The 144179-nt window shown below is 42.6% G+C and overlaps 1 protein-coding gene and 1 long non-coding RNA gene across 8 annotated transcripts; both read right to left on the bottom strand.

Annotated features, from left to right (window-relative positions):
- Window positions 1–58640: 58640 nt before the first annotated feature.
- ythdf3 (YTH N(6)-methyladenosine RNA binding protein 3) lies at window positions 58641–96934 on the bottom strand. 6 transcript variants are annotated; one of them, XM_034169571.1, is made up of 6 exons: window positions 96724–96933; window positions 96421–96634; window positions 96064–96124; window positions 93840–93919; window positions 82375–84024; window positions 58641–59624 (listed from the first exon to the last, which is right to left on the bottom strand). In XM_034169571.1, exons 2-6 carry the CDS (start codon window positions 96442–96444, stop codon window positions 59601–59603), a joined length of 1839 nt encoding a protein of 612 aa, XP_034025462.1. In that variant the 5' UTR covers window positions 96445–96634; window positions 96724–96933; the 3' UTR covers window positions 58641–59600. The 6 variants fall into 6 exon arrangements, with proteins under 6 accessions (XP_034025462.1, XP_034025456.1, XP_034025468.1 ...); XM_034169565.1 differs by having other exon boundaries at window positions 96421–96933; XM_034169577.1 differs by having other exon boundaries at window positions 96064–96088; window positions 96421–96931.
- A 19073-nt stretch (window positions 96935–116007) lies between these two features.
- Window positions 116008–119105, bottom strand: LOC117519328. 2 transcript variants are annotated; one of them, XR_004563246.1, is made up of 3 exons: window positions 118579–119105; window positions 118224–118248; window positions 116008–116088 (listed from the first exon to the last, which is right to left on the bottom strand). It is a non-coding gene; the product is annotated as an uncharacterized LOC117519328 (long non-coding RNA). The 2 variants fall into 2 exon arrangements; XR_004563247.1 differs by having other exon boundaries at window positions 116074–116088; window positions 118224–118284.
- Window positions 119106–144179: the final 25074 nt, after the last annotated feature.

The following is a 144179-nucleotide window of genomic DNA, read 5'->3' as shown; positions in this document are numbered from 1 at the left end:
TACCCCCGTCACACATAGCCGGAATCACGCAGAGTGGCGTCGGATTTATGATTTGGTGCACGTCCGAAAAGTATCAGATTTTAGTTCCAAAATGTTCTGACAGCTATCTGCAGAAGTCCACACAGTTGGTCAAAATCGGCTGGCGGCCCGAGTGTGATGCACATATTCAAAACTCTCCAGGCATGGAGGAGATGGGACACCTATCCAATGGCGCTCCATGTGTTATCTAAGGACCATCTGACTTACATATTCTAATGGCAGCAAAACGGGATCCGAAATTATTTGAGTGCATACGAAGGAACCTCGAGATAAATCTGGCACCGCAAAGCCTGTCGGTATGACCTGCACATGCCACGCATAATAATGAACTTTGAGCGAAGCCGTCAGTGGCAGGCATGAGCATGTGCGCCCTGCGCGCATGCTTAGTGGCCCATGCAGCGTTATGCATATACACACACAAATGAGTGATAATTGTAACGCCACACGTTTGCACACATGCACGGTGTGCATTCGCACGCATCAATCAATCAATCAATCAATTTTATTTATATAGCGCCAAATCACAACAAACAGTTGCCCCAAGGCGCTTTATATTGTAAGGCAAGGCCATACAATAATTACGTAAAAACCCCAATGGTCAAAACGACCCCCTGTGAGCAAGCACTTGGCGACAGTGGGAAGGAAAAACTCCCTTTTAACAGGAAGAAACCTCCAGCAGAACCAGGCTCAGGGAGGGGCAGTCTTCTGCTGGGACTGGTTGGGGCTGAGGGAGAGAACCAGGAAAAAGACATGCTGTGGAGGGGAGCAGAGATCAATCACTAATGATTAAATGCAGAGTGGTGCATACAGAGCAAAAAGAGAAAGAAACACTCAGTGCATTATGGGAACCCCCCAGCAGTCTAAGTCTATAGCAGCATAACTAAGGGATGGTTCAGGGTCACCTGATCCAGCCCTAACTACAAGCTTTAGCAAAAAGGAATGTTTTAAGCCTAATCTTAAAAGTAGAAAGGGTGTCTGTCTCCCTGATCCGAATTGGGAGCTGGTTCCACAGAACAGGAGCCTGAAAGCTGAAGGCTCTGCCTCCCATTCTACTCTTACAAACCCTAGGAACTACAAGTAAGCCTGCAGTCTGAGAGCGAAGCGCTCTATTGGGGTGATATGGTACTATGAGGTCCCTAAGATAAGATGGGACCTGATTATTCAAAACCTTATAAGTAAGAAGAAGAATTTTAAATTCTATTCTAGAATTAACAGGAAGCCAATGAAGAGAGGCCAATATGGGTGAGATATGCTCTCTCCTTCTAGTCCCCGTCAGTACTCTAGCTGCAGCATTTTGAATTAACTGAAGGCTTTTCAGGGAACTTTTAGGACAACCTGATAATAATGAATTACAATAGTCCAGCCTAGAGGAAATAAATGCATGAATTAGTTTTTCAGCATCACTCTGAGACAAGACCTTTCTAATTTTAGAGATATTGCGTAAATGCAAAAAAGCAGTCTTACATATTTGTTTAATATGCGCTTTGAATGACATATCCTGATCAAAAATGACTCCTCACGCATGTGCGCGTGAGGAACACAGTGCTCCGTTCTGTGTTTGCCATCCAGACACTGGGCAGTCTGCAACGCCTTTTATGGCCATCTGACAGCAGTCTGTGTCGTCTACATACGCTCTGGATGCAATCTGACAGGTGTGGACGAGGCAGTCTGTCTGCACTCCGACACTGCAGACCACACCTCTTTTCCTCACCCCTGCATCGGATTATGGCAATATTTTCGTGTCGGGTTTGTTGTGTTTATGGCAAATTCTTGCTATGTGTGATGCGGCATAAGAAGTTAAAGAGTCAAATAGACAAAACTGTGTTCATTATGTCCTGCAAATATTCAGCAAAACCTTCACATGAAATGTCTCCAGATTTTATGTGTAGTTCTTCCCAACAAGATCTCAGGCAGCCTAGATTTATTAACTGTGTCTGTTATGGTCTTTTTCTTTCCGTTTTATGATTTATTTATTTATTTTGCCATTTTCAGTCACAAATAAAGATCAAATGCAATTCTTCAATTCCATGATGTCTATATATATATATATATATATATATAGTATATAAAGTGAGTGTTGTATGGGCCGCCCAAAGAGGAGGTACTGCTGGCCCAACACCAGAGGGCGCCCTGCCTGACCTCGGGCTTCAGGCACCAGAGGCTGCAGTCGCCACACAGGAGCACCAGGGGGCCGGAGCTGACAGCTGTCAGAAATCATTCCATCATCAACTCATCCATAAAAGCCTGGGAGAGACATCACACCTCTGCCGAGTTATCAGCTTACCCGACAGGTAACCTACTCAGCCGTTTTGTGCCGTACGCACACGTTTTTGCAGCAGAGCTTTTTGCAGTCGTAAACCTTTTTGTACACTTGCAGCTTGTAGCCGAGTTTGTGGAAGTTGTAGGAGTTGGCGTCTCCACTCCTCACCTCTGACTTGATAAGTGTTACATAAGGCACTGCACATACTCTGAGTTCGTGTGTTTGGAGGTGGAGGTTTTTCCCTCAGGAAGGAACTGTACTTTTTTGCTGACTGTTTGCTGGGTGTACCCACACCCACCGTAACCTGTTTGTTTTCCCTGCCAGCAGTACCGGATCTGACAGCTGGAGGCAGCGGCCACCTGGGGACTCGGGACTTGGCGGCTCCAGTATTCTGCAGGTCTCCGTTGGCGGTGGAACCTTGTGGGTCCCGGCTCTTCTCTGGATAGGCGTCTCCTACCCTCGGGCCTACCCACACGTCACCTTTTGTGGAACTTTGATTGACAGACTAAAGCAGTATTCTTGACCTGTAGTGCACATTTGCAGAATTAAATTGTATTTATTGGCATCTCCATTGTCCGTTCATTTACGCCCCCTGGTGTGGGTCCGTGTCTTAAACTTTCCCCAACAGGAAAACTCGGCCAATGTCATGGATTCCGAGGGGCACATACCATCCATTGAGCAATCAATGGAGACGCAAGGTGCACAGGTTCCAGCAGGAGACATGATGGGTGAGTTGCAGCAAATACTGACCACCCTCACTGCTCGGCTGGATTTGGTGACCGAGCAGAATATATTGCTCAATTGTAGGATGGAGGCTCTCACCACTCAGGTGGAAGCGCGCAGACAGGGTGCGGCTGCAGCTTCTCCTCCTGCGGACCTGTTGCTGAACAGAGACCCTCCAGTGGTCGTTCAATGAACACCCCCCCCCCCCCGCCATCCCCTGAAGCATACATTAGCCCCCCGGAACCGTACGGAGGTTGTGTCGAGACGTGCGTGGACTTCTTGATGCAGTGCTCGCTCGTCTTTGCACAATGTCCCATTATGTACGCGTCGGACTCCAGCCGGGTGGCTTATGTCCTTAATTTGCTTCGAGGTGAGGCACACGCCTGGGCTATGACGCTTTGGGAACAGAATTCGCGGCTCCTAACGACATACACTGGGTTTGTGAGGGAGTTCAGACAGGTGTTCGATCACCCTAATCGAGGCGAATCTGCTTCTAACTTGCTGCTGTCAATTCAACAGGGGCGACGGAGCGCCGCTGAGTATGCAGTCGACTTCCACAAATGGACTGTCGCCGGTCCTTAAGGAGCACCTGGTGGCTAAGGACGAACCGCGGGAATTAGACGGGCTTATCGACCTCATTATACGGTTAGAAAACCGATTAGAGGAACGTCGACGGGAGCGAGATGAAGGGTGTGGCCGGGTATGAGCCGTCCCTCTCCCTTCCGGGTCCGAAACAGCGCCGCCTTCCCCACGCTCCAAAGCCAGAGCGCTCCGCGTGACGACAGCTCCCCCTGCTGATGAAGCTATGGACACGAGCAGGGCGAAAATGAAATCAGCCAACAGACAAAGGAGGCTGGCCCGTGGAGAGTGTTTTATCTGCGGCTCGAGTGAGCATTTGCAGAAGAATTGCCCCAAGTGGTTAAATGCCAGCGCTCGCCCTTAGAGACTGGGCTAAGGGTGGGCCATAACACACACGCGGGAAATGCACGAAAATCCGCACGTGTCCCAGTTATGATCCTCTGTGGGGATTTAACCCTTCATGCCCCAGCACTCATCGACACGGGGTCAGAGGGGAATCTGCTTGATAGCAGATGGGCTAAGGAAGTAGGGCTCCCTCTAGTGGCCCTTCCTTCACCTTTGAAGGTACGGGCACTAGATGGCACCCTTCTACCATTAATAACATACCAGACACAGCCCTTAACACTGGTTGTGTCTGGAAACCACAGGGAGGAGATTGTGTTTTTTGTAACACCTTCTACATCCAGAATTATTTTGGGTTATCCATGGATGAGTAAGCACAATCCCCGGATCGACTGGCCGACTGGGGTTGTGGCTCAATGGAGCGAAACCTGCCACCGGGAGTGTCTACGATCCTCGGTCCCACCCGGTGCGACTGCTAAAGAGGAGGTCCGTGTTCCCCCCAATCTTACGGTGGTGCCGGCTGAGTACCATGATCTTGCTGACATTTTTAGCAAAGATCTGGCACTCACCCTTCCCCCGCACTGACCGTATGATTGTGCCATTGATTTGATTCCGGGCGCTGAGTATCCGTCCAGTAGACTGTACAATCTCTCACACCCTGAGCGCGAATCAATGGAGACCTACATCCGGGACTCTTTAGCTGCTGCGTTAATCCGGAACTCTTCCTCCCCATTAGGTGCTGGTTTCTTTTTTGTGGGCAAGAAGGATGGCGGACTCCGTCCATGCATTGATTATAGAGGGCTGAACGAGATTACGGTTCGCAACCGATACCCGTTGCCTCTATTGGATTCAGTGTTCGCGCCCCTGCATGGAGCCAAAATATTCACGAAGCTGGATCTTAGGAATGCTTATCACCTGGTTCGGATCCGGAAGGGAGACAAATGGAAGACGGCATTTAACACCCCGTTAGGTCACTTTGAGTACCTGGTCATGCCGTTCGGCCTCACTAATGCCCCCGCGAAGTTCCAAGCATTGGTAAATGACGTCTTGACGACTTCCTGCATCGGTTCGTCTTCGTATACCTGGACAATATCCTCATCTTCTCCCCGGATCCTGAGACCCATGTTAAGCATGTACGTCAGGTCCTGCAGCGGTTGTTGGAGAACCGGCTGTTTGTGAAGGGCGAGAAGTGCGAGTTCCACCGTACTTCTTTGTCCTTCCTGGGGTTCATCATCTCCTCCAACTCTGTCGCACCCGATCCGGCCAAGGTAGCGGCAGTGAGAGATTGGCCCCAACCGGCAAGCCGTATGAAGCTGCAACAGTTCCTCGGCTTTGCAAATTTCTACAGGAGGTTCATCAAGGGCTACAGTCAGGTGGCAACTGAGGAAAATAAGTATTTGAACACCCTGCGATTTTGCAAGTTCTCCCACTTAGAAATCATGGAGGGGTCTGAAATTTTCATCTTAGGTGCATGTCCACTGTGAGAGACATAATCTAAAAAAAAAAAAATCCGGAAAGCACAATGTATGATTTTTTTAATATTTTATTTGTATGTCACTGCTGCAAATAAGTATTTGACCCCCTACCAACCAGCAAGAATCCTGGCTCACACAGACCTGTTAATTTTTCTTTAAGAAGCCCTCTTATTCTGCTTTCTTTACCTGTATGAATTGCACCTGTTTGAACTTGTTACCTGTATAAAAGACAGCTGTTCACACACTCAGTCAATCACACTCCAACCTGTCCACCATAGCCAAGACCAAAGAGCTGTCTAAGGACACCAGGGACAAAACTGTAGACCTGCACAAGGCTGGGATGGACTGCAGGACAACAGGCAAGCAGCTTGGTAGAAGACAACATGTTATGGATTTGGACGCTGGTGAGAACCGATCCAGCGTCTGACTGAACCCAGCGTTAAATAACCAAAAGCAGTTCCAGAAAACAAGTTTATTTTCTTTCCCCCTGTGCTGTACACAAAATACTAAATAAAAGAATCTGGTAAGGTGAAGAGGCGGCGCGCTCTCTCAGCGTCACAACGGATTGGAGCCCGAACATTCTGGACTCAGGAATCCCGCCGACACCCCCCAGGTGGCTTTTCCCAGGACTGTACTCTGCGAAGGAGGAACAGAGGTGAGGTTATTCAACACTGTTACCAAGAAATGCTATTTAGAGGCACACTTATCAGCAACACGTTCAGGTCTGACTTCGAACTTAATTTAAAAGGGCAGCTGCTCACAGCCAGTGGAGGATCATCAATCCGCGTGCCACAGCCGTGAGGAGCAAACCAGACAATTTTCACCAATATTTGAATATAGCTGCGCAAAAACGCCAAATTACAATCACAAATGATCTCTTAAGAATAATCACCTCTGACGTGTGCTGACAGCGTTTGCCTCTCAACCTCGTCCTCCTTCACAGGCGCGATGTCAGAACCTGGAGCGGCCCTCAGCGTCCCACAAACGGTCGTCACAAGGTCGTATTCTCCGGCAATTCAGCCCTGATCACTGCTGGCTTAAATGCAGTTCTTCATTTCTTCATTGGCACCAGCTGAGAGTCCTTAGGTCCGCACGTGAGTGCCACAGGTGCAGCAGATAGCCGTGACAGAGGTGAGAGACTCTTCTGCAGCACACTCTCCCCAGAGATCAGCCCCAAACCACCTGGGAAGGAAAACAAACACAAAAACAGCAAACAATGTCCAGCCAAACCCCCCCAACACACAACAACTGTTATGATTATTTATTAGAAAGTGGAAGAAACACAAGATGACTGTCAATCTCCCTCGGTCTGGGATTCCATGCAAGATCTCACTTTGTGGGGTAAGGATGATTCTGAGAAAGCTCAGAACTACACAGGAGGACTTGGTCAATGACCTGAAGAGAGCTGGGACCACAGTCACAAAGATTACATTAGTAACACATGATGCTGTCATGGTTTAAAATCCTGCAGGGCAGCAAGGTCCCCCTACTCAAGCAGCACATGTCCAGGCCCGTTTGAAGTTCACCAGTGACCATCTGGATGATCCAGAGGAGGCATGGGAGAAGGTCATGTGGTCAGATGAGACCAGAATAGAGCTTTTTGGAATCAACTCCACTTACCATGTTTAGATGATGAGAACAACTTGCATCCCCACCGCTGAGGCCGTCTCAGTTGTGAGGCAGAGACTGCTGGAGGATGTGTCTCTACTTGAAAGGACCAAACTCACACCAGACCACATCTGCCAACTCTTGGAGATCTGTCTTAACACCATGTATTTCCTGTTTAGGGGGAATTACTACAGGAAGATTCATGGTTGTGCGATGGGGTCTCCTTTATCCCCCATTGTGGCCAATCTGTACATGGAGCGAGTGGAGAAGACAGCCTTGACATCTTTCACGGGCATCTCTCCCAGTCACTGGTTCAGATATGTTGATGACACATGGGTTAAAATCAAGCAACAGGAAGTGGAGGACTTTACAGAACACATCAACTCGGTGGATTCCAATATCAAGTTCACACATGAGGATGCCAGAAACAACCATTTAGCCTTCTTGGATTGTGATGTTACAATTGGAGAGAACAGGCAGCTCCAGACAGGGGTTTACAGAAAACCAACTCACACTCACCAATATCTGCTCTTTGGCTCAAACCACCCCCTTGAACACAAGCTCGGGGTGATCAGGACGCTTCAACACAGATCCTTACAGGTGCCCACAACTGCAGAGGGAAGGGCTAAAGAACAACAACCTGTCCGGAAAGCCCTCACAGTATGTGGGTACCCACGATGGTCCCTGGACAAAGTGCAGAAGTCCCAGAGAACAAAGAGACCAGATAGACAGGAGACGGAGACAAAAAGAAGAGGAGTGTCTCTCCCTTATTTAGCAGGAGTAGGGGAAAAACTACAGAGGATCTTCAGACAGCACAAAATCACAGTTTACTTTAAACCGGTTAACACCTTGAGACAGAAATTAGTTCACCCTAAGGACAGGATCCCTAGTTACAAACAGAGCAATGTAGTGTATTCTATCAGATGTCAGGAAAACTGTAACGAACACTACATAGGTGAGACTAAGCAACCTTTACACAAAAGGCTATACCAGCACCGCAGAGAGGGCACCAGTGGACCTCAGTATGCAGTTCATCTCCACCTTAAAGACACTAACCACACGTTAGTCTATAGCAGTCTGCCTCTCGGAAGGAGGGGTCTGGTTAGGTTTAAAACTCCAGCTTTTATGACTTCCTGATTATTCTTCTCTACAAGAGTCAAGACAGAAGTCAGACCACCAGAGCAAGAATTTTAGCTGAGGAAGCTTCTGCGATTTGAAGCGAAACATCCTCGCGTCAAGCAACCCAGTCCAGTCGAAGATTCAAGCTTCTCTACGATGGAAACCTCAAGAAAACCATCACAACCATGAAGCATGGGGGTAGAAACATCATACTCTGGAGCTGCTCTTCTGCAAAGGGGACAGGACGACTGCAACGTATTGAAGGGAGGATGGATGGGGTCATGTATTGCGAGATCTTGGCAAACAACCTCCTTCCCTCAGTAAGAGCACTGAAGATGGTTCGTGGCTGGGTCTTCCAGCATGACAATGACCCCAAACACACAGCCAGGGCAACTAAGGAGGGGCTCCGTAAGAAGCATTTCAAGGTCCTGGAGTGGCCTGGCCAGTCTCCAGACCTGAACTCAACAGAAAATCTTTGGCAGGAGCTGAAACTCCAAACCTGAAAGATCTAGAGAAGATCTGTATGGAGGAGTGGACCAAAATCCCTGCTGCAGTGTGTGCAAACCTGGTGAAAAACTACAAGAAAGATCTGACCTCTGTAATTGCAAACAAAGGCTACTGTACCAAATATTAACATTGATTTTTACAGGTGTTCAAATACTTATTTGCAGCAGTAACATACAAATAAATTATTTTAAAAATCATACATTGTGATTTCCAGATTTTTTTTTTTTTTTTAGATTATGCCTCTCACAGTGGACATACGAGGTCTGTTAGAAAAGTATCCAACCTTTTTATTTTTTGCAAAAACCATATGGATTTGAATCACGTGTGATTGCATCAACCAAGCTTGAACCTTCGTGCGCATGCATGAGTTTTTTCACGCCTGTCGGTTGCGTCATTCGCCTGTGGGCAGGCTTTGAGTGAGCACTGGTCCCCCCCCCTTGTCAGATTTTCATTGTGAGGAAAATGTCTGAACGGCTGGAGCAGCGAAGCATAAAATTTTTCCAGAAACTGTGAGTGACAGCCAGGTGGACACCATTCGGAAAATTCAGATGGCTTTCGGTGAAGATCTTATGGGCCTCACACAGATTAAGGAGCATTACAACCGGATTAAAGATGGCCCACAGCGGCTGAGGGCGCGCCGCGCTTTGAGCGGCCATCGACAGGCTGAAACAACCAGATCATTTCCAAAGTGAAGGTTGTGTTGATCCGGGACATCGTCTGACTACCAGAGAAATGGCAAGAGAGGTGGACATAGCACGTTTTTGGCACATTACACTGTTACAGGAGATTTTGTAATGAAAGACGTGCGGTGTAATTCGCACGTCAGGACGGAGCCGCTAATGGCGCAGAACAAAAAGCACCTCCGTGTTGGAAGTCTCACAGGACATGCCCAGCTCTTCCACCGTTCGGAAGATTCAGACGGCTTTGGGTGGTTTTTCAGTCGAGTGAGTATCCGAGAAATTGTTGAAGATCTGGGCATGTCCTGTGAGACCAACACAGAGGTGCTTTCGTTCCGCGTGATTAGTGGCTCCGTGGCGAATTCCTCTGCTCCTGTTTTCATGACAAAATTTCCTTTAACAGTGGAATATGCCGGAAAAGTGCTGATGTCCACCTTTTCTGCCATTTCTCTGGTAGTCAGACGATGTCCCAGATCAACACAGCATTCAGTTTGGAAATGATCTGGTCGTTTCAGCCTGTCAATCGCCGCTCGGAGCGCGGCACGCCCTCCACCATTGTGCGCCGTCTTTAAACCCGCTGTACCACTCCTTAATCTGTGTGATGCCCATAAAATCGTCCCTGAAAGCCATCTGAATTTTCCGAATGGTTTCCACCTGGCTGTCTCTCACAGTTTCTGGAAAAATTTGATGCAGCGCTGTTCCAGCCGTTCATTTTCCTCAGAATGAAAATCAGACGAGGGGGGAGGACCAGTGTTCACTCAAAGCCTGCTCACAGGCAAATGACGCAACCGACAGGCGTGAAAAAACTCACGCATGCACACGAAGGTTCAAGCTTGGCTGATGCAATCACACGTGATTCAAATCCATATGGTTTTTGCAAAAAATAAAAAGGTCGGATACTTTTCTAACAAACCTCGTATACCAAAGAAGAAAATTTCAGACCCCTCCATGATTTCTAAGTAGGAGAACTTGTAAAATCGCAGGGTGTTCAAATACTTATTTTCCTCTCTCTCTCTCTCTCTATATATATATATATATATCTATATATAGATATATAGATATATATAGATATGTATCTATATATATATATATATATACACACAACCTGGTCTCACGGCAAGTCGCGATTCAGCAGCACGAAATATACATTAATCTATTGGCTCATGATAGTGTGACAAAAAGCACCTCATTTTCGTCACGGCAGCACAAATTCATTGTCATTCATTCCATGATGGCTGCACAAAATTAAAAGTGAAGCGGGGTGGTTATGGTTAGGGTTGGGGGTAGGAGTAGGGTTAGTAATAGTGAGTTTAAAAAAAAGTCACGAAAATTTGACTCATTTTGTCATGGGAGCACGAAAAAAAAATGTGAGACTTGAGATATATATATATATATATATATATATATATATAACATACAACCCCAATTCCAATGAAGCTGGGACGTTGTGTAAAATGTAAATTAAAACAGAATACAGTGATTTGCAAATCCTCTTCAACCTATATTCAATTGAATACACCACAAAGACAAGATATTTAATGTTCAAACTGATAAACTTTAATGTTTTTGTGTAAATATTTACTCATTTTGAAATGGATGCCTGCAACATGTTTCAAAAAAGCTGGGACAGTGGTATGTTTACTACTGTGTTACGGTGAGGAAAATAAGTATTTGAACACCCTGCAGTTTTGCAAGTTCTCCCACTTAGAAATCATGGAGGGGTCTGAAATTTTCATCTTAGGTGCATTTCCACTGTGAGAGACATAATCTAAAAAAAATTCTGGAAATCACAATGTATGATTTTTTTAATCATTTATTTGTATGTTACTGCTGCAAATAAGTATTTGAACACCTGTGAAATCAATGTTAATATTTGGTACAGTAGCCTTTGTTTGCAATTACAGAGGTCAAAGGTTTCCTGTAGTTTTTCACCAGGTTTTCACACACTGCAACAGGGATTTTGGTCCACTCATCCATACAGATCTTCTCCAAATCTTTCTGGTTTGGAGTTTCAGCTCCCTCCAAAGATTTTCTATTGAATCAAGTCTGGAGACTGGCCAGGCCACTCCAGGACCTTGAAATGCTTCTTACGGAGCCCCTCCTTAGTTGCCCTGGCTATGTGTTTGGGGTCATTGTCATGCTGGAAGACCCAGCCACGAACCATCTTCAGTGCTCTTACTGAGGGAAGGAGGTTGTTTGCCAAAATCTCACAATACATGACCCCATACATCCTCCCTTCAATACGGTGCAGTCGGCCTGTCCCCTTTGCAGAAGAGCACCCCCAGAGTATGATGTTTCCACCCCCATGCTTCACGGTTGGGATGGTTTTCTACACAGGAAATACATGGTGTTAAGACAGATCTCCAAGAGTTGGCAGATGTGGCCTGGTGTGAGTTTGGTCCTTTCAAGTAGAGACACATCCTCCAGCAGTCTCTGCCTCACAGCTGAGACGGCCTCAGCGGTGGGGATGCAGGTTGTTCTCATCCTCTAAACATGGTAAGTGGAGCTGATTCCAAAAAGCTCTTTTCTGGTCTCATCTGACCACATGACCTTCTCCCATGCCTCCTCTGGATCATCCAGATGGTCACTGGTGAACTTCAAATGGGCCTGGACATGTGCTGTCTTGAGCAGGGGGACCTTGCTGCCCTGCAGGATTTTAAACCATGACAGCATCATGTGTTACTAATGTAATCTTTGTGACTGTGGTCCCAGCTCTCTTCAGGTCATTGACCAAGTCCTCCTGTGTAGTTCTGAGCTTTCTCAGAATCATCCTTACCCCACAAAGTGAGATCTTGCATGGAATCCCAGACAGAGGGAGATTGACAGTCATCTTGTGTTTCTTCCACTTTCTAATAAATAATCATAACAGTTGTTGTCTTCTACCAAGCTGCTTGCCTGTTGTCCTGTAGTCCATCCCAGCCTTGTGCAGGTCTACAGTTTTGTCCCTGGTGTCCTTAGACAGCTCTTTGGTCTTGGCTGTGGTGGACAGGTTGGAGTTTGATTGACTGAGTGTGTGAACAGGTGTCTTTTATACAGGTAACAAGTTCAAACAGGTGCAGTTAATACAGGTAAAGAGTGCAGAATAAGAGGGCTTCTTAAAGAAAAATTAACAGGTCTGTGTGAGCCAGAATTCTTGCTGGTTGGTAGGTGTTCAAATACTTATTTGCAGCAGTAACATACAAATAAATTATAAAAAAAAAATCATACATTGTGATTTCCGGATTTTTTTTTTTTAAATTATGTCTCTCACAGTGGACATGCACCTAAGATGAAAATTTCTGACCCCTCCATGATTTCTAAGTGGGAGAACTTGCAAAATCACAGGGTGTTCAAATATTTGTTTTTTCTCACTGTACATCACCTTTCCTTCTAACAACACTCAATAAGCATTTGGGAACTGAGGACACTAATTGTTGAAGCTTTGTAGGTGGAATTTTTCCCATTCTTGTTTGATGCACGGCTTCAGTTGTTCAACATTCCGGGGTCTCCATTGTCCTATTTTGCGCTTCATAATGTGCCACACATTTTCAATGGATGACAGGTCTAGACTGCAGGGAGGCCACTCCAGTACCCGCACTCTTTTACTAGAAAGCCAAAATGTTGTAACACGTGCAGAATGTGGCTTGGCATTGTCTTGCTGAAATAAGCAGGGACGTCCCTGAAAAAGACCTTGCTTGGATGGCAGCATGTGTTGCTCCAAAACCTGGATGTACCTTTCAGCATTGATGGTGCCATCACAGATGTGTAAGTTGCCCATGCCATGGGCACTAACACACCCCCATACCATCACAGATGCTGGCTTTTGAACTTTGCGCTGGTAACAATCTGGATGGTCTTTTTCCTCTTTTGTCCGGAGGACAGACGTCCATGATTTCCAAAAAGAATTTGAAATGTAGACTCATCAGACCACAGCACACTTCCACTTTGTGTCTGTCCATTTCAAATGAGCTTGGGCTCAGAGAAGGCGGCGGCATTTCTGGATGTTGTTGATGTATGGCTTTCACTTTGCATGGTAGAGTTTTAACTTGCACTAGTAGATGTAGCGACGAACTGTATTAACTGACAATGGTTTTCTGAAGAGTTCCTGAGCCCACGCGGTAAGATTCTTTACACAATGATGTCGGTTTTTAATGCAGTGCTGCCTGAGGGATCGAAGGTCACAGGCATTCAATGTTGGTTTTTGGCCTTGCCACTTACACGTAGAAAGTTCTCCAGATTCTCTGAAGCTTCTGATTATATTATGGACTGTAGATGATGGAATCCCTAAATTCCTTGCAATTGAACATTGAGAAACATTGTTCTTAATCTGTTGGACTATTTTTTCATGCATTTGTTCACAAAGTGGTGATCCTTACCCCATCTTTGCTTGTGAATGGCTGAGCCTTTTGGGGATATTCGTTTATACCCAGTCATGACACTCACAATTAATGTTCTCAGTTCCCAAATGCTTATTGAGTGTTGTTAGAAGGAAAGGTGATGTAACACAGTGGTAAACATACCACTGTCCCAGCTTTTGTGAAACGTGTTGCAGGCATCCATTTCAAAATGAGCAAATATTTGCACAAAAACAATAAAGTTTATCAGTTTGAACATTAAATATCTTGTCTTTGTGGTGTATTCAACTGAATATAGGTTAAAGAGGATTTGCACATCATTGTATTCTGTTTTTACACAATGTCCCAACTTCATTGGAATTTGGGTTGTGTGTGTGTGTGTGTGTGTGTATATATATATATATATATATATATATATATATATATATATATATATATATATATATATATATATATATATATATATATATATATATATATACACACACACACATATACACTGTTTCTCCCTCGAATGGTAAAGGCTGGGAGAATGCATCACAGCACCCACCACACCACTAAAGACCCGCTACGTCCTGGATTTCAACCTTTAAAGAAAATAAATTGGCTGATTTGTGGTCCTGATTGACATGTTAATTGTACCAGAAGACTCAGCTGCTTAAAGAAAAGCAGCTGATGACACAGCTTGTTATAAAGTACAATGTTGTTTTGGCCTTGGTCCCTGTTGTAGCAGTGGGATGAGCCAAGTGTCTCTCAAATCCCGCTGATGTGAGAGGTGGGAACGTAGCCCATCTGCAGCAGCACACAGGGACCAAATGGTGGCTGTGGGGTGGTGGAGGGACCTTCGGGCAGCAACTGCAAACAGAAAGAAGTAAATAATACAATGAACTTTTAATGGTGAAGCCTGCATTGTATTGGTTTGCAGCGACAATTTGAGGAAGCTGCTTCGGATTAGGGTGCTCCGCTCGATTCAGTTAGCTGATTCAGTAAGATGCTGATTCATAAGTCTTTTGCCAGAACTAACGCTACACTTCAGTTCCAAAAGTGAGGAAAGCAGGCCCAATTGCCCACAACAGGAGTCTAAAGTTGTATGTATTATACACAGTATTATACACAATTATGCACCAGGTTACTGATGATTACAAGCAACACTGAATGCAGCCTCAAGACACTGGAGCAGATGAGCATGCTCACAACTATACTGGTTGCAGTCTATGCACTAATGTCTGTGGTTATAACAGCACCTTATACTAGAAAACTAAAATGTATCTGTTAACATTTAAAAAATAAAAAAAAAAACTGTTCTGCTGAAAACTGCAACATGCCTTTCATGGAATTATGTACGTATATTATATTTCAGAGGAGATTTTAAAAGGTCATTGAACAGTGAGTCTATGAACACACCATTCTGCACACAGACTGACCACTGCGTTGAGCTCTGCTGTCTGCTTCAGCCAATGAAATTACTCTGCTCCTAAATAGAAAACAATCTGCATTTTAATTTTAGCCTTTAATTCTAACCTGGCATTAAAGTGACTGCACAGCCAAATCCACATTCAAGCAGAAATTATTCAAAGATGTTGTAATGAAATAAAAACCAAATTTGTCTGTAAAATTAAAGTAAAAGATGCATATTAAAGTCCTATCTGCACAGATTACATCCAGTTATTCACTTTTGTGGATCACAGTGTGTTCACATTTTTTTTTAACATGTTCAGTTGGACACTACATTCTACAAGTCCGCCATTATTCCTTATTACACGTCGTTTTCATGCATTGATTGGATATCTAATTGTTGTTGTATCCAAAAATGTACACAATCAAGTGTCAGAAATCAGTCAGAGACTGACGTACAGGTTGTTTTATTCCAATCAAATTTTTCTTGATGAAATTCTGTCCAAAACAATGAAGCCCTCTTTTAAGATCTCTACATATTGAGAATTGAGTTTGTGCATTTTGCACTCATATGCATTTTGCACATGTAACTGGCCTCATGTCTCTTCCTCTGAGGCAGCAGAGCATTAGGATACATCTAGGTCATGAAATATTTACTGTATTGTATGTGTTCTCAAGGTTTAAGATTATTTTTTCCTTTAGAAGGAAGTTCATATGACCTCAAACATAAGCTGTTCCTCTTCTTTGCATGAAGCAGTGTAAATCAATGATGAATGCACCATGAATGGGAGATATATGTTACCGAGGGCTCCTTGACACAGGAAGAAATGCAACCGCAGAGAACGGCAACAGGAGACGGATCAATACTGCGAAAAAGATTTGGGCTTCACACTGTAAATTAAACCTTTTGTGTGCCAGCCCTGTCAGTCGCACCCTACAGCCAATGCAAACTATAATGCATCTTTTGTACTCCGTGTCTTCAGTGAAATAATCTTCCTGTGAAATAAACTGTATGTTTATTCTCCACCAACACGCCCAGCTGGAGCCTGTGAATGCAGACGGCATGTGTGACTGTAAGTTTGCAGTGCTACAGTTGGAGACCCTCTGATTTACTCATTATGGAGATTTAATCTGAGAGAACGCTGCTGCAATGATCATAAGTAATACAGAACATCATCTCATTCAATTTTAGTTTAACTCATATTCCGGTCCATCCGCTCTCTATTACGTTTCATTTGTTTTGCCCGCTTCTAAATACCCACAGAAATTAAATAAACACGTTTGCTTATCCGTACATATTTAGTTTTCCATGTTCACGCATAGCGGCAGCGAATGGAGCCCATTCATGTGATGGTTCGTCTTCTACTGGCTCCCCGCTGAGTGAAGCTCTTTCACTGCTCTGAAAAGTGAACACTGCTTCAGGCCTTTTATGGCGTGATGGAAAATAGAGCAGTTTGGTTAGATTTACAAATTCCAGCTCGCCTTCAGATAATGCACTGGGGCTCCAACGTTGTAATATCAAATCACCGGTTTTACTAATGTGCAGCGACATTTTTTACAGCAGCAATTCTAACCCATTTTCCAACATCACTCGATTTGGAAATCTGTAAGACAGCATCAAATCAAAATTTCACAGTGCTTATTGCTGTTGTAGGGACCATTGTGTCTAAGCAATAAATAATCATTAGAAAAATAAGAAAAATTTGAGTATCTGTGTCGTCTTCACTGCAACAAATTCCAGAACACTGAATCAGTATTTTCTCTGCTTCAGTGTGGATGTTAGAAAATGGAACCTGCTGCCTCTAAGCTTTATGTTATAGCAACAAGGCCCCCTACTGGCAATAAGTGGTTCTGCACCATGTGGAACCATGCCATGGAAACACAAACAGCACGTGGAGGACGGTTTAGTGTGTTATGCTGTTTTACCCTCAGGCATGATGCTGACCTGCAGTCCACACAGCAGCAAACATATTTTTTATTTATTTCATACTTAAGCCACTGCCACAGAGTGCAAACTCCAAAACATTCCTGGAATTTACAATCCTGTCATCCAACATAGTTGCTAATGTTCCAAAATAGAATGTCAGATTTATAGTGCCCTCATTATGACAGTAATAGCAGCAATAAGACAAAAAGGGATTCTGATTAACCTTTGGCTCTGCAAAAACCTGCTTTTGCAACATACTCTGCTGCAACGGTGTAGCATTTATTCCCTGCAATTAGGAGAGTGAGCGTAAGAACTCAGCCACATGGGGAATTGTAGACATTTTGTGTGTGTAAGAGACCAAGTGGAAGGGAAGTAAAGGTGGTGGGTTCAAGTTGTATCATGGTGTGGATAGGAAGAGAAATGGTGTTGGGGTCATTTTAAAGGAAGAGTATGTTAAGAGTGTGTTGGAGTAGGGTGGTCCTCTACAGTATGCCAAAAATAACAATGTGACTTTCTTAAGGTGCTTCCTAACAAAATTGTTCATCTTGATGAGAAAATGTTTTGTGCTTAGTTTTATTTCGATACAACTATTCTAACCGCTGCCTCACATGGGGTGAAAACTGCAGTGCTTGAGCATATTAGCGCAAACCAGCAATAGTAATGTACCTGTTCACAAATGAAATACAAATTGAAACAACAATCCTTTCTCCTTTAACTGACCATACAGCTAAGATAAAAAAAAAAAGTATTACAACTTGCAGCAGGTATTGGCGCTACTGTTCATCCTTCATTAGGATCTGATTGTAATCCTGGATCAGTGCAACTCCTCCAGGATCTGCTGTGATGACTGGAATGAGGGGTCATCCTCCCACTCTGAGGGGTCTTTGATAAGGAAGTCCATGTTGATGTTGAATACCTCAAAAATGCGACCTGAGGCAGATGTAACAAAATCTGCCATTAATGAACTAATAATTTATCCAGTCCATAACTCAAAATGCACACATCACAAAAAACAGGGGCCGGGTGGCAGTGGTTAATATTTTTCAAATCTCATGAAATTTCACACAGTTTACTTTTTCCCCTAAAGGAACCAAAAAATGAAGAAGCACCTTCAAAAATTTGAAGTTTGTTTTTCCGGACCACCCCAGTGTTGGAGGTTAAGCAAGTGTCTGACAGGGTGATGAGTATGAAGTTGGAAATTGGGTGATTCTGAATATCATCAGTGCATATACCCCACAGGTAAGTTGCGAGATGAAGGAGAAAGAATTCTGGAGTGAGTTAGATGAGGTGGTAGAGAGTGTGCCCAAGCATGAAAGAGTGGTGATCGGAGTAGACTTCAATGGGCATGTTGGTGAAGGGAACAGAGGTGATGAGGAAGTAATGGGTAGATATGGTATCAAGAACAGGAATCTGAAAGGGCAGCTAGTAGTTGATTTTACAAAAAGAATGGAAATAGCTGTGGTGAATATCTACTTTAAGAAAAGGGAGGAGCACAGGGTGACATATAATGGAGGAAGGTGCACACAGGTGGACTATATTCTTTGTGGGAGATGCAAGCTAAAAGAAACTGGAGACTGTAAGGTGGTGGCAGGGGAGAGTGTAGCCAGACAGCATAGGATGGTGATTTGTAGGATGACTTTAGAGGTGAAGAAGAGGAAGAAACCATTTTTCAGTGGACACCTCAGGCTGACGCTACTTTTTTCTTGCTAAAAGAACGATTCACTACCGCACTAATTCTCACACAACCGGACCTGGATCGTCAGCTCATTGTAGCGGTAGATGCCTCGGACTCTGGGTTAGGAGCAGTGTTATCCCAAAGATCAGAAAAGGACAATCGGGTACACCCGTGCATGTATTTCTCATAATGTCTGATCCCCGCTGAAAAAAAAAATATGATTTGGGTAACCGGGAACTGGTGGCTCTTGGTACAAGCGGATGTGAGGGAGTTTATTCAAGCCTGTTCGGTCTGTGCTCGGGGCAAGACCTCTCACCAACCTCCCGTTGAACTACTTCAACCGCTCCCGATTCCAGGCTGCCCATGGTCACACATCGGAATGGACTTCATCACCGGACTTCCTCCATCCCAGGATAACACAGTCGTCCTCACAATCTTGGGTTGGTTCTCCAAGGCAGCCCACTTTGTGCCCCTGCCAAAGATACCATCCACCCAGGAGACCGCCAAACTCTTAGTTCTTCACGTGGTCCAGCTGCATGGCATACCCCTGGACATCGTATCTGACTGAGGGCCTCAGTTCACCTCGCAAGTCTGGTGAAGCTTCTGTACTGCCCTTGGTACCTCGGTCAGCCTGTTGTCCGGGTTTCATCCCCAGACCAATGAGCAGGCAGAGCAGGCCAATCAGGACCTTGAAACCACCCTACAGTGTGTTTCCACCACTCACCCGATGGACTGGAGCCTACACCTGTCCTGGGTGGAGTATGCTCACAACATGCAGGTGTCTTCAGCCACTGGACTCTCACCTTTCGAAGCCTCCCTAGGCTATCAACCACCTCTCTTCCCGTCCCAAGAATCCGAAGTGTCCGTACCATCAGTGCAGCTCCATCTCAGAAGGTGTCGTCAGGTGTGGAAAGCCACCCGCTCTGCTCTGCTGAAGACCAGAACCCGGATGCAGGGCCATGCAGACCTGCGCTAGACCCCCGCCCCGACTATCGACCCGCGCAGGAGGTGTGGCTCTGTTCACGGGACATTTCCCTTCAGACTGACTCATCAAAGCTGGTGCCATGGTTCATTGGACCCTTTGTCATAGACCGGGTGGTTAAGCCGGTGGCCGTCCGGCTCTGTTTGCCCGCTCTCTGCGGATCCACCCAGTCTTCCATGTTTCTCGACTGAAACCCATGCATTCCAGTCCGTTGTGCCCTCCAGCTCCGCCACCACCCCCTGCCCGGATAGTGGATGGTCATCCTGCCTAGATCGTCAGGAAGATCCTGGATGTATGCCATCAGGGACGGGGCTTCCAGTATCTGGTGGACTGGGAGGGCTATGGCCCTGAAGAACACTCCTGGGTCAAACAGGGGCTTAACCTGGACCCTTCCCTCATCTGGGACTTCTACCAGGACCATCCTGTTCGCCTTGGTGGTCCTGGTATGTCGCCTGGTGGCTCCCATTGAGGGGGGGTACTGTTGTGGGCTGCCTGCTCTGTTCCTGCTGCTACTCCTCTCTCTCCTTTCTCTGCACAGGTGGCGCGCCTCAAGCTGATCGACACACCTGATTCACATCTCATCAGCACTTGTATATGAACCCTGGCTCTTCACTCCATGCTCGCCAGAAACTCAGCTTACCTTCCACGGTAACTGGTTCATCTTTGCGCATTCCTACGCAACCCTTATTCTGGTTATTTCTGAGCTTCCATGCTCCAGACTTATACTGACTCGCTGCTTTTGGTGGCCCTTGGTACAAGCGGATGTGAGGGAGTTTATTCAAGCCTGTTCAGTCTGTGCTCGGGGCAAGACCTCTCACCAACCTCCCGTTGGACTACTTAAAGCAGTAAAATTTAATCACTATACTGGGTAATACTGAGCTTCCATGCTCCAGATTATCGTTCAGTATTTTTGTCCTGTAGTCTGCCAGAGTCTTCTCTAGCTCTGTGTTTTTTGCAGCAGCATTTCACAGCTTCAGCTCTCTTCAGCACACAGGACTCAGCTAAGACAATCTGTTACCAATTGACTGCGATTACTTATCTGTGGAATTGATTCAGCCCAGCACTCACTCACCTGTGTATCTTCTTCAGACGGTGTTGACAGCTTGCAGGCGGCCACCTGGCCCCCGGATCCATCCCATCAGAACCGAAGACATCTGGGCTGCGGTTCCCCTGGTTCCACCGCTGAGCGGGCCAGTCTCCACACAACTAGACAGCCTTGCACATTAGCACTTTACTCATCTGTAAATCCATTCTGTAAACTAGAAGCACTCAGAGAGTGCAAATCTCTGCCAAGGCCATGGGGTTACTGACGCCATAACATCTACACGCCGTGGAATCATTGAACCTAAAAAAGTCTAACAGTGATGTTTGCTCAGTAGTAAAAAAAGTTTAATCTGCTGTGACTGATAGCATGTATCCTTAGCGCTTAGCATCACAGTTTATTGCAACTTGTACCTTTCCCAGAAGCTACTGTCATCTGAGCACTGATATTGATATTGCCTGTGCTTATAGACAAAAACAAATAACAGACAAAATTCAATTTATTATTCAAATAAACTGCAAATATATGAATTTTTTAACATTTATGAAACACTTCTCTAAATAAGGCCATAGGGTCACTGACCCTAAAGAGATTCCCTCCTTGGCACAGTGATCTATTTCTTTTTGTCTCTTTCTCTAAAATTGTATATAATAATCATTAGATTATTAATATATAAACAAAAATAAATTTAAGAAATATTACAATTTGAAAACAAATGCACCCGAACGTGATGACAGCTGCAACTGCTTAATGCTAACTTTTAACATTGAAAATGCCATAGACATGCTAACGTGTTAGCATCGGGATCCGGATCGTGATCCGGATCACCACTAAAATTTAATTACTTGTTCTTCTTGTCATTTCCAACCACTCCACAAAATTGCATCAAAATCTGTTCAAAACTTTATGAGTTATCCTGCTGACAAACAGACAGACAAACAAACAAACGCGACCAAAAACATAACCTCCTTGGCGGAGGTAATAAATCCGTGTTCTAACTTCTTGCTCTTGCTCCCTGCTTCTGGGTTCGCCATTCACTCACACCCGAACCATAACACTAATATTACTGTGGATCCCCACGGGCAATGCGCTAGTATAACTTATGTGGAAAGCAATACCCAGTTGACAACCCAGTAACAAGGATATATCACATCCACAATCTACAACCCCAATTCCAATGAAGTTGGGACGTTGTGTAAAATGTAAATAAAAACAGAATACAATGATTTTCAAATCCTCTTCAACCGATATTCAATTGAATACACCACAAAGACAAGATATTTAAAGTTCAAACTGATAAACTTTATTGTTTTTGTGCAAATATTTGCTCATTTTGAAATGGATGCCTGCACACACATTTCAAAAAAGCTGGGACAGTGGTATGTTTACCACTGTGTTACATCACCTTTCCTTCTAACAACACTCAATAAGCGATTCACTTTCAAAATGCACAGGAGAGTAAATGAAACAAGTGCTTCAGAAAAAGACTCAGTGTTTCACTGAGCTCAAAACACCAAATGAACAAGTTGCTTGTGGCAATGATTATTTTAACATGCTGGAAAACAACTAATCCAATTTCTTCACAAAATGTTTCACTTTTTGAAATGTTGAAAATGTTAAATTAAGTAATTACTTCAGCAAATGATCCACTGTTTCAAAATGCTCAATGCAATACAATGAATTTCTGACTATGCCTCTGATCTGTTATTTCACTGACTGGGACTGATTGTGCGCAGATTCACGCTCATCTGCACACACACACACACACACACACACACACACACACACACACACACACACACACACACACACACACACACACACACTTTCTCTTTCTCTGGAATGAACTCACTTGTTCACGCGCATAAACACTGTCGTCCCCCTGCAGAGAAAGCGTGCACACCTTTGATGTGGTCTTGCTCGTAGTCTATATCTCTACTGAAGCAGAAAACCATTACATTCACTTGGTGTCTATGATACACTTGCCATGCAACAGCAAGCTCAGATCCCTGGGAATCAAAGGTGTGGGTGATGCCTCCAGAACCTGCATTAATATACATGAGAGCCGGTGCTGCCTGATGATGTAATTGCAGTAGCGGCGAAGGTCGTGCCTTTTCCAAACTTGTGCATCATATCAAAACCCGGACGCACACTCGGCTTTTAGGCTTCTTTATAGTGATCTCCTCACATTTTGAAGACGGGGGGGTAATTCTGCTGTCGGGGAAGCATAAATAAATGAAAATCTGCATTAACTGTGTTATCGTCACACTTGTTCAGTATCTCCGGGGTCCGACAACAACAGGGGTCCAGGGCTTTACAATGTTGCTCTCTCATGTTCTCTCCTTGGATACACATCACAGAGAGCCTTTCATCCAGGGAGTAGAGCTGTTTCTAAGCCTCCCACCCACCCATGTGGTCCCACTTTGGAGGTTTTGCTGCTTCTGAATATAATGGGCCTTCCATTTATTCATGTTCCAGCTTTGGCCCTGATGTGGCCCCATGGATTCTGCAGTATAACAAAGCCAAACATCCAAATGTTCAATCAGAATCATGAGGAACCATGTAAAATCCACTGCAACATTACAAAATGATATATGTGTTATAATGTCCCAGTGCGTTTGCGTTGCTCTGAAAGTTGCCCAAGCTGACATGATGCGTCTAGTTTCACTTCTTTCTGCGTTTGTTCCCCCAGTAGTGCAGATGACTGATAGAACCAGGACAGAGAACATCTCCTATCACACAGTGACTACTATCAGACCCAGTTCTGTCACCACATATGACTATGCTTTAAAAATTAAGCCATGTATTACAGTATTTAACATGCCTTTGAGGTATTTGCACAGTTAGCAGTCTTAGTCAAAAACATTTCAGCTCAATCACATAATCTCATTGGCGACGTGAGGTAGTGTTGATAATGCGGCAGACTTACTGAACTCACTACGGTGCGGCATCAAAGCATGTTTCATGATGTCATTTCCACAGGAAACAAATTAAAAGTGTGACAGAGGCTTATTAAAGGTACAATTGACAACATTCTGAATATGAGATGATCCTGATTATTAGACAACCACAACCCCTTTTTGCTCCAAGATATATATTTGGATATATAAGACATAAAGCAGTCTAATCTTGCTTAGTGAAATAAACTCACTTAGTTGAATCATTTTGGCGTGAGTCGATACACAAAGCCCTTAGTCAGCTAAAGTTTCATGTTATCTGACTAAAGTTTTTAGCCTGGTACAGAGGAGGCTACACAGTAAAAATCACCAGTGTTTGTTTTACACTGGTGATTTTACTGTGTAATTTTCTTTTAGCCAACGGTCAACTCAAAAAACGGCGACGACCATGTATCATCACTTGATGGAACACTCAAGAGCACCCCTACGTCACTCGTATTCCTTCAAAAGGAGTGCTTCCTCCACTTTTGGCCATGGTTGGAGTAGACGACTGTCATGATGTGTTTGTAACAGTTCTCACATGAACCACTGGGTGTCACTATTATGCTGAGCAGTGCTGTTGCACAAAAAAGGCTAGACAGAAGTGTAGAAGAAGAACTGCTAGGCTAAGAGCTAAGCATGTCATTCTGCAGTTTGTGTGTCCATAAATGTTAATAAAGCCAGTTAACAAAACAAAGACTGGATAGTTCATGACAACGACCAACCCGGAAGTAAACAAAACTCTTGCGCATTGGAGGTGTTTCATGGCAATGGCACTCGCGAGGTCACTATGCCCATGAAAATCGTCAACTAACGTAAGATGGCTAATGTACAAGTTTAGTTGTCAATGTGAAATGGAGATTAGACGAATGATGTTGGGCAATTAACCTTAGAGGATTAAGTTTAATATGAGCGAAGGATCGCGCAGCAGCACGAAGCTGGCTCATGGTACAGGGAGTCCTAAACAGGAAGTGCCAAATTTTGAATCCACAGTAAAACAGGAAATGTTCAAATGTCAAACACTTCCTGGATTGACAGACGAGATCCCATGGAATCTCACGGGAACTCAGTGGCAAGCTCACACTCAAACAGGAAGTGCCAAATTTTCAGTCACAGTGAAACAGGAAATGTCAAATGTTGAACACTTCCTGGCATGGGTGGTGCTAGAGCGGAGGCCGGGGTTTCACTGGACTCTCCTAAAATCTGACATGTCACGGCACCGCACATCTGGTTGAAAGAGCTGCATTTTGAAATTAGTGAGTCTGCTAGGTTTCTCCTGTCCAGTAGTTGGTGCTGTGTACCACAAAAAGTTCTAATCCACCTTAGTAGAAGAAGAAAAATGTTTGCCTCAGATTTGAACTGAACATGTTTTTTGAACTATGGACTTCTAATGACACGAAACTTATATTGGTGAGTAAATGGCCATATTTTATGTTAGAAATGAGGTCCAGGTTGTTAAAAGCAGCATTGGTTCATGCTCTGTTGACTTATTAGTGCAGCAGATAACTGAAACAATCCTTCAAATAGTGATACAAGCATCAAATTCAGCACAAATACACCTTAGACACTACACTTTAAAAAAAACGACTGGCCACTTGAATTTTCAATGGGCAGCCAGGTAGAGGTCAATTGAAGAATTACAAAGGGGTCAAAATTTAAAAATGCTCCAATCAAATTGAAAACTACATCACGTTACTTGTCTGTTTATAAAGATTCCAAAAAAGTACAATTTGGGCTATCTATGACTGAATGTTGTGTAGTTTTGGGGTAAAAACGGCAAGAATAGTGACAAAGATCAAGTTCAATTTGTACAGGGGTCAAAAAGTAAAGAGTTGCTCTAATTTTGTGCTCTAAAAAAAGTGATGCAAATTATTGGTTGAGCTAATAGGATTAATAAATGGAATAGTTTTGACAGTGCTGAATGCTTGGTCTCCAAAGTAAAGGTCAAACAAGGTCAATGTGCATTGGATTCTATGACATGTGACATATGTTACTCTGTAACATGAACTAAGCATGACACATGATGAAAACTGTTACTTTTAAAACCCGATTAACTCAACCAATAATTTGCATCATTTTTTACCTAAATTGGAGCAACTTTAACTTTTGACCCCTGTTCAAACTGAAACTGACCTTTGTCACCATTCTTGCTGCTTTTACCTCATAACTCCATAATATTCAGTCACAGATCTTTTAATCTTGTCTGATCTTTTAATTTTGACCCCTGTGTAATTCTTCAGTTGACCCCTACCTGGCTGCCTAATGAAAATTCAAGTGGCCAATCAGTTTTTTTTTTTTTTTTTTTTTTAAGAGTTCATGTCTATGGATTATTTGTGCCAGATTTGATGCTTGTATCACCATCTGCAAGATTCCACTCTAAATATTCTCTTATCTGCTGCACTATATATGAGATGTAAGATGTTGCTCCTCAGTGTTTCTCAGTTGCCCTCAGAAGTATTGGAACGCCTACTATTTCACACATTTTAATTTGTTTATTCCATTTCAAATACATTTTTTTTCTAAAATTATCTTCCTTAAACTGAAAGCAAATCTCTAAAACTTGATATAAATAAATTAAAAATATAAAATCCAGCTTCCTGATGAAGTGGTGTAGAGGAGGATTTTCTTAAAAAGACCTGAAAGTTCAGCTACAATTTGACAAAAAGTACATTTGAGATGAATGCCTAGATTTGATGTTTTGGTGAAAGAAACTTTTGTATTTCTTCATAATTGATGTAAATAAAGTCCAAGACATATTTAGTGACTTTGAAATGTTCATGTTTCCATCCCCTGACTTGTTTAAAGAAAACTGGCAATAAAACTGATTATTATTTACAGGAAGAATAATTTTAGAATTTTTTATTCTTTATTTTTTTGTATTTCTTGTATTTAAAATGGCATAAACAAATTAAAATGTGTGAAATTCCAGTGTTCCAATACTTTTGGAGGGCACAGTGTCCTAACCTTATGTTTAATTTTCACTGTGGTTGCACTTTGTGTCAAATCATAGTCATATCATATATCATATTGATATGACAATATTGAGATACGATAATTTGGCCATATTGTACAGCCCTACTGTCAACTAGCTGAAAACTTTGAATATTAATTTACATCTACATTAAAAAAATGCTTAAGGTGGCAGGGAGTTAAGAGCGCTGTAATTGGGGGGTCAGCTGAGAGGATAAAAAATGAAAAATGCTTAAAAAGTGGGGGGTATGGGGGGCCGAGTCCCTCCAGAAGCTGAAAGGCAAAATAAGAAAAATGCTTAAAAAGGTGGGGAGTCTGGGGGGCAGAGCTTCCCCAGAAGCTGAAAGGTTTTAGTCATGCTCATGCTCCCAAGAAGCATTTTACTGAAAAAGGTCTGAAGGACCTAAATGGCATGGTGAGATACTGACGAGCTTCGCTCGTTCATGTCCACGACGACATATGCATATTAGACTAAAAGATTATACTGCTTTTTGAAACTGAGCCCACATATTTATTTTTTAATAAAGTAAGTGAACCAAGAGCATATACCTCCACCAGCACATATTTCTGTAACTACTTGAGATATAGTTTAGCAGGATTACACAAAAACTAATCTGATTTTCTTGAAACTTGGTGAAAGGGTGGTGTATTGGGACCAAGGAAGAAATCATTAACTTTTGGAGTGGATCCAGTTAAGGGGCAAATTCAGGTTTTGCATCACCAGTTACACAACTTCATGATGAAGTGGTATAGAGAAGGTTTTTATATATAAAAATAATAATCATAAGAAACACTTGAAAGTTCAGCTACAGTTTACTACAAAAGCCTTGAGTGATGATGCAAAATGCAAAACTTGCACTGTGCATAATTTCTTCAATCACAGCCACAGAAGTCTATAACTTCTTCAGGGTTGTCTGGGTGTCCTGGTGGCTTTCCTCTATATCTCCTTCTTATACAGTCACCCAGTTTTTGAGAGCTATCTACTCCCAACCTAGTCTCACAGGAGTTCGTGAGACTGGGTTACGAAAAATACATTAATCTATGGGTTCGTGACGAGGTACGAAAATGGGGCATTTTTCATAATGGGGGTACAAATTCATTTCGTGACAGGGCACAAAATGTGGGGTTAAAGGGGGGAGGGTCTGGGGGTCATGGTTAACTTTTGGGGAGGGTACACACTTACACTATGGTTATGGTTAGAGTTAGGAGAAGGGGAAGATTATAAATATCAAAATTAAAAAAAAAACTGTATCACAAAAAGGGGGAGCACAGGAAAAAAACATGAGACCGGGTTGCTACTCCACACTGATTTACCGTAGAGTACCATACTGCTTGTATTTCTTCATAATTCATGGAAATAAAGTCCAAGATATAGTCAGTGTCTTGGGAATGTTCATGTATCAATCCCTTGACTTGGTCAAACAAAACAAGATGTAAAAGTGATGGTTTACATGTGCTATACTAAAGGATTCACTTACTTATTCACACCATTATTTTGACTTTTAGATTTTCATTTCTTTTAATTCATGATGTAGAGATTACTTTGCACTGTGAGTTTAAAGGGCATCATTTCAGAAATTTTAATATACAAAGACTTATTTTTTTGTTTGTTTTGTTTTGTGTTGTTTTGTTTTGTGATGTACTAAAAGATTTCTAACATATAAAAGCTCAAGGGGGGAACACCTTTTTCACACCACTGTATGAAAATTCAGTAAGGTATATCTTATATATTATATTCCAATTCTAAGGTGGAACTATGCTAGTATATAAAGGTATATCTAAATACAGTGGTCTCTCGTTTATCGCGGGAGTTACGTTCTAAAAATAACCTGTGATAAGCGAAGTCCGCGAAGTAGTCAGCGCTATTTTTTGCAATTATTATAGATGTTTTAAGGCTGTAAAACCCCTCACTACACACTTTATACACTTTTCTCAAACAGGCATTAACATTTTCTCACTTTTCTCTCCTGTGTAAACACTCTCTTTTTTCTTCTGGACGAGAAGATTATAAACAGACACACGCATAACTCGCCCTTCACTCACTGCCTCCGGAGGTACGGATGTGGGACCCGCAAAGAATCCAAGTCCTCTCTCGGTGGCCACGGAGCTCTGCGGCTGCAGTCAACATCTGCATCAAAACAGTGAGCGTAGTCTCTGGACCTGTTGCCAGATTTGGCGCAGCTCCGCACAGCAGACAGGGGGGCGGTGTGAGTGTCCCGCTGCGGCGTTTACCGAGCCCGTAGACTCAGTAAGCGCATCAGAGGCAGTGAGAGCAATCGCTGTGATGCCGACCAGTCCCGCGACCGGCCCGCCTGATAAGGACGCAGAACACAATGCATTGTTAAAAACAAACAAAAAAAAGCATGCAAAATTGCACAAAAAAAAATCTGCGAAACTGTGAGGCCGTGAAAAGTGAACCGCGTTATAGCGAGGGACCACTGTATCTAAAAAGGAAGAGTAAAATTGGAAAGTAAAAAAGAGTAGATTAGGGCCACTTAGGTGCCTGGTCTTGAGAACATCACAAAATACAAGAATTTGATTTGGAAGCCAAACTGAAGCCATATTACATTTGTAGACAAAAACAATCCAGATTGACTGTGTGTACTGTTGTACGTCATGAAGTGGACTGTAACTGGACACAGGTAGCATGACCTTCACACAGCTACAAGTCAGTACCTGACATTACATCATGACTCTGGATCAATATGGCTATTAATTTGTCGTGCATTTTTCAGACGTACTCTTATTTTACTGTTATCTTCCTGTTAAAAGGGAGTTTTTCCTTCCCACTGTCGCCAAGTGCTTGCTCACAGGGGGTCGTTTTGACCATTGGGGTTTTTACGTAATTATTGTATGGCCTTGCCTTACAATATAGAGCGCCTTGGGGCAACTGTTTGTTGTGATTTGGTGCTATATAAATAAAATTGATTGATTGATTGATTGATCAGCTTTATCTGGGCCCGCAGAAGTGAAAGAGTTGGAAGAAATTATTTCTAATCTGGTTTATAGTTTTTTAAAAGCTAGTGTTGACGGGCGTGAGATATGCCCTTTAAATCCTTAAGTTTAAAGTCCAAAGTGTCTCTTGGTTTGCAGTTGAGCACCTTGCATGTGTGTGTGTGAGATTGAATGGCTGAATCTGAGGCATTGATTGAATGACTGATTGAAGATTTATTTTGAACATAACAAAAGAAAAAAAATAAAACAGACAACGTAAAATTAAAGTTAGTTCAAAAAGGAGAAGTAGTCAAAACTTATCAAATCCCACCCCTTCTCCCTGTATAATGATTTATATATCAATCCCTGTTTCCTTTAAAATACTGTTGTTGACAGTCGTGATTATAATAATAATGCTAATAATAATAATAATAGTAGTAGTAGTAGTAACAATGATAATGATACAATGATGCAATTTTAGAAAAAACACAAAGACATAAGGAACCCGACAAAACAAAACACAACAGAAAAGATAGACCCAACTAACAATAAATCCATAAAACAAATATAGAAATAAATAATCAATAACAGTTTCCCGTGAACACCTAGTGATTCTCACAACTCCACTTCATCCCTGTATCCCGTGAGAAAACATTCCTTATATTTTGTTTTAAACTGTTGAATGTTTGGACACTGCTTTAACTCCTCATTCATACTGTTCCACAGTCTCACCCCACAGAATGAAATGCAGAATTGTTTCTTTTTTATACATATTTTCTTCATTTGTATTTGTATTTCTCTCGTATCCCCCCTCTCAATCCTTGAACAATTTCTGTATGTTTTTTGGCAAAAAGGTCATTTTTTTGCCTTGTACAACATCTTTGCTGTTGCTGAATTTTACTATGTCTGTTAATTTTAATAGTTTTGTTTTAAGAAGAGTGAGTGAGTATGGTTTTGATAGCCAACATTATGAATGACCCATATTGCCCTTTTTTGAAGAATAATTCATGATTTCATTGAACTCATACACACTCAACAAAAATATAAACGCAACACTTTTGGTTTTGCTCCCATTTTGTATGAGATGAACTCAAAGATCTAAAACTTTTTCCACATACACAATATCACCATTTCCCTCAAATATTGTTCACAAACCAGTCTAAATCTGTGATAGTGAGCACTTCTCCTTTGCTGAGATAATCCATCCCACCTCACAGGTGTGCCATATCAAGATGCTGATTAGACACCATGATTAGTGCACAGGTGTGCCTTAGACTGCCCACAATAAAAGGCCACTCTGAAAGGTGCAGTTTTATCACACAGCACAATGCCACAGATGTCGCAAGATTTGAGGGAGTGTGCAATTGGCATGCTGACAGCAGGAATGTCAACCAGAGCTGTTGCTCGTGTATTGAATGTTCATTTCTCTACCATAAGCCGTCTCCAAAGGCGTTTCAGAGAATTTGGCAGTACGTCCAACCAGCCTCACAACCGCAGACCACGTGTAACCACACCAGCCCAGGACCTCCACATCCAGCATGTTCACCTCCAAGATCGTCTGAGACCAGCCACTCGGACAGCTGCTGAAACAATCGGTTTGCATAACCAAAGAATTTCTGCACAAACTGTCAGAAACTGTCTCAGGAAAGCTCATCTGCATGCTCGTCGTCCTCATCGGGGTCTCGACCTGACTCCAGTTCGTCCTCGTAACCGACTTCAGTGGGCAAATGCTCACATTTGCTGGCGTTTGGCACGTTGGAGAGGTGTTCTCTTCATGGATGAATCCCGGTTCACACTGTTCAGGGCAGATGGCAGACAGCGTGTGTGGCGTCGTGTGGGTGAGTGGTTTTCTGATGTCAATGTTGTGGATCGAGTGGCCCATGGTGTCGGTGGGGTTATGGTATGGGCAGGCATCTGTTATGGATGAAGAACACAGGTGCATTTTATTGATGGCATTTTGAATGCACAGAGATACCGTGATGAGATCCTGAGACCTATTGTTGTGCCAACATCCAAGAACATCACCTCATGTTGCAGCAGGATAATGCACGGCCCCATGTTGCAAGGATCTGTACACAATTCTTGGAAGCTGAAAATGTCCCAGTTCTTGCATGGCCGGCATACTCATCGGACATGTCACCCATTGAGCATGTTTGGGATGCTCTGGACCGGCGTATACGACAGCGTGTACCAGTTCCTGCCAATATCCAGCAACTTCGCACAGCCATTGAAGAGGAGTGGACCAACATTCCACAGGCCACAATTGACAACCTGATCAACTCTATGCGAAGGAGATGTGTTGCACTGCATGAGGCAAATGGTGGTCACACCAGATACTGACTGGTATCCCCCCCCCCCCCCCCCCAATAAAACAAAACTGCACCTTTCAGAGTGGCCTTTTATTGTGGGCAGTCTAAGGCACACCTGTGCACTAATCATGGTGTCTAATCAGCATCTTGATATGGCACACCTGTGAGGTGGGATGGATTATCTCAGCAAAGGAGAAGTGCTCACTATCACAGATTTAGACTGGTTTGTGAACAATATTTGAGGGAAATGGTGATATTGTGTATGTGGAAAAAGTTTTAGATCTTTGAGTTCATCTCATACAAAATGGGAGCAAAACCAAAAGTGTTGCGTTTATATTTTTGTTGAGTGTAGTTATTACCCCAGATTTCTACACAGTAATTGAAATACAGTAAGATAATGGAACAGTATAAGGTGTGGAGTGATTTATGATCCAGAACATGTTTTGCTTTGTTTAACAGTGAAATGCTTCTTGATACTTTGGTTTGTATATATTTGATGTGTGGTTTCCACTTGATTTTTCTCATCTGTTATTGCCCCAAGGGATTTATTTTCATTAATCCTTTCAATCTGCACCCCGTCTATCTGTATGTGTACTTGCTCATTGGTTCTGCAGTTCCTGAATAACATTAGTTTTGTTTTATTAAGTTTAATGACAATTTGTTTTGTTCAAACCATATTTTCAATTTGTTCATTTCTTCAGTGATTTCCTCTACCATTTCTTTTAAATTCTCCCCAGGACAGAAAATATTTGTGTCATCAGCAAGAAATACCAGTTCGAGTATCTGTGACACCTTACAAATATCATTAATATACAATATAAACACTTTGGGCTCCAACACTGACCCCTGTGGAACCCCACAAACAATGTCCAAACATTCAGAACTGACATCACCCATCTTAACAAATTGCTGTCTCTGTTGTAAATAGCTTCTAACCCAGTCTGATACAATACCTCTGATGCCACATCTTTCCAGTTTTGTAATTAATATTTCATGGTTGATTGTGTCAAATGCTTTCTTAATGTCAATAAATATTCCAACTGTGTATTTCTTTTGTTCAATGGCATTTGTGATTTCTTTAATTGTATGTATTATTGCTAATGATGTTGTACTGTTTGAGCTAAAACCCTATTGTTATCAGAGAGTAATTTTTCAATGAATATATCCAATCTATTAAATAGTTTTTCTAGTATTTTGGAAAACTGTGGAAGTAAAGACACAGGCATTGTTGTAAAGTGTTTTGAGCGACTACAGCAGATGGAAAAGCTGTATAAAAATGTGAGCAAAACATCCAAAATTAGCAGTACAGTAGGACACTGTGTACTGTTTGAGGATTGCAATGATCCTCTGTCAATGTTAAAAACTAAGAGCGCTCCAACAGAGCTGTGGGGATGGGCGTCGGTGTGAAGGGTGGTTGTCGACAGGCTTCGACTCCGTCTGTCTGAACACATTTAGCTCTTTGGAGCTCCACCAGCCCATCTGTAGAAATAAGGTTCATCACAGTCCTGCTGCGCTTGGAGATGACTGGAAGTGGTGAGAGCAGAGGAGCGAGGAATCTGCAGATAAAAATACAAACAGACACGCAAGCAGAAATTCAGATGCTCACCAAAGGGGGCTCGGGCCTTCTGGGCGTGCCCATGTGCTGACATCAGCAGGGGAACTCATAACCCCTCCTCGACAAAGCACAGTACACCACAAAGGGTGGGCGAGAGCAAGGAAAGAAGGGAGGGGCAAGGAGAAGTGAAGATAGAGGGAACGTGGACGGGGGCACAACAGTTGTAATCGGATCATTGGCTACAGTGGGTCGAGTCAATGTGATCAATAGAAACTGCACATGCAGCAGAGAGCCCTTTAATGGCCCTTAATCTCCATCAGGCTCCAACATGAGGGCGGAGGAGGAAGTCACAGGAGCAGAGGCAGCCCTCATCACATTACACACTCAACCTGAACTCCCACAATGCCACAGCCATGCACTTATGCCGCCTCTCTCTATCTCTCCACATACACACAAATACATGTCTCAATTCCTGACCAGCATCTCCCAGGCCTTCACAGCCTGCATGTCCTATTTCATTCCTCTGCACCTTTTCATTTCATTTCAAATGCATTACATTTCTCCATTCTCCACCACCCCCTGTGATGCAAAACCTTGACTTCAGCACCCCATCCCAGCATACCCCACGTCCCAGCCTTATAGAATCCAATGAGCAGCTCGCGCAGCCTCCGTCTTCTCCACAGCGCAAGAGCACTTCGAATGGTTCACTATGCAATTCCCCCAGATGATATATTTCACTGATCTTTTTCACAGATTAAAGGTTCAAACACAGGAGGCGCGGTGCTGGGTGTGGCCAAGTGGCCTCAAATGAAAAAAACAAAAAAAACTACATTATCACTCGTTCCAGTGCTCCACTTTCTGCCGTTGATTCACTTTCCTATTTCTTCGTTTTTGCACTTTTGTGCCTCAGGCTGCTGGAACTTGGCCGTAAAAACCTGAAACCACAGGACAGCGGGTGGACAACTGTAAAATGGAAAGCCATCTTTGGCTCCCTTTTTGTTGCGCGACATTTCTTCCATTTATGGTCCAGCCGTAGCGTGTGCTCTCCTTCCAGTAAAATAAAAAATATGATTAAGTACGATAAAAGAAGTTGTATTTGTTGGTGCACATTTCTCCTGTATGTATATTCTACATCTCTCACACACACACAGTTATTTCGGTAGCCAGATAAAGTGGCTTTTACCTTGATTTTAAGTATAGTCCTGCTATAATAGGGTTGTATTATACACCTTTTCAGAAAGGTGTTTTTTTTTTTTTTTTTTTTTTTGATGAGGCAGATTGTTTTTTGGCAGGGAACCACAAGCTGTGGGCGGCTCAGTGGATTAGTGGTTAGCACTGTTGCCTCACGGACAGAACATCGTGAGATCATTTCAAGCTTGGGCCTTTCTATGTGGAGTTTGCATGTTCTCCATGTGTTCGTGTGGGTTCCCTCCGGGTGCTTCAGCTTCCTCCAACTTCCAAAGACATGCAGGTCAGGTGAACTGGTAACTCTAACTTGACCAAAGGTTTGTGTGCATGTGTGTGTGAATGTGTTTGTTTTTCTGTTTGTGGCCCTGCGACAGAGTGGCGTCCTGTCCAGGGTGTACACCGCCTCACACCCTATGACTGCTGGGATAGGCTCCAGCCCCCCGTGACCCTTGATTGAAGTGGGTCTCGAAAACGAATGAATGAACACAAGCTGTAGTAATCTATATACTGTACATAGAGGGCTACGTCTGTCTGTCTGTGTGTCTGTCCGGGATAAACTCCCAAACTATAATATGTAGCCCTAAAAACTATATATATATTCTGAATCCTCATGACACGGGGAACAAAGTGGTACCATTTTTTAAAAAGTTGAACTGAAAATTACCCCCAAAATAGCCATTTATGTAAGACCATACAGTGTTGTACCATGTGCTTTTCATGCTGCCACTTCTGTCTGTCTTTCTGTCTGTGTGAGATAAACTCCCAAACTATAATATGTAGCCCTAAAAACTATATATATTCTGAATCCTCATGACATGGGGAACAAACTGGTACCATTTTCTTAAAAGTTGAACTGAAAATTACCCCCAAAATAACCGACTGTGGGTATGTCCAGGCAGATTCAAATTTCCAGCCTTGTATATGTGTTGACCATCTCTGTTTATTTAATCCCTTCCTTCAGCTACTTTATGTTCTCAACTGTTAAGCACCTGACTGTCCTGTACAACCCAGTTTTCCTTCCTGTCTGAATACATAAATTTTATGTTTGTAAAATTGCAATGTAAAAACAGTGAAATACACAGCTACCTCAATTTTGATTCATTGATATTTACATGTACTGTTACATACCTTTTGTGTGTAATTTTGTTATAAATTTGATCGCAAAACAAAGTCTGCATGAAGGACTTCAAATGTGTTTGTCTTTTAACCAAGTATTTCCACTTAGTTTGGGGAGTCCACCTCTTATAGTTCTGCTGGACAAACTTTAGCCAATTAAATATTACATTTATGAGACATCAGCATTACAAAAACAAATGTTGGGCAATTGTTCTGATTAAAATGACTGGCATTTGGCTTATGACTAAAACAAGTTAATCCGGGAAGCACCGGGTTACACCAGTTAGTTTTAGAATAAATTTCAATTGCCTACTGCATACATGTTGGAACCAACCAGTGTGGTAGTCGAGTTACTAAATCTCAAGTCCGAGTGTCGAGCCCCCAGTATTTGAGTCCAGGTCTGTGTCACTCAGGAAGAGTTCAAGTCCCAGTGGCTTTATGGTTAGCAGTTATTGGTGTTGCACAACAAGAAGGTTCCTGGGGTTGTTTCCCACCTGGCCCTTTCTGTGTGGAGTTTGCACGTCCTCCCACTAGTAAAAACATGCATTTGGGGTCTGCTCCTTTCTCTGCTGCTGACCACGGCAGCACCTCTACATCTAGAGTTGGTCCCTGGTCTATGGCTGTCCACTACTCCAAGTGCTTGGATTGTGTCTAACTGTAATTAGGATGGGTTAAATGCAGAGAACAAATGTTATCGTATGAATTCATCAACCCAGTCTCACGGACTGTCGTGATTCAGCAGCACAAAATATACAATAATCTATTGGTTCGTCATATTGTCACTAAAAGTGCAAAATGTTCGTAATGGCAGCACAAATTCATTCTAACTCATTCCGTGATGCTGCACATAAATAAAAGTGCAGCAGGGGGTTGTAGGTGGTTATGGTTAGGGTTAGGGGAAGGAGTAGGGTTAGGCTATGGTCAGTGGTGGCCACAGTTCCGATAATCCGATAACCGATAATTATAGAAGATAATGTTTTCGGATTATCTTTTTAGATAACTTTAAAAACCATTATCGGACTAATTATCTTGCGAAAGTTGATTCCTTGTTAGTGTATTGACACCTGAGCAATGGATCGAGTGGGGGATCGCATGTAGGGGTGAAATACAGTAGGGACCTTGTGTGTCCCATGGCTGCTATGGTAACCATGAAGGCCCAATTGGAACCCTGAACATGAGACGGCAAACGGGGCGCTGGTGAAACAAGAAGTTTTCAATGGCAGGAACAGGCAGAGGAGGCAATGGCTTGTAAACCATCAGCTGTGAAAGTGGATGAAGGCAGCAGATCCTCAGACGCCGACTGTCTGGGATTTCCCAGCCGTCGGACCAGGCTAAGGATCTGTCAAGGACTGTGTGTTTGAAGGCGTGCAGTGACATTTCCACGTGAAACAAACCCACGTGTGGGCATTTCTAAATTGACTGTGGATGTAGGTTTACTATCCCATCTAGGAATCTATCAAGAGGCAGTCTTCCTTGCCACCAAGGGAAGACCACACAGTAAAATCAAGCTCAAGATCAATTAAGATCAATATCATGTGCCAAATTATTATAGTCTTTTCCAAAAAAAATTCAAGGCTTTTTTTCCAACTTCCAAGTCCAAATGTAATTATCCATTGAGTCCAAGTTCAAATCAGAGCCATACGTGTTCAAGTTAATCAAGAGACCTAAAAATCAGTACTCAACTCTGATCCTCTACTTCAGTAAGAAGATTCTAGAATCAACAATATCAATTTTATTTAAATATTATAACAATTACTTTTCTAACAAGACACAAATGCAAATTTTGAGAATTTGGGAAAGTTACAAGCAAAAAAATAGCAAACCTACACAGAAAATAATATAGTCAGCATAGAGGGTGTTCTCCCGTAAATGTGGACACTCGTCACTATTTCTGAATGATGGACTGTTGTCCCTCAGTTTCTCAATTTCACCACATTCTGGATCCTGGACACAAGTGTGTTTGACAAACAGGCTTCTGTGGCTGTGATTGGAGAAAGTGCATTGTGCAAGTTTGGTCTACTGCACTACTAGTCAGTTTCATGGCAGAGTGGAGCAACCAAGGATGTTCATAAAAATATGAGCTTGTCATGTGTTTTCTGGCAAACTGATGAAATTTTATGTCTTCTTTCTGAGAAAATCCTTCGCTGTTCTACTATGATGCTGTTGATGCAACAGGAAAACGTTGCACCATTCCCAGTTTCTTCACTCACATCCACAGAAACCTATAATTAGTTCAGAACTGTCATGTATGTCTTGGTGGCTTCCCTCACGAATCTTCTTCCAGCATGGTTATTCAGTTTTTGAGAACTGTCTACTTGATACAGATGTACCAAACGGTACCATACTGTTGGGTTTTCTTAATGATGTAAATAAAGTCGAAGACAGAGTTAGAAATGTTCATGTAGTCATCCCCTGACTTGTCTAAAGAAAACTGTCTGGAAAAGTGATGATTTCTATAAACAATAATCCTTATATTTAATTTGTCCAATTATTTATGGACTCTGAAAATACAGGTGCTATGTAAAAAATTACCTTAATTCCTAAACAGTTAATGTGAGATTTTTGTTAAACCCTTTAAATGTAAGTTTAGAGTTTACGCTACAACCTGTATCTTGATTATTTGTTTTCAGCTGCACTGTGGTGGTGCAAATACACCAAGGCAAAAAATTACTGAAAAACTGTGTTACTGTTTAAAGACTTATACATGCCTGTATTTTATAAATATTATTTCAGTAATTTAAATATTATTTAAATAAAAACAATATAACTAACAATATAAATATTATTTAAATAAATATAATAGAATAAAACACTGACAAAAATATTATTCTAAGTAGAAAGTTCCCAGATTTGCAGTAAAGCTCTGCAACAGTGCTGCTGATGTACAAAAAAACAAAACAAAAACAAACATTTGGCACCATTGAAAAGTTTAATGATGATATGGCTGTAGATTTTTTTCTTCTCTTGCTCTCATTTTGTATTTTTATATATTTTCAACTCAAACATAAAAACAACCAATATGGTACTTTAACTTGAAGAAACAATTGAAAGTAAAATATGCTGCTACCTGTGGCTTTTTTTTTTTTTTTTTTTGTTATGAGAAATTGTTTGTTAACAGCCAGATAGATGTTTGGTTGGTATTTCATGTGCAGGCATGAGACATAAAGGTAAAGGTTACATAGTGAGGAAATAAGGTCACTAAGGTGAATAGTGATGCTTAAAAATTCCAGAGGATGTCTGAGAAAAAGTCTTTTTCTCCAAAGGAAAAAAAAATGTTTGCAGTTTTAAAGTCAAATTAGAACCCTCGGACTTGGACACCCCAACCCCACCCCCATGGCTGTGTGCGACCAGCAGGTCTGCCAACAACACACCAACATGTAACAGTTAAAGAACACACAGATTGTTCACCACTTACAAAATACGACATTGTTAGAAGCTCATTTTGTTTGAGTTTGCAGAAAATGAAGCTTGAAGCTTCATGTGTTGAACAAAAACTTCATCTCTGGTTTCACAGATCATAAAACAACAGCAATCAGAGACTTCTGACATCTACCAATCCAAATCTGGATCACCTCCAAAGCCTATAAAGTGAAATCTTGATCCAGAATCCGGATCCGGATCACCTCCAAAATTCAGTGGAGTCTTCCATGCCCCAATATCTATCTGTGGTGCAAATTTGCTGAGGATCCGGGAAGTAGCTTTGACAAAACAATTCAAAGCCTATAAAGTGTACTCATCTTGATCTAGAAATCTTGATCCAGAATCTGTATCCAGAACTGGATCACCTCCAATATTTAATGGAGTCTTCCATGGCCAAATATCTATCTTTGGTAAAAATTTCATCAAAATCTGTGCAGTAGTAATGACGTAATCCTGCTAACAGACAGACAGACAGACAAATAAATCAATAAACACTGATGATTTTATTACGTCCTTGTCGGATATAATAACCATGGCAATGGACACATTTTTGGAAAAGACCAGAAAGAAAACCTCCTGTGAAAACAGCACAAAAATTAGAATACTAGTATCAGATCATCACACCTTACTGTGATTTCAGTTTGGGTCCTATGCACAGTTTTCAAAAAGCGTACAGCGAGCCTTGAATAATTACCACCCGATGTTTGCAGAGGATTATTCTGTGACACTGTCAGCCAGCGAAGCTTCAAACCAGCGAGGCGCGTGTCGGCCCTGAGACGTGACGTCACCTTGCCCCGAGCCACGTGTTGATGAGACTTCAAAATGACTGAAACTTCAAAGGCTTCTCTCTTATCTGCACAAAATTCCTTTCTGCAAGGAACATTTTGATGTTTTAACACACGACTGGGCCAAATTAAGTGCTGCTAACTCTCAAGTTATTAAGCAGGTTAGAGTTTAAAACACCACAACTTTCTCAAATTGAATGAAAGATGTTTGAAGCAGTTTTTGTGCAGTGTGGAGGACAAGTGGTCAGTGCACCTGCTTCCAAAACAGACGGATCCCATTCAAGACCCTTGCCCATTCTCCATGTAATGTCAGGAAGGGCACCTGCTGTAAAACATGTGCTAATCCATATCAAAACTGCCGCAGTGACCTCAAACAACCGACTTACTATGACTGCACTAGTTTCTAAGTGTTGGGACACAAAAACTGGAATGTCTACCTTCTCAGTCACATCAATTTGTCTGATTTACAGATTAATTCAGTTCTATGATGATTCCTAGAAAATATGATTCAACGAAAGATCGGTTCAAGGTCAGAGGCCAAGGTCACAATGACACGTGGTAGGAATTGGCTACAGATGCATGTGTGGTTATGATTAAACTCTGAAGCCACAACATTTTGTTGGTCATGTCACCTTTGATGATCTTGAAAGAACCATCTCAGTTCAGTTCAATTTATTGTATTTATATAGCACCAAATCACAACAAAGCTGCCTCAAGGTGCTTCACTTGAGTAAGAGCTAAACTTACCAATCCCCCTGAGCAAGCACACAGGTGACAATGGTAAGGAAAAACTCCATTTGATGAAGTTGAGGAAGAAAACTCTAGCAGACCAGACTCAGAGGGGTGACGCACTGCTTAGGCCATTCTAGAATTGTCAAAGGCTCTGTGGGAAAAGGTAATTGAACTATATAAAATAGGAAATGGATATAAAAAGATATCCAAGGACCTAAGAATGCCAATCAGCAGTGTTCAAGCTCGAATCAAGAAGTGGAAAATAAGAGAAACTAAACTACAGTCAGGTAGACCAACAGAAATTTCAGCAACTGCCAGGAAAAGTGTTTGGGATGCAAAGAAAAACCCACAAATAAACTTCAGCTGAAATACAGAACTCTCTGAAACACAGTAGTGTGGCTGTTTCAAGATGCACAATGATGAGGCACTTGAAGAAAAATGGGCTGCATGGTTGAGTCACCAGAAGAAAGCCATTACTATGTGCCACAAAGGATCCCATTTACAATGTGCCAGACAGCACAGAGAACAAAGTCATTTGGAGTGATGAGACCAAATTGAACTTTTTGGACACAACCATAAACTTTATATTTGGAGAGTCACACCATTCCTACTGTGAAACACGGATGTGGATTGCTGATATTTTGGGGATGTGTGAGCTACAAAGGCACAGGAAACTTGGCCAAAATTGATGGCAGGATGAATGCAGCATGTTAAAAAATATTGGAGGAAAATTTGCACTCATCAGCCCGGAAGGTGCGCATGGGACATACTTGGAAATGGCAACATGGCAACAATCCAAAACACAAGGCCAAGTCGACCTGTCACTGGCTACAGCAGAATAAAGTGAAGGTTCTGGAGTGACCATCTCAGTCTTGTGACCTTAATATTACTGAGCCACTCTGGGGAGATCTCAAATGGGCAGTTCATACAAGATAGCTCAGGAATTTACAGGAACTGGAGGCATTTTGCCAAGATGAATGGGCAGCTTTACCATCAAAGAAAATAAAGAGCCTCATCCACAACTACCACAAAAGACTCCAAGCTGTCATTGATGTTAAAGGGGGGGAATACATGGAATTAAGGACCGGGTCATCATAATGATAAATCATTATGATTTACAAAGAGTAAACACAGTTGTTTGATAATAAATGGCTTCACACAACCACTAACCATGAGTGAAAAAATGGTTTTAGTGTTATCATACATATTCTCTGAAAAATGGCCAAAGAATCAAAAATTCTGCCAGAGTATGTAAACGTAGGAGTACAACTGTACATACATACACATATACTCTTCTTCAGCTTAGAAGACTTTTTGAAGATTTGACACTTGGAAGTCCCTTTGACTTTAAAATGGTCCCACAACGATTGGTTGTTAAAGCAATATTTGTCCCAATGCTTGTCCAGTCTTGATGTGAAGGAATGCTGAGGTGGTGCAAATACAGTAGGGTTCAGAATAATAGTAGTGCTATGTGACTAAAAAGATTATTCCAGGTTTTGAGTATATTTCTTATTGTTACATGGGAAACAAGGTACAGTAGAGTAGGCTCTTAAGGCTATGAAACTGGGCTATTAGTAAAAAAAAAAGGTAGAAAAGGGGGTGTTCACAATAATAGTAGCATCTGCTGTTGACGTTACAAACTCAAAACTATTATGTTCAAACTGCTTTTTTAGCAATCCTGTGAATCACTAAACTAGTATTTAGTTGTATAACCACAGTTTTTCATGATTTCTTCACATCTGCAAGGCATGGAGTCAACCAACTTGTGGCACCTTTCAGCTCTTATTCCACTCCAAGATTCTTTAACAACATTCCACAATTCATTCACATTTCTTGGTTTTGCTTCAGAAACAGCTTTTTTGATGTCACCCCACAAGTTCTCAATTGGATTTAGGTCCGGGGATTTGGCAGGCCACTCCAAAACATTAATTTTGTTGGTTTGGAACCAAAATTTTGCTCATTTACTAGTGTGCTTGGGGTCATTGTCTTGTTGAAACACCCATTTCAAGGGCATGTCCTCTTCAGCATAAGGCAACATGACCTCTTCAAGTATTCTGACATATCCAAACTGATCCATGATACCTGGTATGCGATATATATAGGCCCAACACCATAGTAGGAGAAACATGCCCATATCATGATGCTTGCACCACCATGCTTCACTGTCTTCACTGTGAACTGTGGCTTGAATTCAGAGTTTGGGGGTCGTCTCACAAACTGTCTGCAGCCCTTGGACCCAAAAAGAACAATTTTACTCTCATCAGTCCACAAAATATTCTTTCATTTCTCTTTAGGCCAGTTGATGTGTTCTTTGGCAAATTGTAACCTCTTCTGCACGTCTTTTATTTAACAGAGGGACTTTGCGGGGGATTCTTGCACATAAATTAGCTTCACACAGGCGTCTTCTAACTGTCACAGCACTTACAGGTAACTCCAGACTGTCTTTGATCATCCTGGAGCTGATCAATGGGTGAGCCTTTGCCATTCTGGTTATTCTTCTATCCATTTTGAGGGTTGTTTTCCATTTTCTTCCACACATCTCTGTTTTTTTTTTTTTTTGTTTTTTTGTCCATTTTAAAGCATTGGACATCATCGTAGATGAACAGCCTATAATTTTTTGCACCGGCGTATAAGTTTTCCCCTCTCCAATCAACTTTATAATCAAACTACGCTGTTCTTCTGAACAATGTCTTGAACGTCCCATTTTCCTCAGGCTTTCAAAGAGAAAAGCATGTTCAACAGGTGCTGGCTTCATCCTTAAATAGGGGACACCTGATTCACACCTGTTTGTTTCACTGATTGAATGCCACACTACTATTATTGTGAACACCCCTTTTCTACTTTTTTTTTTTTTACTAATAGCCCAGTTTCATAGCCTTAAGAGTGTGCATATCATGAATGCTTGGTCTTGTTGGATTTGTGAGAATCTACTGAATCTACTGGTACCTTGTTTCCCATGTAATAAGAAATATACTCAAAACCTGGATTAATCTTTTTAGTCACATAGCACTACTATTATTCTGAACACTACTGTACTTCTTCTTGGAGGAGCGCATTCCAGGTACTACCTCCCCACCTGAACAAGACACCACTCCTGCACGACTTATAAATCTACGTAGGTGCTCATAAATAGATAGATTTATTTATTTATTTGTTTGTCCTTTATTTAACCAGGTTAGTCCCATTGAGATCGAGATCTCTTTTGCAAGAGACACTTGGACAATTATAAAGTTTCCAGTGCACTTTAGCTGCATGTCTTTAAATGTGGGAGGAAACCCACACAAACACAGGGAGAACATGCAAACTCCACACACAAAAGGCCACAGGTGGGAATCAAACTCATGACCTTGTTGTTGTGAGGCAGCAGTGCCAACCACTAATCCACTGTGTTGCCCATAGATAGAACTTTATTAATCCCTTGGGAAATTGAGGAATATTGTGAATACTGCAAGTTTTGCATCTTGCATCACTACTCAGCTTCATAGTGGAGTGGAGCAAAGAAGGATTTTCATACAACAAAACATATCAAATCTAGGCTAGCATGTCCCATGTGCCTTCTGGCAAACAGCATCTGAATGTTTAATTCTTCTCTTAAGAAAATCCTCCTCCATACCACTTCATCAAGTTGTATAACTGATGATGCAAAACTTCCACAATACACAGTTTCTCCAATCACAGCTACAGAAGCCTGTAACTTCCTTAGGGTTGTCCTGTAGTCTTGGTGGCTTTCCTCACTCGTCTCCTTCTTGCAGTCACTCGGTTTTTGAGAACTGTAGATTTACCACGATGACTTACTTGTGGTACATTAAAGGGTGACATTACTTGTGCAACTCATGATAGATTTTGGCTTTTAAATTTTTATATATGTCATGTTGCAGAGTTTCCACTGTGAATTGAAAGGGCATCATTTTAGAATTTTTTTTATATACAGAAACTTGATATTTTTTGTTTCACTCTTCTCACCCTGGAGTGTAAGCCCAGATATCTGATGGAGAAATAATTTCTGCCACTTGGAACCTGTGACCTTGCTCAAAGCTCATGGCCATAGGTGAGGATAGGAGTGTAAATTGACTGTTAAATTGAGAGCAGCGTCTTCTGGCTCAGCTCTTTCTGCACCATAAATGACCGGTGCAGCATCTGCAAAACATCAGATGGAGCCCCCGTCCATCTATCGATCTCACACTCAAACTTACCCTCACTCATGAAAAAGACCCCAAGATATTTAGACTCCTCTACTTAGGGCAATAAGTCTTCCCTGACTCAGAGGGAAAGGTCTGGACTTTTCCCATAGATGACCATGCACTCAGATTTGGAGGTGCTGAACCTCATCCCAGTCGCTTCACACTAACCCTCAAACCTGCTCAGTGCACATTAGCGGTCACTGTTTGATGACGCGAACAGAAACACATCATCTGCAAAATGCAGAGATACAATTCTGAGATCACAGAGCTGGACACACTCCAGTCCCGGACTGTGGCTTGAAATCCTGTCCGTGAACATCACAAATAGGACTGGTGACAACATCGAAAGGAGGTAGTTTCGGAATCTGGTGAGGATGCACCCAGGTTGTCTCCTTATATAGGTCTTTCAGGCATGTTCAACTGGGAGGAGACTCCAGGGAAGACCTAGGAGACACCGGTGGGATTATATTTCCTTGCTGTTTGGGGAATACCTTGGAATCCCCCAGGAAGATTTAAAGGACTTGGCCAAGGATAGGGAAGTGTGGGATGAGCTGCTTGGTCTACTGCTGCTTGGTCTACTGCTGCTTATGAAAATACAGATTTTTTTAATTGATGTAATTTCAAAATTAAGGCATATAACAGCTCAAGGTTGCACAAACTTTTTTGCCACTGTAAGCACATGTACAAATTAACAGACTAAAATTGTAAAAATCTGATTTAGCATGTTCATGCCTAAGAAAAGATTATTCTCACGTCAACAGATTCAAATCAGACCACATACGTATGAATCCGAAAAATGATTTTGTGTGCATGCACACTACATCGAAACATCAGATCTGCACCAAACAGGAAGAAATCATCAGATTCAGGCCACTTCAAACTGTAATATGAACATGACATCTGATTGTTTTCCAACACTTTGCTGAACACTGTCAAATCAGCATCACATTAAAGGTCTGTAATTGCACAAATGTTTAGAAAATAGACGAGTCTGACACACAACTGTGAGTGTGAGCTGCGGCGCTCTTCATTTAGTTTGTGTTCACGAATGGAGATTGTGAGATTGTGATGTTTTCAGAGAGGCTGCCTGTGAGAACCTGACGGATGAACAAATTAACACAGAGAAGTTGCAATCCAAGGCTTCCAGTGTTATAATTATAGCTCTCTGTTGCTGCTTGACAAACATAAAGGGGATCGTTCTTGCTCACGTGCTCTCTTGTTCTTTCCGCCACCTCTCCCTGTGAGCCGCATTAATTGCTCCAAAAAGCTGTGGAAGCACAAGTGCTTCTCATCCTGCTGTAATTGTATCTGTAGGAGTTGGAGGGTTTGAGAAGAGAAGCTTTGCTGCCTACAGGAAAGGTTTTGTCGTGCACTGTGGGAGCTGAGGACTTGAACGTGCCCGATATAATGGCGCCCTCTGGTGGATGAACAGGTGCATAAAAATAAAATATGATGGAAAACAGCAGTATTTTTTAAATAATAATAATAATGTAGACTAATTTTATATAAACTGAAATGCGAGGGGGATATAGCGACCAGCATGTCCATCCGTCCGTTTGTGATTGTTAGTACGATATCTCAAGAACCAGTTGACCGATTTCATTCATATTTAGCATAAGGATGTACTTGGGTGATCTTTCAAAATATTACAATATTTCCTAAGATGAATCCAAATACATTTATAAGCCGGAAATGTCAAACTTCTGAAGAGTATGTTCATTTGTGCACTCAATACTTGGCTGGTGGGTGTCAAAAGCCAACCACTCGTCCATGTTGTTACACCTGGGTGTCAGATCAAGTAGGGGATTGTCTGTTGGGGTGAAATACGATGAGGGCCTTCGTGGTTACCGATACGGTAACCACGAAGGCCCAATAGGAACCCCGAACACAGGGCAGCTAATGCGGCTCTGGTGAAGCAAGTCCTCAACGGCAGATCAGGTGGAGGAGGTGATGGTTTGAAACCCAATGGCCGTAAAGGTAGATGAACACGGCAGCAGATCCTCAGACCCCGATTGTCAGACCAGGCCAAGGATCTATCAAGGACCATGTGGTTGTCGCCGTGCAATGACATTCCCAAATTAAAACAAGCCCATGCACAAGCATCTTTAGATCGACTCTGGATATAGATCCCACCCAGGAATTGAAAAAGAGATCATTTTCATCACCACAGGAATGCCACGACTTGGTTGGGACTTCTTTTGTGTAAATTACTGCACTGACGGGACTTTGTCCCCCTAAACGCAGATCAGTGGCTGTGGCACTGCCAAGGTGCTATGGAAGCTGGTGGCTTTGTTAGCGGTCTTCAGCTCGTCTGGATTGTTGGTTGTGGTGTCTCTCGTCTCGTCTTGGATAAACAGAGCAGCATGATGGATCAGTGGTTAGTACTCTTCCCTCATAGCAAGAAGGTCTGGTGTTTGATTCCACGGAGTTCCTATGTGGAATTTGCATGTTCTCCCTGTGTCCATGTGGTTTTCCTCCCACTATTATAAACATGCTTGTACGTATGGAATCCCCAGATTTTTCAGCATGAAGGGTATGAGAGTTTACAACGCCACCTGGAACAGATACGAGTCTGGCACAGCTTCCATCGTACCCATTTAGAGCTGAGTGATTTGGTTCCCCATCACAAAAAAAAAAGTCTGAGGTGCCTTGGGGAGGGTCTTCGATTCTCAGGTTGCTCCTGGTGTGCAGTTAAACACCTTACATGGCAGCACCCAAACAATGAGGGGTGAATGTGAAGCAGCATTGCAAAGGATATCAGATGGAAACATACAATGGAGATCCAGTCCATTTACAATGCAGATGAAGTCTTATCCAGGGACACACGTCATGAGGGGGTGAAACCCAGGTTGATCCCACTGGGCTACTACCTGCATTCCCCAACAGAGACCTACAAATTTTGTTTCCAAATCTTTGGCTGAACATTTTATGGTGGTACCTTAATGAGATGGACATAGCAAATCAAATATTTAACTTTACCCCAAAGCTATTCAAAGCTGAATTAACTTAATTTTATATTTCTGCATACATGACAGGACTGTTAGAGGCTGATTTAGTAAAATCCCCTATAATGAGTGCTAAATTGGGTACTGTAGTCACGTTTGAGAGTGGGAGCTAAAGGGGTTAAATGAAACAGCATAATTCTACTTCCAGTGACCGCCCTCATCTGTCCCCATCAGAAACATGGCAGACTGGCGCGTGACATCCTGCGATAGGCGTTTGTTGCCTCTACTGGTGGTTGGCTCTCACTGCGGTATTGAATCACTTCCTGTTCCGCAGCACAGCGGTGTTTTGCTGTATCTGTTAGCTGTTTAATCTGCGCAGTTTGATTGATCTAGATAACTAGGTAACGATTTGTTTCACAGTGTAATCTTTACGTGCCTTAACTAAAGCACTCCCTCTGCTGAATCACCTCTAAATTATTCACACATTATTCACTTTGTGTGTTTTTAGGAATCCGCTAGCTTAGCGCAGCTACTAGCTCTTAGCCGATTTAGCATGGCGGCTTCTCCTGTCTCTCCCGCACTTTTCTGCTCTGGGTGTGAAATGTTTAGTTATTCCTCGGCCTCCTTTAGCAGTATGTAATAAGTGTAGCCTATTCGTAGCTTTGGAGGCCAAGCTGGGCGAATTGGAGACTCGGCTCCGCACCGTGGAAAATTCTACAGCTAGCCAGGCCCCTGTAGTCGGTGCGGACCAAGGAAGCTTAGCCGCCGTTAGTTCCCTTCCAGCAGATCCCAAGCAGCCGGGAAAGCAGGCCGACTGGGTGACTGTGAGGAGGAAGCGTAGCCCTAAACAGAAGCCCCGTGTACACCACCAACCCATTCACATTTCGAACTGTTTTTCCCCACTGGGCGACACACCCACTGAGGATCAAACTCTGGGTATTGGCGACTCTGTTTTGAGAAATGTGAAGTTAGCGACACCAGCAACCATAGTCAATTGTCTTCCGGGGGCCAGAGCAGGCGGCATTGAATGAAATTTGAAACTGCTGGCTAAGGCTAAGCGTAAATTTGGTAAGATTGTAATTCACGTCGGCAGTAATGACACCCGGTTACACCAATCGGAGGTCACTAAAATTAACATTGAATCGGTGTGTAACTTTGCTAAAACAATGTCGGACTCTGTAGTTTTCTCTGGGCCCCTCCCCAATCCCCAAGAGTGACATGTTTAGCTGCATGTTCTCCTTGAATTGCTGGCTGTCTGAGTGGTGTCCAAAAAATGAGGTGGGCTTCATAGATAATTGGCAAAGCGTCTGGGGAAAACCTGGTCTTGTTAGGAGAGACGGCATCCATCCCACTTTGGATGGAGCAGCTCTCATTTCTAGAAATCTGGCCAATTTTCTTAAATCCTCCAAACCGTGACTATCCAGGGTTGGGACCAGGAAGCAGAGTTGTAGTCTTACACACCTCTCTGCAGCTTCTCTCCCCCTGCCATCCCCTCATTACCCCATCCCCGTAGAGACGGTGCCTGCTCCCAGACCACCAATAACCAGTAAAAATCTATTTAAGCATAAAAATTCAAAAAGAAAAAATAATATAGCACCTTCAACTGCACCACAGACTAAAACAGTTAAATGTGGTGCTTCGAGGAGATGCACGCGCCTGGGCTACGGCGCTTTGGGAGCAGAATTCACGGCTCCTAACGGTTTATACTGAGTTTGTGAGGGAGTTCCGACAGGTGTTCGACCACCCTCATAGAGGCGAGGCCGCTGCAAGTGTGCTGCTGTCGATAAGACAGGGGTGTCGGAGCGCAGCAAAGTATGCAGTCGACTTCCGCATCGCGGCAGCGCGAGCCGGCTGGAATGCTGTTGCGCTCCGCGTCGCCTTTGTAAACGGACTGTCTCTGGTCCTCAAGGAGCACCTGGTGGTGAAGGACGAGCCGCGGGATTTAGATGGGCTTATCGACCTGGTTATACGGTTAGACAACCGATTAACAGAACACCGACGGGAGCGAGACGAAGGGCGTGGTCAGGCACAAGCCGTCCCTCTTCCTCCCGGGTCTGAAAGGGAGCCGACTTCCCCACGCTCCACTGCCAGGGCTCTCCACGTGACAACAGCTCCCCCTGCTGACGTTGCTATGGAAACGAGCAGGGCCAAAAAACGATCAGATCAGAGACAAAGGAGGCTGATCCGTGGAGAGTGTTTTCTCTGTAGCTCAACTGAGCACACACAGAGAGAATGCCCCAAACGATCAAAACAGCAGCACTCGTCCTTAGAGACTGGGCTAAGGGTGGGTCACAATACCCACGCGGGGAGACCCTGTAAATCTGCACAAATCCCAGTCACGATCCTGAGTGAGGATTTAACCCTTCACGCCCCAGCACTGGTGGACACGGGGTCGGAGGGAAATCTGCTGGATAGCAGATGGGCAAAGGAGGTTGGGCTCCCTCTAGTGGCCTTACCGTCACCATTGTCGGTGCGGGCACTAGATGGCACCCTTCTTCCACTAATCACACACCAGACTCAGCCAGTGACATTGGTGGTGTCTGGGAATCACAGGGAGGAGATTGTGTTTTATGTAACACCTTCTACCTCCCGAGTGATATTGGGTTTTCCATGGGTGTTAAAACACAATCCCCGGATTGATTGGCCGTCTGGGGTTGTGGTTCAGTGGAGCGAAACCTGCCACCGGGAGTGTTTAGGATCCTCGGTTCCACCCGGTGTGACAGCTAAGGAGGAGGTTTTAGTCCCCCCCAATCTGGCGGCGGTGCCAGCCGAGTACCACGACCTTGCTGACGTCTTCAGCAAGGATCTGGCACTCACGCTGCCCCCGCACCGTCCGTACGATTGTGCCATTGATTTGATACCGGGCGCTGAGTACCCGTCCAGCAGGCTGTACAACCTCTCACGTCCGGAACGCGAATCAATGGAGACCTACATCCGGGACTCGTTAGCTGCCGGGTTGATCCGGAACTCCACCTCCCCGATGGGTGCTGGTTTCTTTTTTGTGGGCAAGAAGGACGGCGGACTCCGTCCATGCATTGATTACAGAGGGCTGAACGAGATCACGGTTCGTAACCGATACCCGTTACCTCTGTTGGATTCAGTGTTCACGCCCCTGCATGGAGCCCAAATTTTCACGAAATTGGATCTTAAGAATGCTTATCACCTGGTTCGGATCCGGGAGGGAGACGAGTGGAAGACGGCATTTAACACCCCGTTAGGTCACTTTGAGTACCTGGTCATGCCGTTCGGCCTCACCAATGCGCCCGCGACGTTCCAAGCATTGGTTAATGACGTCTTGCGGGACTTCCTGCATCGGTTTGTCTTCGTATATCTAGACGATATACTCATTTTTTCTCCGGATCCTGAGACCCATGTTAAGCATGTACGTCAGGTCCTACAGCGGTTGTTGGAGAACCGGCTGCTTGTGAAGGGCGAGAAGTGTGAGTTCCACCGCTCTTCTTTGTCCTTCTTGGGGTTCATCATCTCCTCCAACTCCGTCGCCCCTGATCCGGCCAAGGTTGCGGCGGTGAGAGATTGGCCCCAACCAACGAACCGTAGGAAACTACAACAGTTCCTCGGTTTTGCAAATTTCTACCGGAGGTTCATCAAGGGTTACAGTCAGGTAGTTAGCCCCCTGACAGCCCTGACCTCCACAAAAGTCCCCTTCACCTGGTCGGATCGGTGCGAAGCCGCGTTTAGGGAGTTGAAACGCCGGTTGTCAACTGCACCAGTTCTGGTGCAGCCCGATCCCAAGCGCCAGTTTATTGTTGAAGTGGATGCCTCTGACTCAGGGATAGGAGCCGTGCTATCCCAGAGCGGGGAGTCCGACAAGGTTCTCCATCCATGTGCCTACTTTTCCCGCAGGTTGACCCCAGCTGAACGGAACTATGACGTTGGCAATCGGGAACTTCTTGCGGTGAAGGAGGCTCTTGAAGAGTGGAGACACCTGTTGGAGGGAGCGTCGGTACCATTTACAGTTTTCACGGACCATCGGAACCTGGAGTACATCCGGACCGCAAAGCGTCTGAACCCCAGGCAAGCCCGCTGGTCGCTGTTCTTCGGGCGTTTTGACTTCCGGATCACCTACCGCCCCGGGACAAAGAACCAACGATCTGATGCCCTGTCCTGGGTGCACGAAGAGGAGGTCAAGACCGAGCTGTCAGACCCCCCTGACACCATCATCCCCGAGTCCACTGTCGTGGCCGCCCTTACCTGGGACGTGGAGAAGACCGTCCGGGAGGCCCTGACACGGAGCCCGGACCCGGGGACCGGTCCGAAGAACAAACTGTACGTCCCACCAGAGGCCAGGGCTGCGGTCCTTGACTTCTGTCACGGTTCCAAGCTCTCCTGTCACCCAGGGGTGCGAAGAACCGTGGCAGTGGTCTGGCAGCGCTTCTGGTGGGCGTCTATGGAAGCCGACGTCCGGGAGTATGTCCAGGCCTGCACCACCTGCGCCAGGGGCAAAGCTGACCATCACAAGGCCCAAGGCCTCCTCCAGCCTCTGCCAGTGCCTCGTCGCCCCTGGTCTCATATCGGCCTGGACTTTGTCACGGGCCTCCCGCCGTCCCAGGGAAACACCACCATCCTAACGATAGTGGACCGGTTTTCCAAGGCGGCCCACTTCGTGGCCCTCCCGAAGCTCCCGATGGCCCAGGAGACTGCAGACCTCCTGGTCCACCACGTCGTGCGTCTGCATGGGATTCCATCAGACATTGTCTCGGATCGTGGTCCTCAGTTCTCCTCCCAGGTCTGGCGGAGTTTCTGTAGGGAACTGGGGGCCACCGTCAGTCTCTCGTCTGGGTACCACCCCCAGACGAACGGGCAGGCAGAGCGGACAAACCAGGAACTGGAGCAGGCCCTCCGTTGCGTGACCTCCGCGCACCCGACGGCCTGGAGTGACCATCTGGCCTGGATCGAGTACGCTCATAATAGCCAAGTCTCGTCTGCCACCGGCCTCTCCCCATTTGAAGTGTGTTTGGGGTACCAGCCCCCATTGTTCCCGCTAGTGGAGGGAGAGGTCGGGGTGCCCTCGGTCCAGGCCCATCTGAGAAGGTGCCGTCGGGTGTGGCGTACCGCCCGCTCTGCCCTGCTCAAAGCCCGGACGATGGCCAAGAACCATGCAGACCGCCGGCGTGCCCCGGCCCCTGCGTACCAGCCTGGGCAGGAGGTTTGGCTTTCTACAAAGGACATTCCCCTGCAAGTGGAATCCCAAAAGTTGAAGGACAGATACATCGGACCTTTCCCTATCCTCAAGGTCCTCAGTCCAGCCGCAGTGAAGCTGAAGCTGCCAGCTTCACTGCGGATCCACCCGGTTTCCATGTGTCCCACATCAAACCTCACCACGTGTCACCCCTCTGTGCCCCCGGACCGGCGCCGCCTCCTGCCCGGATCATCGACGGGGAGCCGGCTTGGACCGTGCGCCGGCTCCTGGACGTCCGTCGGAAGGGCCGGGGGTTCCAGTATTTGGTGGACTGGGAGGGGTATGGACCCGAAGAACGCTCCTGGGTGAAGAGGAGCTTCATCCTGGACCCGGCCCTCCTGGCCGACTTCTACCGGCGGCACCCGGACAAGCCTGGTCGGGCGCCAGGAGGCGCCCGTTGAGGGGGGGGTCCTGTTGTGTGGGCCGCTGAAGAGGAGGTACTGCTGGCCCACCACCACAAGATGGCGCCCTGCTTGAAGTGCGGGCTTCAAGCACGAGAGGGCGTCGGCTTTGCTGGAGGTGACAGCTGTCATTAATCAACACAAGCTGTCACCCATCACCACCACTACAAAGACCGGACTGCAACTCCACCTCCTCGCCGAGAAATCAACTACCATTCAGGTAATTTCTCTGCTGACTGACACTTTGTGTGTAATAACCTGAACTTCTGTTGCAGCCGTTTTCCTGGAGTGTGTCCTTATCTGAGGGATTGGCGTTTGGTGTGACAGCGACGGCTTCGCCTCACACCCCAACTCAGATAAGTGGTTGACCAGGAGCTGCACGAGTGTGTGTGATTGGAGGTGGAGGTTTTCCCTCCTTTACTTAATACAGACTGTGGGATTATTATCTGGACTGTCTCTGTTCTCTGCCAGCAGTACCGGGTCTGACTGCTGAAGACAGCGGCCACCTGGGGCGCAGGGCTTGGCGGCTCCGGTGTTCTTCAGCTCCGTTGGTGTTGGAAGCTGTGTGGGGATCCAGCTCTTCTCTCTCCAGGCGTCTTCTATCGTCGAGCCTGCCCACACGTCACCTGGTGTATGATTGACAGTCCACCATATTGTTATTGTCTGTACGTTGTTGTGCGATTCACAACATTAAATTGTTACTTTTTGGCTTATCCATTGTCCGTTCATTAACGCCCCCTGTTGTGGGTCCGTGTCACGACACTTTCACAACATATTCTGCCTTACAGAAACCTGGTTACAGCAGGATGAATATGTTAGTTTAAATGAGTCAACGCCCCCGAGTCACACTAACTGCCAGAATGCTCGTAGCACGGGCCGAGGCGGAGGATTAGCAGCAATCTTCCATTCCAGCTTATTAATTAATCCAAAACCCAGACAGAGCTTTAATTCATTTGAAAGCTTGACTCTTAGTCTTGTCCATCCAAATTGGAAGTCCCAAAAACCAGTTTTATTTGTTATTATCTATCGTCCACCTGGTCGTTACTGTGAGTTTCTCTGTGAATTTTCAGACCTTTTGTCTGACTTAGTGCTTAGCTCAGATAATTATAGTGGGCGATTTTAACATCCACACAGATGCTGAGAATGACAGCCTCAACATTGCATTTAATCTATTATTAGACTCAATTGGCTTTGCTCAAAATGTAAATGAGTCCACCCATCACTTTAATCATATCTTAGATCTTGTTCTGACTTATGGTATGGAAATTGAAGACTTAACAGTATTCCCTGAAAACTCCCTTCTGTCTGATCATTTCTTAATAACATTTACATTTACTCTGATGGACTACCCAGCAGTGGGGAATAAGTTTCATTACACTAGAAGTCTTTCAGAAAGCGCTGTAACTAGGTTTAAGGATATGATTCCTTCTTTATGTTCTCTAATGCCATATACCAACACAGTGCAGAGTAGCTACCTAAACTCTGTGAGATAGAGTATCTCATCAATAGTTTTACATCCTCATTGAAGACAACTTTGGATGCTGTAGCTCCTCTGAAAAAGAGAGCTTTAAATCAGAAGTGCCTGACTCCGTGGTATAACTCTCAAACTCGCAGTTTAAAGCAGATAACCCGTAAGTTGGAGAGGAAATGGCGTCTCACTAATTTAGAAGATCTTCACTTAGCCTGGAAAAAGAGTCTGTTGCTCTATAAAAAAAAAAGCCCTCCGTAAAGCTAGGACATCTTACTACTCATAACTAATTGAAGAAAATAAGAACAACCCCAGGTTTCTTTTCAGCACTGTAGCCAGGCTGACAAAGAGTCAGAGCTCTATTGAGCCGATATTCCTTTAACTAGTAATGACTTCATGACTTTCTTTGCTAATAAAATTTTAACTATTAGAGAAAAAATTACTCATAACCATCCCAAAGACGTATCGTTATCTTTAGCTGCTTTCAGTGATGCCGGTATTTGGTTAGACTCTTTCTCTCCGATTGTTCTGAGTTATTTTCATTAGTTACTTCCTCCAAACCATCAACATGTCTATTAGACCCCAGTCCTACCAGGCTGCTCAAGGAAGCCCTACCATTAATTAATGCTTCGATCTTAAATATGATCAGTCTATCTTTATTAGTTGTCTATGTACCACAGGCTTTTAAGGTGGCAGTAATTAAACCATTACTTAAAAAGCCATCACTTGACCCAGCTATCTTAGCTAATTATAGGCCAATCTCCAACCTTCCTTTTCTCTCAAAGATTCTTGAAAGGGTAGTTGTAAAACAGCTAACTGATCATCTGCAGAGGAATGGTCTATTTGAAGAGTTTCAGTCAGGTTTTAGAATTCATCATAGTACAGAAACAGCATTAGTGAAGGTTACAAATGATCTTATGGCCTCAGACATTGGACTCATCTCTGTGCTTGTTCTGTTAGACCTCAGTGCTGCTTTTGATACTGTTGACCATAAAATTTTATTACAGAGACTACAGCATGCCATAGGTATTAAAGGCACTGCGCTGCGGTGGTTTGAATCATATTTATCTAATAGATTACAATTTGTTCATGTAAATGGGGAATCTTCTTCACAGACTGATAATTATGAAGTTCCACAAAGTTCTGTGCTAGGACCAATTTTATTCACTTTATGCATGTTTCCCTTAAGCAGTATTATTAGACGGCATTGCTTAAATTTTTCATTGTTACGCAGATGATACCCAGCTTTATCTATCCATGAAGCCAGCGGACACACACCAATTAGCTAAACTGCAGGATTGCCTTACAGACATAAAGACATGGATGACCTCTAATTTCCTGCTTTTAAACTCAGATAAAACTGAAGTTATTGTACTTGGCCCCACAAATCGTAGAAACATGGTGTCTGGCATTACCCTGACCTCTAGTAATACTGTGAGAAATCTTGGAGTCATTTTTGATCAGCATATGTCATTCAATGGGCATATTAAACAAATATGTAGGACTGCTTTTTTGCATTTGCGCAATATCTCTAAAATTAGAAAGGTCTCGTCTCAGAGTGATGCTGAAAAACTAATTGATGCATTTATTTCCTCTAGGCTGGACTATTGTAATTCATTATTATCAGGTTGTCCTAAAAGTTCCCTGAAAAGCCTTCAGTTAATTCAGAATGCTGCAGCTAGAGTACTAACAGGGACTAGGATAGAGCATATCTCACCCATATTGGCTTCTCTTCGTTGGCTTCCTGTTAATTCTAGAATAGAATTTAAAATTCTTCTTATAAGATTTTGAATAATCAGGTCCCATCTTATCTTAGGCACCTCATAGTACCATTATCACCCCAATAGAGCGCTTCGCTCTCAGACTGCAGGCTTACTTGTAGTTCCTAGGGTTTTTAAGAGTAGAATGGGAGGCAGAGCCTTCAGCTTTCAGGCTCCTCTCCTGTGGAACCAGCTCCCAATTCAGATCAGGGAGACAGACACCCTCTCTACTTTTAAGATTAGGCTTAAAACTTTCCTTTTTGCTAAAGCTTATAGTTAGGGCTGGATCAGGTGACCCTGAACCATCTCTTAGTTATGCTGCTATAGACTTAGACTGCTGGGGGTTCCCATGATGCACTGAGTGTTTCTCTTTTTGCTCTGTATGCACCACTCTGCATTTAATCATTAGTGATTGATCTCTGCTCCCCTCCACAGCATGTCTTTTTCCTGGTTCTCTCCCTCAGCCCCAACCAGTCGCAGCAGAAGACTGCCCCTCCCTGAGCCTGGTTCTGCTGGAGGTTTCTTCCTGTTAAAAGGGAGCTTTTCCTTCCCACTGTTGCCAAGTGCTTGCTCACAGGGGGTCGTTTTGACTGTTGGGGTTTTTCTGTAATTATTGTATGGCTTTTGCCTTACAATATAAAGCGCCTTAGGGCAACTGTTTGTTGTGATTTGGCGCTATATAAATAAAATTGATTTGGAGTTGATTTTCTGAGTTTTTAGGCAAACTAGACAGCAAACAAGGTGAAAATGCAAAGGAAAAGTGATGATGCGGTGCAAAGCGGACATGTATTATGGATAATTTATGACGCGGAGCTCAAACATGTTGAGGCAGTTGTGCAGGCGAGAGACCGCCGCTACTCTGTCAAGGTGTATCGGCTAAAACTTACCAACACGTCTCCCATTTACCTCGTCTTCCCTTCTCCACTGCAAACCGAAAAACACTGCACTTTTTGCGACTGCGTTGGTGATTGCAGCCAAAAACAAAACAGTGCACCATTTTTCTATTAGCAGTGATGCTGAGCTTGCACAGGCTGTCGCCAGACACGGTCAAATCCCGCAATATCATGCAGGGGTTCAAACAAGACTGCGGTTCCCTAATGCTTTCCAAACTTCTGCACATTGGGTTGGGGAACGTTTTGCGGGTGCCTTACTAAGAATAATTGCGCACATGACAGGAGGTGGTTGCATGATGTAGACAGCAGTATGTAAATGAGCGTTTCGTGTGTGTTAATGACTAAGCCCAAACTGAAATTCAATCAGCCATTTGCACGTGCGTGGCGTGCTGTTACACACAAACTGCCAAATAACTGAGCGTGTTCATGTGCTGGCAATTAAAAATTATAGACTGTTCTCTGTGCACTTTACACATATAAAACAGGTCACATTAGCTGTGATCATACCACAAACCACCAGATGTAGGTGCTTGTGTGTGCGCACGTTGTGGACAATGAGCAACATTGAGAGTACAAAATTGACTGACTGCAGTTTTATCGTTCCGTGCACCACACAGCAATAATGCGGTTCACATTAGAAAAAATTTATACCAATTTTCAAGAAATTTATTAAACCCGTGAAAGTAACTTTAAAGTACATAACTGCCAGGAGCGATCAGGAGTCAGACGGAAATGTACTTGGTACTCACCACCAAAAAAAAAAAAAAAAGAAAAAAAAAAGCACAGAACTAAGGTCCACCTGTTATGCGTGGACCTCAATGATTATTTGTTTCTCCTATTCTGAGGCTGAAAAACAGCTAAAAAGCTTAATATGCAGATGTAATCAGAACCCATTAAATTTCTTTCTGATGTTGATAAATAATCATCTGTGCTAAATTCACCTATCTGAATGCCAGCACCCACAACTTTGTGCACTTTGGTAGACACACCTCAAACTTCATATTCATGAATGTGTTAAACTCATTTTGCACATTGGAAAGCCACAAGCCTCAGTGTGCACCAAGTAAACCAGCATGCGCTTTATCTTTGTTTTTTTGTCGTGGCAAAAGAACACATCTGAAACACAGAGTTGACTTTAATCAGTAAAAACACAAAACGAGGTGTGAGCTAAATGAGTCATTTTTATTCAGCTAGTGAGTTACCTAGAGGAGAAAACTGTCACATCCTTGCTGTTGTTCTTTTGCTGTTTTTGTTTGTTTGTTTTTTTTTGGGGGGGGGGGGTACTGTGATGTGGAGGTCCAGCCATAGTGCTGGAGTTGATTAGGACAGACAATCTGATTGAACCCGAGGTACTGGCAAGTACACAAACATCAGAGCAAAGACAGCCCAGCCACACGGCCAATGGAGGCCAGCGCTGGTCCTCTGTGAGCAGCAGGTTTCTCCTCAGACAAACGCACTTCAGAATGACATGAGAGAAAAATCAAAATGTGCACTAGCTGGTGCTCACCAGCCTGCTGCATAATGTTAATCTTTTGGTACATAGAAACAGATGCAAAAATAAGTAGGGAACAGAGTGGGAGGATACATTTTAATTATTGGTGTGATCGTGGCCGTTTTCCCCACTTAATTCACCCCCCCCCCCCACCTGTCAATCATCCACAGCCTCAGGATCAGGATCCACAGGATCAGACAGCTGAATACACGTTCAAGTAAAATATTTATTTATACAGATCATCTTTAAATCTCTTCAGGAGCGGATGAAGCTCACTAATATCCAAAATATTTGAGGCATTTAATAATAAAAAAAAAAAGATCACAATTAAACCTGGTGAAATGGGACTACTCTGATTAGTCAGTCGCTCACAAACATAATTAGAGCATTAAGGGCATTAAAGAGGCAGATGAGAAGGACTGAAAGTGCTTGAAAGAATTTTTTTTTTTTTAAAGTGGGTTATGTTCTGTAAGACACGGGAACATGGGGATATAGATGAGTCCATGTTCATGTGTTCAGATACACGTCTTGACGGAAAGATTGTGAAAGCCTTTCCTCATTGTGGTTAGGCAAATTATTTAAGGTCCTACGTCATTAGTGTTGCAGTTCTAGCAGACAACTTGCTCGAAGGTTACTGTTTATTTCTACTGCGTTCCTGGAAAGAGAGAGAAAGAAAAAGTACATTAGCCAGTGGTACATTTAAAGAGCATTTGAGTGCAACACAGATCAGTTTTTTCATCATTCAGTGTTTATCATCGCTGAAACAGACTAAGAAGCAGAATAATCAAGCAGTTTGTCACCATCACACACTGGGAAGTCCTGTGATAGCTGCTATGTTGGTTGGTTCATTTGAACAAATCCTGACAACAACCTCAATTCCTACATATTCCATTTTGCTTTCCATCTTGATGGTTCCTCATTTGCGTAGTTCCCGTACCTGGGTGATTCTTTAACTACGGGCACTATTGGCCTTGTAAATGTAATTTCCACCACACCATTGCCTTACAATATAAAGCGCCTTGGGGCAACTGTTTGTTGTGATTTTGCGCTATATACATGTGCTCTGATGTCACTGTTTATCTCCATAGAAACTATCAAAACAAACTGTTTAAAAGGACATTACAGTGTTGTGGTGGAAATTACGGCAATAGTGTGGGACTACATTTTGTTTAAAAAAATCACAACAGTTGTATGACACTGAATACCCCAATTATGTTTTGATTATTTTACTGATATTTTATTCAGAGATATTTTAAAACATTAGAAAAAACATTTCTTTACCATTCATTTTTATCATTGAAGATCAAAAGTCTGGGTGAGGGACAAGCACAAAACGGTAATATTTGCATATAATGATGCTGAAAAAAGGTGAAAAAGTCATCATAGACTACTAGAACAAATTTCTTAACACACTTTCATTGTAAAGATAATGATAAAAGTGTGAAATTTCCCCTTTTTTCTGTTTTTCATACAATATGATCAAAGGACATAAGTGCCCGTAGTCTAAGAATCACCCACCTACAGCATTTGATTGTCGTCCAACTTTATCCAACCTCCCAATTCCGACGTCTCGCATGAACATTGGCGATATCTGAACGGATCAATAACTAAAGCTCCAATGAGCTGAACGTGACGCGTCCATTGTGGGACGAAAAGCAACATTTTCATACAGAAACAATAGCGGCAAGAACATTTGATCAACTACTTTAACTATTTATACACGTTACAGCCGTCTCTGGCTGCAACGTGCATGTGCGCACGCTGTTGTAGTGAACACAAACCTGTTGTCAACACAGCTGCAGGTGGCTGTGGAGAGCACAGACTCACTGCAGAAATGATCACAACGTCAAGGTTGCCGTTCGCTTCATTTTTCTTGTGTTAGTTTCGGTCTTTTTTTTTTTGTGGCTTTGTGACTTTTATCCTTTGTTCAGCAAAGGACGTGTGCTGTGTAACTGGGCCTTTAGCAATTTGTTTGTCCAATGTGACTGTGGAATAAGGTGTAGAATGTGAACCTAGAGTACTATTTTTTTGGGGCAGGTGGGGGTTACACATTCAACAAAGTGCATCTGGCTTTTCCCCTTTACCAGTTTGTACAGCAACAAACATTCACCAGTTGCCACATCAGTCACAGCTTTAATAGGGACTGGAGTAGAGGATTTTAATACAAGAAAACAAAGGAAATCTAGGCTCGAGTCTCCCATGTGCCTTCTGATAAACTAACTGAAAGTTCACTTTTTTTTTTTAAGAAAATCCATTGACCAATCACAGCCACAAAAGCCTGCATCTCCAGAGTTGTCATGGGTGGCTTCCCTCACTAGTTTCCTTTTTGAACACTCAGTTTTTAAGAACTGCCTACTCCAGACAGATTCCCCATACACTACACTATAGTGTATGGGGAATCTCTTTATCGACTTGGAAAATGTTCATGTATCCATGAACATTTCATTTTCCAATATTTCCATGACTTGTCTCAAGAAATCTGGCTGTAAAAATGACTTTTATATATATAGCACAATGCTAAAATACCCTCTGCCGTATGAGCATTGTCTTCTTTATAATTTGCAGTTGTTTAGTATTCTAGTGCAAAGTATAATATTTATATAAAACTGTACATTATGTACATTAAGATCCTATTGTCTTACTTACAATTTTTACATGTTCAATAAAGTCTCTCTATCAATCATAAACAATATTTACATTTATGAGCTTTTGACGGACAGCAGAAGTTAACTTTGAGTCAGTGGAAATTAGCATGCACGCTGGCATCCGCAAAATATCTTGTAAATCCTTCCAGAGGTGTTATCAGGTTACAAAAACAGCATTTTCAGTTTTAGAAGTGTTTGTCGCTAGCTTTTACATAATCTATGACAATGAAATTTACACACAAACTAAACAGTTTGCAGATAGCCTGTGACATCACCATGCTAACATATGTGAACCATCTTGTAAATCCCTTCAAAGGTGCCACAGGGCTAACTAAGAAAGCAGCACTGAAGTGGCGATGCCATGTGCGTGCACAGTGAAAGACAATCCTTCCACCTATTTAAGGGTTTTCATTTTGCCAATCTGGACCAAAGCAAAACACTTTGGGCTCCTGACAAGACACGACAACTGACATTTGAGTCCTGAAGGAACCAAACTATCAAGAGACTGCAGATTACACAGATGTGACTGTGACTACAACCCAATCGGTATGGACTTTTTGGGCGCCCTGATACAATATAGATATTAAGGATTAATTTATATAAATTATTATTATATACATGTGCAATAATTATTGCACACTTTCTGTAAATACTAGAAACTTCATTTCACTTCTCAAATATCAGTGTGTTCGTCTGCTATATATTTAACTGAAATTTCTGATCCAGACAACCAATGATTTATAAATGAAAATCAGAAAAATCATCAAGGGTGCCCAAACGTATGCATACAACTGTATAAACATAACAATACCAATACATACAGTAGTGTTCAGAATAATAGTAGTGCTATGTGACTACAAAAATGAATCCAGGTTTTGAGTATATTTCTTGTTACATGGGAAACAAGGTACCAGTAGATTCAGTAGATTCTCACAAATCCAACAAGACCAAGCATTCATGATATGCACACTCTTAAGGCTATGAAACTGGGCTATTAGTAAAAAAAAAAAAAAAAAGTAGAAAAGGGGGTGTTCAGAATAATAGTAGCATCTGCTGTTGCCGCTACAAACTCAAAACTATTATGTTTAAACTGCTTTTTTAGCAATCCTGTGAATCACTAAACTAGTATTTAGTTGTATAACCACAGTTTTTCATGATTTATTCACATCTGCGAGGCATTAATTTTGTTGGTTTGGAACCAAGATTTTGCTTGTTTACTACTGTGCTTGGGGTCATTGTCTTGTTGAAACACCCATTTCAAGGGCATGTCCTCTTCAGCATAAGGCAACATGACCTCTTCAAGTATTTTGACATATCCAAACTGATCCATGATACTTGGTATGCGATATATAGGCCCAACACCATAGTAGGAGAAACATGCCCATATCATGATGCTTGCCCCACGCTTCACTGTCTTCACTGTGAACTGTGGCTTGAATTCAGAGTTTGGGGGTCGTCTCACAAACTCTACAGCCCTTGGACCCAAAAAGAACAATTTCACTCTCATCAGTCCACAAAATATTTCTCCATTTCTCTTTAGGCCAGTTGATGTGTTCTTTGGCAAATTGTAACCTCTTCTGCACGTCTTTTAACAGAGGGACTTTGTGGGGGATTCTTGAAATAAATTAGCTTCACACAAGTGTCTTTTAACTGTCACAGCACTTACAGGTAACTCCAGACTGTCTTTGATCATCCTGGAGCTGATCAATGGGTGAGCCTTTGCCATTCTGGTTATTCTTCTATCCATTTTGATGGTTGTTTTCCATTTTCTTCCACACGTCTGTTTTTTTTTTGTCCATTTTAAAGCACTGGAGATTATTGTAGATGAACAGCCTATAATTTTTTGCACCTGCGTATAAGTTTTCCCCTCTCCAATCAGCTTTTTAATCAAACTACGCTGTTCTTCTGAACAATGTCTTGAACGTCCCATTTTCCTCAGGCTTTCAAAGAGAAAAGCATGTTCAGCAGGTACTGGCTTCATCCTTAAGGGTGATTCTTAGACTACGGGCACTTATGTCCTTTGATCATATTGTATGAAAAACAGAAAAAAGGGGAAATTTCACACTTTTATAGTTATCTTTACAATGAAAGTGTGTTAAGAAATTTGTTCTAGTAGTCTATGATGACTTTTTCACCTTTTTTCAGCATCATTATATGCAAATATTGCCATTTTGTGCTTGTCCCACACCCAGACTTTTGATCTTCAATGATAAAAATAAATGGTAAAGAAATGTTTTTTCTAATGTTTTAAAATATCTCTGAATAAAATATCAGTAAAATAATCAAAATATAATTGGGGTATTCAGTGTCATACAACTGTTGTGATTTTTTTTTTTTTTTTTTTTTTTAAACAAAATGTAGTTGTCCCACACTATTGCCGTAATTTCCACCACAACACTGTAATGTCCCTTTAAACAGTTTGTATGAAAGATTGTTTGGGTAGTTTCTATGGAGATAAACAGTGACATCAGAGCACATGTATATAGCGCAAAATCACAAACAGTTGCCCCAAGGTGCTTTATATTGTAGCAATGGTGTGGTGGAAATTACATTTACAAGGCCAATAGTGCCCGTAGTTAAAGAATCACCCTTAAATAGGGGACACCTGATTCACACCGGTTTGTTCCACAAAAGTGACGAACTCACTGACTGAATGCCACACTACTATTATTGTCAACATCCCCTTTTCTACTTTTTTACTAATAGCCCAATTTCATAGCCTTAAGAGTGTGCATATCATGAATGCTTGGTCTTGTTGGATTTGTGAGAATCTACTGAATCTACTGGTACCTTGTTTCCCATGTAACAATAAGAAATATACTCAAAACCTGGATTCATCTTTTTAGTCACATAGCACTATTACAGTATTCTGAACACTAGTGTACATAAGAAATGGCAAAGATTCCTAAATGAAACCCTAATGACAAAGAAATGTAATTCAGCCGTGAAGTTTTACAGTTTAAACAAGAAACTTACGATTATAGCCAACAACCAGCCAAGATGCATCATGCTGCCATCATTCGGACAGGCAGTCATGTCGCATCACCCAACATTTCAAGAAAATAGATATATTTGAATCTGCCTTGCTGGCGTCATGGCAACCACTTGTCTCTTGTCATTGTAAACATGCAGTCTGATTGAAAATGATTGGCAAGCGGTTACTTTCTTCTGTCGCTTGTAGCTAATGTGATCCAGGGCTGTAAACTCTGCCATCGGTGCATCCTTTGCAAACTACGCAATCGTCTGGAAAAATTATGTAATTGCACAATGTCCAACAGCCAGAGTGTTTTTCTGCATTGTTTATTTTGTAAAATACATTTTCATATTGGAAGCCAGTCTGCTCTGTGTAAACCTGATCCCATCAGATCTCAGAAGCTAAGCAGTGCAGGACCTGGTTAGTACTTGGATGGGAGACCTCTTTGGAACACCAGTGGCTGTGTTTCTCTAACTTACTGGAGTTGTGTCAGGAAGAGCATTCGGCGTAACACTTGTGCCAAATACCAATACGGACCTGGCTGTATTCGCTGTGGCAACCCGGAACAAAACGGGAGCAGCCAAATGAACAACAACATTTTCATATTGGCAAAAATAACGCCAATACTAACAGATGTACCGCTCGGGCTCTAACTGTGACCAAATCACAACTCATCCACAAATAAAACCAACACTCCTATTGGAAAATGTAAAAAACAACATACTGCTGCATAGGGGAGCAAAAACTCAGTGTAGAGCTGCGTAGCTCAGCGTAGTCGGTATGCTGTAATATGCAACTCTACGTTGGCCCCGGTGTGAAGAGAGCTTCTGGGTCTGAGCACGATTTGAAAAAAATAAACACCCAGGCTTCTAATCAAGGAAATACAGTACCCACTTTCGAAAAGGCAAGCATCAGTGCCAAACTTCATTTTGTACCTCTGTTGCAGCTGAGCACATCCAGACTGCTTTGTCCAGTATATGTGAGGGGTTTTTAAATGAAAATGCATTGCGATGGGAGGGTACTTTTTTTTTTTTTAGGTGAACAAAAATCTATTATATAAAATCCAGTATATGCAGTGTTTATGACACGGAAAACTATAAAAAAAAAAAAAAAACCTTTAGGACTTTTGCTTTTGAGTGCGAGTAGCTGGTTTATACGATGACGGTTTAGGCGGGTTTACTGTGTACACATTATAAATAAATAAAGCAATATCTAAACTCGGGCATAACGGGATTTTTGAAGTTCTAGCTTTAAAATCAGGTCAGTTAGGGTTAAAGAAGCTGTAAATTTTTAAAGGGATGAAGCTCAGTAATCTTATCAAATAAACAAGTAGGTTGTGATGTCAATTTGGGATAGGGTAAGAGCAAAGATAAGGTGAAAATGTTCACCAAATAAAATAAAAATACTAATAAAACACACAAGCAATATACCTAAAGTATCAAAAAAAAAAAAAAAAAAAAACGGTTACACACCAACACTACAATTCATGTATGTAAGCAGTAGTGCATCCAGAAAGTATTCACAGCTATTTCCAGTTTGTTACAGCCTTATTCCAAAAAGGAATAAAAAAAATTTTCCCTCAAAAATTGTACTCACAACACCCCATAATGACAACATTTTTATTCATTTAAAAAAAAAAAAAAAGAAAAGAAAGAAAGAAATCACGTGTGTAAGTATTCACACCTTTTGCTCAATATTTCATTGATGCACCTTTGGCAGCATTTACAGCCCCGGGTCTTCTTGAGTATGATGCTACAACTTGGCACACCTATCTTTGGCCAGTTTTGCCCATTCCTCATTGCAGCACCTATCAAGCTCCATCAGGTTGGATGAGAAGTGTTTCAGATCTCTCCAGAGAAGTTCATTCGGATTCAGGTCTGGGCTCTAGCTGGGCCACTCAAGGACATTCACAGAGTTGTCCTGAAGCCACTCCTTTGATATCTTGGCTGTGTGCTTGGGGTCACTGTCCTGCTGAAAGATGAACAGTCACCCCAGTTTGAGGTTAAGAGTGCTCTGGAGCAGGTTTTCATCCAGGATGTCTCTGTACATTATTGCTGCATTCATCTGTCTCTCAATCCTGACTAGTCTTCCAGTCCCTGCTGCTGAAAAACATCCCCACAGCATGATGCTGCCACCACCATGTTTCACTGGTGCCCGGCTTCCTCCAAACATGACGCCTGATATTCATGCCAAAGAGTTCAATCTTTACCTCATCACTCCAGAGAATTCTGCTTCTCATGGTCGGAGATTCCTTCAAGTGCCTTTTGGCAAACTCCAGGCGGGCTGCCATGTGCCTTTAAGTAAGGAGTGTCTTCCATCTGGCCACTATACTACAAAGGCCTGATTGGTGGATTGCTGCAGAGATGGTTGTCCTTCTGGAAGGTTCTCCTCTCTCCAGAGGAAAACCTTCCGGAAGGTTCTCTGTGGAGGAATGCTGGAGCTCTGACAGAGTGACCATTGTGTTCTTGGTCACCGCCCTGATTACAGCGCTTCTTTTCCATCACTCAGTTTAGATGGGCGACAGGCTCTAGGAAGAATCCTGGTAGATCCCAACTTCTTCCATTTACAGATGATGGAGGCCATTGTGCTCATTGCGACCTTCAAAGCAGCAGAAATGTTAATGTATCCTTCCCCAGATTTGTGCCTCGAGACAATCTTGTCTCAGAGGTCTACAAACAATTCAGTTGTCTTCATGTTTGTTCTGTGCTCTGACATGCACCATCATCTGTGGGACCTTATATGTAGACAGGTGTGTGAAATCTTGTCCAATCAATGTAATTTACCTCAGGTGGACTCCAATTAAGCTGTAGAAACATCTCAATGATAATCAGTGGAAACGGGATGCAACTGAGCTCAATTTTGAACTTCATGGCAAAGGCTGTGAATCCTAACCAGTAATTATCTTTGCATGTGCACAGACAGACTTACAATCATAAATACTTGCTAACCAGGATATTAAATAATGTGCAACATGTCCTTTAAAACACCAACTTACTGACGAAAGCAGCAGAGCAACTCGCCTGGAGCTCACACAATGTCCAGTGTGACAGCTACCTGATGCTTGCTTTTCTGTTAATGTTCCTGGCACCCAGATCACCAGTTTTGTCACTTGCCATTGTCTTTCTGCAGATTTTGACTCATTTTGTTTGTTTGGCTTAGTGAAATTACAAAGCAAGACTTTTTTTTGTCTGTTTTTAAGTTTGACCACTTTACAGCAACTCACCCATTTACAGTAGTACTGTATATGCACATGATTTTTTTTTAACAACATCTAACTTGCGTTTTCAAAACAGACCAAATTATATCTCACGCAAAACACTGTCAGAAATTTTAAAAATGCATAAACAGCCAAAAATGTGCAGTTCTCACATTCACATTCTTGAATTTCCCTCTGGGATCAATAAAGTATCTATCTATCTATCTGTTTAGTTTTAAGAAATTTGCAAAAACCTACAACATTTTTAACAGTCATTGTGGGGTATTGTGTGTAGAATTGTAAGGAAAAACAATTGAATTTCATCCATTTTGGAATAAGGCTGTAACAGCAAAATGTGGAAAAAGTGAAACGCTGTGAATACATTACGGATGCACTGAAAATACTGAGTATTGGAGGCCCAATGATGCACATCGTATCAATCGTGCAGCAGCTAAGAGAAAATTTAGAGCTAAATCCTGCAAATGGTGATACAACCATCAAATTTGGCACAAATACTCCTTAGACCAGGGGTGGGCAATGAGGGCCGAGACATTGCAGGTTTTCCTTGCAACCAATCCCCTCAGCAGGTGGGTTGGTGATGAGCTTCTCCCTGAACGTAAACACCTGATTGTCAATAAAATCACCTGCTGATGTGAATGGTAGCAAGGAAAACCTGTATTGTCTCAGCCCTTCGTGGCATGATTGCCCACCCCTGCCTTAGACATTACTCTTGAAAAAACTGACCAACCACTTGAATTTTCAATAGGCGGCCAACTTTTCAACTGAAGAATTACACAGGTGTCAAAAATAAAAATGCTACAATCAAACTGAAAACTATGCTACATCATTCGTCTGATCACAGCGATTCCAAAAAGGTATAGTATGGCCTATCTATGACTGAATGTTCAGGAGTTATGGGGTAAAAACAGCAAAAATTGTGACAAAGGTCAGTTTCAGTTTGTACAAAGGTTTTATAAAGGAATAATTTGTATCAGTTATGTTACGAGTAACATGTCACATAATCCAATGGACGTTAACCTTGTTTGACCTTTACTTTGGAGACCAAACATTAAACACAGTCAAAACTATTCCATTTAATCTTATTATTTATTAATGCTAATCTCTTGGTACTTTGGTTGGCCTTAAAAGGCTCTACATATACAACCCCTGGCAAAAATTATGGAATCACCGGCCTCGGAGGATGTTCATTCAGTTGTTCAATTTTGTAGATAAAAAGCAGATCACACACATGACACAAAACTAAAGTCATTTCAAATGGCAACTTTCTGGCTTTAAGAAACACTATAAGAAATCAAGAAAAAAAAAAGATTGTGGCAGTCAGTAACTTACTTTTTTAGACCAAGCAGAGGGAAAAAAAAATATGGAATCACTAAATTCTGAGGAATAAATTATGGAATCACCCTGTAAATTTTCATTCCCAAAACTAACACCTGCATCATATCAGATCTGCTCATTAGTCTGCATCTAAAAAGGAGTGATCACACCTTGGAGAGCTGTTGCACCAAGTGGACTGACATGAATGACTGACATGCCATAGGTATTAAAGGCACTGCGCTGCGGTGGTTTGAATCATATTTGTCTAATAGATTACAATTTGTTCATGTAAATGGGGAATCTTCTTCACAGACTAAAGTTAATTATGGAGTTCCACAAGGTTCTGTGCTAGGACCAATTTTATTCACTTTATACATGCTTCCCTTAGGCAGTATTATTAGATGGAATTGCTTAAATTTTCATTGTTACGCAGATGATACCCAGCTTTATCTATCCATGAAGCCAGAGGACACACACCAATTAGCTAAACTGCAGGATTGTCTTACAGACAAAGACATGGATGACCTCTAATTTCCTGCTTTTAAACTCAGATAAAACTGAAGTTATTGTACTTGGCCCCACAAATCTTAGAAACATGGTGTCTAACCAGATCCTTACTCTGGATGGCATTACCCTGACCTCTAGTAATACTGTGAGAAATCTTGGAGTCATTTTTGATCAGGATATGTCATTCAAAGCGCATATTAAACAAATATGTAGGACTGCTTTTTTGCATTTACGCAATATCTCTAAAATCAGAAAGGTCTTGTCTCAGAGTGATGCTGAAAAACTAATTCATGCATTTATTTCCTCTTGGCTGGACTATTGTAATTCATTATTATCAGGTTGTCCTAAAAGTTCCCTAAAAAGCCTTCAGTTAATTCAAAATGCTGCAGCTAGAGTACTGACGGGGACTAGAAGGAGAGAGCATATCTCACCCATATTGGCCTCTCTTCATTGGCTTCCTGTTAATTCTAGAATAGAATTTAAAATTCTTCTTCTTACTTATAAGGTTTTGAATAATCAGGTCCCATCTTATCTTAGGGACCTCGTAGTACCATATCACCCCAATAGAGCGCTTCGCTCTCAGACTGCAGGCTTACTTGTAGTTCCTAGGGTTTGTAAGAGTAGAATGGGATGCAGAGCCTTCAGCTTTCAGGCTCCTCTCCTGTGGAACCAGCTCCCAATTCAGATCAGGGAGACAGACACCCTCTCTACTTTTAAGATTAGGCTTAAAACTTTCCTTTTTGCTAAAGCTTATAGTTAGGGCTGGATCAGGTGACCCTGAACCATCCCTTAGTTATGCTGCTATAGATGTAGACTGCCTGGGGGTTCCCATGATGCACTGTTTCTTTCTCTTTTTGCTCTGTATGCACCACTCTGCATTTAATCATTAGTGATCGATCTCTGCTCCCCTCCACAGCATGTCTTTTTCCTGGTTCTCTCCCTCAGCCCCAACCAGTCCCAGCAGAAGACTGCCCCTCCCTGAGCCTGGTTCTGCTGGAGGTTTCTTCCTGTTAAAAGGGAGTTTTTTCCTTCCCACTGTAGCCAAGTGCTTGCTCACAGGGGGTCGTTTTGACCGTTGGGGTTTTACATAATTATTGTATGGCCCTGCCTTACAATATAAAGCGCCTTGGGGCAACTGTTTGTTGTGATTTGGCACTATATAAAAAAATTGATTGATTGATTGAATCATGGCTCCAACACGAGAGATGTCAGTTGAAACAAAGGAGAGGATTATCAAACTCTTAAAAGAGAGTAAATCATCATGCAATGTTGCAAAAGATGTTGGTTGTTCACAGTCAGCTGTGTCTAAATTCAGGACCAAATACAAAAAACATGGGAAGGTTGTTAAAGGCAAACATACTGGTAAACCAAGGAAGACATCAAAGTGTCAAGACAGAAAACTTAAAGCAATACGTCTCAAAAATCCAAAAATGCACAACAAAACAAATGAGGAACGAATGGGAGGAAACTGGAGTCAACGTCTGTGACCGAACTGTAAGAAACCGCCTAAAGGAAATGGGATTTACATACAGAAAAGCTAAACGAAAGCCATCATTAACACCTAAACAGAATAAACAAGGTTACAATGGGCTAATGAAAAGCAATCGTGGACTGTGGATGACTGGATGAAAGTGATATTCAGTGATGAACCTCAAATCTGCATTGGGCAAGGTGATGATGCTGGAACTTTTGTATGGTGCCGTTCCAATGAGATTTATAAAGATGACTGCCTGAAGAGAACATCTAAATTTCCACAGTCATTGATGATATGGGGCTGCATGTCAGGTAAAGGCACTGGGGAGATGGCTGTCATTACATCAATAAATGCACAAGTTTACGTTGATATTTTTGACAATTGAAAGGATGTTTGAGGATGATGAAATCATTTTTCAAGATGATAATGCATCTTGCCATAGAGCAAAAACTGTGAAAACTTGCAAAAAGACACATAGGATCAATGTCAACGAGCAGATCTGATTTGATGCAGGTTTTAGTTTGAGGGATGGAAATTTACAGGGTGATTCCATAATTTATTCCTCAGAATTGAGTGATTCCATATTTTTTCCTCTGCTTGGTCTAAAAAAGTAACCGTTACTGACTGTCACAATCTTTTTTTCTTGATTTCTTAAAGCCAGAAAGTTGCCATTTGAAATGACTTTAGTTTTGTGTCATGTCTGTGATCTGCTTTTTTTTTTCCACAAAATTAAACAACTGAATGAACATCCTCCGAGGCCAGTGATTCCATAATTTTTGCCAGGGGTTGTATATACACACACACACACACACTCTCAACAAAAATATAAACGCAGCACTTTTGGTTTTGCTCCCATTTTGTATGAGTATTGTTCACAAACCAGTCTAAATCTGTGATAGTGAGCACTTCTCCTTTGCTGAGATAATCCATCCCACCTCACAGGTGTGCCATATCAAGATGCTGATTAGACACCATGATTAGTGCACAGGTGTGCCTTAGACTCCCCACAATAAAAGGCCACTCTGAAAGGTGCAGTTTTGTTTTATGGGGGGGGGGATACCAGTCAGTATCTGGTGTGACCACCATTTGCCTCATGCAGTGCAACACATCTCCTTCGCATAGAGTTGATCAGGTTGTCAATTGTTGCCTGTGGAATGTTGGTCCACTCCTCTTCAATGGCTGTGCGAAGTTGCTGGATATTGGCAGGAACTGGTACACGCTGTTGTATACGCCGGTCCAGAGCATCCCAAACATGCTCAATGGGTGACATGTCCGGTGAGTATGCTGGCCATGCAAGAACTAGGACATTTTCAGCTTCCAAGAATTGTGTACAGATCCTTGCAACATGGGGCCGTGCATTATCCTGCTGCAACATGAGGTGATGTTCTTGGATGTATGGCACAACAATGGGCCTCAGGATCTCGTCACGGTATCTCTGTGCATTCAAAATGCCATCAATAAAATGCACCTGTGTTCTTCGTCCATAACAGACGCCTGCCCATACCATAACCCCACCGACACCATGGGCCACTCAATCCACAACATTGACATCAGAAAACCGCTCACCCACATGACGCCACACACGCTGTCTGCCATCTGCCCTGAACAGTGTGAACCGGGATTCATCCGTGAAGAGAACACCTCTCCAACGTGCCAAACGCCAGCGAATGTGAGCATTTGCCCACTCAAGTCGGTTACGACGACGAACTGGAGTCAGGTCGAGACCCCGATGAGGACGACGAGCATGCAGATGAGCTTCCCTGAGACGGTTTGTGACAGTCTGTGCAGAAATTCTTTGGTTATGCAAACCAATTGTTTCAGCAGCTGTCCGAGTGGCTGGTCTCAGAAGATCTTGGAGGTGAACATGCTGGATGTGGAGGTCCTGGGCTGGTGTGGTTACACGTGGTTTTGCGGGTGTGAGGCTGGTTGGATGTACTGCCAAATTCTCTGAAACGCCTTTGCAGACGGCTTATGGTAGAGAAATGAACATTCAATACACGAGCAACAGCTCTGGTTGACATTCCTGCTGTCAGCATGCCAACTGCACACTCCCTCAAATCTTGCGACATCTGTGGCATTGTGCTGTGTGATAAAACTGCACCTTTCAGAGTAGCCTTTTATTGTGGACAGTCTAAGGCACACCTGTGCACTAATCATGGTGTCTAATCAACATCTTGATGTGGCACACCTGTGAGGTGGGATGGATTATCTCAGCAAAGGAGAAGTGCTCACTATCACAGATTTAAACTGGTTTGTGAACAATATTTGAGGGAAATGGTGATATTGTGTATGTGGAAAAAGTTTTAGATCTTTGAGTTCATCTCATACAAAATGGGAGCAAAACCAGAAGTGTTGCGTTTATATATACATATATATATATACACACACACACATACATATACACATATATAATTTGTACTATTAGTTAAAGGGGTAGGCATTTATAAAATCTTCTGCCTACACCCTTTCCAGCGTACGTGTGCATTGTTGGTTTGTTTTTTTCCTCTCTTTTTTGGCATGTTTTGTTGTTCTGGATTTGTGTGTGCGTGCCAAATAAAAATTAATTAATTTAATTCATTCATTAATTCAGTCACCATTTTTGCCCCATAACTCCCGAACATTCAGTCACAGATGGTCCAAACTATATCTTTTGGAATTGTTATAATCAGACTAATGTAGTGTAGTTTTCAATGTGATTGGAGCATTTTTAATTTTGACCCCTGCGTAATTCTTAAATTGACCACTAACTGGCTGCCTATAGAAAATTCAAGTGGCTAGTCGGTTTTTTCAAAAGAGTAACATCTAAGGAGTATTTGTGCCAACTTAGGTGCTTGTATCACCATTTGCAGGATTGTTTCAGTTATCTGCTGCACTACAAGCTTTGAGAAACAATACAGAGCCCTAGGACACCAATGATTAGAGTTAATTTCCTTCACAGGGTGACTAAACTCACCCTTATGAGTACGATAAGAACTAAGTAGGAAGGCGCTTAAAGGAGCACAGCTGTTTCTTTGCATTGCAAGAAGCCAGATGAGGCAGTTTGGACAATTTTCAACAAATACATGAATCTTTCTCACTCTAATTATACACACACACTACAAAAAAAGCGCCCCCCCCCCCCCCCCCCCCCAAATGGCTGGAAACCTGAATGCTGTGAAGTACAGAGACAACACTCTTCAGGCAACAGCAATACCATATGGACACAGAACAATTGGCCAGAATTTCCGCTTTGTGGATGGAAACACAAGACCCCACAGAGTTCATATAATCCATGAGTTCACAGAGCAACAAAGATGGGTAACATGGATACCATTCCATGGCAAAAGTCCAGACTGCAACCCATTTCAGCATCGATAGGACAGGCTTGGCAGAAGAGTTGTCAACTGAGACCCTTGCCCAGAAAGCCTGCAACATGTTGGAGAGATTATATGTCCACCTAGTTTGGGAGTGCATTTAGATTGTCCATGAAAATATGTGGCAGGGAGGAGGACATCAAGATTACCTTATGTAATATCTTGCCATGAGAACCTGGTTCCTTACAGGTGATATAAAATGGCTTCATGGATTAAGAAAGAAGTAAGTCCTATGTCTCCCCTTAAGCCCCTTGGTGCCAGTTCTTATGCCTGTATTCGGTAGTATAAAGCAGGTAAGAGTGTACAATTCCCTCTACATGGGACTGTGCAGGTCAGTCAGTCCCACACAAATTACTTTCCCAGCCAAGAAGGCCAGCACACATTTACAGACTGGTACATGGGACTACGCAGATTAAGTGTTTTGGATGTACCAAGGTCAAAAAAAAAAAAAAAAAAAAAAAAAAGGAGCTACGCTCCATGCATTATCACCATCTTAAGGGGCTTTCACAGTGGTGTATTCGCAGAGCTGCTCATCACAGCGTATCATCTACGCTGTAATGAGCAGCTCTCCGCTCACTTCACGAGTTTTTTCTCAATACGTAGCAGTATGTTGAGGGCTACACACGTAGGATGGAAGAAATTAAAGCTGTTTAATTTTCTTCAGCATACAGCACAGCATGGAGCCTTCACGCAAGTACACGCAGCGCCGTGCTACTGTCCGCTATTGTGAGCTATATACAACCCCTGGCAAAAATTATGGAATCACCGGCCTCGGAGGATGTTCATTCTGTTTAATTTTGTAGAAAAAAAAGCAGATCACAGACATGACACAAAACTAAAGTCATTTCAAATGGCACCTTTCTGGCTTTAAGAAACACTATAAGAAATCAAGAAAAAAAGATTGTGGCAGTCAGTAACGGTTACTTTTTTAGACCAAGCAGAGGAAAAAAAATATGGACTTACTCAATTCTGAGGAATAAATTATGGAATCACCCTGTAAATTTCCATCCCCAAAACTAACACCTGCATCAAATCATATCTGCTCATTGACATTAACCCTATGTCATGAAATTGACCCTATGTGTCTTTTTGCAAGGAATGTTTTCACAGTTTTTGCTCTATGGCAAGATGCATTATCTTCTTGAAAAATGATTTCATCATACTTAAACATCAGAAAAGTGTCCAAAATATCAACGTAAACTTGTGCATTTATTGATGATGTAATGACAGCAATCTCCCCAGTGCCTTTACATGACATGCAGCCCCATATCATCAATGACTGTGGAAATTTACATGTCTTCAGGCAGTCATCTTTATAAATCTCATTGGAACGGCACCAAACAAAAGTTCCAGCATCATCACCTTGCCCAGTGCAGATTCGAGATTCATCACTGAATACGACTTTCATCCAGTCATCCACAGTCCACGATTGCTTTTCCTTAGCCCATTGTAACCTTGTTTTTTCTGTTTAGGTGTTAATGATGGCTTTCGTTTAGCTTTTCTGTATGTAAATCCCATTTCCTTTAGGCGGTTTCTTACAGTTCGGTCACAGACGTTGACTCCAGTTTCCTCCCATTCGTTCCTCATTTGTTTTGTTGTGCCTTTTCGATTTTTGAGACATATTGCTTTAAGTTTTCTGTCTTGACGCTTTGACGTCTTCCTTGGTCTACCAGTATGTTTGCCTTTAACAACCTTTCCATGTTGTTTGTATTTGGTCCAGAGTTTAGACACAGCTGACTGTGAACAACCAACATCTTTTGCAACATTGCGTGATGATTTACCCTCTTTTAAGAGTTTGATAATCCTCTTCTTTGTTTCAACTGACATCTCTCGTGTTGGAGCCATGATTCATGTCAGTCCACTTGGTGCAACAGCTCTCCAAGGTGTGATCACTCCTTTTTAGATGCAGACTAACAAGCAGATGTGATTTGATGCAGGTGTTAGTTTTGGGGATGAAAATTTACAGGGTGATTCCATAATTTATTCCTCAGAATTGAGTGAGTCCATATTTTTTTCTTCTGCTTGGTCTAAAAAAGTAACCGTTACTGACTGCCAGAATCTTTTTTTCTTGATTTCTTATAGTGTTTCTTAAAGCCAGAAAGTTGCCATTTGAAATGACTTTAGTTTTGTGTCATGTCTGTGATCTGCTTTTTTCTACAAAATTAAACAACTGAATGAACATCCTCCGAGGCCGATGATTCCATAATTTTTGCCAGGGGTTGTAGATAGAGATACTGCAATCTCTCTCTCTCCAATAAACACGCACTCGCTGCATGTTGATGCGCTCAAACACCCTGATCGATCAGTCTGATCAAAGCTGAAAAGTGCTGTGACTAAAATAAACTCGCACTCGCTGCATAAAAAAAAAAATGATAATAATAATGTTAAATGACTGTTTTTGAGCCGCACCACACCATGCAGTAGAGAACAGAGCGCACTTCCACAGAGGCAGAAAATAGCACTGAAACCGGTGCGGCATGGCACACGCGACTGTGTGCACATATTAAAAAGCAAACACGCAGGCTGAGTGCGCATGTATTTCGGGCATATTTAAATGAAACAACGCTGCAATGAGCAGCTCTATGAATATGCCACTTTGAAAGCCCCTTTAGAAACACTAACAAAATCCTGCACCATTTACATCCAAATACCTACAGAGGGTGTCACAGTGCATGCAGTTGTACTAGTTTGACACTTCTTGAAGCTCAAAAAGACCAGAGGTAAATTAACCTTGCTAAGGGCAAGTCCTCATCTGGGCTGATGCTGTCATGTAGGAGGTCAGGGGAACAAAAGCAGTACAGTGCAACGGCTGCTCGACACAAGAAGAAACCGGCTTTCTTCTGGCAGGTTGTTTTCAGAAGTCTGAAAACAATGACTTGAAATATTTATGAGAAAGTAACCCAGCGCATATTAACAAGGTCAGCAGAAAGGAGTCAATATACCATCAGTGGAACACCACCAGCAGGACTGTGCGTGATACAGGGGCAGGAACATGGGAATTTTCTTTCTAAATTAAATCAGGACCCAGTTTCATGAAGCAGTCTAACCTTTTAGTCTACTAAGCTTACTTAGTCAATTAAGGTTAGTTGCCCAACATTATCAGTAAACTTGTAGATTTGCCATCTTATGTTAGTCGCCGATTTTCACGGTCATAGTGGCCTCCCAAGTGCCGCTGCCAAGAAATGCCTCCAATGTGCAACAGTTATGTTTAATTTCGGGTTGGTCATCTGCTACAAACATTGCTGAGACCAGAGCAGAGGAGAAGCACTCCCAACCTCAGCGTCTGTAAACATCCCCAATGCATCATTCTAGTCCCACGACACCCACTCCCACGGCAGGTCTCTCTTTCCTTCCTCCTTCAAGTTGTGGTACATGATACCCACTTTTTTTTTTTTTGAGGAAAGACACTGAAGTTTTGTGAACTACAATAAGACTAGCCTCCTCTGTTCCAGGCTAAAATCTTTAGTCTGGTAACGCGAAACTTTAGCCGACTAAGTACTTTGTGCGATGACTAACGTCAAAAGATGAGTTTAGACCACTAAACAAGATTAGACTGCTTCATGAAAACGAGCCCAGATTACAACATTGCTGAGTTTAAGAATGAGAAAAGGGAATGTTCTCATTCCTTGACTACTATGGTTATCCACACTAGTCCTATCCCAGAGTATAGTGTTAAGGTTAACATTTGTGGTATGGGCACATGCTGACAGTGTTTGCTGTTCAAAACTATGATAACTAAGAAAGCCTATGACGCAAGTAAAAAATAAATAAATAAATTGGCTGGGAAACATTTTAAAGCTGAACCCATGAAAACATCTCAGGCAGACTACCATGTGCAGCTAGTCTTCAGGCTGAGGGTTTATGTTGTTAAAAAAATAATAGAGCATGAGGAGCCTGTGGGGAGCAGACAGGCTCAGCATTCAAAGGGAGATCAGAGCATACATTTGCCTTTGTCTGCAAAAAAAAAAAAAAAAAAAAAAAAAAAAAAAAAAAAAAAAAAAGAATGACAGGAATGTAGGCTATTTCAGGAAACCGCTGTGCATTCAGTACCAGTTGGCCAGAGCATCCCAATCTCACCAAGCTGGGTGATGGGAATCGGCTTTCCTGAATCTGTATGAGTAATTGTGGCACCCTCTGGGAATTTCCATTTACGTGAGAGTGTTCACTCAACAACCCCACAGCCCGATCTCGGCTAAGTGGTTGAAGAGAGGAGAGTGTGTGTGAGAGTGAGAGAGAGATTGTGTTCACTCAACAACGGGAGAGCAGGTGGAACTCGATCATGTGATTAGTCTCTGGAGTGACTCGGAGAAAACCTGTTTTGACTTTGTAACTTTTCAGACTGGCTGATTCAAACTGTCGTGCGCAGACATTAAGAAGGAAGTTATCTAACTCCAATGGCATATTAAGCAAATGCAGAAACTGGTTAACAAGCTACTATTAAAATCATCCAATGCATCACCTGATTGTGGGAAATGACTAACGACTGTAACAGAGGATAACCATGGTAATGTGTCAGCAAGAATGCACAAGACCATTTTCCCCTCACACAGTACAGCAGAAGCAAGTCCTACACAGGTTCTGAGGGCCACTAGGTCAGTGCATATCCCTAGATATTGTTGCATGAAATGGACCAGTCTACAACAACTCCTGGATGGGACAGATTACTTCCCCAAGCAAGGCTGGTACACATACAATGCAAAGATTTTAAGCATGATACGAAAACAATAAATCATGAAGAGCTGCTACATAAACGAGAGGAATCGGAGTATCAAATCATTCCAGATAAAAGAATGCAGGACAGGGACAGTCTGATCAAAGCATTTTTTGATTGATCATTAAAGTAAACCCCATTCAGGAAAGTAGTGCCACTTTTCCCCTCACACTTAGTTTCATGCTTAACTCCACCTGGAGACAGAAATGTGCACAATGCCCCCCCACCACCCCACACACACAGATCAAATTAAATGTGCACGGTCAAAAAAAAAAAAAAAAAAAAAAAAAAAGCTCTACATACATTGTCAAGCCCTCCAGCAGAAGACTGCTGCAATTCCCAACACTAATCTTAATGCTCGCCTTCCCTTTAAATACATAACTATTTCATTCATACAGATCTTCAGCAGTGCACGTCAGTCTCGCTCCTTGGCCACAGCAATAATAGTCAGCACACCCCAGAGTGATGGGTGGCACGTGATATAATCTTATTGGTTAATTGGGTAACACTTTCCACCTACCGATAAATAAGTTTTTCCTTCTCTTCGGGTCTGTTTTCCTACTGGTAACAGATACTGGGTCAATGCTGAGAGAGAGGCAAAAGGTGAAAATGGCTCCTCAACACCCTTAAAGCTCCACTTTTGAAAAAATTTCAGGGACTTTTTGGAGATGATCATTGTAAAAAAAAGTATGCCCCTTCAGCTGCTCCCTTGTTCTCACTCAGGGTCACCACAGCAAATCCGAGGTGGTTCTGCATGTTGATCTAGCACAAGTTTTTTGTCAGATGCCCTTCCTGACACAACTCCACATTACATGAAGAAATGGGCAGAGGTGAGGTTTGAACCGTCCAAACTAAAACCAAGCACACTAACCACTTGGCCTCCACCCCTGCATCATCATCATAATAATAATAATAATAATAATAATAATGAGAATAATAGCAGCAGCACAGAAAAAGTGAACCAATGGCCTGGTACTTTCTGTGTGGAGTTTGCATGTTGTCCCTGTGCTTTTGCGATTCCCCTCCAAGTGCTCCGGCTTCGTCCCACTTCCAAAGACATGTAGATTAGGTGGTGACTGAATTGATTGTAGATGTGAGAGTGTGAATGAGTTTATTGGCCTGGTGGTAGACTGACGGCCTGTCCAGGGTGTACCCTGCCTCTCACCCAATGGGCGCAGGTATAGGCCCCAAACTCCCACGACCCTTCAAAAATAAGTGTGTTCAGAAAAGGGATACCATTAATAATAAGGATAATAAATATGTTTAAAAAATAAAATGTTTAATCAATATTACTGAGTGTATTTGTTTTATGACTGCAGTTATGCACAAAATGGAACTAATGAGCCCCATGAAAATAATGTCTTTGTAATAAATAAACAACAACAAGGAGCATCTCGGATTGAAGACTTTGCTATTGTCAAGCATGCATACACACACACATATATATATACACATACATATATATATATATACACATACATATATACATACATACATATACACACACACACAGAGATGATTGACTATGTTTACAATGTGCTCTGTTCAACTGCAATACCTAGCATTATACAATTATCAGATCAGGTCTCTGTATTGGCAGATATTCAATATTAAATTACTCTGATCAAGGGTTAAAAAACACACACACACAATCAGGACATCCCTACTGCCAATTATTAAGAAATTGCTGTAAAGTAAGAAAGACCCTTTGGCTGCTCCCTTGCTTTCAGTTGGGTCACTGCATGTCGAATTGGCAGACATTTTACACTGGATGCCCTTCCTGGCACAACACATTACATGGAGAAATGTGGCAGGGGTGAAGTCTGAATTGGGAACCTGCTGGACTGAAACCAAGCATACTAACCACTTTTCCACCACCCCTGCTAAAAACTCTGCTGGACAATGGTTTTGCAAGCATTCAATTCATTATCATATCCTGCTTGTTGTATTTGTGGAATTTTGTAATCTGAAATAGTTCACCACTTTATTAAACTACTTCTTTAAATTATTTTTTAGAGCTATCAATTATCAGTTATTGAAAGACTATCTATTAATCATTTTAAGTAAATAAAAAAAAACACTATCCAAATTCTCAGATTTCAGTTTCTGCATGTGACAAGGGCTGCAATATTATATCAGGAAAATACTGGAAGTGGCTGTTAAGTTTCCAAAATTAATTATTGTATTTGCAAACAGGCAAAATTTCGCAGTTAAAACAGTAAAATAATGCAACAATACAGAATGCAGTAAGATTCTCCCTTTAAGAGTGGGTACATCAGGACCGTCATCATTTTCCAGATGCCTGACCAAAAAACTGCATCATGATTCACAGAAAGAACACAAATGCATTAAGAGAAATGCTGTTTTAGCGCTTTACCTAGAGAAAAGTTTCATTTGAGGCCATAGTGATGACCTGAGCAAAGGGAGTGACTTAAAGCAATGATTCACAATAGATTTAATTGTTCTTTTGTTAATTCTGGCTTGAAATTAAGAACATTTTCAGATTAATACAGTGGTTACCACTGGTCTTCAGTGACACCCCCCCCCCCCCCCCAACCTACAGTGGTTTGTGTCTTTTTTTGTAATGTCAACCATGTGACATTTTTAAAAATTTACATATGAAAAACTCAAATTTGGTCAAATACTGATGACCTTGGGGGGGGGGGGGGGAACACTGGGATGTTTAAGACTTTTGCACAGTCCCGTATGTTGAAGTGTTAAAAGCAGTTAAAACAGATGTGATGTGGTCAAATCTTCTTTATTTAAGTAATTCAAATGCTGTAGCTGCACTGTATTTAACAGGAACCATCCTGCAATATTACCGTACAAAACACCTCATTTTAAATCTGTATCTAGCTGTCCTTTATTAAAAGACAGTTACAGCACCCACCCACCAAGTATTTCATATCTGACCATTTTTGACAATGAAGAAGAAGAATGTATAAGAAGTTGTGCAATGCAGTAGAACATATAGTTAAATCACAAGAATAATCTGATTTTCCATTGTGGGGCCTCATAGTGCCGATGACGCAGGACAGCGCACACTAAAACAGTCCAAAAACTACTTTTCCTTTTACTGATGTCATGTTTCCGCCTCTTCGATTCTTTTTAATAAGACTGTGTGAAACTGAATCAGACTAGAAGGAAAAAGCAACGATTAGACAAACAAGCTACAGTAGATGGAACTCTTTACATGTGTGTTTATCTCACCTTCCTCAGTGCCTCCTCTTCTTCCTGACGTTTCTCATAATGTGCAAAGTCATCAAAGATTGAGGTGGTATGCTTGTAAGTGGCGATAATTTTAAGCACTTGTTTGGCCTTCTCCAGAGGCACTTCCTGAGTGTCCCTGGAGTTGGTCACTGGCTTGTTGTCATTGTTCTCCAGCCGGATGTGTCGCAGCTGGTTGTTGGGCACGTCTTTGATGAAAACCCACTTCACCTCAAATTTGCCCTTCCACTTGTCCTGAGACCACACGCCTGCATAGGCATTGTAGTCCACCGGTGAGCACATTTCAGCCACACCACAGAAGTGTCCACTGCCATTGACACTAAACAACAGGTAGAGGGGTCCCTTGTTTCCCAGGGAGCGGTAGGCCCCGTCCAGGCGCTTGTTGCCATGTTCTGTGCTGCACCAGATAGAATACTTGATTGAGCGGTGGATGTCATCTTCTGAATAACTCTTAATAATGAAAACACGCCCATTTTTCAAGTTCCAATCAAAGTCTTTGGGGTTGTAATTGTTGAGGGTACGCAGTTTCTCTAGCACAGGATGCACTTCTCCAGAACAAGGGGGAGCAGTCAGTGGGCCTCCCCCACCCAGACCAAAGCCCTCACCCCGATTTCTTGGAGCCACCCAACGGCTTGGGGGTGGACCGGGCTGCGGGGGTTGATGATGATGAAGGGGTTGCTGAGGCCCCGGTTGAGAAGACAAATGGAGGTGTGGAGGGCCAGGGGGAAGTGAATGGGGATGCTGGGGGGACTGAAGAGACTGGAGCTGGAAGGGCTGATGTTGGTGCTGTGGCTGGTGCTGAGGTGGCAAAGGACTCTGCAGAAGGGGCTGGGGCTGAGCTAGAAGAGGCTGCTGCACCAGAGGCTGTGGGGGCATCATAGTCTGAGTTAATGGGGGCTTGTTCAGAGAGCCCTTATCGTCCCAAGTGCCAATGTTCATATTGTGCTTTATGGGGGGTGGCGGAATGGTGGCACCTCCGCCCATCCCCATGTTGGCTTTGGGTTTGACCTTGGGCTGCGGCTTGGCCGGTTTCTTGGCAATGGCTGCCCAGGAGGCAGGTTTAGGTGCAGAAGAGCTGAGAGATGGAGGAAGGTTATTGGCTGCCATACTGCTCATACCTGCTGTGCCTAAGGGTGAGCCCACTGTTTTGGTGACAGCAGCCACCATGTCCGTACCCAATTTTAAACCTGCCATGCCCTGCTCAATGCTGTTTAGCACTGGGACCTTGCTGAGCTGGGTGTCATTTCCAAACCCAGCCTGACCATCCGTGATGGCCCGACCAAGTGAGCTGGGGGCATACCCATAGCTGTTACTGTAGACTGAGCTCTGTGTGGACTGGCCCTGAGAGACACTAGTGCCCCACGTAGAAAAGTCTGCATTGCCTGGGAAGAAGTTGAAGCCATGTTGCCCAAGAAAGGGAGGGGTATTCCCCAGAGCACCTGGCTGGCTGAAAACACCATCAGGAATGAAGTGTGGCTCGCCATTGCTCATCTGTCCATAGGTAGTCAAGTAGGGCATAGGAGGGTCTCCTGCCGTGGACCAAGCAGCCTCTCCCAGAGAGTATGGGAAACCAATGGATGGCGCATAGTAGCTGGGCATGTAGGGATCAGACATTGGTGGATAGCTGTTACTCTGCAGCATGGTGAAGAGATATACAGGCAGTTAGTTCATTATACAAAATAAATGCCTGTGTGTGTGTGTGTGTCTATATATATATAGCTAGACAATGTCTCACCCCCTACTTTTTTTTGGTATTGGAAATGCATGTGCAAAATATTTTTTGAATCAACTGATATTTAGAGGTTGCTCAAAGTTGATGCATTTTTCAGTACTTAGTATCAGCGATTGTGAGTGAAACATTCATGTCTTGAGAGCCAAAGTCTGAGAAAACAACTCTGTAGCTGTTTTTGACAAATGTAAAGCCTCCAGAACAGGCTGTTGATTTATATTAACTAGTGTCCATGCTATTACAGTGAACCACATATTTACATCATCATTCATCAAGTAAGTACATTTTACATAAATCATTGGAATTATTATATCATTCTGCAGTTTACTCTTGTAGTGTTATTGTAGCAAAAACACACTTTTACTTTCCAGATTTGATAAAATATGGCCTCAGATATATCATGTTAGCACAAGTAGAAAGGGAATATGGTTAAGTGGACCAATGTCTTCCTCCATTACTGGAGCCAAGCTGCCAAGTAATCGCCAAGTGCTAAGCAGATTTCTCTACTTGCATCATAATGACAAAACAATTCCAGACAGTGCCAAAGACACTAGTAGCGAGCTTCTTACCTTTTGGGAGAAAGCAAGGATCCCTACAAGACAGAGCTACCACATCTCTAATAAAATAAAAGAACTCTAAAAAAAAAAATAAATAATAATAAAAGAACATAACACGAAAGTCAGAGAGCCAGGAGAGAAAAATAAAGGATTTCACAGACAGTCTTGATGATCTTTTCGATGTTGCACATCAAGATGCACTGGAATTAATAAAGATTGAAGAAGATCGTGAATTCTTAAAAGCTCAACGAGAAAAGTGTCAAAGAGGTACAACGGCCTCAACAGATAGAAAATTGGAACAGAAAGAAGAAACAGTGGACATTTGTTTCTGTGTCTCAACAGAGATGATTCCTTCTTGAGATCTCCTGAAAAATGGTGTGGTAATGAGGCATTTGACAAAGGAAAAGCCATAATAGACAGCTTGAAAGTTGTGAATGATGCAGCTGAAAGGGGTGTTGCTCTGATTCAAAGATTCAACAGCATCTTGACCAAACAGGAAGACCTGAAACAGTACCTTCTGCAGGTTGTCGAGGAACATCGCAGACGCTTTCAAAATGCAAACAAATCCACTGTGACCCACACCACTTAAGACAATTGATAAATATTTATAACTTTATCCATGTCATTTGATTTTGATATCATTAGTTAATCTTTTAAGGGTTTGTATAGATCAAAGTGACTCTACTCTTAAGATGTCTAATTTTTCATGTTTTGCATAATAAGCGTGTATATACAAAATTATTAAATATTTGAGCAACCTCTAAATATTATTCGATTTTGTTGAAATTTTGACTGCAACAATTGTCTGAAAAGGAAAAAGTATAGGGGGTGAGACCTTTAAAATTCCAAGATTTAATTTTCACTGGCACCCTAATACACATACATACATACACACACACACACACACACACTAATGCAAGTAATTTATCTCCATAAAATCAACTATAAAGCTGAACCTACTCCAAAGTTACTGCCATATTTTCTGGAGTATGAATCGCATCTGTCAAAAATGCCTCTTGAACAGGGGGAAGGAAAAAAAAAAAAAAAAAAAAAAAAAAAAAACATATGTACATTATACAGCATCCCTTTTTCTGTGTTATGGGCTTTTTAATTTTTGGGGGTTTTTTTGTATTGTTGTAGACTGTTTTTTCTGATTGGGATTTATTGTGTTATTGGAGTTTACTTTGTTTAGTGATTTGAAAGTTGTAGCTACAATTACTATTATTAATACAGGGATGAAAGTGGTGAAAATGAAAAAGATGAAACCCTAAATTACTACGGGGGTCTGGGGCAAAAAAAAAATAAATAAATAAATAGATCACTTCTCTAGTAGCATTCTCACAAGAATTTACAAATATATATTTTCAGCATAAAGTAACAGACACTAATCATACCTGTAAAGTAATGCACAACCACTTTACTTCACCTGTACTAGATAAATATACTTTAGTCTACTAAATTTTTTGACCTGTCTACAGATAACATTTGGTTTGGCCACCTCTGTTCTTGTCTTTACATCTTTGAAATAATTTAATTTGTGACATTTGGGCTATAATGTGTATAAAATTTAAAAAAAAAAAAAACCATTAACATCTAAACCACACATTAATTTGGATGTATCTTGTATTTCTCACTCATCTGAAAATTCTCAAATAACAGTGAAGCCATCAAGACAATATAATTTAGTTCTACAGTGACTGAAAGACACAGTTAAGACACTTTCACTATTTACATATACAGTGGTCCACCTTCCGCGGCCTCGCAGTTTCACTGATTTTTTTAGTGCAATTTTACATGCTTTGTTTTTTTTTGTTTAACAGTGCATTGTGTTCTGCGTCTTTATCAGGCGGGCCGGTCGCAGCACCGCGATTGCTCTCACTGCCTCCGATGCGCTTTCTGCAGGCTCGGTAAAACGCAGCAGCAGGCCACTCACACCGCCCTCCTGTCTGCTGTGCGGAGCTGCGCCAAATCTGGCAACAGGTCCAGAGACTATGCTCGCTGTTTTGAGCCGGATGTTGACCCCAGCTGCAGAGCTCCGTGGCCACAGAGAGAGGACTTGGATTCTTTGCGGGTCCCGCATCCGTACCTCCGGAGGCAGTGAGCGAAGGGAGAGCACATGCATTGTGTTCTGCGTCCTTATCAGGTAGGCCGGTCGCGGCACGAGTCGGCATCACTGCGATTGCTCTCACTGCCTCCGATGCGCTTTCTGCGGGCTCGGTAAACACAGCAGTGGGCCACTCACACCGTCCTCCTGTCTGCTTTGCGGAATTGAGCCAAATCTGGCAACAGGTCCAGAGACTATGCTCGCTGCTTTGAGCCGGATGTTGACCCCAGCTGCAGAGCTCCGTGGCCACAGAGAGAGGACTTGGATTCTTTGCGGGTCCCGCATCCGTACCTCCGGAGGCAGTGAGCGAAGGGAGAGCCCATGCATTGTGTTCTGCGTGTGTCTGTTTATAATCTTCTCGCACAGAAGAAAGAGTGTTTACACAACAGAGAAAAGTGAGAAAATGTTAATGTCCGTTTGAGTAAAGTCTATAAAGTGTGTAGTGAGGGGTTTTACAGCCTTAAAACATCTATAATAATTGCAAAAAAAAAAAGAAATAGCGCTGACTACTTCGCGGATTTCACTTATTGCGGGTTATTTTTAGAACGTAACTCCCGCGATAAACCAGGGACCACTGTACTTATGGGAGAAATTTTATGTGTTTTAGATAAAAAAAAATATAACTGCATTCTACCCAGAATACTATTCTGACTAAAAATTATAAATACCCCCTTGATGTCAAGAGTCACTGTGAATGTTGTCTCTTTGCCTGGTGCATCTATATCCAAAATTTTCAAACTAAGCGTACAACAAGTTGTGGTTAAGATGGAGCACAGCTCTGTTTAAAACTGTTCATAGCCAAGATACTGGGCACAGAAGAACCACTGAAATGACCAAAGCAATGAATTTTTCAATTAAACCATCAGAGGAGATGGTCGACTCAAAGAAAAAGCAATCTCATAAAAGAAATAACAAAAGCAGATCTGTGAAGCAGTCGATGTGGTGACCAGTTAGTCACCAATTTTGCCATCATTTGAAGGCTAGGGAGTACATTCACAAAATAGACTGCCAGTCAATGACTTGAATTTTTGTCTTGCCATATTTGTTTTTATTGCATTTGTGATTAACAGAAGCCTGCAGAAGAAAGCGCTGTCAGCAAACTCAAACACACTGCGTGTCACAGCTGCATTGCATGTTGAATTTCTTTTAGGCAGTCATGTTCACAGATCGGATGCGTGCCAGACACAGCTGCTGCATCACCTGTTCCTGTGTCACATGTGTCCAACATAGCAGATATGCTGCGCCTTTAAGGACTAGCGTGAGCATTTTAAAACTAGTAAGTACCCTTTGGCTGCTCCTTCATTTTCACTCAGGGTTGCCACAGCAGATTCAAGGTAGCCCTGCATGTTGATTTTGGCACAAGTTTTACACCAGATGCCATTCTTGAGGCAAGCGCATTTTAAAAAACTGATGATAGAGGTAGTGCATGTGAATTCTTGCTATTTCTTCAGTTATCAGTAAGTATAAACTGTTATTTTGAATGACGCCGTCACGTAACGTGTTGGAATTTCCATAATACTGTTACTCTCTGGAACATCCTGAGAGTTTGTGGGATCCCAAGAAGTTACTGGACATCGTAGCAGCCTACAGATACAGTGAATGTTGTGCAAACTGGAGGCAAAGACTGTTTTTTTCCAGTGAAAACTGATGTTCTTCAAGGATGTGTTCTGGCTCCTACACTGTTCAATGCTAGCATGGGTTGTGGACTTGGGTGGTTTTGCTGATAAGAAAACCTTTACTGACCTTGACTTTGCAGACAATGCTGTAATCTTTGTGCAATCAATGGATATTCTGACTGCTGCACTTCAGAAACTGAGTGTGTGAATTAGAGTGTCTGGGTTTGCGATTGTCCTGGATCAAGACAAAGGTTCAGACTTTTAATGACTTCCTGGACTCGGTCATTGTAAGTGTATCTGTATGTGGTGAAAGTGCTGAACTTACAGACATTACTTATCTCAGCAGTGACATTCATGTCTCTGGGTCCTTGGCCTTTACAATAGGGAGACACCTGGGAAGAGCTTATGGAGTCCTGAGGGCAATGGACAGAGGGGAAGGTCTAAGGTCCAAGTCTTTAGGGTCATGTTGCTTCCTGTCTTGCTGTATAGTTGTGAGACTTGGACAGTGACCAATGACAACAACTGGATGTACTAGGTCTTTTTAGACTATTCTTGGGTACCACTGGAATGACTCTGTCAAAGCAGCAGTTACTTAGAGAGACTAAGATGAGGAGTATCACTTGCATTGGGAGGGAGCATCAGTTTTGACACTTTGGCCATGTGGTGCGTTTCTCCATGCATGATCCAGCACACAGGTGTCTGAGTGCTGAGGACCCTAATAACTGGAGAAGGCCAAGGGGATGCCAACGTTTCACCTGACTGTGGCAGATAGATGGTTATTTTAGAGATGTGGGAAAGGGCCAGTTGTCTGCCTGGGTGTTTGGCCTTCATGACCAAAGGCAGGTCTGTGGTGTAATGGCTGAGGAAAGCGCAGCATCAACACATGCTCCCAGACTTGATTGTCAGAAGACAGAAAAGAAATACTAAGGTTAAGTTAGAAATATTTTTATTACAGCTAGTTATTGTAATTAGGACTCAGGCTAAGTTATGATTTAAGTACATTCATTCTCATCTTCAAATGGATTTATGACCACACATTTTTGTATACTTTTGCCATATGTGAAAAATAAATTTTTGCCTACATTGTCGACAGAAAAAATAAGAATTTTAGCGTTCAAACAAGTATCTTTACCAGACCTACAGCAGAAAGTGCTTCCCAATAAAATTTTGCTGTTTGTATAAGGATGTTTAAGTTTTTCAAGTTAGGAGCCAACTGGCCCCTTGCTAAATGTCTATAAATCATGGCCTGCCATGTGAAGCAGTGTGTATACGAGGTTTATTACAAAACTAACCGGCAGTTTTATAAAAAAAAACTAAACTATATGGATTTGAATCACGTGCGATTACACCAGACATGCTTGAACCCTTGTGCGCATGCGTGAGTTTTTTCACGCGTCGGTGACGTCATTCGCCTGTGGGCAGGCTTTGAGTGAGCACTGGTCCAGCCCTCTCGGCTGAAATCCTTTGTCTGAGACGCTGCTGGAGACGGCGCGCGTTGCTTTATCAAAATTTTTTCAGGACCTGTGAAGGATATCCGAGTGGACACTATTCGAGAAATTCAGCTGGTTCTCGGTGAAAAGTTTAACGGCTGATGAGAGATTGTGGAGTTTCTTTCGCTTTAAGGACAGCTCACAAAGCGGATTGGCGCGGCGCGGTCAGAGGTGGCGTCCATCTGGCTGTTTCGAGCTGAAAACATCCTAATTTAAGGCTCTGTTCACCCAGGTCGTCGTCAGAGAACAGAGAAGTCGGCATGAGGAGTTTATGAGGACATTCCACTGTTAAAGGAGATTTTGTAATGAAAGAACGTGCAGGCAAATTCGCCGAGTCGGTTCCGTGACGACGATGCAAATCCGTCTGCGCCGCGACAGGAAAAACACCTCTGTGTTGAAAACCATTTGTAAAATTCAGGCGGCTTTTGATGGCTTTCAACAAGTGAGTATCTGAGAAATTGTTTAACAGCTGGGCATGTTCCAACTTGTCTGTTAAGGTTTCCAACGGAGGTGTTTTTCCTGTCGCGACCCCCCGCAGTCGGGTGCGGCCCGACATGTGAATCTGCCCGCACATTCTTTCATTACAAAATCTCCTTTAACAGTGGAATGTCTGCATAAACTCCTCATGCCGACCTCTTCTGAAACTTCTCTGTTCTCTGACGACGACCTGGGTGAACAGAGCCTGAAATGTGGAAGTTTTCAGCTTGAAACAGCGAGACGACGCCGCCTCGGAGCGCAGATTGCTGTCAGGCGCCGTGGGCCGTCCTTAAAGCGACACTTACACACCAAAATCTCTCATCAGCCGTTAAAATTTTTTACCGAAAACCAGCTGAATTTATCGAATGGTGTCCACTCAGTTGTGCCTTACAGTTTTGAAAAAAATTTTGGTCAAACAAAGCAGCAGTCTCTGAGCCATTCCTAAAAAAAAAAAAATTCGACGAGAGGGTGGGCCACTCCTCACTCAAAGACTGCCCACAGGTGAATGACGTAACCGACAGGCGTGAAAAAACTCTCGCATACCCACGAGGGTTCAAGCATGTCTGATGTAATTACACGTGATTCAAATCCATATGGTTTTTGAAAAAAATAACGTCGGATACTTTTCTAATAGACCTCGTATGAATCAATATCATGCCAAACAACTAAATTACCTTTTGACCATTTCTTATTTTGTGACAGAGTGTAATATGAACTTCAGTTTTCTGACAATACCTCACAATTGTTTCAGATGAAGCCTCTAAGCCAACAACATAACATTGGCATATCATGATTTTGTGATTAACTCTGTATTCACAAATATAATGGACTTTTGAACACTGTTGTACCCTCAGTGGCAGCTTCCTGAACACTTCCCAGCATGCCTGAGGTCAGAAATAGATTTGTGACTTAACATAATCACGATAAAACTTATTTTGTAGACAGTGCCTCCATTATTGTAAATGTGAAGCATTATGACATGCTTGTGTAGAGCAATAAATTGTGCACCACACTGAAAGTTTGCATTTGGTGAACTTTGCGAAAACGTGCTGACCTGCGTACACCCATGGACATTCCTGCAGTTAGCATGCCAACTGCACGCTCCCTCAAATCTTGCAACATCTGTGGCATTGTGCTGTATGATAAAACTGAAGATTTCAGAGCGGCCTTTTATTGTGGTCAGTCGGCACAGCTGTGCAATAATCATGCTGCCTAATCAGTATCTTGATATGCCACATCTGTGAGGTGGGACGGATTATCTTGGCAAAGGACAAGTGCTCACTAACAGATTTGTGACCATTATTTGAGAGAAATAGGTCTTTTTGTGTATATTAGGGGAGGTGATGGTCTAGTGGTTAAAGCATTGGGCTCCCAGCCTGACTGGGGGAAGAAGAAGAAAAAAAAAAAAAAAAAAAAAAAAAAAAAAAAAAAAAAAATCACCAAGGGCCCTTGGGCAAGGTCCTTAATCCCCTAGTTGCTCCCGGTATGTAGTGAGTACCTTGAATGGCAGCACCCTCACACTGGGGTGAATGTGAGGCATTATTTGTGAAGCTCTTTGAGCATCTGACACAGATGGAAAAGCGCTATATAAATGCAGCCCATTTACAGAAAATGCTTTAGATCTTTGAGTTCAGCTCATGAAAAATGGGAGCAAAAATAAGTCTTGCATTTATTATATATATATATACATATATACACACACACACATATACATATATACACACACATACATATATACACATACAGAGTGGGGAAAATAAGTATTTGACCCCCTGTCAGTTTTGCAGGTTTTCCCACCTACCAAAAAAAAAAAAAAAAAAAAAAAGAGATCTGTAATTTTTAAATCGTAGGTACACTTCAACTGTGACAGAATCTGAAAAAAAAAAATCCAATAACTCATATTGTATGATTTTTAAATAATTAATTTGCATTTTATTGCATAAATAAGTATTTGACCCCCTAGAAAAACAGAGCTTAACAATTGGTACAGAAACATTTGTCTGCCATTACAGAGGTCAGACGTTTCCTGTAGTTCTTGACCAAGTTTTCACACACTGCAACAGGGATTTTGGTCCACTCCTCCATACAGATCTTCTCCAAATCTTTCAGGTTTGGAGTTTCAGCTCCCTCCAAAGATTTTCCATTGAGTTCAGGTCTGGAGACTGGCCAAGCCCCTCCAGGACCTTGAAATGCTTCTTATGGAGCCCCTCCTTAGTTGCCCTGGCTGTGTGTTTGGGGTCACTGTCATGCTGGAAGACCCAGCCATGACCCATCTTCAATGCTCTTACTGAGGGAAGGAGGTTGTTTGCCAAAATCTCGCAATACATGACCCCATCCATCCTCCCTTCAATACGGTGCAGTCGTCTTGTCCCCTTGCAGAAGAGCACCCCCAGAGTATGATGTCTCCACCCCCATGCTTCACAGTTGGGATGGTTTTCATCCTCTAAACATGGTAAGTGCAGTTGATTCCAAAAGCTCTATTCTGGTCTCATCTGACCACATGACCTTCTCCCATGCCTCCTCTGGATCATCCAGATGGTCACTGGTGAACTTCAAACGGGCCTGGACATGTGCTGGCTTGAGCAGGGGGACCTTGCTGCCCTGCAGGATTTTAAACCATGACAGCATCATGTGTTACTAATGTAATCTTTGTGACTGTGGTCCCAGCTCTCTTCAGGTCATTGATCAGGTCCTCCTGTGTAGTTCTGAGCTTTCTCAGAATCATCCTTACCCCACAAAGTGAGATCTTGCATGTAATCCCAGACCGAGGGAGATTGACAGTCATCTTGTGTTTCTTCCACTTTCTAATAAATAATCATAACAGTTGTTGTCTTCTACCAAGCTGCTTGCCTGTTGTCCTGTAGTCCATCCCAGCCTTGTGCAGGTCTACAGTTTTGTCCCTGCTGTCCTTAGACAGCTCTTTGGTCTTGGCTATGGCGGACAGGTTGGAGTGTGATTGAGTGTGTGAACAGGTGTCTTTTATACAGGTAAAAAGTTCAAACAGGTGCAATTAATACAGGTAAAGAGTGCAGAATAAGAGGGCTTCTTAAATAAAAATTAACAGGTCTGTGTGAACCAGAATTCTTGCTGGTTGGTAGGGGGTCAAATACTTATTTTATGCAATAAAATGCAAATTAATTATTTAAAAAAAAAAGAGATCATACAATGTGATTTTCTGGATTCTTTTTTAGATTCTGTCTCTCACAGTTGACGTGTACCTACGATAAAAATTACAGACCTCTCCATTCTTTGTAGGTGGGAAAACCTGTAAAACTGATAGGGGGTCAAATACTTATTTTCCCCACTGTAAGTATATATATATCTTCCATACCGGTCAGGCTCTGACACTTAGGATTTTGACAGACTGAAAACTTTAGAACTGACTCAAGTGGAATCAGTTCTCAGTTTCTATCCTACTAGCATCACTGTACTGGATAAGTCATTCCATTGTTTTATTATATTATGAAGTGTTACCTGATTTGTCTGGCTGCTTAGATATGGCTCAAAGTCATCTTCATTCACACCATCCTTCTGATGCATTGATCCATTTTGCACTAGGATTAGGGAGGGAGAAACATCACACAGGTTATGAGTCAAAAAGTCTCCCTGAGATTGGATGGGCATGTATTCAGAGCGGCATGTGAATCAGGGAAAATTTGAAACTGACCTTCCCTTCTGGAAGTGCACTGCACACTGACAGCTTCAGAACAAGGATCTACACCTGATGTCTCAGCTGCTGGCCAACCTTGCAAATTACTTTCTTAAAGCTGCAGTGTTTAGGATTTAGTGCCTTCTAATGGCGAGATTACAGACTGCAATGTGCTGTCGCCAGACATGCTTTTGTTTTTTCACATTTGTTTCTTTACTGACAGGGATCATGTCTGGAGGCTGTTGGCAGGCAGTTAGAATGAAAAGCTGGGCTAATTTCTGACGTGATTTTTTTTTCGCTGCACTGAGGATGTACAGTCTTTTTTTTTTTCTTTTTTTTTTGGTAGTACACACGCACTGACCCGGTTGTGTGTGTGCACGTGCGTGGGGGACAACAACTCTACCAAGACAACGATTTGATTGAGCTAACTGACACTGCTAATTCTTGTAACACACACACACACACATACACTCCACTGTAAGCCGTCTGGATGCATGAAAAACTGTTCAGATGAAAAGCTGATGTGATTTTTGGCTGGACTGAGGAACTACACAGTCTTTTTTTTTTTCTTTTTTAAATGGAAGTCCGAAGTCAGTGCACAGCATCACCAGACTACACGTCACAATTTGGACTTTAGCAGCAGTGGGACACCAAAATGTAAGTCCTATTTCTGTTTATAAATTAATAAAATATCAAATGACAAGGATCTATTTTAGCCATTATAAAAACAATTAATGAATGGTTTTTACATTCTTTCAGTGGAACGAATATTTAATTTTGTGAAAGCTGGAACAAACCATTCAACTTTGCTTGACCTCATTGAATGGTATATTTCAGCTTTCGCCTCATGAAATATCTGTACCATTGAACTCAAACATTCATTATTTGTATAATAAATAACAGAAAACGACCTTACATTTTGGTGTGCATCACTGGTGCTTTGACATCAACAGTCCAACATGAACTTTAATAGCAGTCCAAAATTGTTCTCAGTCAACTTGGAAAAACAGATGTAATCTGTGATACTTTCAAAAAAAAAAAAAAAAAAAAAGACTGTACTTCCATTGTCCAGTGAATGTCCAGGTTTTCATCGTAACAGCTCTTCATACCTCCAGATGGCTTAGTTTTCAGTTCAATTCAATTTATTTTCATTTATATAGCGCCAAATCACAACAAAGTTGCCTCATGGTGCTTTATATAATGTATAATGGATTTGTTGTTTGTGCATGTGTGTTAGAAGAATTAGCGCCATCAATTAGCTCATTCACATCTTCATCCATCAGCAAAACAAACTGCTTTTTTTTTTTTTAATGGAACTCCGAAGTCAGTGCACAGCATCACCGTCTACTTGTCACAATTTGGACTTTAGCAGCCTGGAAACACCAAAATGTAAGTCCCTTTTCAGTTGTTTATAAATTAATAAAATATCAAATGACAAGGATCTATCTTAGCAATTATATAAAACAAATAGAGTGTTTTTACGTTCTTTCAATGGAACAGATATTGAATTGGTGAAAGCTGGAACAAATCATTCAACTCGGCTTCACCTCATTGAATGGTTTGTTCCAGCTTTCACCTTATGAAATATTCGTACCACTGAACTCAAACATTCATTATTTGTATAATACTGCACATTTGCATTTCCATCTGTAACTTTGAAAGCTCTACCACATATTCAGATTTGAAATTTTGTGTTCTAATAAGCGAGGACCAATGAATCTCCTGTTTTGGACCATGTTGGCATCTTTTAACATACGAAATAAAATTAAGACAAACAGGTTTATTAAGTTGTTTTGAAGCATTATTGCCAATTACTGGTTCCTGGTGGCCACTGGAGGTCACTGTTAGCTCTTTCAAACAATCACATTTTCCCGAGATACGTAAATGCTCAAACGCAGTAAATTATAGTGATGTTGCCATGCGAAACTTTTTTCAACAATGCTAATGTGTTAGCAGCACGACACTTTATCAGAACTCGAGCATTAAAAGCATGTTAGCTTATCTGAAATCAGAATAGGCTGCAATATTACTCTTCAAACAGACTCTTACCTTTATTCCCTTGTCCTTTAGGTCGCTGAAATCGTGGGTAGCACAGGAAGAAGAGAAGAGACTGGTGTAAAAATCAAATCAGGAGGTAAGAAGTACAGGCAGAGAGAACAGATAGCATGCTAAAGGCTAAACACAACATAGTAACCTCCACATTTACAATTCATCCACAAAACGCTGCCGCATCGACAAACAGCTATGTACCTTCGGCTTGGGCCTAAATTACAGCTAACAGCTATCACAGATAAAATACTTTTCGCCTGTTTGATCCAGTACGTCGACCTGATCAAACTGTTGTGGGCAAAGTTTCATTTCGACGCGTGCTTCGTTTGCGGCAGCGTTCGGGTGTCGAAGACCGACCTGGTCGACTGTGGTCGCAGACATCCTCCAGGAAGCCAAACTGTCCACTGCTGATCACACTGTCCACGGCTTCTGCTGCCTGCGTGCACTTTGCTGCTTTCCTGGCTCGTTTTAAACCACTCTGTTAACGCGAAAAGGCGGCTTTTTTCCTGCCTAGCTTCAGACCCGATGGCGAGGCGCTGCTTCGGGTTTGTTCTAAACGTCGACTCGTCGTCTGCAGGGAAGAGACGTCAATTCCGTGTCTGATCCGGCCACAGATGGCGTTTTTATCAGTCAATCTGAGACTGACGAGTGTCTAATTACGGGAATATCTCTGACCACACTCTACAATGGCGGACTCCCCAGCTTCAGTTCCGTTCCGCTGCTCCGTGACCTTCCGCCTGTGACGCTCTGAGTCATGTTACAAAAGATGACACTTCGCACGACGAACAAATAAAGCAAGAAAAACCTCCCTAATCTTACTGACAAACTAACACAATTTAAGTCTGATGTATATTTTTATTGCACATTAAATATCATAATTAGTCATTATGAAAATAGTTGTTTTATGGTTATTATATTTCACTCAGTCATATGGACTTTAAGGTAGCAGCATGGGCGTAGCCAGATTTTTTTGGGGGGGAGGGCGGAGTCACTGTCACAGAGACGTCCACCATCAAGTGCGTCAAGTGTTTGAAAACACTACTCTTTCTGAAACAACAATAAAACAAAGAACAAATATGGCCATTGCTATCAATTCAGTAAAGTACATAAAGTGCAAATTTCTATTAGTACATGGCACCCATTGTTATTTAAACTGCTTAACCCTAACGATACAGCTTTGATGTCCCTCTTGCAATAATCACGGCAATACTTTTTTTTTTTTTTTTCCAGCTTGCACTCGGCCGAGACGGACGCACTTTTCTCTTCTCCCTCCCTCCTTGTCTTTCCTGCTTCTGTGGCGTGTTGTCTGTGAGGCTGCTCTTCTGGAAAACGACAAAAATGGATCTGTTAAAGTGGTCTTTGAACGCAATTGACACTATTTTTTTTTCTACAAGACATTCGGGGGCAGAGGACCCGACCTGTCCTGCCGGGACGCATGTGATGGGTTACGTGATGGACTCGTGGAGGAGATGGCAGGTCATGTCCCTTTACATGCTTTCTGTGGAGGACGTCGAAGATGTGTATATATTTGGCTTGGTGGTGACCGGCTTTCTGCTGTGTGGAGCGGGCATGGCGCTGGTTTAAAGGAAAATCAAGAAAGTGAAGGCAGCTTTGATTGGGCCGTCCAGACTGCCCTACATGATTGATTCGATTGGGAAGGCAGTGGCTGCGCAGTCGGCGGGTGTTAACCGCACGCTGGAAAACATCTCGGGCAGGATTGCAGCTCTGGAAACCCGCTTTGACCGTCTGTAAAGACCACATTCTACATTCAGATGCATTGAGAGCCACTCTGTTCTCAGAACTGTGGAATCTTTCAGGCGTCTGCTAATCTGGATATTCATTTGGCCTCCCCAAAACACAGCTGCACTCCAAGGCTGCTGTGATTAAAAACCTCCTCAAGAAGATCAACACTTAAGCCTCGCTCCCCTGGTCATCCCCCTCCCCTCAGCTTCTCCAGCTCTGATGTTGACTGTGGGACAGTGGACTGCTCAGGGTTGAGCCCCTCCCCCTCCAGGATTGTCGGACAAGGCCGTCGACGGTGCCAAATAGGCTGCCTCTGGAGTGTTCTGATAAACTGGACCTTCAAATTTCGGTTGTCGTTCTGCGTCTTTGTTTGTCTGTGTGATTATTGTTTTTCTGTGCTGATGGGGGTTTTTTCCTCATTGCTGCTGTGTAACGCAGCGGCTATGAGGGGTTTTTTTTCTCCTTTTTCCCTCGTGTGTGCTTTTTTAATATGTGTTTATGTACCGGGCCGGCCTATGTGTGTTGTGTGTCGTTTGTTATGGGTCAGTCTTGGTTTGCTCAGCCCTGCTGTTGACCAAGGCAGGGATGTACATCTGGAGCTGGTCCCCGGGCGCCTAATGGCAACTTCTGCTCCTACTGGCAATTAGGATGGGTTAAATGCAGTAGACACATTTCATTGTGCAGGGAACATGTTTCTTTGTGCATATGACAATAAAATTCTTTTGAATCCTTGAAATACTTCAAAAAATATAAAGGCAAACCTTAACGGTACCAGGATTTGTCATACCAGGGTACAAAAATTAGGAGCTCCAACTCAGACAAAGATTTGAACGCAGAGTTGAGTTGGATTTTTTCTTTTCTTTTGTTGTTTTGTCTTATGTGGAAATTCATTGCTCCATTTTATCTGACTTAATATCATGACAATTACAATCATGGCATCATGTGACTTGACTGTTAAGACAACAATATTACGAATGGTTTTTAATTACTTTTAACAAATTCTTTATATGTTTGCATTCTTTGTATAATAGTGTAATTGCTAGCGTTTTTTTTTTTTGTTTTTTTTTTGCATAGACATCTGCAGTAATTGATATTGTCACTGAGCAAGACTACAAATAGGAATTCACTCATCTGAGACATTTTCCATTTTGATCAAACACACAACTTTCAAACAAATCAAACACATGGCTTAGTGGTTAGCACTGTTGCCTCACACAAGAAGGCCGTGGGATCGCTGTGGACCCTTTCTGTGTGGACTTTGCATGTTCTCCATCTTCCTTCCACATCCAAAGACGTAAAGGTTAGGTGAATTAGAAACTTTAAATTGACCGTAGGTGACTGAGTTTCTTGGTCTGTATGTGGCACTGCCATAGTTGGCATCCAGTCCACCATGTACACCATTCCACCCTTTGGCTGCTGGGATTGGCTCCAGCCTCCAATCCCCCCTTAGTTTGGAGTAAGCAAGCAGCAAATGATGAATACATGAGTTGATTATATTAAATTTTTAACCATGGAAGTAACTCTTTGTAATGTAAAAATTAATATTTAATCATTTATATTTTGAAGGTCTGTGTTTGCCTGTCTCTACCATTACCATCATATTTATGATTTACTGTGGCTTCATCTGAGTACTCAGTATGAACTATATGAGCCTTCTAACCAAACAATACTGTACTACGTACTAGAAGCGAGCAAGTAGTAGAGACACAATTTGGACATACCACCACCATCTTGTCATTTGGCCTGAATGTTTACAGGTGACGCATGTGCACATACCCATGTATCATTCATTCATTTCTGTGTCCGGGATCACAGAGGCAGTAGACCAAGCAGCTCATCCCACACTCCCCATCCTCAGCCGAGTCCTCTAACTCTTCCTGGGGGATCTCAATGCATTTCAAAACCAGCTGAGAAATATAAACCCTCCAGCATGTCCTGGGTCTTTTCCAGGGACTCCTTCCAGTTGGATGTGGCTGGAAGTTATCCCAAGGGAGACAACCAAGGGGCATACTCACCAGATGCCTGAAACCCCTCAGATGGCTCCTTTCCATGCAAAGAAGCAGCGACTCTACTCAGAGTCTCTCCTGGATATTTGAACTGCTTATCCTGTCCCCGAGTGTAAGTCCAGATACCAGATGGAGGAATTTCATTTCCAAACCTTGTTCATTTGGCCACATAGAAATAACAGTGTATTTTGGAATATGTTGGAATTGTTTAACTTAAAAGGTTTAGAGCCAGTATGAACTAAATATGGTGGAAGGGTTGTGTGTTAATCAGTTTTAGTCCAATCGTGGTTGCAAATTGAACAGAATTAAGGTTTTCTTGATGGACAGCTCTTTCATCATGCTGTCTCTTTTCCCAGTACTTGACTCCTTACTTTTTCTGATAATCTTTGTGTCACTCTGCCTTGTCCATTGGAGCTTTTTGATCACTCCTCATTAGTGACCCCCTTCCCTGACTCTCCTTTTTTGAAGTCAGCTGATTCTTACTGACATCTTCTGCTAGAAGCACCTCCTTTTAGAAGGATTTAGTCCTGTTATTCCTGGTCTAAGGCCAAGATGGCAGTGATTGTTGTGCTTCAAGACATAGAAGTGTGTTACCTCGATGAGAGTTTTATAAGGACCACCAGGGTTCCCAAATCTCTGAATTCCATGATGTTTTTGGCTGATTTTGATTGAAAAGATCCGCCATCCATTTTCTTTCACTTATCCGAAGTCGGGTCGCGGGGGCAGCAGCTCAAGCAAAGCCGCCCAGACCTCCCGATCCACACACACCTCCCCCAGCTCCTCCGGGGGAACCCCATGGCGTTCCCAAGCCAGTCGAGAGACGTAGTCCCTCCGGCATGTCCTGGGTCTTCCCCGGGGCCTCCTCCCGATGGGACGTGCCCGGAACACCTCTCCAGCGAGGCATCCAGAGGACATCCGGAAAAGATGCCCGAGCCACCTCAACTGGCTCCTTTTGACGTGGAGGAGCAGCGGCTCGACTCCGAGCTCCTCCCGAGTGACCGAGCGCCTCACCCTATCTCTAAGGGAGCGCCCATGCACCCTGCGGAGGAAACTATCTTAGCTGCTTGTACTCGCGATCTCGTTCTTTCGGTCATGAGCCAAATCTCATGACCATAGGTGAGGATCGGAACGTAGATCGATCGGTAAATCGAGAGCTTTGCCCCCCTATTCAGCTCTCTCTTCACCACGACGTCCGATACAACGTCCGTATCACTGCAGATGCTGCACCGATCTGTCTGTTGATCTCACGCTCCATCCGTCCCTCACTCGTGAACAAGACCCCGAGATACTTAAACTCCTCCACTTGAGGCAAGGACACTCCACTGACCTGAAGAGGGCAAAGCACCTTTTTCCGGTCGAGAACCATGGCCTTGGATTTGGAGGTGCTGTTTTTCATCCCGGACGCTTCACACTCGGCTGCAGACGCCCCCAGTGCACGCTGAAGGTCCTGATTTGACGAAGCCAACAGAACCACATTGTTCCGCAACAGCAGAGATGAGATTCTGTGGTTCCCAAACCAGACCCCCTCTACACCCTGGCTATATGCCTAGAAATTCTGTCCATAAAGATAATGAACAGAACCGGTGACAAAGGGCAGCCCTGGCGGAGGCCAATGTGCACTGGAAACAGGTTTAACTTACTACCGGCAAAGTGAACCAAGTTCCTGCTGCGGTCATACAGGGACTGGATAGCCCTTAGCAAAGGACCCCGGACCCCGTACTCCTGAAGCACCCCCCACAGGGTGCCCCGAGGGACACGGTCAAACGCCTTCTCCAGATCCACAAAGCACATGTGGACTGGTTGGGCGAACTCCCATGAACCCTCGAGCACCCGATGGAGCGTGTAGAGCTGGTCCAGTGTGCCGCGACCAGGATGAAAACCACAACTCCTCCTGAATCTGAGGTTCTACTATCGGTCGAATTCTCCTCTCCAGTACTCTGGAATAGACCTTACCAGGGAGGCTGAGGAGTGTGATCCCCCTGTAGTTGGAACACACCCTCCAGTCCCCCTTCTTAAACAGAGGGACCCCACCCCGGTCTGCCAATCCAGAGGCACTGTCCCAGACCGCCACGCGATGTTGCAGAGGCGTGTCCGCCAAGACAGTCCCACAACATCCAGAGACTTAAGGTACTCAGGACGGATTTCATCCACCCCAGGAGCCTTGCCACCGAGGAGCTTTCTAACCACCTCGGTAACTTCGGTCTGGGTAATGGATGAGTCCGCCTCTGAGTCCCCAGTCTCTGCTTCCTCTTTCGGAAGACGTGACGATGGGATTGAGGAGATCCTCAAAGTATTCCTCCCACCGCCCGACAACATCCCCAGTCAGGGTCAACAGCTCCCCATCCGCACCATAGACAGTGCTGGTGGAGAGCTGCTTCTGCCTCCTGAGGCGTTGGACGGTTTGCCAGAATTTCTTCGAGGCTGACCGATAGTCCTCCATGGCCTCCCCGAACTCCTCCCAGACCCGAGTTTTTGCCTCTGCGACAGCATGGGCTCCGGCATGCTTGGCCTGCCGGTACCTGTCAGCTGCCTCCGGGGTCCCACTACCAACAAAGACAAGTAGGACTCCTTCTTCAGCTTGACGGCATCCCTTACTTCTGGTGTCCACCACCGGGTTCGGGGATTGCCGCCGTGACAGGCACCAGAGAACTTGTGACCACAGCTAAGAAGAGTGAATGAGTGACTGCATCGACGATGGAGGTGGAGAACATGTTGTCTTGCGGTACGTTTGGTGAGTATACATTTTTTTATTGTTGCTTGAAAATGATTTTTGGGGACTTTTTCATACGCCCATTTGATTGAGTGGTGTCGCATTGAAAATCTACTGTCTTTAGCCTCGGTGTTACCGTCGCGGGGTACGGATGCAGGACCCGCAAAGAATTAAGTCATTAAAAGATATAAACCTCTCTCAGCGACCACAGAGCTCTGCGGCTCTGATTACCGAGACCGTGCAGTGCTGCGGATTTTGCCGCAAGAAGTCTGTCCTTGCAGGCAACAGGTGTCACCGGCCGCTCTGCATCAAAACAGCAAGCTTAGTCTCTGGACTTGCTGCCAAGTTGGCCGCACCTCCATTCAGTAGACAGGGAGGTGGTCCCAACTTGTCCTCTAACATTCCGAAACGGAGGTGTTCCTTTGTCTCGCTTCATCAGCGAATCGGTCGTGACGCGCGAAGCCTCCGCGCGGCTTTCCATGACAAAATCTCTTGTTAAAAGTGAAATCTGACGGAAAATGGCTGATGTCCAGGTCTTGTGATAACCAGAGAAAGAGCACACGACGGTCTCATATCCACAGAGCCATCAGCTTAGAAATGATCCAGTGGTTTGTTCCGCATCGTCGCAGCTCGCAGCGCGGCGCACCGACCATCCTTAAAGGGGTCCTTAAACCTGTAGTTAAAGTCCTTATTCTCTGTGAAGCCCGTAAAATTTTCACTGAAAGCCAGATAAATTTTTCGAATGGTTTCCAGGTGCCAGTCTCTAACAGCTTCTGAAAAAAATTCTGATGGAAAAAAGTCCTTTTCATTCCGCCATTTCCAGACAATGAAAATCCGACGAGGGGGGCGGGACCACTCCTTCCACAAGGCGTGCTCACAGGCGAATGATATCACCGACAGGCGTGGAAAAACTCACGCATGCGCACGAGGGTTCAAGCATGTCTGACGTAAAAACATATGAATGAAATCCATTTTTTTTAAAAAAATAAAAAGGACCATTAATTTATGGACAGACCACGTAACAGTAACATTACTAACAGATAAAATCAATTTCAATGAGGGATCGGACTGAAGGCGCAAGCTCTCCGTCTTCTCCCCGATGTCATGGAAATGACCCGGATGTACAAACTGTTTTCACAGAGGGCTAAATTTTAGCTGCAAATTTGTCATTTTTAAACGAAGATTTCTCCGCTGAATTACAAATTTGGGCTTACAGATTTACTTTACTGCATTCATAAGGGTCTTATAAATACATATCAGCTATTTCTTTCTGAGATCCGACCACATTATTTCAATGCAGGTTTACTTTAAACAGCTCGTAGCACAGTTCTTTTGTAGGCTCATGCTAAATTTTGTCGAGTGAGTTTCAGACTATGACTTTTGAACGGCCACAAAAAAAAAAAAAAAAAAATTCATTCAAATCCACCTCAGATCTTTGGTGGTGACCCCGAGGGAAACAAGGGAGAAGCTGAAGGGACTTCCTTTTGGCCTCTGTAGAGATTTGTTTCCCCCCCCAAAAAGGCTGTCCTTGTTTGCAATCCATTGGAAAGCAAAAACAACAACAATAAATAAACATTATCAAACGCTTTGTAAATTGTAAAACTCTATTGACTGGTGTGACAGCAATATGCTTTCAATCCCAAATTCCTTGAGAATGTAGTATCTTCTCAGTGGGGGCAGCATTTCTTCAAAGGAGAGATCTTGAGTACAAATCATGGTAATTAGCCATCGACTTCACACCTCACTGTATGTCTTTCATCAGTATACTTCTTAACGTTACATTTGTGTGTGTGTCGGAATTTCTCACATAACTCATGTAACAGATTTCCATATCAGAAGAACAGAGGTTGATGACGTGAGACGATGATCTGGATAAACACTGGATAGAGCTTTGCCAGCAAAAGACCAAGCCGCTGGCCGCCATGTTGCCACTCCCTTAATACCAGTCAGATTTAATATATTCGATTTTGAACATTGAAATTCCTATCATTTTTTTTTTTTTTTTTTTTTTTTTTTATGTGAAACAATTTACCAGTCCTAATGGTTTGGATATTATATGCATGGCACAGAGTTGTTTTATTTTAGGTTGGGGTTACTTTGATCCAACAATCAAACAAGTACATAAAATGTACAAATAAGTAACACATTCTCACAGGTACACATAAAGGTTTGAGGATAAAGCAAACAGTGGTAGTCTGAATTTCCATGTGGTACTAAAAAACACACACAGAGAACAAGAGAGTTAAACACAGTGTTTTCCAAAGTGAACACAACATTTGTGTTTGTGTGGACAGAACACGTCGTTGTTCTACACATGAAGGGAGTAGTAAGATGGCTGCATTGAAGCTTCAATGTGTCCATCCAAAGTGTATAATAGATCACCGCGCTATTCCGGAAAAAACGTGCAGCAAGGAGCCATTTTGTTTCCAAACAAACAACCATCCTGAGAGCATCTTCCATAAATATTGACAGTAGGTCAGAGAAAGGGTACAAAATGTACAGGTTCCCTGCAGATCCTAAAAGGAGAAAAAAGTGGGAGATAAAAGTTGGCCGTGAAGGATGGAAACCAACCTCCTCCTCTTTTCTTTGTGAGGTATGTAAGTAAAATTTGATGTTTACAGAATTATAAAAGAAATTTAAAGTGAGTACAGTGAGATTTTGCACAGGATGTTTCCTGCACGAATAACAGCATACAGCAAAAATATGGATAAGTGAGTGAGTTGGTCAATACCAACTAGATTGTGCAGACAGTATTTCAAAAACAATAAATGCTGTCATTTTGTAACTCACCAACTTAAAAGATCACATAATGCAGATGAAGTCATTAGATGTTGGTTAGCTTTGATGCACCACAACAACCAAAAAAACAACTTTGTTTTGCCTATGTAATATTGTATACACGGATCTGCCACCTGCTGGATGCGGGGCCCACCTTCACCTGATTGTCAGCTAAACTAGCATCAGTGGTGAGAAACATGATGCATGCTACATGGATAACTACAGGACAAAATAACAACAACAGAATAGTAAAATACAACCCCTGGCAAAAATTATGGAATCACCAGCCTCGGAGGATGTTCGTTCAGTTGTTTAATTTTGTAGAAAAAAGCAGATCACAGACATGACACAAAACTAAAGTCATTTCAAATGGCAACTTTCTGGCTTTAAGAAACACTATAAGAAATCAGGAAAAAAATTTGTGGCAATCAGTAACGGTTACTTTTTTAGACCAAGCAGAGGGAAAAAAATATGGAATCACTCAATTCTGAGGAAAAAATTATGGAATCACCCTGTAAATTTTCATCCCCAAAACTAACACCTGCATCAGATCAGATCTGCTCGTTAGTCTGCATCTAAAAAGGAGTGAACACACCTTGGAGAGCTGTTGCACCAAGTGGACTGACATGAATCATGGCTCCAACACGAGAGATGTCAATTGAAACAAAGGAGAGGATTATCAAACTCTTAAAAGAGGGTAAATCATCACGCAATGTTGCAAAAGATGTTGGTTTTTCACAGTCAGCTGTGTCTAAACTCTGGACCATATACAAACAACATGGGAAGGTTGTTAAAGGCAAACATACTGGTAGACCAAGGAAGACATCAAAGCGTCAAGACAGAAACCTTAAAGCAATATGTCTCAAAAATCGAAAATGCACAACAAAACAAATGAGGAACAAATGGGAGGAAACTAGAGTCAACGTCTGTGACCGAACTGTAAGAAACCGCCTAAAGGAAATGGGATTTACATCCAGAAAAGCTAAATGAAAGCCATCATTAACACCTAAACAGAAAAAAACAAGGTTACAATGGGCTAAGGAAAAGCAATTGTGGACTGTGGATGACTGGATGAAAGTCATATTCAGTGATGAATCTCGAATCTGCATTGGGCAAGGTGATGATGCTGGAACTTTTGTTTGGTGCCGTTCCAATGAGATTTATAAAGATGACTGCCTGAAGAGAACATGTAAATTTCCAATCTTGTAGTCCAATCTTGAAGAGACAGAACAGGCTGTGATTTATATTAACTAGTGTCCATGCTATTACAGTGAACCACATATTTACATCATCATTCATCAAGTAAGTACATTTTACATAAATCATTGGAATTATTATATCATTCTGCAGTTTACTCTTGTAGTGTTATTGTAGCAAAAACACACTTTTACTTTCCAGATTTGCTAAAATATGGCCTCAGATAGATAATCATTAGCACAAGTAGAAAGGGAATATGGTTAAGTGGACCAATGTCTTCCTCCATTACTGGAGCCAAGCTGCCAAGTAATCGCCAAGTGCTAAGCAGATTTCTCTACTTGCATCATAATGACAAAACATTCCAGACAGTGCCAAAGACACTAGTAGCGAGCTTCTTACCTTTTGGGAGAAAGCAAGGATCCCTACAAGACAGAGCTACCACATCTCTAATAAAATAAAAGAACTCTAAAAAAAAATAAAAATAATAAAAGAACATAACACGAAAGTCAGAGAGCCAGGAGAGAAAAATAAAGGATTTCACAGACAGTCTTGATGATCTTTTCGATGTTGCACATCAAGATGCACTGAATTAATAAAGATTGAAGAAGATCGTGAATTCTTAAAAGCTCAACGAGAAAAGTGTCAAAGAGGTACAACGGCCTCAACAGATAGAAAATTGGAACAGAAAGAAGAAACAGGACATTTGTTTTGTGTCTCAACAGAGATGATTCTTCTTGAGATCTCCTGAAAAATGGTGTGGTAATGAGGCATTTGACAAAGGAAAAGCCATAATAGACAGCTTGAAAGTTGTGAATGATGCAGCTGAAAGGGGTGTTGCTCTGATTCAAGATTCAACAGCATCTTGACCAAACAGGAAGACCTGAAACAGTACCTTCTGCAGGTTGTCGAGGAACATCGCAGACGCTTTCAAATGCAAACAAATCCACTGTGACCCACACCACTTAAGACAATTGATAAATATTTATAACTTTATCCATGTCATTTGATTTGATATCATTAGTTAATCTTTTAAGGGTTTGTATAGATCAAAGTGACTCTACTCTTAAGATGTCTAATTTTTCATGTTTTGCATAATAAGCGTGTATATACAAAATTATTAAATATTTGAGCAACCTCTAAATATTATTCGATTTTGTTGAAATTTTGACTGCAACAATTGTCTGAAAAGGAAAAAGTATAGGGGGTGAGACCTTTAAAATTCCAAGATTTAATTTTCACTGGCACCTAATACACATACACACACACACACCACACACACACACACACTAATGCAAGTAATTTATCTCCATAAAATCAACTATAAAGCTGAACCTACTCCAAAGTTACTGCCATTTTTCTGGAGTATGAATCGCATCTGTCAAAAATGCCTCTTGAACAGGGGGAAGGAAAAAAAAAAAAAAAAAAAAAAAAAACATATGTACATTATACAGCATCCCTTTTTCTGTGTTATGGGCTTTTTAATTTTTGGGGTTTTTTTTGTATTGTTGTAGACTGTTTTTTCTGATTGGGATTTATTGTGTTATTGGAGTTTACTTTGTTTAGTGATTTGAAAGTTGTAGCTACAATTACTATTATTAATACAGGGATGAAAGTGGTGAAAATGAAAAAGATGAAACCCTAAATTACTACGGGGGTCTGGGGCAAAAAAAAAAAATAAATAAATAGATCACTTCTCTAGTAGCATTCTCACAAGAATTTACAAATATATTTTCAGCATAAAGTAACAGACACTAATCATACCTGTAAAGTAATGCACAACCACTTTACTTCACCTGTACTAGATAAATATACTTTAGTCTACTAAATTTTTTGACCTGTCTACAGATAACATTTGGTTTGGCCACCTCTGTTCTTGTCTTTACATCTTTGAAATAATTTAATTTGTGACATTTGGGCTATAATGTGTATAAAATTTAAAAAAAAAAAAACCATTAACATCTAAACCACACATTAATTTGGATGTATCTTGTATTTCTCACTCATCTGAAAATTCTCAAATAACAGTGAAGCCATCAAGACAATATAATTTAGTTCTACAGTGACTGAAAGACACAGTTAAGACACTTTCACTATTTACATATACAGTGGTCCACCTTCCGCGGCCTCGCAGTTTCACTGATTTTTTTAGTGCAATTTTACATGCTTTTGTTTTTTTTTGTTTTAACAGTGCATTGTGTTCTGCGTCTTTATCAGGCGGGCCGGTCGCAGCACCGCGATTGCTCTCACTGCCTCCGATGCGCTTTCTGCAGGCTCGGTAAACGCAGCAGCAGGCCACTCACACCGCCCTCCTGTCTGCTGTGCGGAGCTGCGCCAAATCTGGCAACAGGTCCAGAGACTATGCTCGCTGTTTTGAGCCGGATGTTGACCCCAGCTGCAGAGCTCCGTGGCCACAGAGAGAGGACTTGGATTCTTTGCGGGTCCCGCATCCGTACCTCCGGAGGCAGTGAGCGAAGGGAGAGCACATGCATTGTGTTCTGCGTCCTTATCAGGTAGGCCGGTCGCGGCACGAGTCGGCATCACTGCGATTGCTCTCACTGCCTCCGATGCGCTTTCTGCGGGCTCGGTAAACACAGCAGTGGGCCACTCACACCGTCCTCCTGTCTGCTTTGCGGAATTGAGCCAAATCTGGCAACAGGTCCAGAGACTATGCTCGCTGCTTTGAGCCGGATGTTGACCCCAGCTGCAGAGCTCCGTGGCCACAGAGAGAGGACTTGGATTCTTTGCGGGTCCCGCATCCGTACCTCCGGAGGCAGTGAGCGAAGGGAGAGCCCATGCATTGTGTTCTGCGTGTGTCTGTTTATAATCTTCTCGCACAGAAGAAAGAGTGTTTACACAACAGAGAAAAGTGAGAAAATGTTAATGTCCGTTTGAGTAAAGTCTATAAAGTGTGTAGTGAGGGGTTTTACAGCCTTAAAACATCTATAATAATTGCAAAAAAAAAAAGAAATAGCGCTGACTACTTCGCGGATTTCACTTATTGCGGGTTATTTTTAGAACGTAACTCCCGCGATAAACCAGGGACCACTGTACTTATGGGAGAAATTTTATGTTTTAGAAAAAAAAATATAACTGCATTCTACCCAGAATACTATTCTGACTAAAAATTATAAATACCCCCTTGATGTCAAGAGTCACTGTGAATGTTGTCTCTTTGCCTGGTGCATCTATATCCAAAATTTTCAAACTAAGCGTACAACAAGTTGTGGTTAAGATGGAGCACAGCTCTGTTTAAAACTGTTCATAGCCAAGATACTGGGCACAGAAGAACCACAAATGACCAAAGCAATGAATTTTTCAATTAAACCATCAGAGGAGATGGTCGACTCAAAGAAAAAGCAATCTCATAAAAGAAATAACAAAAGCAGATCTGTGAAGCAGTCGATGTGGTGACCAGTTAGTCACCAATTTTGCCATCATTTGAAGGCTAGGGAGTACATTCACAAAATAGACTGCCAGTCAATGACTTGAATTTTTGTCTTGCCATATTTGTTTTTATTGCATTTGTGATTAACAGAAGCCTGCAGAAGAAAGCGCTGTCAGCAAACTCAAACACACTGCGTGTCACAGCTGCATTGCATGTTGAATTTCTTTTAGGCAGTCATGTTCACAGATCGGATGCGTGCCAGACACAGCTGCTGCATCACCTGTTCCTGTGTCACATGTGTCCAACATAGCAGATATGCTGCGCCTTTAAGGACTAGCGTGAGCATTTTAAAACTAGTAAGTACCCTTTGGCTGCTCCTTCATTTTCACTCAGGGTTGCCACAGCAGATTCAAGGTAGCCCTGCATGTTGATTTTGGCACAAGTTTTACACCAGATGCCATTCTTGAGGCAAGCGCATTTTAAAAAACTGATGATAGAGGTAGTGCATGTGAATTCTTGCTATTTCTTCAGTTATCAGTAAGTATAAACTGTTATTTTGAATGACGCCGTCACGTAACGTGTTGGAATTTCCATAATACTGTTACTCTCTGGAACATCCTGAGAGTTTGTGGGATCCCAAGAAGTTACTGGACATCGTAGCAGCCTACAGATACAGTGAATGTTGTGCAAACTGGAGGCAAAGACTTTTTTTCCAGTGAAAACTGATGTTCTTCAAGGATGTGTTCTGGCTCCTACACTGTTCAATGCTAGCATGGGTTGTGGACTTGGGTGGTTTTGCTGATAAGAAAACCTTTACTGACCTTGACTTTGCAGACAATGCTGTAATCTTTGTGCAATCAATGGATATTCTGACTGCTGCACTTCAGAAACTGAGTGTGTGAATTAGAGTGTCTGGGTTTGCGATTGTCCTGGATCAAGACAAAGGTTCAGACTTTTAATGACTTCCTGGACTCGGTCATTGTAAGTGTATCTGTATGTGGTGAAAGTGCTGAACTTACAGACATTACTTATCTCAGCAGTGACATTCATGTCTCTGGGTCCTTGGCCTTTACAATAGGGAGACACCTGGGAAGAGCTTATGGAGTCCTGAGGGCAATGGACAGAGGGGAAGGTCTAAGGTCCAAGTCTTTAGGGTCATGTTGCTTCCTGTCTTGCTGTATAGTTGTGAGACTTGGACAGTGACCAATGACAACAACTGGATGTACTAGGTCTTTTTAGACTATTCTTGGGTACCACTGGAATGACTCTGTCAAAGCAGCAGTTACTTAGAGAGACTAAGATGAGGAGTATCACTTGCATTGGGAGGGAGCATCAGTTTTGACACTTTGGCCATGTGGTGCGTTTCTCCATGCATGATCCAGCACACAGGTGTCTGAGTGCTGAGGACCCTAATAACTGGAGAAGGCCAAGGGGATGCCAACGTTTCACCTGACTGTGGCAGATAGATGGTTATTTTAGAGATGTGGGAAAGGGCCAGTTGTCTGCCTGGGTGTTTGGCCTTCATGACCAAAGGCAGGTCTGTGGTGTAATGGCTGAGGAAAGCGCAGCATCAACACATGCTCCCAGACTTGATTGTCAGAAGACAGAAAAGAAATACTAAGGTTAAGTTAGAAATATTTTATTACAGCTAGTTATTGTAATTAGGACTCAGGCTAAGTTATGATTTAAGTACATTCATTCTCATCTTCAAATGGATTTATGACCACACATTTTTGTATACTTTTGCCATATGTGAAAAATAAATTTTTGCCTACATTGTCGACAGAAAAAATAAGAATTTTAGCGTTCAAACAAGTATCTTTACCAGACCTACAGCAGAAAGTGCTTCCCAATAAAATTTTGCTGTTTGTATAAGGATGTTTAAGTTTTTCAAGTTAGGAGCCAACTGGCCCCTTGCTAAATGTCTATAAATCATGGCCTGCCATGTGAAGCAGTGTGTATACGAGGTTTATTACAAAACTAACCGGCAGTTTTATAAAAAAAAACTAAACTATATGGATTTGAATCACGTGCGATTACACCAGACATGCTTGAACCCTTGTGCGCATGCGTGAGTTTTTTCACGCGTCGGTGACGTCATTCGCCTGTGGGCAGGCTTTGAGTGAGCACTGGTCCAGCCCTCTCGGCTGAAATCCTTTGTCTGAGACGCTGCTGGAGACGGCGCGCGTTGCTTTATCAAAATTTTTTCAGGACCTGTGAAGGATATCCGAGTGGACACTATTCGAGAAATTCAGCTGGTTCTCGGTGAAAAGTTTAACGGCTGATGAGAGATTGTGGAGTTTCTTTCGCTTTAAGGACAGCTCACAAAGCGGATTGGCGCGGCGCGGTCAGAGGTGGCGTCCATCTGGCTGTTTCGAGCTGAAAACATCCTAATTTAAGGCTCTGTTCACCCAGGTCGTCGTCAGAGAACAGAGAAGTCGGCATGAGGAGTTTATGAGGACATTCCACTGTTAAAGGAGATTTTGTAATGAAAGAACGTGCAGGCAAATTCGCCGAGTCGGTTCCGTGACGACGATGCAAATCCGTCTGCGCCGCGACAGGAAAAACACCTCTGTGTTGAAAACCATTTGTAAAATTCAGGCGGCTTTTGATGGCTTTCAACAAGTGAGTATCTGAGAAATTGTTTAACAGCTGGGCATGTTCCAACTTGTCTGTTAAGGTTTCCAACGGAGGTGTTTTTCCTGTCGCGACCCCCCGCAGTCGGGTGCGGCCCGACATGTGAATCTGCCCGCACATTCTTTCATTACAAAATCTCCTTTAACAGTGGAATGTCTGCATAAACTCCTCATGCCGACCTCTTCTGAAACTTCTCTGTTCTCTGACGACGACCTGGGTGAACAGAGCCTGAAATGTGGAAGTTTTCAGCTTGAAACAGCGAGACGCCGCCTCGGAGCGCAGATTGCTGTCAGGCGCCGTGGGCCGTCCTTAAAGCGACACTTACACACCAAAATCTCTCATCAGCCGTTAAAATTTTTTACCGAAAACCAGCTGAATTTATCGAATGGTGTCCACTCAGTTGTGCCTTACAGTTTTGAAAAAAATTTTGGTCAAACAAAGCAGCAGTCTCTGAGCCATTCCTAAAAAAAAAAAAATTCGACGAGAGGGTGGGCCACTCCTCACTCAAAGACTGCCCCAGGTGAATGACGTAACCGACAGGCGTGAAAAACTCTCGCATACCCACGAGGGTTCAAGCATGTCTGATGTAATTACACGTGATTCAAATCCATATGGTTTTGAAAAAAATAACGTCGGATACTTTTCTAATAGACCTCGTATGAATCAATATCATGCCAAACAACTAAATTACCTTTTGACCATTTCTTATTTTGTGACAGAGTGTAATATGAACTTCAGTTTTCTGACAATACCTCACAATTGTTTCAGATGAAGCCTCTAAGCCAACAACATAACATTGGCATATCATGATTTTGTGATTAACTCTGTATTCACAAATATAATGGACTTTTGAACACTGTTGTACCCTCAGTGGCAGCTTCCTGAACACTTCCCAGCATGCCTGAGGTCAGAAATAGATTTGTGACTTAACATAATCACGATAAAAACTTATTTTGTAGACAGTGCCTCCATTATTGTAAATGTGAAGCATTATGACATGCTTGTGTAGAGCAATAAATTGTGCACCACACTGAAAGTTTGCATTTGGTGAACTTTGCGAAAACGTGCTGACCTGCGTACACCCATGGACATTCCTGCAGTTAGCATGCCAACTGCACGCTCCCTCAAATCTTGCAACATCTGTGGCATTGTGCTGTATGATAAAACTGAAGATTCAGAGCGGCCTTTTATTGTGGTCAGTCGGCACAGCTGTGCAATAATCATGCTGCCTAATCAGTATCTTGATATGCCACATCTGTGAGGTGGGACGGATTATCTTGGCAAAGGACAAGTGCTCACTAACAGATTTGTGACCATTATTTGAGAGAAATAGGTCTTTTTGTGTATATTAGGGGAGGTGATGGTCTAGTGGTTAAAGCATTGGGCTCCCAGCCTGACTGGGGGAAGAAGAAGAAAAAAAAAAAAAAAAAAAAAAAAAAAAAAAAAAAAAAATCACCAAGGGCCCTTGGGCAAGGTCCTTAATCCCCTAGTTGCTCCCGGTATGTAGTGAGTACCTTGAATGGCAGCACCCTCACACTGGGGTGAATGTGAGCATTATTTGTGAAGCTCTTTGAGCATCTGACACAGATGGAAAAGCGCTATATAAATGCAGCCCATTTACAGAAAATGCTTTAGATCTTTGAGTTCAGCTCATGAAAAATGGGAGCAAAAATAAGTCTTGCATTTATTATATATATATATACATATATACACACACACACATATACATATATACACACACATACATATATACACATACAGAGTGGGGAAAATAAGTATTTGACCCCCTGTCAGTTTTGCAGGTTTTCCCACCTACCAAAAAAAAAAAAAAAAAAAAAAAAGAGATCTGTAATTTTTAAATCGTAGGTACACTTCAACTGTGACAGAATCTGAAAAAAAAAAATCCAATAACTCATATTGTATGATTTTTAAATAATTAATTTGCATTTTATTGCATAAATAAGTATTTGACCCCCTAGAAAAACAGAGCTTAACAATTGGTACAGAAACATTTGTCTGCCATTACAGAGGTCAGACGTTTCCTGTAGTTCTTGACCAAGTTTCACACACTGCAACAGGGATTTTGGTCCACTCCTCCATACAGATCTTCTCCAAATCTTTCAGGTTTGGAGTTTCAGCTCCCTCCAAAGATTTTCCATTGAGTTCAGGTCTGGAGACTGGCCAAGCCCCTCCAGGACCTTGAAATGCTTCTTATGGAGCCCCTCCTTAGTTGCCCTGGCTGTGTGTTTGGGGTCACTGTCATGCTGGAAGACCCAGCCATGACCCATCTTCAATGCTCTTACTGAGGGAAGGAGGTTGTTTGCCAAAATCTCGCAATACATGACCCCATCCATCCTCCCTTCAATACGGTGCAGTCGTCTTGTCCCCTTTGCAGAAGAGCACCCCCAGAGTATGATGTCTCCACCCCCATGCTTCACAGTTGGGATGGTTTTCATCCTCTAAACATGGTAAGTGCAGTTGATTCCAAAAAGCTCTATTCTGGTCTCATCTGACCACATGACCTTCTCCCATGCCTCCTCTGGATCATCCAGATGGTCACTGGTGAACTTCAAACGGGCCTGGACATGTGCTGGCTTGAGCAGGGGGACCTTGCTGCCCTGCAGGATTTTAAACCATGACAGCATCATGTGTTACTAATGTAATCTTTGTGACTGTGGTCCCAGCTCTCTTCAGGTCATTGATCAGGTCCTCCTGTGTAGTTCTGAGCTTTCTCAGAATCATCCTTACCCCACAAAGTGAGATCTTGCATGTAATCCCAGACCGAGGGAGATTGACAGTCATCTTGTGTTTCTTCCACTTTCTAATAAATAATCATAACAGTTGTTGTCTTCTACCAAGCTGCTTGCCTGTTGTCCTGTAGTCCATCCCAGCCTTGTGCAGGTCTACAGTTTTGTCCCTGCTGTCCTTAGACAGCTCTTTGGTCTTGGCTATGGCGGACAGGTTGGAGTGTGATTGAGTGTGTGAACAGGTGTCTTTTATACAGGTAAAAAGTTCAAACAGGTGCAATTAATACAGGTAAAGAGTGCAGAATAAGAGGGCTTCTTAAATAAAAATTAACAGGTCTGTGTGAACCAGAATTCTTGCTGGTTGGTAGGGGGTCAAATACTTATTTTATGCAATAAAATGCAAATTAATTATTTAAAAAAAAAGAGATCATACAATGTGATTTTCTGGATTCTTTTTTAGATTCTGTCTCTCACAGTTGACGTGTACCTACGATAAAAATTACAGACCTCTCCATTCTTTGTAGGTGGGAAAACCTGTAAAACTGATAGGGGGTCAAATACTTATTTTCCCCACTGTAAGTATATATATATCTTCCATACCGGTCAGGCTCTGACACTTAGGATTTTGACAGACTGAAACTTTAGAACTGACTCAAGTGGAATCAGTTCTCAGTTTCTATCTACTAGCATCACTGTACTGGATAAGTCATTCCATTGTTTTATTATATTATGAAGTGTTACCTGATTTGTCTGGCTGCTTAGATATGGCTCAAAGTCATCTTCATTCACACCATCCTTCTGATGCATTGGATCCATTTTGCACTAGGATTAGGGAGGGAGAAACATCACACAGGTTATGAGTCAAAAAGTCTCCCTGAGATTGGATGGGCATGTATTCAGAGCGGCATGTGAATCAGGGAAAATTTGAAACTGACCTTCCCTTCTGGAAGTTGCACTGCACACTGACAGCTTCAGACAAGGATCTAACCTGATGTCTCAGCTGCTGGCCAACCTTGCAAATTACTTTCTTAAAGCTGCAGTGTTTAGGATTTAGTGCCTTCTAATGGCGAGATTACAGACTGCAATGTGCTGTCGCCAGACATGCTTTTGTTTTTTACATTTGTTTCTTTACTGACAGGGATCATGTCTGGAGGCTGTTGGCAGGCAGTTAGAATGAAAAGCTGGGCTAATTTCGACGTGATTTTTTTTTTCGCTGCACTGAGGATTGTACAGTCTTTTTTTTTTTTCTTTTTTTTTGGTAGTACACACGCACTGACCCGGTTGTGTGTGTGCACGTGCGTGGGGGACAACAACTCTACCAAGACAACGATTTGATTGAGCTAACTGACACTGCTAATTCTTGTAACACACACACACACACATACACTCCACTGTAAGCCGTCTGGATGCATGAATAATGTTCAGATGAAAAGCTGATGTGATTTTTGGCTGGACTGAGGAACTACACAGTCTTTTTTTTTTTTCTTTTTTAAATGGAAGTCCGAAGTCAGTGCACAGCATCACCAGACTACACGTCACAATTTGGACTTTAGCAGCAGTGGGACACCAAAATGTAAGTCCTATTTCTGTTTATAAATTAATAAAATATCAAATGACAAGGATCTATTTTAGCCATTATAAAAACAATTAATGAATGGTTTTTACATTCTTTCAGTGGAACGAATATTTAATTTTGTGAAAGCTGGAACAAACCATTCAACTTTGCTTGACCTCATTGAATGGTATATTTCAGCTTTCGCCTCATGAAATATCTGTACCATTGAACTCAAACATTCATTATTTGTATAATAAATAACAGAAACGACCTTACATTTTGGTGTGCATCACTGGTGCTTTGACATCAACAGTCCAACATGAACTTTAATAGCAGTCCAAAATTGTTCTCAGTCAACTTGGAAAAACAGATGTAATCTGTGATACTTTCAAAAAAAAAAAAAAAAAAGACTGTACTTCCATTGTCCAGTGAATGTCCAGGTTTTCATCGTAACAGCTCTTCATACCTCCAGATGGCTTAGTTTTCAGTTCAATTCAATTTATTTTCATTTATATAGCGCCAAATCACAACAAAGTTGCCTCATGGTGCTTTATATAATGTATAATGGATTTGTTGTTTGTGCATGTGTGTTAGAAGAATTAGCGCCATCAATTAGCTCATTCACATCTTCATCCATCAGCAAAACAAACTGCTTTTTTTTTTTTAATGGAACTCCGAAGTCAGTGCACAGCATCACCGTCTACTTGTCACAATTTGGACTTTAGCAGCCTGGAAACACCAAAATGTAAGTCCCTTTTCAGTTGTTTATAAATTAATAAAATATCAAATGACAAGGATCTATCTTAGCAATTATATAAAACAAATAGAGTGTTTTTACGTTCTTTCAATGGAACAGATATTGAATTTGGTGAAAGCTGGAAACAAATCATTCAACTAGGCTTCACCTCATTGACTGGTTTTGTTCCAGCTTTCACCTTATGAAATATTCGTACCACTGAACTCAAAACATTCATATTTGTATAATACTGCACATTTGCATTTCCATCTGTAACTTTGAAAGCTCTACCACATATCAGATTTGAAATTTTGTGTTCTAATAAGCGAGGACCAATGAATCTCCTGTTTTGGACCATGTTGGCACTTTTAAATACGAAATAAAATTAAGACAAACAGGTTTATTAAGTGTTTTGAAGCATTATTGCCAATTACTGGTTCCTGGTGGCCACGGAAGGTCACTGTTAGCTCGTTTCAACAATCACATTTTCCCGAGATACGTAAATGCTCAAACGCAGTAAATTATAGTGATGTTGCCATGCGAAACTTTTTTCAACAATTCCTAATGTGTTAGCCGGCACGCACTTTATCAGAACTCGAGCATTAAAGCATGTTAGCTATCTGAAATCAGAATAGGCTGCAATATTACTCTTCAACAGACTCTTACCTTTATTCCCTTGTCCTTTAGGTCGCTGAAATCGTGGGTAGCACAGGAAGAAGAGAAGAGACTGGTGTAAAATCAAATCAGGAGGTAAGAAGTACAGGCAGAGAGACAGATAGATGCTAAAGGCTAAACACAAACATAGTAACCTCCACATTTACAATTCATCCACAAAACGCTGCCGCATCGACAAACAGCTATGTACCTTCGGCTTGGGCCTAAATTACAGCTAACAGCTATCACAGATAAAATACTTTTCGCCTGTTTGATCCAGTACGTCGACCTGATCAAACTGTTGTGGGCAAAGTTTCATTTCGACGCGTGCTTCGTTTGCGGCAGCGTTCGGGTGTCGAAGACCGACCTGGTCGACTGTGGTCGCAGACATCCTCCAGGAAGCCAAACTGTCCACTGCTGATCACACTGTCCACGGCTTCTGCTGCCTGCGTGCACTTTGCTGCTTTCCTGGCTCGTTTTAAACCACTCTGTTAACGCGAAAAGGCGGCTTTTTTTCCTGCCTAGCTTCAGACCCGATGGCGAGGCGCTGCTTCGGGTTGTTCTAAACGTCGACTCGTCGTCTGCAGGGAAGAGACGTCAATTCCGTGTCTGATCCGGCCACAGATGGCGTTTTTATCAGTCAATCTGAGACTGACGAGTGTCTAATTACGGGAATATCTCTGACCACACTCTACAATGGCGGACTCCCCAGCTTCAGTTCCGTTCCGCTGCTCCGTGACCTTCCGCCTGTGACGCTCTGAGTCATGTTACAAAAGATGACACTTCGCACGACGAACAAATAAAGCAAGAAAAACCTCCCTAATCTTACTGACAAACTAACACAATTTAAGTCTGATGTATATTTTTATTGCACATTAAATATCATAATTAGTCATTATGAAAATAGTTGTTTTATGGTTATTATATTTCACTCAGTCATATGGACTTTAAGGTAGCAGCATGGGCGTAGCCAGATTTTTTTGGGGGGGAGGGCGGAGTCACTGTCACAGAGACGTCCACCATCAAGTGCGTCAAGTGTTTGAAAACACTACTCTTTCTGAAACAACAATAAAACAAAGAACAAATATGGCCATTGCTATCAATTCAGTAAAGTACATAAAGTGCAAATTTCTATTAGTACATGGCACCCATTGTTATTTAAACTGCTTAACCCTAACGATACAGCTTTGATGTCCCTCTTGCAATAATCACGGCAATACTTTTTTTTTTTTTTTTCCAGCTTGCACTCGGCCGAGACGGACGCACTTTTCTCTCTCCCTCCCTCCTTGTCTTTCTGCTTCTGTGGCGTGTTGTCTGTGAGGCTGCTCTTCTGGAAAACGACAAAAATGGATCTGTTAAAGTGGTCTTTGAACGCAATTGACACTATTTTTTTTCTACAAGACATTCGGGGGCAGAGGACCCGACCTGTCCTGCCGGGACGCATGTGATGGGTTACGTGATGGACTCGTGGAGGAGATGGCAGGTCATGTCCCTTTACATGCTTTCTGTGGAGGACGTCGAAGATGTGTATATATTTGGCTTGGTGGTGACCGGCTTTCTGCTGTGTGGAGCGGGCATGGCGCTGGTTTAAAGGAAAATCAAGAAAGTGAAGGCAGCTTTGATTGGGCCGTCCAGACTGCCCTACATGATTGATTCGATTGGGAAGGCAGTGGCTGCGCAGTCGGCGGGTGTTAACCGCACGCTGGAAAACATCTCGGGCAGGATTGCAGCTCTGGAAACCCGCTTTGACCGTCTGTAAAGACCACATTCTACATTCAGATGCATTGAGAGCCACTCTGTTCTCAGAACTGTGGAATCTTTCAGGCGTCTGCTAATCTGGATATTCATTTGGCCTCCCCAAAACACAGCTGCACTCCAAGGCTGCTGTGATTAAAAACCTCCTCAAGAAGATCAACACTTAAGCCTCGCTCCCCTGGTCATCCCCCTCCCCTCAGCTTCTCCAGCTCTGATGTTGACTGTGGACAGTGGACTGCTCAGGGTTGAGCCCCTCCCCCTCCAGGATTGTCGGACAAGGCCGTCGACGGTGCCAAATAGGCTGCCTCTGGAGTGTTCTGATAAACTGGACCTTCAAATTTCGGTTGTCGTTCTGCGTCTTTGTTTGTCTGTGTGATTATTGTTTTTCTGTGCTGATGGGGGTTTTTTCCTCATTGCTGCTGTGTAACGCAGCGGCTATGAGGGGTTTTTTTTTCTCCTTTTTCCCTCGTGTGTGCTTTTTTAATATGTGTTTATGTACCGGGCCGGCCTATGTGTGTTGTGTGTCGTTTGTTATGGGTCAGTCTGGTTTGCTCAGCCCTGCTGTTGACCAAGGCAGGGATGTACATCTGGAGCTGGTCCCCGGGCGCCTAATGGCAACTTCTGCTCCTACTGGCAATTAGGATGGGTTAAATGCAGTAGACACATTTCATTGTGCAGGGAACATGTTTCTTTGTGCATATGACAATAAAATTCTTTTGAATCCTTGAAATACTTCAAAAATATAAAGGCAAACCTTAACGGTACCAGGATTTGTCATACCAGGGTACAAAAATTAGGAGCTCCAACTCAGACAAGATTTGAACGCAGAGTTGAGTTGGATTTTTTCTTTTCTTTTGTTGTTTTGTCTTATGTGGAAATTCATTGCTCCATTTTATCTGACTTAATATCATGACAATTACAATCATGGCATCATGTGACTTGACTGTTAAGACAACAATATTACGAATGGTTTTTAATTACTTTTAACAAATTCTTTATATGTTTGCATTCTTTGTATAATAGTGTAATTGCTAGCGTTTTTTTTTTTTGTTTTTTTTTGCATAGACATCTGCAGTAATTGATATTGTCACTGAGCAAGACTACAAATAGGAATTCACTCATCTGAGACATTTTCCATTTTGATCAAACACACAACTTTCAAACAAATCAAACACATGGCTTAGTGGTTAGCACTGTTGCCTCACACAAGAAGGCCGTGGGATCGCTGTGGACCCTTTCTGTGTGGACTTTGCATGTTCTCCATCTTCCTTCCACATCCAAAGACGTAAAGGTTAGGTGAATTAGAAACTTTAAATTGACCGTAGGTGACTGAGTTTCTTGGTCTGTATGTGGCACTGCCATAGATTGGCATCCAGTCCACCATGTACACCATTCCACCCTTTGGCTGCTGGGATTGGCTCCAGCCTCCAATCCCCCCTTAGTTTGGAGTAAGCAAGCAGCAAATGAATGAATACATGAGTTGATTATATTAAATTTTTAACCATGGAAGTAACTCTTTGTAATGTAAAAATTAATATTTAATCATTTATATTTTGAAGGTCTGTGTTTGCCTGTCTCTACCATTACCATCATATTTATGATTTACTGTGGCTTCATCTGAGTACTCAGTATGAACTATATGAGCCTTCTAACCAAACAATACTGTACTACGTACTAGAAGCGAGCAAGTAGTAGAGACACAATTTGGACATACCACACCACCATCTTGTCATTTGGCCTGAATGTTTACAGGTGACGCATGTGCACATACCCATGTATTCATTCATTCATTTCTGTGTCCGGGATCACAGAGGCAGTAGACCAAGCAGCTCATCCCACACTCCCCATCCTCAGCCGAGTCCTCTAACTCTTCCTGGGGGATCTCAATGCATTTCAAAACCAGCTGAGAAATATAAACCCTCCAGCATGTCCTGGGTCTTTTCCAGGGACTCCTTCCAGTTGGATGTGGCTGGAAGTTATCCCAAGGGAGACAACCAAGGGGCATACTCACCAGATGCCTGAAACCCCTCAGATGGCTCCTTTCCATGCAAAGAAGCAGCGACTCTACTCAGAGTCTCTCCTGGATATTTGAACTGCTTATCCTGTCCCCGAGTGTAAGTCCAGATACCAGATGGAGGAATTTCATTTCCAAACCTTGTTCATTTGGCCACATAGAAATAACAGTGTATTTTGGAATATGTTGGAATTGTTTAACTTAAAAGGTTTAGAGCCAGTATGAACTAAATATGGTGGAAGGGTTGTGTGTTAATCAGTTTTAGTCCAATCGTGGTTGCAAATTGAACAGAATTAAGGTTTTCTTGATGGACAGCTCTTTCATCATGCTGTCTCTTTTCCCAGTACTTGACTCCTTTACTTTTTCCTGATAATCCTTTGTGTCACTCTGCTTGTCCATTGGAGCTTTTTTGATCACTCCTCATTAGTGACCCCCTTCCCTGACTCTCCTTTTTTGAAGTCAGCTGATTCTTACTGACATCTTCTGCTAGAAGCACCTCCTTTTAGAAGGATTTAGTCCTGTTATTCCTGGTCTAAGGCCAAGATGGCAGTGATTGTTGTGCTTCAAGACATAGAAGGTGTGTTACCTCGAGAGAGTTTTATAAGACCACCAGGGTTCCCACAATCTCTGAATTCCATGATGTTTTTGGCTGATTTTGATTGAAAAGATCCAGCCATCCATTTTCTTTCACTTATCCGAAGTCGGGTCGCGGGGGCAGCAGCTCAAGCAAAGCCGCCCAGACCTCCCGATCCACACACACCTCCCCCAGCTCCTCCGGGGGAACCCCATGGCGTTCCCAAGCCAGTCGAGAGACGTAGTCCCTCCGGCATGTCCTGGGTCTTCCCCGGGGCCTCCTCCCGATGGGACGTGCCCGGAACACCTCTCCAGCGAGGCATCCAGAGGACATCCGGAAAAGATGCCCGAGCCACCTCAACTGGCTCCTTTTGACGTGGAGGAGCAGCGGCTCGACTCCGAGCTCCTCCCGAGTGACCGAGCGCCTCACCCTATCTCTAAGGGAGCGCCCATGCACCCTGCGGAGGAAACTATCTTAGCTGCTTGTACTCGCGATCTCGTTCTTTCGGTCATGAGCCAAATCTCATGACCATAGGTGAGGATCGGAACGTAGATCGATCGGTAAATCGAGAGCTTTGCCCCCCTATTCAGCTCTCTCTTCACCACGACGTCCGATACAACGTCCGTATCACTGCAGATGCTGCACCGATCTGTCTGTTGATCTCACGCTCCATCCGTCCCTCACTCGTGAACAAGACCCCGAGATACTTAAACTCCTCCACTTGAGGCAAGGACACTCCACTGACCTGAAGAGGGCAAAGCACCTTTTTCCGGTCGAGAACCATGGCCTTGGATTTGGAGGTGCTGTTTTTCATCCCGGACGCTTCACACTCGGCTGCAGACCGCCCCAGTGCACGCTGAAGGTCCTGATTTGACGAAGCCAACAGAACCACATTGTCCGCAAACAGCAGAGATGAGATTCTGTGGTTCCCAAACCAGACCCCCTCTACACCCTGGCTATGCCTAGAAATTCTGTCCATAAAGATAATGAACAGAACCGGTGACAAAGGGCAGCCCTGGCGGAGGCCAATGTGCACTGGAAACAGGTTTAACTTACTACCGGCAAAGTGAACCAAGTTCCTGCTGCGGTCATACAGGGACTGGATAGCCCTTAGCAAAGGACCCCGGACCCCGTACTCCTGAAGCACCCCCCCACAGGGTGCCCCGAGGGACACGGTCAAACGCCTTCTCCAGATCCACAAAGCACATGTGGACTGGTTGGGCGAACTCCCATGAACCCTCGAGCACCCGATGGAGCGTGTAGAGCTGGTCCAGTGTGCCGCGACCAGGATGAAAACCACACTACTCCTCCTGAATCTGAGGTTCTACTATCGGTCGAATTCTCCTCTCCAGTACTCTGGAATAGACCTTACCAGGGAGGCTGAGGAGTGTGATCCCCCTGTAGTTGGAACACACCCTCCAGTCCCCCTTCTTAAACAGAGGGACCACCACCCCGGTCTGCCAATCCAGAGGCACTGTCCCAGACCGCCACGCGATGTTGCAGAGGCGTGTCCGCCAAGACAGTCCCACAACATCCAGAGACTTAAGGTACTCAGGACGGATTTCATCCACCCCAGGAGCCTTGCCACCGAGGAGCTTTCTAACCACCTCGGTAACTTCGGTCTGGGTAATGGATGAGTCCGCCTCTGAGTCCCCAGTCTCTGCTTCCTCTTTCGGAAGACGTGACGATGGGATTGAGGAGATCCTCAAAGTATTCCTCCCACCGCCCGACAACATCCCCAGTCAGGGTCAACAGCTCCCCATCCGCACCATAGACAGTGCTGGTGGAGAGCTGCTTCTGCCTCCTGAGGCGTTGGACGGTTTGCCAGAATTTCTTCGAGGCTGACCGATAGTCCTCCTCCATGGCCTCCCCGAACTCCTCCCAGACCCGAGTTTTTGCCTCTGCGACAGCATGGGCTCCGGCATGCTTGGCCTGCCGGTACCTGTCAGCTGCCTCCGGGGTCCCACCTACCAACAAAGACAAGTAGGACTCCTTCTTCAGCTTGACGGCATCCCTTACTTCTGGTGTCCACCACCGGGTTCGGGGATTGCCGCCGTGACAGGCACCAGAGAACTTGTGACCACAGCTAAGAAGAGTGAATGAGTGACTGCATCGACGATGGAGGTGGAGAACATGTTGTCTTGCGGTACGTTTGGTGAGTATACATTTCTTTTATTGTTGCTTGAAAATGATTTTTGGGGACTTTTTCATACGCCCATTTGATTGAGTGGTGTCGCATTGAAAATCTACTGTCTTTAGCCTCCGGTGTTACCGTCGCGGGGTACGGATGCAGGACCCGCAAAGAATTCAAGTCATTAAAAAGATATAAACCTCTCTCAGCGACCACAGAGCTCTGCGGCTCTGATTACCGAGACCGTGCAGTGCTGCGGATTTTGCCGCAAGAAGTCTGTCCTTGCAGGCAACAGGTGTCACCGGCCGCTCTGCATCAAAACAGCAAGCTTAGTCTCTGGACTTGCTGCCAAGTTGGCCGCACCTCCATTCAGTAGACAGGGAGGTGGTCCCAACTTGTCCTCTAACATTCCGAAACGGAGGTGTTCCTTTGTCTCGCTTCATCAGCGAATCGGTCGTGACGCGCGAAGCCTCCGCGCGGCTTTCCATGACAAAATCTCTTGTTAAAAGTGAAATCTGACGGAAAATGGCTGATGTCCAGGTCTTGTGATAACCAGAGAAAGAGCACACGACGGTCTCATATCCACAGAGCCATCAGCTTAGAAATGATCCAGTGGTTTGTTCCGCATCGTCGCAGCTCGCAGCGCGGCGCACCGACCATCCTTAAAGGGGTCCTTAAACCTGTAGTTAAAGTCCTTATTCTCTGTGAAGCCCGTAAAATTTTCACTGAAAGCCAGATAAATTTTTCGAATGGTTTCCAGGTGCCAGTCTCTAACAGCTTCTGAAAAAATTCTGATGGAAAAAAGTCCTTTTCATTCCGCCATTTCCAGACAATGAAAATCCGACGAGGGGGCGGGACCACTCCTTCCACAAGGCGTGCTCACAGGCGAATGACATCACCGACAGGCGTGGAAAAACTCACGCATGCGCACGAGGGTTCAAGCATGTCTGACGTAAAAACATATGAATGAAATCCATATAGTTTTTTAAAAAAATAAAAAGGACCATTAATTTATGGACAGACCACGTAACAGTAACATTACTAACAGATAAAATCAATTTCAATGAGGGATCGGACTGAAGGCGCAAGCTCTCCGTCTTCTCCCCGATGTCATGGAAATGACCCGGATGTACAAACTGTTTTCACAGAGGGCTAAATTTTAGCTGCAAATTTGTCATTTTTAAACGAAGATTTCTCCGCTGAATTACAAATTTGGGCTTACAGATTTACTTTACTGCATTCATAAGGGTCTTATAAATACATATCAGCTATTTCTTTCTGAGATCCGACCACATTTATTTCAATGCAGGTTTACTTTAAACAGCTCGTAGCACAGTTCTTTTGTAGGCTCATGCTAAATTTTGTCGAGTGAGTTTCAGACTATGACTTTTGAACGGCCACAAAAAAAAAAAAAATAATAATTCATTCAAATCCACCTCAGATCTTTGGTGGTGACCCCGAGGGAAACAAGGGAGAAGCTGAAGGGACTTCCTTTTGGCCTCTGTAGAGATTTGTTTCCCCCCCCCAAAAAGGCTGTCCTTGTTTGCAATCCATTGGAAAGCAAAAACAACAACAATAAATAAACATTATCAAACGCTTTGTAAATTGTAAAACTCTATTGACTGGTGTGACAGCAATATGCTTTCAATCCCAAATTCCTTGAGAATGTAGTATCTTCTCAGTGGGGGCAGCATTTCTTCAAAGGAGAGATCTTGAGTACAAATCATGGTAATTAGCCATCGACTTCACACCTCACTGTATGTCTTTCATCAGTATACTTCTTAACGTTACATTTGTGTGTGTGTCGGAATTTCTCACATAACTCATGTAACAGATTTCCATATCAGAAGAACAGAGGTTGATGACGTGAGACGATGATCTGGATAAACACTGGATAGAGCTTTGCCAGCAAAAGACCAAGCCGCTGGCCGCCATGTTGCCACTCCCTTAATACCAGTCAGATTTAATATATTCGATTTTGAACATTGAAATTCCTATCATTTTTTTTTTTTTTTTTTTTTTTTTTTATGTGAAACAATTTACCAGTCCTAATGGTTTGGATATTATATGCATGGCACAGAGTTGTTTTATTTTAGGTTGGGGTTACTTTGATCCAACAATCAAACAAGTACATAAAATGTACAAATAAGTAACACATTCTCACAGGTACACATAAAGGTTTGAGGATAAAGCAAACAGTGGTAGTCTGAATTTCCATGTGGTACTAAAAACACACACAGAGAACAAGAGAGTTAAACACAGTGTTTTCCAAAGTGAACACAACATTTGTGTTTGTGTGGACAGAACACGTCGTTGTTCTACACATGAAGGGAGTAGTAAGATGGCTGCATTGAAGCTTCAATGTGTCCATCCAAAGTGTATAATAGATCACCGCGCTATTCCGGAAAAAAACGTGCAGCAAGGAGCCATTTTGTTTCCAAACAAACAACCATCCTGAGAGCATCTTCCATAAATATTGACAGTAGGTCAGAGAAAGGGTACAAAATGTACAGGTTCCCTGCAGATCCTAAAAGGAGAAAAAAGTGGGAGATAAAAGTTGGCCGTGAAGGATGGAAACCAACCTCCTCCTCTTTTCTTTGTGAGGTATGTAAGTAAAATTTGATGTTTACAGAATTATAAAAGAAATTTAAAGTGAGTACAGTGAGATTTTGCACAGGATGTTTCCTGCACGAATAACAGCATACAGCAAAAATATGGATAAGTGAGTGAGTTGGTCAATACCAACTAGATTGTGCAGACAGTATTTCAAAAACAATAAATGCTGTCATTTTGTAACTCACCAACTTAAAAGATCACATAATGCAGATGAAGTCATTAGATGTTGGTTAGCTTTGATGCACCACAACAACCAAAAAAACAACTTTGTTTTGCCTATGTAATATTGTATACACGGATCTGCCACCTGCTGGATGCGGGGCCCACCTTCACCTGATTGTCAGCTAAACTAGCATCAGTGGTGAGAAACATGATGCATGCTACATGGATAACTACAGGACAAAATAACAACAACAGAATAGTAAAATACAACCCCTGGCAAAATTATGGAATCACCAGCCTCGGAGGATGTTCGTTCAGTTGTTTAATTTTGTAGAAAAAGCAGATCACAGACATGACACAAAACTAAGTCATTTCAAATGGCAACTTTCTGGCTTTAAGAAACACTATAAGAAATCAGGAAAAAAATTTGTGGCAATCAGTAACGGTTACTTTTTTAGACCAAGCAGAGGGAAAAAAATATGGAATCACTCAATTCTGAGGAAAAAATTATGGAATCACCCTGTAAATTTTCATCCCCAAAACTAACACCTGCATCAGATCAGATCTGCTCGTTAGTCTGCATCTAAAAAGGAGTGAACACACCTTGGAGAGCTGTTGCACCAAGTGGACTGACATGAATCATGGCTCCAACACGAGAGATGTCAATTGAAACAAAGGAGAGGATTATCAAACTCTTAAAAGAGGGTAAATCATCACGCAATGTTGCAAAAGATGTTGGTTTTTCACAGTCAGCTGTGTCTAAACTCTGGACCATATACAAACAACATGGGAAGGTTGTTAAAGGCAAACATACTGGTAGACCAAGGAAGACATCAAAGCGTCAAGACAGAAACCTTAAAGCAATATGTCTCAAAAATCGAAAATGCACAACAAAACAAATGAGGAACAAATGGGAGGAAACTAGAGTCAACGTCTGTGACCGAACTGTAAGAAACCGCCTAAAGGAAATGGGATTTACATCCAGAAAAGCTAAATGAAAGCCATCATTAACACCTAAACAGAAAAAAACAAGGTTACAATGGGCTAAGGAAAAGCAATTGTGGACTGTGGATGACTGGATGAAAGTCATATTCAGTGATGAATCTCGAATCTGCATTGGGCAAGGTGATGATGCTGGAACTTTTGTTTGGTGCCGTTCCAATGAGATTTATAAAGATGACTGCCTGAAGAGAACATGTAAATTTCCAATCTTGTAGTCCAATCTTGAAGAGACAAATGCATGAATAAGGATCTCTGCATCAGCCATAGACTGGATGGGATGAATATTCTCTATATTTCGCAGGTGGAAGAAAGCAGTCCTTTAATACATCTGTAATGTGTAGTTCAAAGGACAATGTGGGATCAAAAATCACCCCAAGGTTCCTCACTTTGTCTGTGTGATGTATGACACACAAGCCTAGGTTAAGCATTAGCTGATCAAACTGATGCCAATGTCTCGCTGGACCAAGGGCCTTCATTTCAGTCTTGTCTGAGTTTAGAAGTAAGAAATTGTTGGGCATCCAGCTTTTTACTAATCATCTAAGGATTTTATGTGTATGAGATTGCCAGCAGTTATCAGCATGTCATGTTATCAGCAGTTATCAGCAACTGAGTATCATCAGCATAGCAATGAAAGGTAATCCCAAAACACCACAATATCTGCCAAAGGGGTGCTATATAAAGGGAGAAAAGCAGGGGGCTTAAGATGGACCCCTGTGGAACCCCAAATTTCATGTCACTAAGGTTAGAGGTAGTGTTACTGTACAAAACACAGTGAGAATGACTGGTTCTGTGTGATTTCATCCATGCAAGGACATTGTCAGTAATCGCAAAATGATTCTCCAACATATCAAGTAGAATACAGTGATCCACTGTATCAAATGCAGCACTAAGATCTGAAACTATTGCAATCAGAATTTTAGAACAAAATGATAGATTTGATATTGACTAATATTTTTTTCAATACACAGGGGTCAAGATTAGATTCATTAAGTAATAGTTTAATCACTACAGATTTGAAACATTTAGGAACAGATCCTGAGGATAATGACAGGTTGATAATTTCCAGCATAGTAGGTCCAAGGGTGGGCCACAGGTTCTTAAACAGTTTTGTTGGTTTAGGATCAAATAAGCAGGTTGTGCCTTCAGCAGACATTTCAGGTTTCATCAGCATGCCCAGTACGATACTATCAAATTCAGTATATCTAGGTAACATATCAGTGATGGCACCAACCTTAATAACAGGGTATAGTGGCTGGATTAAGGCATGCTGGGATATATTTAACTTAATGCATCTATTTTATTCTCAAAGTAATCTAAGAAAGCTTGTGCTGTAAAAGGAGAGCGACTTACAGGTGGTTGTCCATGAATAAGTGTTGCCACCGTGTCGAAAAGGAACTTTAAATTATGCTTGTTTTTGTTGATGGGGGGCATGGTTGTATTATACTGTACAACTGGAATGAATGAACAAATAGAATGCTTGACAGGGTGATACCACAAAGTTTTGGTGAGTTGTGCAAATGAGTTATAGCAAACTTACGAGGGCTGTCAATAAAGTATAGGTCCTTTTTATTTTTTTCAAAAACTATATGGATTTCATTCATATGTTTTTACGTCAGACATGCTTGAACCCTCGGGCGCATGCGTGAGTTTTTCCACGCCTGTCGGTGACGTCATTCGCCTGTGAGCACTCCTTGTGGAAGGAGTCGTCCAGCCCCTCGTCGGAATTCCTTTGTCTGAAAAGTTGTTGAGAGACTGGCGCTTTGTTTGATCAAAATTTTTTCTAAACCTGTGAGACACATCGAAGTGGACACGGTTCGAAAAATTAAGCTGGTTTTCAGTGAAAATTTTAATGGCTGATGAGAGATTTTGAGGTGATACTGTCGCTTTAAGGACTTCCCACGGTGCGAGACATCGCACAGCACTCTCAGGCGCCGTTGTCAGCCTGTTTCAAGCTGAAAACCTCCACATTTCAGGCTCTATTGATCCAGGACGTCGTGAGAGAACAGAGAAGTTTCAGAAGAAGTCGGTTTCAGCATTTTATCCGGATATTCCACTGTTAAAGGAGATTTTTTTAATGAAAGACGCGCGGACCTGTCCGCACGTCTTTCATCGGGACGCAGCCGACGCGGTGCGGCGGCACAGGAAAAACACCTCCGTGTTGATAACCATTTGTAAAATCCAGGCGGCTTTTGATGGCTTTCAGTGGAGTGAGTATATGAGAAATTGTTTAACAGCTGGACATGTTCCAACTTGTCCTTAAGGCTTCCAACGGAGGTGTTTTTCCTGTGGCGGAGCGTCGCGGCGGCTGCAAGCCGACGCTGCAATCCGTCCGCACGTCTTTCATTAAAAAAATCTCCTTTAAACAGTGGAATATCCGGATAAAATGCTGAAACCGACTTCTTCTGAAACTTCTCTGTTCTCTCACGACATCCTGGATCAGTAGAGCCTGAAATGTGGAGGTTTTCAGCTTGAAACAGGCTGACGACGGCGCCTGAGAGCGCTGCGCGACGTCTCGCACCGTGGGAAGTCCTTAAAGCGACAGTATCACCTCAAAATCTCTCATCAGCCATTAAAATTTTCACTGAAAACCAGCTTAATTTTTCGAACCGTGTCCACTTCGATGTGTCTCACAGGTTTAGAAAAAATTTTGATCAAACAAAGCGCCAGTCTCTCAGCAACTTCTCAGACAAAGGAATTCCGACGAGGGGCTGGATGACTCCTCCCACAAGGAGTGCTCACAGGGGAATGACGTCACCGACAGGCGTGGAAAAACTCACGCATGCGCACGAGGGTTCAAGCATGTCTGACGTAAAAACATATGAATGAAATCCATGTAGTTTTTGAAAAAAATAAAAACGACCTATACTTTATTGACAGACCTCGTAAACACTGTATGCCAATGTTTAGAATCCTTTAATTCATTCATTTAATTCAGTGTCAACATTCACTATATTTTCTTTTATATTTGGCCTTCCAGTAAAGTTAGAATTAATTAGTTTGCAAAAGAATTGCAGCTCGATCTGTGTCGGTTCTGAACTGCATGGTGTGGTGTAAATGTGTGCACTTGACACTGGCATGCGAAAAAGTTGCTTTCATATGGCTTTTTTCTTTTCTTTTTTTTTATGCTTTCCTTTCTCTTGCACAAACATTTTAATGATCATCAGTTTGAGAACAGAAGAGCAGATGGGAAGAAGAAGCTCAAATGTTCTGCAGTACCGACCATCTTCTGCCATCTCAGATCGCCCAAGAAGACAAAGCCTTCAGAGAAACTGGATTCCCCTGCCACTGCTGAGATGAGTACAACCTTAGATTGTGCTGGATAAAGACTAAGATCCAGGCTGATGTAGTCATCCAGGCCCTTCATGCAGTCATATCATTTAACTCATATTCTGTCTTCATTTAGCATGAGATTGGCTAAAGTAATTTCTATGTGAAAGCTGGATTTAACTTTATTTTTTTTCATCACAAATACAGGAATGAGAATCTTCCGTGGATCCGCGGATTTCCGACTTTTTCTGGATTTCTGAGACAAATGGGGGGGCGCATAGAGTGCCTTGATTGGAGAGTGGCATCAACCCAGAACATGGAGCCATTTTGGTTCCAACTGCGCTGAACTACTAAATGAACCTATTATGTTTTCAACATTTTTAAAATCATTTAACCACATACAGCAACACATCCAGGTACAGGTGCTATCAAAATAAATATAAAAATAGTTAAGCTATTAAATTTACACAAATTTACAATTCCTTATGATTTATTTAATTAATTGAAAGCCTGATTTATGCAGCTGCACCTCTGTAACTCCGTGTCATGCAATGATGTGTGTGACAGTTTTAAAGTTCTCCGTCTCTGGATTATGCTTTTTTCTGGATTAATTTGACCCTCAGCAAGCTCTTCTTTCTGCAATCATCACCTCCAAGTCAAGGTAAGCTGTACATTTTCCTCTTTTACCGACTTTGTGCTGTAAATGTGATGCAGACTTTTCTGATCCATTTATCAGCGTGCACTATAGAATATGATGGCAGACAAAGGATTAAAAGCAGAAAAGTGTCAAATCACAGCCGTTTGTGTTTGATTTAACAGGTGCATGTCAGGCTTCAGGTCTCAGTCTGAACACCGTTTGAAAAAACTAAACGGTTGGACTTTAAATCACAGAAATGATTCCTCTCCCACTTTCCACGAATTGGCAAGTGTCAGAGCTGAACTTTAATTTGTACCTCTACACGTGCAGACTGCTCGGAGTTTTTAATGGAAATACACTCCGATTGGATGGGACAACTATTACAATATGATGAGAGATGAAGGACTGAAAGCAGCAAAGTGTGAAATCACAGCCTTTTGCTGTGTGAGGATTTAAGAGGCACACATCAGGCTGTAGGCTGTGGGTCCGAGTCTGAGCACGGTGTGAAAAAAAAAAAACTGTTGGACTTTTAATCACATAAATGTCTCCGGTCCCACATGTGAGGGGTTTAATGGAAATACACTGCGATCGGACTGGACATTTTGTCAGATGTGAGCGAAAAAATCCACTGTACAAAATCCGTTATAAACGGTGTTTATTACATGGAAAACAGTATAAAAACATTGGGACTTTTTTGTCCACTGACTGCGAATATCTGGTTTATACGACGGTTTAGGTGAGTTTTACTGTACATGGGACGGAACAATAAATTTACCTCTCAAAACTTTAAGTTTCTTCCATCCCACACAGCTGACTTTATTTTCCCAACTTTTTCTTCTGTTCGGATCTGAAGGGAATTTGTACATCTTGAAGCCCTTGCTGTGACTATTTGTGCATCCAAATGCACAGCAACCCGGCATTTTCAGTGAATAAATAAATAAAATAGCTGGATTTACACATGCAGACAGATTAACAGCCATCGGGATAGATATTTTTGCCCCTGGATGGCACCATGAGTCAGGTGACTGATTTTTTTTTTTTTTTTCAACTCATCATGTCGCCACTCTCTCTAATAAAGGGACGCTAGCACTGATCTCTATATATTACTGGATAGCTCATTGGCCCGCACACTCCGTACAATCCGCTGAAGCCAACTGGCGGCCATTTTGCCACTCCCAACCTATGCGGAAAGCACATAGCTTATTAGGACATCAACAATTTCAAGTAATAACTGAGCTGATTCTCCCATTTACTTATTTTTGTTCTTCGGATAATGTAAAATTGATCCCTCCTAATCTGTGCATGCCATGATTAGCTATTTGATTTATTTTCTTTCTTTCTTTTATTACTTTGACACTTTATTCCCTTCTATTCTCACTTACTCATATCTCATTGGACAAATACTCAATTCTAAAAATGATCCATCTTTAATCAAAGTTTATACAAGTTTTGTGGAATCATCAAGCTTTTTGTGTGTGTGTATATATATATATATATATATATATATATGTGTGTGTGTGTGTGTGTGTGTGTGTGTATTGGTACCATATCATGAACAAAAGTGGATGGATAACAAAAGTCATGATGGATAATACAGAAATAGTGGATTTTTTAAAAATAGTTGCACTAAAAGAATAAAACACCACTTAACTAGCTACGGGAGAGTTAGTTTTTCCTGCAAATGACAACATTTATTATACACAGCTCTATTAACTTCAGCCTATAAGTAATAAAGCTTGTAGCAATAATCCCTAAAGCTCCAAAACTATGCACAAGTAGACCTAATAAATATCTTAAAATAGTTCATCCAACACAAAACACAACATGTGGCTACACATATTGTGTTAATAAGCCACTTATTATCTTTGCCTATATGTTGGAATAAGCGAGAGAACTCTTCAAATTATTGTTCATTACTTCCATTTCAATCATACTTACAGGTGAAATGTTAGTCCACAGCCTTTGAACTGGCGATTTGCACAGTTTATAGCTGCACATAAAGGTATTTTGTAACAAAATTACAAAGAATAAAGTTGCGTGTGCCTCATTAAAGATCAATTGAAAAGAGGACTCAGGAGCGGAACATTGGAGTGGTAATATGTCTGTTATGTGTCGGACGCGGTCGGAGCACCGACCCAGCGTTTGACAGGACCCAGCACGAAATAAGCAGAGCACGGTTCAAAAGATAACAGAATTTAATAATCATAGTGAGTTTAGTGATAAACAACCAAAAATGTCCGCAGTCTGGTGAGGTGAAAACACGGCGCGCTCTCAGCAGCGCAAACGGTCCGGAGCCACAGCAGTTCGGACCCAGGGACCCCGCCGACACCCCCCAGGTGGCCGCGACAAACCGAGTCTGTGAAGAAAGAAAACATGAGGTGAGTCCAACACTCTCCACCCAGAGAGACACAGCTCAAAGGTGCACACAATCAGCAAACACTTCCTGGCTTAAATCTATACATCAGCTTCTCACCCTGCAGGCACGGAACAACTCAGTTCAAATCTCCACTGCAGCAGAAGCTGATTAGACAATTAGCATAACGTGACAGCTCACTAACACAAGGTGTGAGGGACACCAAATCCACTGTCATTACTTCATAAAAGTCACCAAAAACCAAATTACCTCAGGAAGTGTGCTGAAGAGCATGAGACCTCACCCAATCCTCCTTCACAGACTGTGGCGTCAAACCTGGAGCGGTCTCTGCGTCCGTAATGGTGACATTGTTCTCCTGACGCCGATCTCACACGTCTGCTCACAAGGTCGAGTCTCTGGCAATCACACACTGTGCATTCAAGGTTTAAGTGCAGCAATCTCTGATCAAGACAAAATACACCACAGCTGAGAGCCCTGATGACCTGCACGTGAAAACAAGCCTCAGGTGTTCAGGGTGAGGTCCTAATGCTCAGCCACTCAGTCCTGAATGCATACCACCTGGTGGGAGAAACAGAAAACAAAAACCAAGCCAGCCAAACACCCCAGCACATAACAATGTCGGCCGGTTTGCTTCAAAAATATTGACCAATGAGCGATCCAGTAATATATAGATATCAGTGGACTCTAGTGGTGCAGTGGGGCCAGCCATGCTTGTTAAATCTTTCCTTATCCAACAAACTGTGGACATCAGACCAGAACAATTTAGTTTGAGGACAATGAAAGAATAAATGATCAATAGTTTCTATCACTAAAGAACAGAATGAACAGAGTTCCACCTCAAAATAATATCTCTGGTGGGAAAAAAAAATGATTAACAGGGTAAGCTGCAGAGGCAATCTTAAAGTGGGTTTCTTTTACTTTTGGGGCTATAGGGCAGGAAAGGTAAAAAGAATAAGACTGTTTCAACAAGGTCGCCTCTAAAATCGACTGCATTCCCTCGTTCACCTGTAACGACATAATTTATTTTATGGATAATTTAAACACTGATATTTCAGACTTATTTGGTCAACCTTGTTATTCTGGGTAAATATCATATCCATACTTGTAAATGGAAGAGCTGCAGACCTTTCTCTGCCTTCATCTGTGATTTTACCCACTACTTTAAATCTTTGAAATGTGTAGATAAATTGAATCAAAAGGCTAAAAATATGTATAACTCTGTATGAGCATGATTGCTGTTCTAACGTATCTTGCATTGGCTTGAGTTTTGAATACTTTTTTTACCTTTTTTTTTTTATTTTGTATGCTTGTTTCATTCTGCCATTGTGGTCTTTGTTTTCGGTGTGGCTGCTGTTTTGGCGTTTTACCTTACTTGTTTTGTAAATTTCAATAAAGTTTGTAAAAATTAAATAAAATAAATCTTTCCTCATATGCACGGTACCGCATTGCTGAAACTGCGAGCTAAATCGCATGTTGTCATTGGTTACTTTTTCTACATCAGCGAAGTTTCAGCCAATCAAAATCTCCGTAATTCTAAAGGCGCTGAAAGTACGCGGATGTGGACATTTAGATTTTCTGCAAGTTTTGGTCTGTCGAGTTGCGTCTCTAACATGGCCAAAATTATCGAGAGAGAGGATGAAGACCGCGTTAACTCAGCCACATGGGGTGTGCAGCCAGTACATTCTGAGTGCTGATCCCAAGCTCGGATAAATGAGGAGGGTTGCGTCAGGAAGGGCATCCGGCGTAAAACAAGCCAACCCAACTATGCAGACTCAGAATCGAATTCCCATACCGGATCGGTCGCGGCCCGGGTTAACAATGTCCACCACCGGTGCTGTTGCCCAACAGGGTGCCGGTGGAAATTGGGCTACTGCTGGGCGAAGACAACGAAGAAGAGGAGGAAAACGTTGCCATGAACAGCGGGAGAAGAAGAAAACTAGAAGGGTGGAAATGAGAGTGGGGACTTTGAATGTTGGTAGCATGACTGGTAAAGGGAGAGAGCTGGCTGATATGATGGAGAGGAGAAAGGTAGACATATTGTGTGTGCAAGAGACCAAGTGGAATGGAAGTAAGAGCAGGAGCATCGGCGGTGGGTACAAGTTGTTGTACCATGGTGAGGACAGGAAGAGAAATGGTGTTGGGGTCATTTTAAAGGAAGAGTATGTTAAAAGTGTGTTGGAGGTTAAGCGAGTGTCTGACAGGGTGATGAGTGTGAAGTTGGAAATTGAAGGGGTGATGATGAATATCATCAGTGCATATGCCCCACAGGTAGGTTGTGAGATGAAGGAGAAAGAAGATTTCTGGAGTGTATTAGATGAGGTGGTGGAGAGTGTGTCCAAGCATGAAAGAGTGGTGATAGGAGCAGACTTCAATGGGCATGTTGGTGAAGGGAACAGAGGTGATGAGGAAGTAATGGGTAGATATGGTATCAAGGATAGGGATGGGGAAGGACATGTAGAAGAATTTTTAGGTCCATATTTGAACTGTGATGAACTATCAAGTGTCCTGATCCGAACTGTATGTCCTCTGGTTGAACTAGCAGGTGTTCAACCCAAAAAAAAGGGCTCTATTAGTCATTCAGTCTGTCAGGGGCTTCCAAGGCCTTTTAGGTGCTTTCCCGCAGGCCACGTGTGAGGCCAGCTGCACCTGTGGCTGAAGGTCTTTTAAAAAAATCAGTTGTAAATCCTTCACATTTTAATGGGAGCGTTTGTCACGTTGAAATAATGGCCTAACACCTGCTTAGGGTTCACTAGAGGACGCTTCCAATAGAAAACCATGTCTTGGGAATGAAATAAATAAAAAAGTTGAAGGAGGAGCGATGCCCGCGGGTCTCCAATAAATAGATGAGCGCGGTTGTCATATTCAGTCTCTCTAGAGGACTCAGTTTGTCTAAGCTCTGTGTCAAAGGCTTAAATAAACTTAAAAACTCTGTGCGTTTTATCTTGCTTAAGGCTGAATTATTCTAAAGTGTTGTGTCCTTTTCTAGCATATCACTTGCAATTAGTTTGTGTTATCTAAAAGACGACATCCTGAGAAGACTAAAGACGAGCCACGACAGAACTTGGCGAGCCAGCTTCAGGAGGGTCCTGGGGCATTCCGGCAGCCTGGGGCAGTCCAGCTCATCCCTCCAGACCGTAAATAACAGTGATCACGACTAAAAGGTAAGCAGAACCCTTTTATAACTTCTGCACGATCTGGAGGAGTGAGTCGGGATTTCCGCCCAAGTTGACAGGTGATATTTTTTAATTGCCTCTTACCCAAAAGAACCTGGACTAAGAAAATTGATAAGAAACTAAAAAAAGATAAGATTGAAAATTATCAGGCCTTGTAGATAAAATGCTCAGAAGGTGTGTGTGTTCCCGGGAAAAGAATGTCTGTGTGAGTGAAAGGTCAGGAATGTTCATGAACTCTGGTGCGGAAAAGAGTGCGTGGAGAATTAACCTGGATGCTTGGGGAATAATTGGTGTTGAAATTCGTTACTAACGTGCCGGCTGATAGCATGCGCTGTAGGGGTTAATTTAGGGGAGTATACTGACAAATAGATACAAGGTAATACAAGGTTATTTAAAGAGTTTAACAGAGACTGAAGTGAAATAAGTGAGAAAAAGAGTTTAACAGAGAATACGTGCAGAGGAAGCACAAGATAAGCGCCTGAGGGGGCGCAGTAGAAATACCGTACGTGATAAAAAGAGAAAAGTGCAAAGTAGCACAGCTGACAGTAAGTAAAAGAGCTCAATAAAGGACGTCATTTTTTAAGAAAAGAGAAAAACTATAAAAAATAAATAAATAGAGAGTTAGTGCAGAATACATGAGAATTAATGAAGCAGAAAATAGTGCAGTAAGGCACCAAATACACGCTTGTGGGGCGTGGGAGAAGAATAAGTAATTAAGTACACAGTAATATGAGTTTTTTATAAGAAAAGAAAAAGAGAGTATTTTCAGTGCAAAGGCACATTAAGCTCACGAGGAGCTCAGTAAGTGAAGAAAAAAGTAGAAGAAAGTGCAGAAAGGCACAGGATACGCACGCGAGGCGCGGTAAGGCATAGAAATAAATGAAATATTGTATGCTCAGAGAGGAGCTGGTGAAAAATAATATATTAAGCACAGGATACGCACGCGAGGCGCGGTAAGGCGTAGAAGTAAATGAAATATTGTACGCTCAAAGAGGGCTTGTAAAAAAAAATAATATATGAAGTTGCTGGCAGCGCCGGAGAAGCTGTCTAGCGTGAAGAAGAGATACATGCTTAAACAGAACACATTGGTGTTAAGTGAATAAAAAGGTTGTTTAAAGCCGCGGAGTGAAAAGTGGCAGAAGTCTAGATAGAGATATATAGAAAGTTGTTTTTAATAATTTTTGTGTATAAAGCTTTTGAAGATTGGTGTGTGGGAGAGCGGGGAGTTGCAGGCAAAGCTGTGAGGGCTTGCAGGCTGGCTGACATACAAGATTAATGTGAAAGAGTACGAGGAGGAGGTGTTTAGACCCAACAGAAGGACTTGGGAGGTGCATGACAGGCAGAGAGGAAAGTGTGAAACAGAGACAGTGAAGAAAAAGACAGGATAAGAGACTGCTATGTAAATACAGAGAAGGTAGATATTATTTCAAAGAAAGAAAACTAATAAACAAACATAGCAGAAAAAGACGAGAAGCAGAAAGTTAAAAAATTAGAAGGAAAATAGAAAGTCGGGAGCAAAGACATTAGGAAGTGTTAGGGTTGTAAGAGGAGTAAAGAAATAAAATTGGTTATAAATCAAAAGAGTTAAAGCTTAGATTATAGTGAAAAAGCTGACAGACTGATCAATGCTTGGGACAGTCTTTGATGGGAGACTTAAGTGATGATGAAACAATACTCCCAGAACATTACTTGACTGACAGAGACATCGAAACCCAGGGAATCAGGACACATTTTTGGCTGGAAAGGACCTATTTTGACAGGGTAGGAGCAGAACATTGGCAGGACGAACAAGAGATCAATCAGAAATTATGGCAGATTACTAAGGTAATCAATCTGAAGCAAAAGAAAGAACAATTCCCTCTAATTAATTGGGAGCTGCTGATAAGACGTCTGTGGCATCAGGGTTTAATCCCGTGGCTGGAGCTGCTTTGTGCTGATCCTAATAAAGAACTTAGCATACCATTAAATCATTTAATAACACTGCCAACCGATCCAGGTGAAGAACTGTTTCCTAGGTTGACTCTGACTGTGGTCCCAAGGAAGGTTCGGTGGGAAACAGGTAAATTTTCGTATTTAGTTAAAGAAAAAGAAGACGGGCATAACAGTTGGAATTAATCCTTTTAAGGGTTTAAAATACAAAACAGGTGTTACAGCCAGCAAGTTATTGGTCTGGATCAGGACAGCCCCTGAGGGACTACCAGAACACCATAGAAACACCTCACATAGGGTTTGTCAGGGTTACATGAGTAACTCTCAGGTCAAGGTCAGGAAAGTACCCGCTCTAGACTTAGTACTAAGAAAAATATCCAGGAAAACGCACTAAGGCCAACCAATGTATGAGAAAGTGCACAAAAGGTCACATGGGGCAGGCAATGGCCTTTGGAGGGATCATTTGATCCGGTGATGTGTGAAGCAGTTGCGGTAGAAATACAGAAAAAAGAAATTAAAGATCAGCAGAAGAACGTAAATAACAACAAAAAACGCACTGAAGAAAAAGAAGTTTTGGCCTTGTTCAAGCAGGAAGCACAGAGGCTACAGCAGAAAAGAGAAAAAATGATAGAGGAAAGATCCAAAGAAACTAAAGCCAGTGCACCGAGCTAGGAAGCAGAGCCACCCCCATATAAACGTCATGATATGGGAAGGACAGCTGGACAATTTGTATTAGGAACTCGTGAGGAGGACCAAGGCATGGATGTGGAGGGCAAATTCACACTGACACTAAAAGCTCGAGAGCCACAAGGAGACAGGTCCTCAGTCTGTCAAATGGATCGTACAAGGTCTCCAAGTCCGAAAGTAGGTGGTCGCTCACCACGACCAGCAGGGGGGGCCACAAATAACAGTGACACGGAGGCAGATGAGGATAAAGAGAGAGACCTGAAGGCTCCGCCTGCACATCGAGGTCCACTGAAAACCGTCCCCTCCCACCATAAGTCAGCCGACTGGACCTTCACAGGCTATAGAGGCTCCGAAGAGTGGCACAAGAGCTTCTGTGACACACTGGATCTGGCCAGAAGAGATAATGAAGAACTAGCTGAGCAACTTCGGCTAGCGAAGGAAAGAATACAAAGACATAGGGACGCTGAGGAAAGAAGAATATTACAACAATCGACGCCCAATCAAGGGAATCACATTATAGAGCCACCCACCCGAAAAATCTCTGGTGAGATCATCATTGAGAGTGCAAAAGAGGCCCGACTCAGGCAAAGACAACAATGTGTAGCCAAAGACATAGCGGCTTTAGAACAGAATATAACCACTGGATGGACTGCCTGGAACCAGTCAGTCGCACTCGATCTGGAAGACAGTATGGAGCCCCCACAGAAGAAGAGGAGGACGAAGACTCATATGCCCATTGGTGTTAGAAATGGTCATCATGTGTATACCCATGGAGCTGGACAGACATGGTGGGGGCTGGCCAACAGGCTGCCAGACATCACCCAAGGAGCTGGGAGATGGATAACTGCCTTAGAAGAAGGCACTGCAGGGGTAACCTTGTCTTTAGGTGACATAAAAGCCTTGCTATGCATGTATGGGAAAACATGACACTGAAGAATTAGCAGGAAAGGTTGGACTAAGACAATGATGGGCACTAATCAACATGATGAAGTCCCCTTTAATCGCTATAGAAACTCCATGTGGGAGGACTGAGAAGAAAGTACCCTGAGGTCTTGGATCCCTCTAAATTGGATGATGAGGAGTGGACACCTGAAGAGTGCCCAAAGAAGTTCCTGCACCGATTCCAGAAAAGATGGGCGGAGAAACAGGAAATGCATGGAACATTCTCCAGCAACTGAAATCCTGTTTAAAATAACTGTAAAAAAGGCTCTACCAGATGAGGTTCAGAAAGCCCTAGATGGAGTCGTGGACTATCAAAAATAAATTGGGCTTTATACTCTGAGCATATTGTCACCATCTTGAAATCTACAAGAATAGAAAACAAAAAGAAGAAGATGCAGCAAAATCCCTGACGAAAAAATTGGTGCAGATGCAGTTGGGAGAGCTAACCAAAGTCAAGAAAGAAAAAACAAAAGACCCAGGCACCATGATGACCCCTGTTCCTTCTGAGCCGGCAAGCCTAGGCCCTACGGCAAACACTGCTGCCACCATACAGGCACCTGTGGTAACAGCCACACAGAGCCCCCAGGGAGCAGCAGGGAGCACTGCTGCAGGAGAATCTCGGCACCAGTGGAGCATCACTATCACTACCATAGCACTGGCACACCCGAAAATGGACCCACCTACAGTCATGGGTGGAGGGGAGAGTCACGGAACTTTCAAGGTCAAAGAGGAGGGTGGCGAAGAGGATCTCACCAACCTTCATTTGGAAGCAGATTCCAGAACTCAGCTCCCAGGAACAGTCAAGCGGGACCGCCTATGGGACCAACACCCCCAATAGGGGATCAACCCTCTAATGAGTGTTGGAGCTGTGGACAGCCTGGACATCGAATGAGAAATTGTCCGGCCCGGCCTTGGGTTGGACCCTCTGCCTATTGGCAATAGGGGGGCCTAGAGAAGACAGAGGGGGGAAACGGTGGCATTGGCTATTTCTATGATACCTAAGGAAGAGCCAACCGTCACCGTAATATACAAAACAGAGATTTCCCTTTCATGGTGGATACAGGGGCAACATACTCTTGCATAGGGAAAATGGGCGCTCCATCTCCCCCTCATCTGGGTCTGTAATTAAGACCATCGGCTTCTCTGGAAGACTCAAATAATACCTTTTACACAGCCACACTTCCTGTAACGATTGCAGGAAAAACAATTGAAGCACCCTGTTATACTCACAAAATACACCTGTGAATTTGCTGGGAAGAGACATTTTATGTAAGCTACAAACCCAGATAGTGTGTACCCATCAAGGACTGCAAATACATTCCTGATGAAGCACTCGCCAACATTATGGTGCTTATGGACATGGAAAACAAGGTCCGACCTGTGCAACCCATGGTATACTGGCTGAAGTTACAACCAGAAAATTCAAATCTTCAACTGGAATGGGAAAAATGGAAGCCCTGGGCAGAACAACACTATGAAGCAGTATGTACACCTAGTTTACCTTTACATGTCACCCTGATGTTCGATGCCAAACAAGAACAAACTGACTATGCATGCTGCTGGGATGCATTGATGAATCAACGGCTGTTTCACATAACCACCACAGAAATTTATTTAGGCCCCCAAGGGGCCGCAGCTTCTGTCAAGCTAACTTCAGCTGAACAACATGGTATCAAGTGCCGAATGCCACGCCTCATGTGACCCTTTTAGTCTCAGAAAAGTACGAATCCCATGACCTAGGTCCAATGGTAAGACAGCCTCAGAAGTTGAAGAATGCCAAAACATGGAAAGTCCACAAGTACATCTGTCAAAAGACCAGCAGTTTATACGAATTAATTTAAAAGTAAATGATGAGGCTATAGCTCAAAAAGTGGAGCTCAATCCTAGATCAGAGGGACAGATGGTGTTATCGGCCCAACAAGAGAATTGTTAGAGCAAATACCACCAGTGGTGTGGTCCAAAAGCAAAACAGATGTAGGACTAGTAAAAAACAGCCTTACCAGTAAAAATAAAAGTAAAACCGGGAGCAAAACTGCCTCACCAAAGGCAGTATCCATTAAAACCTCAGGCTATTGAAGGCATAAAACCAGTAATTAAGGGACTAATGGCAGCTGGAGTTTTAATAAAAACTGCAAGCCCATGCAATACTCCTATCTACCCTATCCCTAAATAAATAATAAATAAATGAAGGAAAACAACCATTGGCCTATTATAGTACAAAGCTGACAACATTGAAACAGGATTGCCACCATGCTATCAGGGTCTAGCAGCAGCTGCCTTTGCATTTCAAAAAGCATCATCCATAATCATGGGACATGCAGTAACGTTGTACACATCGCATCAGTTACATGCCCTGCTAACCAGTCAACGTTTTGTCTTAACACAAGACACACTGGATATGAAGTTGTGTTGTCCGCCCCAGAAATAACAATACAACGTTGTCACACGGTGAATCCTGCCACCAAATTGACCACACCGTTAGATGGTACTCCACATAACTGTGTGGCAGAGACAGAGAAATTTTTGAGAGCCAGAGAACATTTGTATAATCACGCCATAGATGCAGATCTAACCCTGTTCGTGGATGGCTCATGCTTTCGGGGATGCCGCGGGATTGCATGCGGGTATGGGGATAGTTAAACTAAACACGGATGGCGAGACCTTTGAATTACTGGAGTCCCAAGGAATTGATCAGCCTTGTTCCG

The sequence above is a fragment of the Thalassophryne amazonica genome, chromosome 1 (genome assembly GCF_902500255.1).
Source record: "Thalassophryne amazonica chromosome 1, fThaAma1.1, whole genome shotgun sequence".
In the NCBI taxonomy this organism is placed as follows: Eukaryota; Metazoa; Chordata; class Actinopteri; order Batrachoidiformes; family Batrachoididae; genus Thalassophryne; species Thalassophryne amazonica.
The sequence above is the reverse complement of the archived record's forward strand: the minus strand, read 5'-3'. Positions and strand labels throughout refer to the sequence as shown.

Excerpts from the sequence above, each read along its gene's own strand:
- ythdf3 (XM_034169565.1), bottom strand. The coding sequence starts at position 96,444 with ATGTCTGCGACCACAGTCGACCAG. Across the intron at positions 93,920-96,063 it reads TAAAGGACAAGGGAATAAAG|TGCAAAATGGATCAATGCAT; the intron begins GTAAGAGTCTGT and ends CCCTAATCCTAG. Across the intron at positions 59,625-82,374 it reads AAGAGGAGGCACTGAGGAAG|GAACGCAGTAGAAATAAACA; the intron begins GTGAGATAAACA and ends CTCTCTTTCCAG.